Source organism: Pholis gunnellus (assembly GCF_910591455.1).
Source record: "Pholis gunnellus genome assembly, chromosome: 10".
Taxonomy (NCBI): Eukaryota; Metazoa; Chordata; class Actinopteri; order Perciformes; family Pholidae; genus Pholis; species Pholis gunnellus.
In genome coordinates this window covers 10,022,928-10,167,106 of record NC_136537.1, presented here as the reverse complement: position 1 = coordinate 10,167,106, position 144,179 = coordinate 10,022,928, and the positions used below count along the sequence as shown (strand labels likewise).

At 43.1% G+C, this 144,179-nt stretch overlaps 1 protein-coding gene across 1 annotated transcript; it reads left to right on the top strand.

Annotated features, from left to right (window-relative positions):
* Window positions 1–25,889: 25,889 nt before the first annotated feature.
* Window positions 25,890–140,771, top strand: unc5a (unc-5 netrin receptor A; the record flags this gene model as incomplete). Its single annotated transcript, XM_079168111.1, has 16 exons — window positions 25,890–25,971; window positions 84,527–84,739; window positions 102,696–102,839; window positions 104,460–104,563; window positions 105,784–105,964; window positions 108,890–109,057; window positions 115,759–115,923; window positions 121,234–121,464; window positions 122,224–122,523; window positions 125,715–125,802; window positions 126,245–126,413; window positions 128,414–128,647; window positions 136,145–136,294; window positions 138,067–138,231; window positions 138,362–138,540; window positions 140,606–140,771. 16 exons carry the CDS (start codon window positions 25,890–25,892, stop codon window positions 140,769–140,771), a joined length of 2,739 nt encoding a protein of 912 aa, XP_079024237.1.
* Between the last annotated feature and the right edge of the window lie 3,408 nt (window positions 140,772–144,179).

The following is a 144,179-nucleotide window of genomic DNA, read 5'->3' as shown; positions in this document are numbered from 1 at the left end:
CTGTTTATATATTTACATCATGTTATCAACGATCATCTGGCTGGTATAAGACATGTTGAGTACAGTTGCAGCCTTTATATCTATTCAAGCAGTAAGGTGTGAGTTGATAGTTTCACAATGAATTTCTGTCGCCTTTATGTTTCTACACAAACGAATAAGTAGGTAGAGACGACGCAAATACGAGTAAAAAGAAAACTCGGCAGGAGAAGGTAAATACACCTATGTGTGTGTAAGGTAAATATGTAGCTGGAGCCAGCAGGAGGATACAATAAAATGTGTCAATTAGTGAGCTTTAGCGGTGCCACGTGGATGTAGTTACCTTTGGACTCAGCCAGGCTAGCCGTTTCCCCTTGTTCCCAGTCTTTGTGCTAAGCTAAACTAACCAGCTGCTGACTGTAGCTTCATATTCGCCGATTAGACTTGTATGGATCTTTAAACTATCCCTCTAACTATCCCGCTTCTATTTTGATTACATAATCAGTCATAATATTTATTTTTATTACACTGTAAATTCCATTCCCGTAGAACACAGATGCAGCTGGAACATCTGTACAATGATGAGAGGCTGCCGGGCAGGATGAAGCATTTGTTTCATCAAATGAGCAGGCCTCTTAGCTATTTGATGGATTTTTATGTTCAGACACAAACATTAAAAAGAGATGACAAAAAAAAAACAATGCATCATACGGCTACCATCCCTGTAGATGTGATCTAAACCTTTACTTCTATTATTACACTTATCAGTTAACACTGATTATCAGAGATACTGTTTTTTGCTATGTTGTAGCTTTCAGTCTCCTGGTGATAAGTATCAGTGACTTATTTTCATGTTCACAATCGAGGATCGTATTAATGTCTAATCTCACGCTATGAGAAGCAAAGCTAGATAAAGATTTGGGAGATTTTCACTTCCAGACTGTTTTCAAATCAACCATTAAGATCTCTGTCTCCGGTAATCCTTTTGAATGTCATTCACTTCTGATTTTTAACGCTATTCTGAGCTCAGCGGCGGCGGCGGCGGCGGCGTGGCAAGAAGAGCTGGGCTAGTAGCAGAGCTGAGCTGAGTAGTTCATTTTGAGTCAGCCATGTGCAGGGCTTAGAGGAGTCATGAAGCAGGAAATACAGTGTGCACTCGTATGGTAGCCGCTGTACAGTTGACTCACATACCAGGAAGTATCTCAGTGACTTTTCTAACTGAGTCAACACATGAATTAAATATTTTGCTTAGAAATTCTCTTGGTTGCAACAACACTCTGCCACCACAGCACTTTAAAACCTCTTTCCGTTATAAAGGTGAAGTTCTTAAAGTCAGCACTCTCTCTGAGCACCTGGAAAGCACATTTGTTCTCGAAGGGGATTTGAGTTAATCTGACAAGCATCCTCTGATACAAGGTTATTTAAAAAAAAGATAAAGCTGTCATTAGCTCACATCACAGCCAGCTGCTGCCTTTTTCATGCCTGTAAGATAGAAGTCCACTATATTAATTCATATCTTAAACAGCTCATTTTACCGTCTAACATATATACTCACTAGTGATGGAGAGTAAGAGTACAACAGTCAAGTCATGTACTTCAGTACAATTATAAGGTGCTGGTATTTCATTTGAGTATTTCTATTTAATGCGTTGTAGTCCACTACATTTCTGAGGCACATGTTATACTTTTTACTTCATTGCATTTATTTGACAGCTGTAGTTACTTTACAGATTCAGATTATTATTATAAATATAATTTGAATATGCATTATGATGTATTAGTATAGATTAATCCACCTGGCGGTATATATATTTGTTAAATTGATCCCACCTTTACCAGCTGCAACATTAAAGCGATGCTAACACATAAATGCATCAATAATTATAATACAATGATGTAGTTTATTTATTTAGTTTGATTGTAATTGCTACTTTTACGGAAGTAAAGTACCTGAGTACTTTTTCCACCAATGATACAAACGGATGCAATAAATTCCTATTGAAAAAAGATTGCTAGTGACAAATGTGCACAAAATCAGTTTCTAACAATGTTCACGATAGTGTACAAATATCATCCTGTTGTTAATGTTTGCAATATGAAAGCAGGATTAATACAAGTTCAGTTTGTGACTTTTAACAGAACCTGCTGTGCTTTGAAGCCTCCGCGGCGTAGAATTGTACAGACTGGGTGTAATCAGTTCAGGAAAATGCTCTGGCACCCAGCAGTGAAAGATTACAAAGATGGAGGGCCGCCCACAGATAAGGCCAAAATAAACTTTATTCTAACAGCAAACGCCAAGAAGAACGGACCAGGACGAATAACAGAGAGGAAATATATCTACAATCGGGGTGTAAAGAAACACTGGTGCATCAATCTGAGGTTAGCCGCAACAGCATTGATTTGAAAAGATGGTGGACCAATTAAATTCAATCAATAGTAAATTAGGCCAATTAAGGTGCTCTTTTAATTGAAATACCTGTACAGACTGTTTTTAAATGTCAACGTTTTCATTCAAAACATGTTGCCTCCCATTGGTGAACATAAAGAAACCAAACAGGGGAGGCGACTGGATAGTGCGCATCACGGCTCACGTTTAGATTTTCAGCGACGATTAAAACAGCAGTTTCACAATAAAGTATCATGAATATGTAATTCGTTCTAGCGCGTGGACTACAGCATAACATTAAAGTTCAAAGTCTGGAGACCTCGGAGAAACATTTTTACATGCAGCATGCGTGCCGGTTAGATCACAGGGTCGCAGGATGAACGAGATCTACAAATCAAATTCAATAATAACAGAAATGCTGTCTTGATTTGAAAAGCATGTGAATTTGAAATATTGTAATCAGCTTGTTGGTTGTCTTTAGTCATTCATGTCTACTGCCCCAGATCCCTAATTATATTTCAAAGTGAATGATTACAGAACAGGATGCATTTGTGTTAATGATCCCAGTATGTAAATGAACCTTTTCACATCTTTGCATCCCATCTCTTTGTTTTCCCGCACGCCTCATGCTCATCAGTTACAATGACCATGAGACTTCCCACAATGAGGAAGAATGTGAGCATCATTTTTGAAGGTATCTTACCAGGGGGTCTTTCTAATTAAACTGGTGCCAAAACCAAGGCTGAGGGAGACGATGCACCTGCTATGCAAAGTGGCTAGAAATCCTCCAGCAGCCCATCTGTACAACTTTTCATCTGGCCTCCATCGAAGGAGGCGGTTTGGGGAAATGCCTTTTATTTTTTCATAATCCCCCCCCTCTCTCTTACCTTATCCATATTTCATGAAGAGCTCTGGAGGTATGAAATTGTCTGAAACTAATCCACTACTGGATATTTAGTCCCAGATTAAAATCACTCGCTTCACTGCCTCATAATTCTGCTTCTATTGATTGCCTGGGTCCAAATATAAGTCAAGGATGTACAGAACATTTTCCCCAGGACTTTCTGAAATGGTATCAGCGCGGCTTCTCTGCAATGAATCCATGCAGAATGGGTATTTGTCAGGCTTTTGCACTAGCTCAGCACTCTGCGAGGGTTTGTTTAGGCTCATGTTTATATCGCCAAGACATTCTTAACTTGTTGTAACCCCGATGGCACAAAATCCACACCTAAGTGGGATTTAACCATGATTCAAACAAACCTGAATGGCTCATATGACCAAGATAGACAGCTAGAGATATGTACATGCAGTCTTTACTGTTGAGTAAAGATGGTAAGATGTGAGAAGAATGACATGTTGGGGACACTCAGGGGAAGATCAATCTATTGTTGCCGGAGGTAAAAGTGCAGGTATTTTCCCGCACACATAAATACAGCATCTGCTGAGAAAGCTGTACATACATTTGGTAGTTTAAAATGAAAGCCCAGGCAATTTCCATTTGTCACGCATGCTGCATATCACTGTCATTCGGTCCAATTGTCACACCGGGCTGCAAATTCAACACAAGTTGACAGCAGTGCCACAGTCTGATTTCAAGACAGAGAACAAGGATGAAAAGTAAATACCAGTGATCCTCACAAATAACTACAAAACTGCAGAAGTCACTGGCAAGCTTCCTTTGATGGATAAAGATTGCAAAATTATATATTTACCTCTTGTTAAGAAATGGCTTACCAAAACCAACGAAACCACAAAAGTGCAAGTCCGTCTCTCTGTACTGTCTGACTTCCCTTTCTGCTCGTCTGTGGCACTCAGTCCCAAGCCCTAAAAATAGGTCACACGTATATTGGTAGCAGCGGGGTACTTGTGGTGGAAATTGTAGTTTGTTGTTGCAAACACTCAGCACTCAGGAAAAGAACACACGGATCATTTGATGGGTTTGAAGATGTATACAGTATTAGAGAGATTTTACCTGAGGACAGAAACAAGCTGTACCTCTGTCTCTGTCTCTCTCTCTCTCTACAGCGAGGAGAAGAGAGTCGGTATTGATGGTTTCAGCAGAATCTCAAAGGTCTTGAGTGATTGGTTTTCTTCTGCTTACACAAAGCACTGACTTTTTTTCCCCTGAAAAACAACATTCAACAAGCTTTAACCAAATGAGGAAAAGTCTGCACGACATGGTTTCAGCGTTATCATTATGTAACTTGGTCCACCATAGCCTACCTATGGCATTTTACAAAAGACACTGACCCTGACACTGGTGCCGATTTACTCCTAAAAAAAAAAAGACAAAATGTACACTCGCACATGTGAAACTTATGCTGACAGAGCAAGACTTATCGGTGAAGGAGTCATATCATGCTCATTCCAGGTTCATACTACAGCATATTTAGAGTTTCTACTAATTAATGATCAAAAAACGCATTCTTTTTCTCATACTGAACATCTGAATATACAGTAGCTGTGTTCACCCTCTGCCTGAAACGTCACTTTAAGCCCCCCCCCCCCCCCCCCCCCCTGAAAAAAGCCCAGTCTGCTCTGATTGGCTAGCGAAAAAAACATGTTGCACCTTTACAAAGGTATTCTAATGATCCTGCATGTGACAGGAAGGGGAAACAAATCTGACTGGCTTGTTGGGTCACATGTTTTCTGATCTAGACAGCCCACCAACAAAACTGGCTGGGTTGTCTTATTTCACAGCATGAGGGTAGGTAGATACTCCAGATACCTAAATGTAAATGCACAAGCACTGCAAATGTTTCTCCTGATATGTCCTCTTTAATATTTGACTGTGCTGTTTAGTAAACATTACTCAGGACTAAATAGTATCTTTGTTGGGGACTCTTTTTAGATGCGGAATTAATACTCATTTGGTGCTCTAAGGAGTATTTAGAGCAGCCGGATTATTAATGTGGGATTGAGTCAAAATAAACTGCAGTGGCTATGTTCATCGCATTCATGAAACATGTCACCCACCAGGGAAGCAGTGAGGCCATTCATTTGTCTTTAATGGTTTTTGGACAACGATGGAGATCAATGGCACAGAGGAGGTTGTTGTATCAGAATTGTGATTGTATTTGTTAGTAAAAGGGCAATTTGTTGTTTGTTCTTTTCATGAAAAATATTTTACAATTAGAAAAATATAGAATATCATGAGTGTTAAATGACGTTGATATTTGGAACAGAAACTCCTGTCAGCCATAAAGAAGACATGGCTGCCATTATGCCAGCTTAGCAAATTACAGTAGCTAGCTGCTCTCTTACAGAGATAGCTTATCGACACCTGAACATGATGTGATTTTAGGTCAATAAAGGTGTTATTTAACAGACTGCAGTCTTGTGATGGAGAAATGCTCAGATACAATAATTCATATTTGTTAGGGGAGAAAAAAACGACAAGGGAAATAAAGTGGCTCAATATCATATGGCTAAATATGCAAACAGCTTCCCAACAGCTTGAAACTGGCTCATTTGCATTCAATTGTTAGTGGCCTGTTAAAAAACTATTTTATGTTTTTGTGCATTAGTGATGATTGATAATTATAATAATAAAAATCCTCTTGTCATGGTTTGAAAGTGGCTGGAATGCGATGCACACAGGTGTGAATGATATGATAACTAGAGGTATTATTCTACTACTGTTCGAGTCATGGTCAAACCTATACTCAATGCTGGTGTTACTGACGTATCATTGAGAAACATTTCTCCTCAATTTTTTATCACGATGTCTGAGCAGAGCTGCCAGGAGAAACAACAGGAGGGCCTTCTCAAGGCGAGCTGCGGGGGTGGGGGCCCCTTCAGATTTGCGCCGGTGCCGTTTTCCTGCAGGGTGCTCTCCAGCACACCATCCGTGAAACTCAATCGTCACAAAGCCGAAAGACGGAGATGTGTTGATGCATGCTTGCCAGAAAATCACAGCCCGGCATGGCAGGTGAGAAACTGAATGAAGCTCTGAAACGCTGCAGGACAACGAGAGGCCGAGGGAGTAATAAGCACCAGTCTGTCACCGGAGTCACTGTTTGTTCTTCGAAATCTTGTCTGAGGGATGCTAAAAAAAGAATTCCACAAGAAGTTTGAATTGAAAATGTGCAGCAGAACCAGCAGAAAAAGAAGGGTGGTTCACATACGAATATGCTGCTTGATTCAGTCAGTAAAGCAACAGAGTGCAGTCAATGTGCTGTAAGATGGGAGCCCGTATTTGAATTCACAACAACCAGCAGCTTATCTTTGTCTACAAGGAAAAAGTGAAGCTCTTCCATGTGCCCTTGATTAATTATGGAAATAAGTATTTGTTTGTTTTCGCTGACTCTTTGGTGCAATAATCTCGCTGCAGATTGATTTTCAGCAGGCGCTAGCTAGAGTATCATGTCTGGTATAGTACAAGCCCTCTTGTCTCCAAAGATTATTCCATCTATGAAGAGTCTGGCAACAGTCTGGCAAGTAAACAAAGGAACAGGTGGTTGGCTGCGAAAGAGGCAAAGGAATAATAACACGTCCACAGTACATGGATCCGTGTCTGTTTGTTGTTCTGCGCTCCCAAGCCCTCGAGTCTCTCCCTGTGAGGATGGGCCTAATGACAGTGTTCAGTCATCTCCTCAACTTCAGAACCATCCAGCAGCTTTGACAAAAGTGCATTTACTGTTGTCATAAATTGTTTTGTTTTCATGTTTTTTTCCCCTGTAATATCACCACAATGGGTTGCAGATCTAAAACTCTCTTTTACAGCGTACAGTACCCATCTGAAATGCTTTAAAGGAATGCTTTGATTCAATACCACTCATTTGTGTTGTATATGAAGCTAGAGACAGGAAACAGTTAGCTTAGCTTAGCATTAGGCTCAGTAAACCATAGCTTGTTTTTACACGTTTGTGTTTGAGTTAAACAAATGAGATATAACGTGTTAATTAGTAAGCTTTAGAAGTGATGGTAGGAAAACATTTTTGTATCAAAGCCAGGCTAACTGTTTACCAAAGTTTGTAGTCAAGACCACCGAAACTCAAACCAAGTCATGACCAGGACCAGAATACATCAAGACCGAGACAAGGCCACAATAAAATATGGAACAAGTGGAACAAAGACGTCCTTAGACCGGTCTCGAGACCAAAACCTACCTCAAATACTACAACACTGCTTCCAGTCTTTAAGCTAAGCTAAACTAAGAAGTGGTGCACAGAGCTAAAGGGAGAGTGAATGTAGCCAGAAGTATGATTTAAAATAGGTAACTGTGTAAATATAACCATAATAATGTCAGTCCTGTGTTCACAGCTTGTTTCCAAGAAATCCTTTAATGCAGATTGAATATACATTGTGTGATGATTGCATGAATCGATGCTCCTGTACCCTCACTGTTATCCTCAGGAGTTTTCTCCCATACTTCACACTGCACCTCAGCCAGGAGACAAGCCAACAAGGATCCATTTACGGTGGATACTTACTCTGAGTGCCGCTGCTGTAATGATGATACTTAAGCCACACAACAACTGTAAATCAGGACAGAAACAACTTGTTTCTCATATTGGGTCAGCTTTGTGGGTCAACTATTTACATAACTCACAGCAAAAGACACCGGAGCCAAAAGTCATCTTGTTTGCTGGCAAGCCACCTCACTTTATGCTCATTCATTGCAAATGTAAAGCATAGCAGACCTGCTTAGTCCAGGAGGTGTTACAGAGTGCACTTATTGGCTGTGCTGGTGAAGTCATCTAGTAATGACCAGGCACAAATATTTCAGAGGCTCCAAGCCGCTGCAGCACATAACATTGAGTTCAGATCGAAGAGCAAGTTGCTTTTTGTATGTTCTTGGTGATTCCCTGAAGAGGAATGTTTTTTAATGAGGCCCCCTGTGATGACTTCCAGTCCCAAGGCCCTACTATACATGGATCCTGGATTTCTTTTTTTTTTGAGGCCAATCATTTTACCTTCATATTGAACATTCCCCAGTCAACCGTGGCTCCTCCTGAACCCAGACTTCACTGAAAACATTTTGCTTCCCCTGCCACCAGATTTCAGGGGGGAAAACTCATCCGAATTTGAAAAACTGCGTCTTGTGAGAACAGGATTCCCAGGTGTGGTGAGCTTGCCCTGGAATACAGATTTATCAGGTTCTACTTCCGAATATACAACTCGCATCAAAGAGCAAGCGAGGATCACTCGCCAAATAGTGAGAGGATGAGACAATCCCATGTTGCAAAATGCCTCTAAAGTCTCACAAAATGAAAAAAGAGACTCACAATAAGGTCAAAAATCTCCCAGGAAGGTTCTCTTTAGCCTTCAAAGGAGACTTGACAGCCCCACCCTGCAGGTTTCTTAGAAGAATCATTTTTATTCATTACGTATCTTAAAAATACAGTGAAAACAATTCTTTTTTGCACATTGTCAGATTAAATTGACAGCCACGTTAAACACAGAAAAGTACACACTTGTAAAACATCAGTTACTTCGGAGCTGCACAGTAGATTTTGGCAGCTGCCTCTGCTGCTTTCCTTAACTTTCAAATTCCTTTGATAGAAATGACTGTGGATGCAAAAAATAACGCACGCCCAGAGAAATGTTACCATGACAGGACTTATAAGGAGATAAGTTGAAGGTATTTTCAAAGGTCATCTTCTTATGACTTATTTTGCCTCGGGGTTGTGTGAGTTTGAGTTTCTGAAAGGACCTAACGGTCCTTTTTTTTTTTTTGCCAAGTGTGTCAGCATAAGGGAACCCCCTGATGGCAGCGGTTTAAGGCTGATTTTAAATAAATTGTAATGAGTTTTTGGGCAGGAAACACGTGACGCGTTTCAAGCTTAAGCAACAAAATCCTTTTCATGTTCGGTACAGCAACATAAACAAGGACACACACACGTGAGAAACAGTAAAAGTCACAGTATTTTAGAGTTGTTGGGTTGAAAAGACACATTTTCGGTGTCTTTTTGTTGGTGGTTGTGCTGGCCCCTGTGAGTGTGTGTTGGAGAGCAGCTCTTCCAGCCAACTGGAGGAATGTAAAGCTCAGCAGTTTGGCAATTATGACATGTCGAGCACAAATCATTTTTATGATGGGGAAAACGTGTCGGAATAAAGCCAAGGATAACAACAAATGCATTAATGGAGTAGTTTTCTTGTTTGCAGACTGGCCTCGATGACATCAGGGACGGACAGGAACAAACACGCACTGGACAAATAAAGGCTTGTGTCTGACAGCTGGCCCAGGTGGTTGAGCTGCAGGTCCAATGCAAGACACACATCGTCATAATATGTCATAATTTAACTTTAACTGCTTATATCCTCTCAATATTATATTGTGAGGCTCACACATATATATATATACACACTATAAATCACTAGCGTAATTAGTTCAGTGCTGGTGATTGTTAAACCCCTGTTTGCCCAGAATTTTAAACTTAAAATCTTAGCTGGGGGAGTATTTGAGCCAATTTATGTGTTCTCCACCAATTGGCCCTGCGTTCAGTCCCGCCCACCAAGTGCAGACTGGACAATCATAGCGTAGCATCAGCCGGCTCTGAGCGGGGTCAGAGTACTGACGGGCTTCTGTAAAACAAAAGCAATGGATGATCGTTTGTTGCCCAAAAGACCACAACAATTCATGTGCTGTTAAGAGTTCTGACATTGTTAACCACGAGCTGTGAATCTCTAACCTTCAGATAATGTATGCCCTGGAGCCAAAGTGCAGGTCAGCCTCGGGCTAGGCGGATGCATACCTCAGACCGAGATGTCAATCTAAAGGACAGACACATGAGCTTTCTGAGGTGTTGCTGTGGATCTGTTAGTTGTCTCTCATACTTAAGGTCGAAGTCAGAGAATAGTGGACTTGGGGGACGAATCTGCCTCTCGCAAAAAATGATTAGAATTTTCGCTCTTCAGCTTATATCCAAACAGGATTTCATAACTCTATGCTGGCTGACAATATACATATAAGGCCTATATAGAGTCTTCATTTATCATCTGGTTTTAGTAATCAATATGCAGAGAGACTCAGCTGCCTTCATCCCCAGACTGTGGACAGCTCCTGGTGCTGAAATGAGATCCAATAGACCTACTAGATTACTACCCTATGAATAAAATAGCAGCTTTATTAAATTAAACCATTCCAGATCTCTTTTATCAAACACAGTTTTAATTCTACATTATTTTCACCATATAGTAGAGAGCTTTTTTTTTTGCCGGGTTAGACGAACACATTCTTTACTGTTCAGTCTTCTTTAGGTTTCCTGTTTTTATGATCTACGTCTCAGTTTTCCGAAGCACAATGGGGTCTTATTTGTGATGCCGGCTTTGACTGTAGCTGAGCTTAACATTAGACCTGATGAATCGATCGCAGAGATCACGTCTGATCCCTCCATCTGTCCGAGCGTTATTGGGATGGCTACATATCTAAGCTGGGCAGCCATAGAACCCAGGACCGCTGAAGCGTCAATATCAAGGCAAAAGAATTAAAAGAATATCCAGTCAAACTAAAGATGTCTCCACTGCAGCTGTGCATCTCTGTTGGACCCACAATGTCATTGCCACTTATCCAGTGGAAATATAATATATAGAGATGTCAATCTCAAATTGTATCATCAATAGTATATAACAGTAGCATTAAATAGAAGGACTGCTATTAGTCTATGTTGTTGTAATGGATACTGAGCTGTAATGCTACCAGATTAGGCTTGTTCGGAATGTAAAAAGATGCAGTCAGAAGAAAACCGATCTTTTGCTAAGCGCTAATATCCCTTCATCAGAAACCATCTATTTCATGTTAGAATCAACAGGCTCAAGTTATTTAAAAAAAGGAGCACTAAAAGTATGTCCTCTTTTGGGTACTGCACATCTGGGACTGAGGGCTGTTCTATATTCTAGGTAAATATTAACATAAACCAGTCTTACTGTCAAAAGTGAAACAGCCTGCCTATCTCAATGTTTGCACACATGTCACAGTGTTTATGTTTTATAGCTTATACGTGGTTCAAAATAAAACGCCGTTTCACGGTGACAATAATTGAGTGTTAGCTTGCAATATAGTGCAAGTCTCGAACAGTAGATCAACAAGCTGGTTGCCAAAGTGCCACATGCTGTAAGTCATGCTCCAACTCTTTCAGTCAGTGCAGTGATATTTAAATTAGCTGCAAGTGCGACGTGTGACAGGTGCGAAAACAGAACTATCCGATTTTACACGCTGTTCCTGGCTGCTTTGGGGTTAATGCGAGACGTGGTGGCTTAAAGGGAAAATCAGTAAAAAAAAAAATGTTCTGGTGAAATATCACACAAAGAGCTGAAAAAAAGATCAAGCAATACTTATCTGACCAAGCTTTGCATCATGAATTCCAGTATCAAGTTCAGCATCTCAGCGTAATACGGTTATTTATTGTGAAGTCGTCACGCCGGTGGTGAGTAAAACAAACGCTTTAATGTGAGACGTCATACTGTGAATACTAAAAAGCAGCGTACCCCTGGGAACTTTCAGAGAGGTGTGCATAACAACCAACTGATGGATGTCTGCCTTTATTGATGGCCTTAAAACGCTAGTCTGTTTGCCCTAATGGCACCACGGTCTGATGAATACATATTGAGTAATAGAATGTGTGTGTGTGTGCGCGTGTGTGTGTGTGTGTGTGTGTGAGTGAGATCACATGGCTCATGAGAAATCCTCCATAGGGATAGGTTCCAGCAGATTGCGCTGCCGTTAGGGGGAAAGCGCTGCCACATCCAAGAATTTAGTTCTGAGCCTCGATTTCCTCTCTGGGCCTGCGGTGGTGTTTGTTTTTCCTAAACATTGTTTACTTTCTGGGGGGGGGGGGGGTTGTGTGAATGTGTGTGTGTGTGCCCAATTGTGTTTATATTAGTTTTTCATAGTTCTGACACTAACTGGATGCCTAGCAGTAATACAAATTTAATCTCCGTCAGCTTCCTTTCCATGAAAAATAGATTCTCCTCACAGTGCCTGACACAAGGTTTGTGTCAGGTCTTTTTTATTTCAGGTAATGTTTGCAATAACACAACTTCCAGTGCCAAATGATAAATACCATTAATGCTCAGGCCAATGCTGCTACATCACCCACTTTATACAGGACAGTAATTAACACAGTTCCACAACATACTTTCATATCATGTTATCAGTCAAGTAGAAGAGTTTGGCCGTTCAAAGGCTGAGGCCAAAGGGTCATTTGAGGTTTGTTTATGTATGCAGCTGTGCCAAGCGCTGTTTATTCACTTTTTCATATATTTGTTGTTCAAAGACTAGCCTCCTTCCCTACACGTAATGTGACTTTCTTCTTTGGCCTCATCAGCAAATATGAGGGGAAAAAAAACTGGCCCGCTGGGTGTGAAGTAGGTCAAACTGTTAGTAGTTAATTTGGGCTTGGCTCAGATGGGCTTGAAACTGCACTTATTTTTCTGTTCACTTAACTCACCCTCTCTCTGGATAATAGATGATGCTGTCCAAAGCCCTTAATCTTATAACTTTGCACCATTCCAGACGTATATGTATTTCAAAACCATAATTTCATGCTCTTAGTTAACGTGGGGAGCAATTATTTGGGCTGTGCTGTAAAATAAAAAACACTGTATTCTCTGCGTCATTAACTCTGGATGGTGTAATCTGGGATATGAAACGGTGCGTCAGGCACTGAGGGATTACAGAGTTGTCAGTGCCATTACACATGCATTGTTGATGTTGTTTCCCGCCCGTCCTGCTGTGTGCGCAGTACATGTCACTCACTTGTCATTGCATTTCAGACTCAACGTCCAATAAACCTCTACCACCAGGATACTTCAATCACAGCTTCCCCTCTGACGTCATTCAGTATGTGAAATGCGTGTCGAGGGAGAGTAAGACGCTGGATTTGCTCTGTGCAAATGTTCGGGGACAAGTTAAATAGGATCTTTTTAAAAGCCTTCAAGCATACACTTGTGCCGCGGACATCTCTGCCTCCCCGCACTGTTAACACTGCAGGCTTGTTCCAGGACTGTCAACACTCCATCAGTATGGCAGGTTGATATGGCAGACAAAGGATTTTCTTTTTTTGCATCATGATATACTTGTATACATAAATTCAGAATACACAAATTGCAGTGTAATGATTCCCATTTGGTGCTCCAGCAGAAATAAAGAAACATGCTCTCAACATGTCCTTTAATTAGACTTTAAGTTGCTGATTCTGTCTGCATGTTTACTATAGCTGTCATTTTAACACATTTAACAAGTTGTATTGTGTTATCTGTAGCCCAAGCTGTTGTAAGTAAGCTGGATGTGGCTGCATGTTTTAACCTTTTTGGATCAGAGAGAGTGTGTGAACGATTCTTTGTTTTATTTGCACATGAAACAGTGACGACGCCTACTGCCGACCTTCTGATCAAGTTGGGTGATAACACAACACTGACTTAACCTTTCTTCTTTTTAATCAAGCACATACAACTCCAATGTTATTCCCTTGGGTTGAATAAGGAACTCTAATTAAAATGTGTTGCGTGATATATAGTTGTAGAGGTAATTAAAATCATTTGATAGTTCAGTAAAACTAATATGACTTCAGAGCAAAGATTGCTTGCTTCTTAAAAACAATTTAAATTGGGCATTCTTACATGGTAATGTAGCTGTCATCTGCTTATTTCAGTTATTCACACTGAAAATTCATAAAATTAATTTTGTGTAGCGCTGTGCACTGCAGACATAATATATTTTTTGATTAACAAAAGGAGACAGACATTTCAATAATCGTACCAATAACTTTTTTTTCTCCTAAACACATTTCTATTAAAAAAAAACAGATCTTGAATCACTGTGAATCACAGCGCTTGAGGTGATAAATTACCTCACTCAGAGATGATTCAGAAATAAAAAAAATTAGTACCTGAGGCGATATGAATAAAAATGAAAATCTTATGTTTTAAGAATTAAGTATATATAGACCACTTCTCACAGTCACTTTTGGGTTTCCTCCTACTCGTGGTTGACTGCCAGTTTATGTAACACTGTTTGGATTGTCTAACATGACTATTATGTGTAAGGTAAACATTTAATCAAGCCTCACCAGCCAATTTGATGTTTTTCTACTGATTATGTCACCATAAGCCTGGATGTAGAAACCCTGTTTATAAGTCTTAACACATCCCATTCAAAATGAACCAAAGTTAAATGTTGCATTTACTTTATATACATATATAAAGTATATATAAGCATGTATTAATACGGAAGGAGAACAACATATAGTATCTTATCACAATATGCAAACAAACGATAGTGCCAGATAGTGTTAAAGTCTGAACAGTATGGATGTGATTTACGGGATCCCAAGTTAATGCAGGCAACAGGAATGCCACACAGACAGGCTGTATCTTCGAACACTGAGTGGCATGTGTTGGTTTTAATAGACTGAAAACTGTCACTAACGGTTGAATCCTTTTGATTTAGAGCCTTTTAATGCTCCGGGTCTCAGGTGGAGCTCTGCTCACAGTCAACATTACTGAGAACGAATTCAACCTTTTATTTATTTATTTTTTACTGCGACATCAAGGAAGACGTGTAGCAACAGCCATCTATCTACATACTGCACCAATAGAAAGATAGGAGGCAGCCTTTTAACTTTAATCACTGAGTTTAACTCAGAGTGACACATGCAAGGACTGTACTGTTGCTAGGGTTACCTGCAGTTTGATATTAGTTTGATTGCTGCTCAGAAACGAGTACTTTCTGTCGTCATGGTAAGTGAGTGATCAGAAGAATGTGAAGTAAAGAAGAGTATGTTAGTTATTCAGTTCATACTACCTTAAAATCTCCACTGTTTGATGAGACAGTTTGTCAATATCATTTACATATATGGAAGAGAAGAAATAATAGACTTTTAGGTTTTATTAATTGTTGGTACATTTCACAAATAAGGGTTGCCAGGTTGTGGAAAATCTTTAACAGTAATCAGTAAAGGGTTGTCAACAACCGGCTACAGTATATCCACTGTACGAATGTGTTTATAACTGTAACTTCTCCAGTGGGTACCCATAAGTGGAGGCTGCTGAATAAACATATAATAAATATTTAAAACACAGTAGTAGTAAAATAAAATAGGTCTGCATGGGGGAAATTTATGCCAAATACTGAACATTTGCAAACATTTAAACTGTCTTTACAGCTGCTTACAACTAGATTATAGTGTGTCATAGACCATTTATTACATGTTTCATAACACAATACAACATGCACACAGACTGTTGTACCAGAGAGTGTTTTCAGTTTATCGCCCATATGATTAATGGAGGTATACAGCCTGCACAGTAAAAACTGAATGAACAGTGATTTGATGTGATTTATGAGATCCCAGTTAAAAGACACAGATGGGCTTTTCAAGTTTGATTTTCATTTGCACCAAGAATCCGTGTATCCATCCGTGAAATTTAAGAAACTATGTCCAAGAAACAAATATACGGTGTATTTATATAAGAAAAAGGAGAGATGCAGAAAATGTTGCTGACATTGTACACAAAGTCAGAGCCCTGAGTCAAGATGGTGCGAAAGTAATTACAAAGTAATATTTACTGTAGAGCTGTCTTATTTTGCTTTGAGTCACACTGTTCAGGGATTTCTCTTTATTTATTATAGACACTCAGTCTGTACACATGTTTACACTCACAGCAGCAGCTAACCACATTTTCTTTCTTTTTTGTTAATTAGCTTCACTTTGTGGCTGGATCTTCTCACATAGCGCTGCACCGTCCTGTGGACCTTAAACACACACACACACACACACACACACACAAAAGTCTTTGTGTAGCCGGTGTTTGCTCATACGCAGTATGAGATACCACAGCAACCTTTGTCGTGATATGTCATCCAGTCCTATAAAGGGGTGCGGAGGGAGAACAATGACCTCCATCAGGAAGCTGGATACAATTTCTCTGACACATACAACCTTGGTCCAGTAAGAATATCTCTGTATCCTGCTGACATGTGATCGTCTGAATCTATTTGGGACAGCTTGTCTCACTGAACTCTAAACAAGTCCTTTCAAGCAGCATCATTCATCAATTTCATCCCCGTTTGTGGGCTGCAGATGATACCCCGCGAGCTCGATAGCTGGCGGACATCTACCAATATGTCACACAGGCATTCTCAGACAACCCACACTTAAGGCTTTTACTAATCCAACGCTTCAGGTGTTGACAACATGAAATGCTTAAGGCGTCGGGCAAAGCTGATCACATACGATTGTTAGTATGACAGCACTTAATCAACATCTATCACGGGTGAGCTTTGCAGAATTGTAATTACCGTTCCTGGCTAGTGAGTGTGTGTGTGTGTAGCTCCACCGGAGAAGGCACACAATCTTTTCATTTTCTTCTTTTTTTTTAAGGCTAAACCTGTCTTTGTTTGTGATGATGGTACAGTGCCGCCGAAGCACTTTCTGCTGATGGAGAGGTTCAGCAGATAAATGATGAAAGGGATTTTCTGAGAACCGCTGTTGTGGCTCTTTGAACTATTTTTACTGCCTTATTTTTCATGATTGCTGGGAGGTCCGACTCTTCTAACACAACCTCTCTCTCTGCACAGGCTTATGAAAATTGTGAAGCTGGTTTACGTATGGATGAAGATGTAGTACGGTGTGGTCGTTGTCCCACCGCTTTCTGATTCGCTGCTGTAAACCATGTTTACTCTGCAGCCCTCACACGCATACTAAGTGAACCTGCAGAATGGTTCCAGTTTTATGAACAACATGACTTTAATTGCGAAGAGGACTAAAGAGGCCGCTTGTGAAATGATGATTTGATAGGATAACCCGTTCAGTTGTTTTCCTATCTTTGGAATAAGTCAATTTATTATGTGTTGAATTAGAACCTAATTTAGATTTCCATTCAACAATAATATATTTACTCTAATGCATCTATACACCGACTGCAGATGAAGTTTGAGATTGTTTGTTCTGACCTGATTTAACTGTGGTCCCTCTGTTTCTGCCGCCCTAATTTCTACCTTTTTAATTATAATTTGTCATTATTTTATTTCAAAACAATTTCATTGGAGATATTATCTGTCTATTAGAGATAAACACGAAATTAAATGGATTCTTCACAGCCTGCAGCAAATGTGCTTGGCCATGCCAGACACTTACTTTGATTAAAACGTTTATTAAATGTTCACCATCTGCATGTTTTTACACAACATAATATACTCTTGAATGTTTCGGGCTACTTTTCTAACTGTGCTGGACAAATGGTGAGAAAAAGAAAGGTTTATTGATCAGAGTTCATTTCATTATTTTGCCTTTACTTCCTCATTGGTTTTTTTGTGTGAAAACAATAGTAACAGTGATTGCAAAATACTATTTACTATTATTTAAATGTGTTTTCAGGTCAGTGAGACCCCCAATAGAAGAAATGTGTCTCGTGAAATTCATTCATGATTAATGTAGTGATAAAACAATGTTAAGTATGTTTAGTGTGCAGTTTAAGAGGACCAAAAAAAGAACATTAGGATTCATTTTAATTAATCTGCTGTTACAAAATATTCAGTTTAGTGTCTTATTGCACTCAGCGGTAAGGATGGTTTTAGATACATTTTGTGTGTTTCTGTAAAGTCCAAATTGAATTAGTCATTTGCACCACTTTGTCTTAATGGAGTAGCATACTGTATGTAATAGAGTAGATATATTAACCCTCATCCAACTCAAGAACGTGCTTTTGAAAAGGCTTAATGGGTAGAGCGGCCATCTATTACGGTGACATGCCGAGGACTCGCACCGGGAGAGCCTCGCACCAAAAGGAGGCTCAAGTATTCCCTTTAATGAATGAGGCCTGTAACATCAATGCCTGTTGACCCGGACCATGCGGTTGGCTCTTCAGCTGGGGTCAGCGTTTCCAATTTCCATTAATATTCTCATATGATGTATTGAGTTTAAGAGTTGTGAGTGATCGGAGAATCTCGTTATCTCAGCTAGAAATCTGCCAGGATCAACATTAAGGGGGACGCAGAGGCCTTTTCAACTGAAGAATTGATGCGATCCGTGCGAGTTCACCTTCTGCGCAACTATTCAGATTAATTAAATTCATGTTTATATTCATGGGAGCTGAGGGTATAAACAGTATAAATATAACCTTAACATTGATGCGTGTTGATAACATTAGTAATCCGCTACGCTCTCCTCTGTCTTTCACTACTAACCTGCATCAAATTCAAGGCTGCGTTTTTCTTGAATTGGCTTGATGAGTAGAGCAGCCATCTGTCATTTGGCAGGTATAGTACAAGATGAGCGCAGCACTCCGAGGGAATCTGAGGTTGTTTTTATGGAACACGTCATCCGGGCAATGTTACTAGCACTTGTAAAACTTGCCACATTGTTTAAAAATAATCACATGGCCTTGAGAACATCCTCGTCTTTTCACACCCCAGCGATGTCATGAAAACATGTGGTTAGTGGGAAAACAGGAAATGGATGTCACGTGACTTTAATCTTTACAGAGAACGAAGCAAAAGATAAACATTCAATATTCATTCATTTAAATGAAATATGTTTATATATAATGTTCTAATTATACTACATTCCTCATTTTACAGACAGCACTTTGGTTCCTCCGACACGTTCTATAGTTGAAAACATGACTTCGTATTTCCTCGGTTGTGTTTCCTTTAGCCGGTGAGGTTATTTGCTGTAAATGTCACCTGGGACGCTGAGTGACAAACTAATGACAACCGTTTTTTTCTTTTTTTTTTGAGGCAGAGCAATTTCCCAGAATTGAATGAGCAGGATGTGTGCAGAGTGAACAATATGTGCACTCGCCTCCCGATTGGTGTCTGTCAATACCGTCACACGGCACCTCTCCAAGAATGTGTTCCGACATATAGATTGTACGTTTCATAAACAGACGCCCAGAGGCAAAATAGAGATTTAAACGCACACGTGCTTTGTACACCGGGCCCTTATTTATTTTGAAACTCCCTTTTAGATGAATGCAGTCAGAGGCAGAAACGGATCACATTAAGGCAATGTCAAAATTTGTTGAACCGGGTTTCCAAGAAATGCATTTCTGCAGGAATATACTGTAGTTATGGCATAAATCTAACGGAGAGCTTACTCATACAGTACCTACACGTTGAGAAAATATGAGTTAATTAAAAAGTGTCATTGAATCGGGTGGGTTGTGTGACAGAAAAATCCATTCATGCCATTAACATAGTAACTGTATCTATTTGCATGTCAAATGTCCAAGAGATTATTGAGTTATGATGTGACAAATACATGTCTTATTCATTCTCGTTATACGACACTTTCACTCATGTAAAGCGGATAGTTTGAGTCACTGAAGGTCAACACTTAATACTATATTTCTTTTCAGCACATCTGTTTGTTTTTTTACATGTGTTATTTTTAGAGGCGTAATCAATCGTGTCTTGTTTAAATGACATTCAGCCCAGATATTTTTGGAGGGTTAGCATGTGCTCGTGAAGGCAGGTGTTTTTTGTACATCTTTGGTGTTAATTAAACGGTTCGTTGGATTTGGAAATGAGTTTAAAAAGTGACACTCGGGATTTAATAGGAAAAATGTTACAAAATGATTACTGGTGTGAAATGAGAACCCATTAGCAGATATTTCTGAAGTTATCAGCAGCCTAAAGATTTTTTTTTGTTACTCCTTAAAACAGCAAGTGCCCATACTGCCCATGAAGACATTTCCAGACATATATAACCGTTACTTACTTTTCCATGGAAGTTTATGTACAGTAACATTACTGTTAAAAAGCATTGTTGTACAATTTCTGTAATGGCCAGTGATAGAAGTATTCCTGTCCTTCACAAATAAAAGTCCTGCGTTTGAAATGTTACTTACGTAAAAGTACATAATAATTATCAGATAAATGTAAAAAAGGAAAAGTACTTATTATGGAGGCACAATGTCAAAGTCATTATATTTAGTTTATCATCACGGATGCATAAAGCATCATTTTAATGTTGCAGCTAATTTGAAAGACTTTATATCTATCAGGTAGTTTTATGTAAAGTAATATATCATATTTATAATAGAATTTATATGATTAGTTAATAAAGAGAAAATGATTTGATTATTATTTGATTATTATTACTATCTTGATAATTGATTGATTCTTTTTCAACAAAAAAGCCAACCCTGTGCTGATTGTAACGTGAGTATCTTGGGACTTTGAACTGTTGATCAGACAAGAGACGACATTTGAAAAGTTCATGAAATTACAATAGTTATTGTTTACTATATTCCGACTTTGAATAGACTAAACGATACGAGACAATGATCGTCAGATTGATGGGCAATGAAGCCATAATTCATAATATCACTTCATAATTTATAGACAAAATCTTAAAGTAACGAGCAACCATAACTTTTATTTAGTCGGGTAAAAAGTTCAACACTTGCCTCTGAAATGTGGAATACTGTAAAGTATAAAGTAGTATAAAATTGAAGGAAAAGTACCTCACAATTGCAGGTACTTTCTGATATTTGTAAAGGCAGATAGTACATCTTTCTTTGTAATATAAAATATATAAAACAGTTGGTGATTGGATGGCCGATTAGAAATTCTCAAAAAGGATATAATGAGTATCAAAGATATGCCGGTTAGTTTTATAGCCCAGAATACACAGCATTTTGATGTAAACCTTTATTTCTTTTCTTTTTTTTCAAAAGACTGATCTTTAGTAATACATTTCAGGTCACATTTTCCAAGGGTTGATGTGTGGCATTTTGAAATGAAGCTCCTGAAATGTTAAGTGTGGCTAGCCTGTGTGTGTTACTCGTACGCCAACAGATCCAGCAGCTGTAGATGACGTTCTGCCATCAGAGTCTCAGAGCAGCGCTGGGAAAGGACTGGCACAAAAGCAGGCAGTCATAAAAGATTCAACATCATTCAAAGTCTCCTCTCCCATGCACGCTTAGACAATGTGACATTCAAAACAACAAGAGAATGTCGGCCCAGGAAGCGTATTTCAGGAAACGTCTCCTTTTTTTTTTTTTTTTTTTGAGAATATTGAAATGTAGAAGAGGAGAAAAAAAACATGTGGGGGGGAAAAAAAAAAGAAGCTTTTGGCTCGACACTATTACTGTCACTTGCCTTGTGAAGAATCAAGCGGCATATTCACGTTTCCAAGTTGCTTCCAATAAAGTTATGATGTGATTCACAGGCTTTTGAATTAATAGGATGCCATTTAAAAAAGGGAAAAGAAAGCAAATGTTGTTTTTATACGGAATCTTTCCAGAGTAAATCACCCCTCATTTAGATGCAATTAGCTACCGTATAAGAGTTTCTCTTTCTTTGAGCTTTCTCGACATTTACATTCAAAATGCTAAACAAAATGTGTTCCTTGTGCAAATACATCTCTTCAGAATTCAACTCTGCCTGAAAATGTGCCATTCGGGGAGTTTATTTCCCTTCTTTATTTCATTGTTTTATGAGGTCTTTAAAATGTAAGTGCTCCTTTCTCTTCCTTCTCACCTATTAGAGAACGCAGCTGTGAGGCAATTGTGTGAGGAGAAAAAAACAAAAATCAGGTTACCATGTGTTGAACTGTTTTACTGCTAAGCAGCGGGTTTGATGAATTACAAGTCAGTTAGTTCATTTTGCTGACAGAATGCAAATTTATTTATGACCCTGAGACTGGGAGAAAATGAAATCATCATATATTTCCAAACACTCACGCAGTGTTTTAGATTAGGGGAATCTGTTTGGGGTGGAAACACATTCTATGAATAAATTGTTCGAGTTCCCTTTTCGAAACAACTCTTGGAGGGCCACATTCAAACATTAGCACACGGTGCTCCTTCCGACAGTCCAGCCCTTGAACTCGGGGAGGATGTGGAGAAGCCGAGTGAAAGAAAATCTCCATTTGAGGGCACGGCAGGACACACACCGTCTTCCTCCAAGTCGGGAGAGTTGTACTTTGAATCAAAAACACTAAATCAACTTTAATTCTTAGAGTGTCTGCTTTTGATTTATAGTCATGGAATGAAATGCGGCCCGTTTCATATGATTTGGTGGTTATCCCATTTGACATTTTCATCAAATCACATTCTCAGGCCATATCTGTAAAATTGAGAAATCATCAGAGCTGAAGTAGTGGGATATTGGAAGTTCAGCTTCATCAGCAGTCTGTGCTGCTGAAATGAGAGAGAGACCTTCAGTAGGCTCCTTCATCCTCACCCACCCTCCCCTTCACTCTCCCGCCTCTCTGTTTTGTAAACTCTCCATCTCTCATTTGGTTTTGCTCCTGCACTCGACTGCTCTAGATGTGGTGAGATCACACTACGGCTACTTTATCTCCACTTGTGTGGGAAATCATTTCATTAAACAAAGTTACTGCTATTCATAGCATATCCAGATCGTAGCGTTTTTATTGGTGCATTGAGAGCTGCAGCTACCGATGAATGTAATGATCTGGAGTGAAAGCCTAGAGTGTATCACTAATGTAGTGATGATGGTGGCTTTTATTGTAACGTGTGTTTAATTGAATCCTGACATTGTCACTTCCAACTCGTCAAACACTGACGCTTAGTCAGTGGCCCTTTGCTTCAAACTATGACGCTCTGCATACCTCTGTAGCGTCGGTTTTGGACGTGTGGCAGTTTCCACTCGTTACATACATAGTGTTTTTTCAAAATAAACCTCCGTCTTCACAGGAAGTTAGGTTGAGGCAAAAAAAAGCTCACTTAGGTTCAGGAAAAGATGGTGGTTGACTTTAACTTGACTATCTCGCTCTTTATACTATGTCAGTTGCATTGATGGTCTTATTATGATAAGACCAGCATTGCCCGATGGATGCTGACCAACCGTCAGTATTTCATGTTGGGAGTGAGACGGGGTTGGTGAGACATATTTATACTCAGTGTCATTACACAGAGAGCTGAGTCCATTATATACTATGATAAAGAGTGAAGGACCCAGTGGAGATGTTATGATGCTGAAGTAATGCCTTCTCTTTCAACATAACCGGGATTTGTTTAGCTCACAATTAATTTCCCCAACCCCATATCAATAATACTTAATTAAATTGATACGCTATTGATCTTCACACAGTCATTTTGCACGGTAATTAATGGCGAAAATGCTGTGGCATGCAAATGTGAACCTCAATTTTATTCCCATTGGACTGCATCCTCATAAGTGGTTCGCAGTGTAATATGCAATCGGCTGATGGCTTATTAAGATCTTTACAGTCATTTAATCTGAGACTGTGGTCAATTATATCTCTCTGGAGTAGCATTGCAGTTTAATTTGATATAAACAAAACAACAGGCCGTGAAGCTGTGGTCATGATGGAAGCTGATACACCCGCTCTCACTCTCTAGCCTGTGCTGCAACACAGACAGTCAGAGCCTGCTCTGCATCCTCCTCCAGGGACCTCCTGTGTGGTTTGTAAACAATAAATAATATTAATTTCATGCTGGACACCTTCATTGGATCGATGCGCATCGACCAGGCGAATCAGTTGTCTTTATGGGCTGCATGCATTGCGGGTGTAATTGCAACAGTTTATGGAAGGAGATGGACGCTGTAACAATCCGCAACATACAAATGAGCCTCATGATTTCTTAATACTGATCGGTGAATAATTCAAGATGATACCAGACAAATGGTGGTTCTGCTTGGTTTTTCGTGATTGATTGCAGGAGAACATGGCACTTCAAAGTCTCGGGATATTGTAACTCAAACCACTGACGGAGAGAAAATTAATTACAACACCGCAAATCGATGAACAACTAAATGTGTCGACTCCCCAAAGAGCCGTGATTGTTCATTGTAGTCTGATTGAGGGAGCCAAAAAGGGGGTCAGGACGCTGCAACCGGATGAATCGGTGGAGGAAGAGCTTGTGGAAGAGGTTGCGGCCTGCCTTGACTCAGCAAACGCATCACGGTTGAGAAAACACACTCTGATAATTCCTTTAAAAACAGCTGAAGCTGTACTCCTGTGAGAGGATAACTGACATATGCATTTATACACACACACACACACACACACACACACACACTCTCACATCCTGAAATGCACGCAGCTTCTGGGCGCCGTTTCGGAAAGGAAAAAATAAATGAAAGACTCCAGCTTGCGCCGCCCGATGGGACGCCGAGCAGATTAGCAGAATGAGGGAGATCATTTCGAGCAACCTCACAAGTGACCAAGGCTGAGTCATTCTGTTGCGTTCAGCTGCTGTGCGCGCTGTCACTCTCACTGCGACTTTGACCTTTAGCGAGGGATGCTGGATGGAGAGAAGGCTTAATGAGTTTGTATAATAGCTGAGCTCTATCTGAGGAATCGTCCATCTACACAAGCCCCATAATTAGCTGCTAAGACAGTGGTCCAGCTCTGTGCTTCCACTTATTATTCTGCTGACTATTATGTGGGAGTGGGGGAAATGGATAAACAAAGACACAAAAACACCCCCCCCCCCCCCCCCCCCCTCCCTTTCCCATCTGAAGTGTATTAATAATCTGCTGTTGATTCTGGCAGCGTTGTAAAAAGGCTTGGCTGAACAGTCTGAAAATCACTCCACTGACACCCCCCAGAAAATAAGGGAACGCTATCTGGAACATAAGTCACATCCCGGTGTGAGTTTGCTGACAGGTGTACACTCTCATGGGAGCACTAATCCTCCTGCTTCTTCTTCTGTGTTTGTCTACCACCACCACCACCGACGTACCGCAGCACAGGGACGCACAACAACCCCAAGACAAAGCAGAGGCACATGCAACTGAAACTCAATGACATGCAGATGTGATCTGTGCGAATCTGTATGCAAAGCACCCGTCTGATTCCTATCACACAGGGCTGGATGTCATATCCATCATTTTCATGTAAGGCAGAAGATAGGAAAAGCGCACTTGTAAGGGTGCGGATGAAATCATTTCCATTCGGTCGTGCATTGCCGATATGTGGTTAGTTATGCTTATTCAAGATATGTAAATGTTTGCTTTAGAAAAAAAAAGAAAAAAAGGATATAACAGCAGGGCGCGCTCAGGACGCTCCATTCCCAGCGAGCACGCGGGATCCGCTCCTGGTTTTGCTGCTCCGCTCATCGCAGCGTGTACACCTTCCCTGACTCTCTCAACAGTCCAGCATTGCTGTGCAAGCAGATGTTTCTCCTCCGACGCCAATTCTTGCAATTCCTGCATTTGGAGAAGGTATTCTTTCGCGCGAAGAAAAACTGAAACTGAACGGAAACTGGCTCCCTCCTCGGCTCAGTGAGAGAGGGAGAGTTGTGGACGGATAGCGGCTTTGGAGAAATACAGTACAGTAAATATATATATATATATATATATACATTATAATAATTGCGGCGGGGAGCGAGGCGGCACTTTATTTACCACACCTGTGATGCGTTGTTCTGAGCAACGAAGACGCACGACCGGGATGCTGATGGCCACGGTACGGCAGGAGGATATGTGTTGAGGAAAGGACTTGGGCGTTGTGAACAAGGCGTTAAGTGCTACAGAGGACACTCTCCGGACCTTTTTTTTAAAAGCCCAGCGTGCCGGTGTTTTTGCTCCCTGTCTTTTTGCAACTTGGGTTGATTAAAAGAAGAAGAATAAAGCACGAAGATGCCCTCACTTCTGGGCCCCTTTGTCCGCAGCGGGTTCAGCGCTACGCTCCTTGTGCTCGGGCTCGTCTTCACCTGCACTGGTGAGTTTCTGTCGCCTCTTATCATTTACGCCTTTGTGTTTTTGAATTATGCTGTTACACATTTGTGTGTGTGTGTGTGTGTGTTGGGGGGTGGCACAGTGTGTACGTTACGTTGCAGAAAAAAAAGGCTGCACGCGACAAGTTTTGCTTGCGGTTTTTTTTTTTTTTTTTTCCGCCGACATGTGGCCGCGCGTGACAGACGGAGCACGTTGTCGGCTGGCGGTTTTGTTCTGCGATCTGCTAGCACTACTACCACTCATCAATTAGCCTGCACCTCCAAGGCTACCATCAGAGAGAGAGAGAGAGAGCGTGTCGCCTCGCACATGTCAACCAAGGTTAAACAACTTGGAAGCGAAAGCATTGTCCACCCTTCTAGTGTTGCGTATATGTGTTTATTCGCTGGCATACAACATGTATTTCACCCCCACCGTCAGTGACTGTGAAGGAAGTTCCAGCTACACCTCCTTGAAAGGATCCAAACCTGCGCTTTAACGGGCGCGTGAACAATAAAATGCGGTGCTCCTTTTCATATGTCACATAAACAACCTTCACTACAGTTTGTTTTGTTTGCGAGTCTAGCGCCAGTAAAATAAGAATATCCCGGTTGTTATTAAATCTGTGAGCTGTGTGTAGGGCGGACTGAACAAACCTGTATTCATCCGTCTCACCGGGTGCTCTGCTGGCTGCAAACTAGAGGATCATTGGACTTTCTCTCCGGGCAGGACTCGTTCCTGCTGTATTTGCAGAATGGTGACAGCTTTACGGAGTTGGCGGACGAGCTTCTCGCGCCGATGAGTTACGTGTTATGATGTAGCCTCTTGGCCAGACACTCCCGGTCGCATGCAAATGTGCTCAGATGCACAAAACAACCAGCAGCAGCAGCAGTGGGGCTGAAGTTTTCCTCAGCAGCTACAAAATCAGCCCTTTTGTGTGTGAGAGAGAGAGAGAGAGAGACAGAGTCTATAATGCAATTTCAGATTTTCTTTCTACTCATTTCAAAGATCAAATATGCTCATAACTCTAGTCGGCTATTTATCAACAATACTTGCCTGAATGCCAGTGAAATTCTAAGGACCACCCTGATGCTGGCCGGTGACCCTGAACATCACAGGTCACTGCACTCCTGCACAATCGAGCCAGTCGAATCAATGTTGTGATCAATGCAATCAGTTGCCACGTTGCTCATAATGCACCATTTCACCTTTTGACTATTTCTTTAAAACACTTTTCTTTACTCTCTCTCTCTCTCTCTCTCTCTCTCTCTCTCACTGATGCTAAATATCATCCTCACAGTGCTGCACAGCTGGAAGCAGCTGGTGAGTAGTATCCCCCAAAACAGGAGAATTTCACACATCGTTTGCCCGCACGCTTGTTTCCGAACTGTTAACCTTGCTTTGGACAGAAGGCAAACATGTTAAAGTTGGTGTAGTTGTGTCTCTTGCTTCGGGGCAGCGAGATGATGAATTAAGAGGGCTTTTCTCTTGCATTAATTAGGGTATAATTATGAATATATTAGGATTAAATAAACAGTCATGCTCTAGGGGCCTCATGTATCAAGCTAAGTAAGTGGCAGTGCGTTGGTATTTACAAGTCATTTTTATGATGCACGTTGAAACCGATACTTTTAGATCGGGTCGCTGGGTTATATGGGCGGCGTGGCGGTTCAGAAGGCGTTGTTGCCTCACAGCAGAAAGTTGCTCGGTGCCTTTTGTTCTTACCGTATTCATATGGGTTTCCTTTGGGTGCTCTGGTTTCCTCCCACAGTCAAAAGACCAGCTTCATGCCAGGACTCCCATAGATTTGATACCGTTTGCCCGTTTCTTTGTTCGCTCATGTGCTGGACCGGAGCTCTGTCCAGGGTGTTTCCCTGCCTTTCACCCGATGCATGCTGGGATGGGCTCCCAGCCCTTCCCAGCGACCCTAAATAGCAACGACCCAGTTCATAAAATAGATGAACGCAGGGATATGGGTGAAATGGGTTTTATTCTCTTCTAAGGCACACCCCTCTCTCACACATCAGGTCAGTACAAGCATCCCTAAGAGCGATACCATCACAGCTTACAGGCCTCTTTCATAGGACAGCGTGAGCTCCACAAATGGATCGGAAAAGGTAATTTTGGTCGCCACTTCTTTCGACACCAGGGCCGGGACAGTCTCAGCTGAGATCAGTCGAAACTATCCTCCTGTGGAGAGGCAAAGCGCTGACTCTGCAATTGTCAGTATCAAAAGCCGACTTGTCTTTTTCTTTTTTTTTTTTTTGCAGGGAAACATAACTCAGTCAGTAATAAAGGTAAGCCTGTCAATCTAGATTTGAGCTAGCCGAGCACTTTCCCTTTCGCTGTGTTGTGAGTGATCTGACGGGCCGTACAGAGGCGGACGGTATGCTTTCAGCCTCAGGAACAAAGAACTGTACTGCTTTGTGTGTGTGTGTGCACCACTTGATGTTTTCAGCATGCTAATTGCGTGTGTCAGAGAGAGAGAGAGAGATAGAGAGAGGGTGTTCCCACAAGGATTTGCATGCATGCATTTCTGCTGCATGTGTGAGGTGTGTGCCTGCAGATTACTCCGTCTCCTGTTGCTGCTGCTGTTTCCCATTTATTTAAACTTGCCTGTTAGTCAGTTGTTAGTCCCTTCTTACTTAAAAAATAATAATCAAAAAGCCAGCTATCCATGCGGAGAGAATAAATCCTGGATTTTTCTTTGTTGTCCCCCCTCTGCCCATTGAGAGCGTTGCCAAGCGATCGTTGTGTGGTTCATCGAGGGAGCTTGGGATTTGGTATCGGGTACCATCCCTACTTGTGTGAACAGTCCCCTCCGAGCAATTTCCACGAGGTGTAAACCTTGCGATGATGCAAGGAGATGGCCATTAAATGACGACAAGCAGAAACCTATTGCATAATGGAGTGATTTGCGAGTTTGCATTTATTTGTACAGTAATATGAGATTCTTTTTGCCAGAAGTCTCTCATCATTCTAATGTGAATCATCCCGGAGTTGTCTTTGTGGCAGCCAGTTTTGTCTCTCCTCATTGACTCACTAAAGAATGCGATAAGGAGAGCGAAAGCTGAAATTAACATAATTTATTGGGGGAAATTGCCTTCTGGTCAAAGGAATTTAAAACCACTTCGTTTCTGTCCCATTGCTAATGCATGGCAAATGATTGCCACGTATTTGCGGGGGATATAGTCTTTCACAGGGAAGTAATAATTCACTACCAGAAAGAGTTTTTCTTCCCTCTAGTCATGGGAGATGAATTCAAATGATACAGACAATGGGAAGACTTGTGCACTAGGGGAGGGAACTTTTATATATATTTATTTATTTTTCTCAACTGCTTATGCTCACTCAGTGAATTAGCATGATGTACAAATGCGGAATATATCATGCAAGGAGGTAATTACACTTCAGGGGGGGGGGGGGGACGTAGAGGAAATATTGAAATGGTTTCACTCCTCAGGAGTTCAAATGCTCGTTATGTATTTTAGGCTGCTTACAGAATTTGAATTGGACAATGTGACAATGAAAAAGACATTTGCAGGACAGAGCTGATCACATGCATTGCTTTTTTTAAAATTCACTTCCCATCATGTTCATTTTTCTGAAAGTAAGAAAACAGACACATTTGAAGGAATCGCCTTCCCGTCCAAGTCTCGCAAAATGTAATTTCTTCAGTTTGAGTTCCCGTGATTAATGGAGGCAAAGATAATAGTTCAGCATAAATGAGTACGAGGTAAACAGTGCATGTCAGCGCAGGTCAGCGTTGAACAATGGAGGAGCACGCTCCATGTGGTGACAAATGCCCAGGTGCCTTATCTTTCAGAAGGCTACGTCCCTGCGCTTCTCATTTGCAAATGGCAGTCTTAGGGAGCAAAAGGAAGGACACAGGCGCTGCCGAGGACACGTGGAGGATGAACCTTGCAGAGGGGAGGAGTTAGGTGTTATTTTCTGCAGTCTGTGCAGAGGCCCTGCGAAGGCACTACGTCTCTGTCAAACTCTGCCCTTTTGTTTCAATTACCCCATTTCTATGATTCAGGTCTATGTGAGAGCGCTTAGGGGTTGAAGCTGGGCCGTCTCCCGTAGTGGAAATAGTGACTACGGCTGCACCGTAGTCACTATTTGTGCTTTCCTATAGAGGCAGCAGAAAATGTACCTTTCACCTGTGGTGTGGGATGAGATTACTCGATGTTTCAATGGTAGCTCTCGTTTGTGGGATTTTAATGCGGCGTAACGATTCGTTCTGATGGATACAGAGAGTCGCCATCTTAGTTACCTGTAATGCTCATACAGGCACACGTGAATATACCACACCTGTTGCAAATAGTTAACATTAAATAATAGTCGGAAAATAGATAAGAGCATACATACAAAGCAAATACAACAATACTATCATAAGAGTAGCAGGGCTTCATCAGGAAACAAATTGAGAGGGAGATTTTTTTTTACCTTCATTTCGAGAATAAATAAAAAATGTGAAGATTAGGGTCGAACTTTCAGTATTCATACCAGACGTGAAAAAGACATTGGGGGAGGAAGCAATTCTTTCTTTTTTTCTTCTTTTTTGGGTTTTTGACAAAAAAACAATACATCTTGAGAATAAAGTTGAAATACCATTTCTAGATTAAAGACAAGATGTCGAGAATAAGTAACTTTTGAGAATGAATCAAGCTGCTAGTGTTCACGCATATTCAGACATTTTGACTTTGTTCTAGACATTTCAAATGTATTGTCCCTCATCTTTTCCCTTATGCCTATGCTTTATTTCATACATACAAGTTTATATTTTCCTCTGTGTCTTCTTTATGTAGTATATATTAGTATCTATGTATCTTTGATATATTATCAGTGTATAATGCTTAATTTAGTCTATTTGCAACAGGTCTGTTTTGTCACAGGTACTTGTATATAATCTGCTACATATTTCTGTGATCCAGCACCCATCCTATTGGGTACTGGGATGTGTGTGTGTCTTTTTTTTTTATTATTTCAATGGGAACCTGGACCATAATTCCTGGAAGTCCACCACAGTGTCTGACACAGTATCAGCTGTGGGGAGATTGCCCTCAATCTCTACTGTTGTGTTTCTGTCGCTGCTAACCATCCTGTGCCGACGCAAGCTTGTTGAGCTGAGCACTGAGTCTTTTCTCCGGAGGATCTAATCGAATGTTCTTTTTCCTCCGTCATCTCTCTTTCCCTTTCCCTTTCATGGAGAGAGAGAGAGAGAGAGAGTGAGAGAGAGAGAACATGCAATGCCGACCTTGATCCTTGGATGTGTTCTCTTGCTGGGAACAGATTTCACCTCAGCAAAGAACATGGGACATGTGAAGGTTGATGTCATGGAAGTCAATCCCGGTAGAATAGACGCTACTGCTGGCGAAAGGCACGGTGTTGTAGTTTCTTTCCCCAGAATCTCTTGGCCATGAGTTCCTTCCTTTATGTTAACCAGGAGACGGATATGGCGGCCAGTTTGGCATGTGTGCAAGCCTTGGAGGCGGTATTTGTGGTGTTGGTTTCTTTGCTATAATGTTTGTTTTTATTATACATGATGTGCTGTCTGGCTGCTCACTTTGTACAGTGAGAATAGGGGTGTGTTAGAAGACGTTTCCAGACTCCTTCCTGTTCTCCTCGTGATCGATACTCTTCTCCAAATGGTTAATTGGCCATCAGTCACTGTCAGTGGAAGCGCTTAGAAACCCAGAGGTGTCCTGGTGCAGCTCATAATAAGAGAGTGTCCAGTCCTCTGGGTCCTCTCCTGGCCTTTACTTCAGGCCGGGTGGTGGCTGGGGAAAGCGGATCTGAATGCAATATGGAGCGCCATAGATTAATAGTTCCTTAGTCAGGCCACCAGGGAGCGATGTGAAAGCCACTTCCACTTCATCAGACGGTGGACTGGATGGACCGTCTGCAGAGCATGCGGTGGGAAAGGAACTCTGAAACGGTGTGAAGGTCATGTGACGTGAACTGGCATTTTGTGGATTTTATCAGTTGAATGTCATCATTTTTTTGGGATCATTTAAAATCTAAGGTGACATTTTCTTGTAATATTAAGGAGAGATGATCTCGCAAAGGCAATTTCTCAGCAGCTTGTAGTCTAAAGTTAGAAGATAATGAAACTTTTCGTCTGCTACTTCAACCTTGAAGAGAAAACACACCTCCAATCAGATGAATGGCTCATTGTTATGCTCACCCCTATTTAGCATGGCATGGAAAAGACATAATTAGAAATCACCTAAGGCTACCCAGGCAGGCCTGCTGGCGCCTGATTGGCAAGGGTATCCGGGGGAGGTCTGGCTCAGCCTGAGCCCGAATTTGTCATCTTGAAGTGATTCTGTTGACGAGACAGGAGGCACGGTGACCTTTCCTAATTATGTGTATGTGTCCAGGCACTGAAGCCTTAGGCAAGCAATTCAACTGAGTCAACAGAGCGCTGACTCTCCGAGCACATTCAGGCCCAGGCAGCACGTTGTGCGATGTAAGGTTAGAATATGCTGGGCTTGTTAATAATTCAGTATTGATACAACATTACTAATGTCATCTGTGTCACCTTTTTCTCAAAGATGTGTAAAGAAACAAACTGAACGATGAGGTCAGATAAGGTGCCTCATTTCTCTCGCCTTTCTCCATCTTACACCACTAAAGCCATTCTGACATTATGCTTATGCAAGTTGATTCATTCATCATGCACCCTAAATGTGTAGCAGCGAGAGAACAGCCTCTCTGATCTATGTAGGTCCCTCCGTTATTGTTTTTCCCAAACAAACCATTTCCCGATGTGAAATGAGGTCTGAACATTACGGATTCAAAGCTTAAAGCTAAGCAGCAGATTTTCTTGGCAAGGCCATCAGGAACACCAGGCTCACGGAAAAAACGCATTCAAGTCCTTACTCCAATAGAATTAATCGTGACGGTACAGCCACCATCGAGGCTAGATGCTCCCTTTTTATTTTGTACAGCGCACCTTGCACTTGATTATGGCTTCCGTGAATTTAAATGTCCACTGACAATGCGTTCATGCTGAATCAAAGTGTGTTTTCTGCGGTTTCTTGTCACCAGTGCTCGCATCTCAAAGGATGAGTACAAAGCTGCTGTGCTTTGGCATTGATGTGCAATCCTGTGTTTCAGGCAGAATTAATATTGATGGTAGAAGGAGCTGTATTTACCATTCAGAGCATAGCATCAAACAACTACTTGCTGTGTAAAGATATAGTGGAGTAATGTCTACCTGAGCAGAGCATGAAGTCACTCTCCCTCTGTGTGTGTGTGTGTGTGTGTGTGTGTGTTGCTTCTACTTCCTTTGTTGACATTGCCGGGCCGGCCGTGCTCTTAGTGCATGTGAGCGTGCCCCACGGGATAGCTCACATGCACTGCTTTCATACGGCGGTTGTGGCTGATAATGCCGTCCCGACCGATGGCACCAACCCTCCGGTTCCCCCTCAGGTAAACACTTTTAGCTCCATCAGCGCTTTTGCCTTAGTTTACACTGTAAGCGCCGTTAACACCGTTCGCACCGTTAGCACCGTTAGCTACGTCGACATGTTGAGAACAATCAAAATGCTTCCATTCGTGGATCTTGCACCTTTAAGTGATATTAGAGAAATGGACTCCTGGGAGCTAAAAACAGTTTATTATAATCATGTTAAGTCATGACTAGTGTATTCTATTTACAATAGCGCCTCAATGCCATGCTGCCACAAATATTGAAGCTGAACGCAGTAAGGGAATATTTGAACTCCTTACTGGATTGTGTTTCTGATATTCTTTTGTTGTCTGCTTTGGTGCACATATGTTGTTTTGCGTTCTCTGTTATTTGGGAACATATTGTGAATGTATGTCCAATCTGTAAATCAAAAAAACAATGTTGAATATGTAGTCGTATCCCAGACCTGTTCCATCATAGCGTTCCATGCCCAATACTAAGAGGACACTCGAGATCCATTTAAAGAATGAATTCCTGTTTGTTCCTGTTTATTATAGAATCTTCTACCATACGACCCCCGTAAACAGGCAAAGTTCTGTTCCCCCTTGTGGTTTTCAGCGGGCTACGTCTGTATGTAATTGGACCACTGTTAGCACTATTTACTGTATCATTAGACGCTCATATTGGATTTGTTCATTTAAGAGCTGGCAGGCAACGATATCCAATATGTACTGTTCTCTTGGAGAGAACATCTTGCCGTAATCCCCTTTTAAAAACTGACAGTGGTGAATGTTTGATCAAGCCTACAGGAGTAACTTGTGAACCAACTGTTGAAATTAAAAATGTGTTGAAATAAAGTGCTGCTGGGTGAATTGCTGGCATGCCCTCTGTGTTTTCTAGTGTCTACATGTGAGTATGTGATGCTGTAGCAGTGTAGCAACATTTTCTGATAAATCAACACTGGATGTATTAACCAAACCACTCGCACTGATCTTTGCTTGAGCTTTGCTGTGCACTTATTTAAGTATTACTGTATATTGGCATTTCATCAACTGTTATCCCCCCCGTGAGTTCCAATTTATTCAGTATTTCAACTGCATCTCACGGTTTTCAGCAGCTGATGGAGTTTGCTCAGTTGTCATATTTGGATGGGTGATTTGAACCTTGTCTCTATTCAAGGGTGGTCTTTGGAGCCGGATGTGAATATTTATTGTTATCTTCTGTATAATTTCCAGAAGGCAGTGTTGTAACTGCCAGCATACAGTCTGATCTCATGCCAATAGCAGATAGATCGCGCTGCTCATTAGGAAAGACATTCACATGTTCACAAAGTGTCTAACCTTTGCGTGTATTTATTTTTTTAATTAAGCTTCAGTCATGTATACGGCATGTTTATACCTTTCATTAGTGCACGACAAGTCTTGGTTTAAGTCTGCTGGGTACAGTCAATTGACGGATATACACTGACATCAGCAAGACATTTGGTGTGGGTGGATAGAAGATATATTGCAGTGTTCAAGCGTCCTCTGTCAAAAAGACAGCATGATGTCACCACACTGTAGTGCTTCCACTCTCCACCGGCCAAGCAGATGCTACTTTAGCGTAATGGGACACTCAATAATGTGTATTTGCTGGTATGCTCATAGACTTGAAAGTGCTTTTACAGATTATTGATTGTAATTTTGCCGTTGCTTCTTTTGGGAGTTGGCACTGTTCAACTCATTCATTGAAAACAACAAAGCTCAGTTCAATTTGTTCATTCAATTAATTTGTCTAACATGCGGTTGGGGCGGGCAGACATCTGGTGACCAATAAACAAGAATATAAGGAGTTATTTGTTTGATGTGGCTGTCATTTAATGAATGTGAGTTGGTGTCCAATTTCGAGCGGTGATTGAATGTACCCCGGCCTCTGACCGAGCGCAGTTCATACCATATTGTTAACGGCTCCTCTAATGACTTCATTCCTCCTTTTATTTCTGAGTCGCTGTAGCACATTTTTACTCCCAATTTCCGAACATCTCATCACTCATAAACTGAAGACACTACAGAGGATTCTTCATCTCAATTATTCCAGATTTGACAAACTAATTGGAGATGAAAAGTCAATTGGGATGAAACCGGTATAACTCAGTGAATAATTATCTGTTGGATTAAAGGGCTCGTGGCTTTGGTTTTGAATGTCCTCATAAAGTGGCCTACTGATTTATATCAAACGTGTGTGATGTTTGCAGCGTGTCCGGGCGTACGCACATGAACCAGTCCTGTGGGGATCACAGAGTCGTCCCAAGAGTGGTCGCCAATGACGCCAACCGTCTATCTCCACTTGATCTGATGTTGTTTTCAATCATGAATACTGAGCAGCGTTGTAAGTCACTCTGGATGAGAGTGTCTGCCAAATGTTGTAATTGTGATGAGAATAGCCAATGGAGTTTACAGTGAGGTGGAGCGGACTGGGTCTGGCTATTTCGCTCTACAGCTGTGTTGATCGGTGTCAGGATGTGAAATCTGTGCCCCTGATGTTCGTGACATGTCAAGAGTCAGCAGTATAGTTTTTCCATTTTATCAGATGTAGCTACATGAGACTCTGCCCTCGCTTATAAATATGTAATTTATAACTGACAGACAGTCTGGAGTTTGAGTTTCAGAGTTTCAATTTCAAAGGTCCTCTATTGTGTCCCCAGTTGTACTGTAATCAAACAGGGAAACATCAGCCTTTTATCGTCGGAAAACCAAATTCTATTATTGCCAAAATCCCCTCTTGTGATCTGATTGGTCAAAATGCGTTAATTGTCACCCTTTAGAGTTAATGTAACTGTTAATTCTAATTAATTCTGTTCATTTAGAATCTGTCTAGATTATTATCAGGAATATTCTTGCAGGATCTTGCAGAGGTTTTTTGGGGCGTGCTCCTCTGCTCCGGCCTGCGTGGCACCAGTGGCCTCCACTGGCTGGTGAGGGAGGGCCGCGTCCCCTTAATCTCTACCAGACATGACAACTTTATAAAGGCACATTAATTCATAATGAGCCAGCTCTCTCTCTGGAGGGTTTGGGGGCGTTCTTTTTTTAGTGGGAAGCACTATGTCCGACTTGCATTGGGCTGCGCCCTCCTGAGGGTCAGAGGAAGGTGATCCCTCTTCTTCTCTCTATATAAGCGTCTAATGAGGAAAGGGAACTAATAAATAACAGCAAAAGGGAAATAAAGTTAAAGAGGGAGGGCAGAAAGGGAAGTGTTTTTTTTCCTTTTCTCTTCATTAATTAGGTTTTTCCGAACAACCGTTCTAGCATCCCCCCCTTCTTTTATTATATTTACTTTTTAGCATACAGTATCAATGCGTCCACAGCTGTTCTTACCTGTATCAGACATCACTACATATCAGCCTGATTGTTACTTAAACCACCGTAATAGTTGGTGTTGTTGATACCCTGAATGTATGGGCAACCCATATATATATATATATACTGTATATACATGTAATATTTCACTGATATAGTACATATATACAATATGTCTTGCCATGTGTGTGCTTGTGTGTTGTGGTCACTATAGAAAGAAGACTTATGTGTGACCTTTTTTCCCCCATTGTTGCTGCTGTTCCTCAGTTAGAATCTCAAGTGTGTTATGAATCATTTTAATTTTTTATCTTTCACAAGTTCCCACAGCCAGACTTCAGACCACGTCCCTGAATCACCCCCGTAATGTGTGATGGAAGTGCCATTGTTGCGAGATTGGACAGTCTGTACTTAGCTATTTAAAGTCATATTTCTGGTGTTTAAATTACCCGACTGAACACTTGGACAGATTGGTTTCAGGCTGAATCATCACAAAGCCAAATGCAATTTGGCTTATTTTCTAATTTCTTGGTCTGCAACATACACTGCATATGGCTTTGCTCTGCCATTTTCACTAAAGTAATGATTCAATAATAACTTTTCTGGCAGAGTCAGATTGTTGTTGAGAATGTCACTGCAAAACTTTTTCTCCCTTTGATGATTTTTTTTTTTAAACGTATTTTCCTGCAGAAATGTTTAACTGAAATCCTAAGCTTTTACTCACAAGAGAACAGTAATCATTTTAAGATAATTTGCCGCACTCCAAAAAAAAAGTATTTCATCATTGTGCACTCTGCTGCAAAAGTCTTCAAGTCCCTGTCCAGATTTGAAAGAGAGGATTTGTCCCACTCCGCTTTCAAAGGATCAAGATAAAACTGTGAAACAAACCAGTCCCATGTGTAAAAAAGAAAAAGGACTTCCTTACTTGGATAACATTGCTAAGATTTCACAAAGGCGCTTTTCCCTTGCCTCGGCAGCCTTCAGCTTTCCTTTTATCAGGCTTGTCTTACCTTTCACATTACATTTTGTGAATCAACAGCATACCTCGGCTCTCCTCACTCATTAGAAGCCGTCGGTAGATCATTTGGAAATACGGTTTTCATCTGCTCCTCCGTGTCAGACCCATCCCTGTAAAACTATGACTCAGACTTCAAATAGTAAAAACACATTTCCAGCAGTCAGCTAAGTAGCACTCTTTGGTTTAGATTAATTTGTCGACTTTCCTTTTCCAGCACAAACCTCGAGCATTATCTCTGCCCATCCTCTGTAACGGGCTGCCATTTTGTGTTAAGCCAGCACTGATGCATAGAGCCTCCACAGCCTGGTGGAAATTGCCAGCGCCTAAAGCAAACAGTTGGACCCGAGGTCCCACAAGTGTGAAGCAGCCAAGTAAACCCATTAACTGCCTATAGAGTGGTTTGTGGTCTTGTCTCCACATGACGTTCTCCACAAATGAACCAGAAGCTGATTTACTTTGTTTGTTTGGCTGTATTAAATAGCCACCGACGAGTCAACACTTCACTCACTCTGTGTCTGCTAGTGGAGGAAATACAATGTGTTCACGTTATGTAACGATACGAGACAGATGTAGCAGTTGTACTTAATTTATAGTGGAAGCAATGTGATGTGTATTACACAGTAATGCTGGTAAATCACAGCATAAGCATTTCGCTTGGGAGATATAATTTGACATGTCTGCAGCTTTTCATTTTGGGGCACCGAGGCATGATACTTTCTTACTCCGCGCTCAACGCACGATATGCCCAACTGTACAAGTTATTTGAATCGCCAGAAGGTGTTTGATTTGTGCTGAGTGTGAGTTATCAGCTCCAAACAGGCCATGTAGCTTCCCCCTTCTTATCGTCCGAGGCAGCCGCTCGCAGAATTTCTGCATGTTTTTGAGCTCAGCCCTAAATGTGATGACAACAGTCATGAACGGAACACAAAGACAAAAAAAAAAAATAAAAACTGCCACTTGCAGCAAAATGAGAGCCTCTCGCCTAATTTTTTGTGTCGGATTCTCCCGCAGTATGTTTGACAAGAAGGGCTGGCAGCTTCGCGCAGTGGCACAACTCGGGCTGTCGTGGGTGCCGCCCCCGACCCCTGTCACACAATTAGCTTTCTGCTTTTCAGATAGCTAGAACAAAGGTGAACTCCGGGAGCCGCGGCCGTGTTCACTCAGGGCGGAGGGGGTGTGTGTGACACTCAGGATGACTCCGGGCCACTTTTCTTGACCGGAGGAGTCGTTGGCTGTCACTAAACATCACTGTCTCCCTCCCCACTAATGGCATCTCCAGATTGTGCCACGAGGAACAAAGGCTGGTTTGTTTGAGATACCGAGGAAAAAATAGAGCGACCCCCATTTGGGCTGCAGGCTGTGGTTTTGTGACAGGGGCTGCAAACCTATAGAAGTGTCATGACAGATATGAACCAAGGAACAATTATAGGGCCATGTGCTTGGAGCTAAGCTGGCAGTGCCTTCAACAAAAAGGAGAGAAATGTGTCGAATAAATAGCACAGCTAATTTGTGCTTACACACACACACACACATGTACACACACATGTACACACGTACATACACACGTGTGACTGTAATTTTTCAATTTGTTAGGCTGTTAAATCTATTAGAATTAAGCAACAATAAGGGGGAAATCAAATGTTGGTGTGTTATGCTTCCCCCTTTCTCTGTATTGTTTTATTCATGAGGTTATATTCAAAAGGTGAGCGTGTTAACAAAACCAAACCGTATGCAGAATAACAACTAAATGAAATGTTATGAAGAATAATTTGTAATTTTCCTGTGGCTATGGAAATAACTAAATTCAATTGACTGAGCTGAATATTTTTTCCTGATCATCACTCGCTTCTGAATTAATTTTTATTATATGCAAATTAGCATTATCCTGCCAGTAATCAATCTAAAATGGGACTTTTTTCCCGTATTTCTGCCAACAGTAAGAATGCGAGTTAAACAGCAGGAGCGTATTGACTTGATCGTCATTCAATCTTAGTTTCTGTCACAGAGTCACTGGGAGGCAAACGAAATGTGTTTAATAACAGATAGAGAATATCTCTCTGCTGTGGGCACTAAACACTTTAAGACGGTGATGAAGCATTAAGTACATTTTCATACTACAGTTGCTAATTATGAATCCGTTCACTACAAGCAGCTTTTTGTTGTCTTGGTGGTCCCTTCTTCTTTGCTAGCAGTCCTCATACCAAGAATCCTCATTGGCTGTTGGATCCACAGCTAATTGGATTAAAAGACGAGCTCATTTGCCAAAAAATGTTTTATTACTTTTCATTCTCATTATTTTAAACGGCACATATAGCCCCAAACTACCAGCAGAAAAGTGATACGCAGTAATGCACCGTTTCAGCTGTCGAACTTGAGTTCCACTGCCTTTGGTAAACAGTTTTTGTTCAAGGTTGACACATGAAACAAAGCGTGGTCTCTGGTGTCCCTCTGTGATAGACGCCAGTTCCTTTTTTTTTCTTTTAATTTTGAGCGGTAATCTTATTTTTTCTACATTGTTAATTCAAGTGTTGGGGAATTTTGTGTGCCGAGTCAGAATGTTGAATGTGCCATGTTTCTGCAAAGCGTTGCAGGAGTTCAACACTTGGCATCGACGTTGTCACACTAAATCTCCGTCTCCATGACACTTGGAGTCAAAACACGGGCCTGGAAATGCAAGCTCTCCCAGTGTCAAGAAATAGTTCTCTGTTCTGGGCTCAAGCTGCTAATGTTTCTGACAGAATTAAAAGTGATTTGCTCGCTGAATTATATTACATTTAAAAAAAAAAGAAAAGCACAGCAGGTATTTAGAACCCCAAGATTTGACCTGTTTTTTTATTCGGTTTTCAAAGGCAGAGCAGTATTATCCCTTCACCCTCCCTATTTCCTAGGTCACAGCTTGTATGTTCGTCCATGTGTCTAAGTTTCCCCACGAAAGCTGCAGAGTCCCACAGGTTTAGCTGTAATACCCCGGTTAATTCCCCCTGCATGTCGGGTTATTGCCATCAAAGCTCCTGTGTCAGTTTATCCCCAATTCTGGCTTATTCTTTCATTTTCTCTGATGGCTCTATTGCTCTGTGTCACCATGAATGCCCCACCCATCAACACACACGCACACACACACACACACGGATACAAACACAAGCAGATATACACGTATAACAGTGTCTGTTCATGTGGATCATTTCAGCTCTCATCAACAATCGTCCATTTATTGTTCTGTCACGGCTTTGAGTCTCATTCAGTCGTTGAGTAAAGATGCAAATACATCTACCAAGAGAAGAAAGTTAGAATTCCTCTCTGTGTTTCTCAGTTCACGATATGTTTCTAGAAACAGAATTGTTCACACAGTCCCCACCCACACACCCACACATCTTGTTATTCACCACGAACAGTTGGTCGCGCAGCGGTAGAAGTTTGAGGTTTCCGAGTTAAAAATTTCACCCCAGTTGGCAGAGTTTGTTTTGGAGTTTGAGGGTTTAAATAGCAACCGATGCTCGGTTAACATGTCGTTTATCATTTCCACAGTGAAATGATAAACGAGATGAACACACTGAAGAAATGTAGGAACCAATACATATTAATTCATACAATACATGTCAGCTTAAATATACATGGTGCCTCAATGTCATTATTGTACAAAAGAAGCTAAGTCTTCAATTTTCCTTAGTGACAGTTCTATACATAAATAATGAAAGTGGCGTTTGTAACCTCAAACCACCCTTCTATATAAACGCCACCCGCTGATAACAGAAGGGAGCAGGCCTCACTGATATGACTTCATTAAAAAAAAAAAACTTGACCCCCGAGATGCCGGGTTGATCCATTTCTCTAAGTCCCTTTACTTCGCCAGAGGACGCCGATCCCGACCACAGATTGTGGCCGTGCTATCTCCCTATCTTTAATTTAGAAATGCAGGAGGAAGATGGTTATCCACTCCTGTCTGTCGTGTCACTTCATGCATGTTCGCTCTGCAGAAGCCTCCTTAGGGACCCACATCGCTGGCTTTGTTGCAGTACTTTTAAAATAGTTTTCATTGTCTGTATTCTTTCCCTAACGACCACCGATAGAGGATGTCAGAGGTCCTCTGTAAAGATTTCCATCTTTATGCTTCTGAGGGAGGGAGAACTAAACAAGTGAACTGCTCTAGTATAGTTCAGTGCACTGCCATGTGCAGTGCTGTTTTGAAATGAGCTTTCCTCTGAGAGCTGTATGTTTGCATTGCAGCAAAGAAAAAGGGTGAACACACAGGGGCAGCCAGGAGCAGCTCCCCTGTAGCTGCCTCTTGATCAGGGACGCTTCTGCAGGGGTGATGGCATATCAAAGCAGAGCCGGTCTAACTGGGCCTTCCCTGCCTCTAGTTATGTAGGTGGATAACGGGGGGGGACGTTAACTTGAAATGCTGTTGGTCACAGCAAAAAACGCATTTCACCACATATTTGACATCCGCTGGAAATCCCCTTTTTTTAATGGAATAGCACACACTGTACCCATTATCTTATCAAGTCTGGACTGCAATTGTTTCATAGCTTGAGTCAATTATACGCTACATCACAAGCTCGATTGGCCAGTTTATTCCTTGAATGGGATAATCCGTGGGCTGATTAATGCCGTTTTAAAAACATCTTGGTGTTTGTGGTTTTGCAGAAGGCTCTGTTTGTAGCCAAAGGCGATGCAGAGCTTTGCCCGTCATGATGGAGCATTGACGACGACGTCTCCAGGGGCTTCGTGTTTGCTCTTTACATCTGCCTTCCACACAATTGAAAGGCAGAGAAAACAGTGCAATTTGTCTAAAAGGAAGCGACTCCGATCGATAGAATTTTCATTACAGTTATGTTTTCATACTGCAGTGGAGGCCGTGGGTGCGGAGCTCTGATGAATGATACATTAACGTTCCCATCCCCTCTCCCTCCCGTGTCAGCCCTCGCCTCCTGAGTCCTGTCACTGCGATGATGCGGGAGCGCCGGGATGAGTTTGTGCACCGGGACCTGAATCTCCTGAATGCCACGTCCCCAGTCAACAGCTGTCAGTTTTGTCATTGTAGATTTCAAGCGGTGTCGTGGCTTTGCAGAGGTGGGGTGGGGGGGGTGGGGATACCAGAAGCCGTGATCTTTCTGAGAGCTGCACTTTATTGAATTATCCATCACTCTGTAGTCCCACTTCCAGAGGTGGAGTTAAAGTAAGCAGCTTACGGCCCTGAGAAATACGTGACCTCAGTCCAGCAAGGAATGTTGAGTTCTCTTGGCAGTGAAGTTCCTCTTCATTATGCACTTTGTAAGCTAAGCTTTGTACGAGACGGCCAGAAGAGTGCGGACACTCCTGTCCACATTTGTTTGTGCACTTCTCCACTTGGTGCTGGTGGTGATGATACACCTCTAAGCCGGTTGGCCCAACCACCAATAAACACTTGATAAGAAGAAGAAGTAGAGACAGAAGCGGCACGGCACCACGTTACACGCTGCCGCATCTGTTTTTTTGGCTCACCTCTTTCGTCTGCTTCAAATCCAAAATGCTGCCATACTGCCGCAGTTTTAGTTTTAGTCACACACACACACACACACACACACACACACACACACACACACACACACCTCCCACCTCTACTGCCATGTTGCCGGCTTCGGTTCCGCTGTAAATTGTGCACGGCCTCCGTTAGTCCATTTATAAACAAACATAATATTATGTTCATCACGTTGTCATATCGCTTATTACTAATCCAATACAAATCACCGTGACGCCGTCGGCACAGGTTGCTGATGTAGGCTACTTTTGAATGTGCCAGAACGTGTCGTAAGAGAAATGCTGTATCAGACGGTTTGCATGAATTCAAACACTGAAGTGTGGCAACAGTCTGCCTCCCCACTTGTGCGTCTACATCGCTTTGTACAGTAAAGCATGTGGGCACATACAGGGACTTGGTGGTGCGTTCAGGTGTACCTCGTAAACTCAGAGAACCTCGAGCTGTTGTTGTAAAGTACCCTCATAGCATCTACTGTCGTGAATCTTAGTTTGTTTCTAGCTGACTGGTGAAATAAGTTGCTGTTATTACATATAAAATACATCATTTTAATGTCACCAAATGGCCTTAGAGAATAAAATAGCTTTTTAAAGAAGTATTTGAAAATGTAAATGAATAAAAACCAATGATCTCTTGATTTATTTTTGTTCTAATGAAGACTCGAAATGTTTGAATTGAAAATCAAATTGAATCGTGACCTTAGACTTGAAAATCAAATTGTGACATGTATATGGGTTATGATTCGAGTTTGAATTGAGTTCAGCGAGGCCCTTTTCTGTTTTGTGACAATGCCTCCGTGCACAAAGCGAGATTATATAATAAGTTTGAGCATCAGTGTCAATAGCCGACCTTGCTAGTGCTCTTGTGGCTGAATGGGAGCAAATCCCTGAATTAATTCCTGAAATATTGATCAGATTGTGAAATACTGCACATGTAATGTTCTGATTTTTTGCCCATACAGTATTTCTTCTATTACGGGGGGGGGGGGGACAGGCTCAGGCATGTCCCACTTTATTCTAGTTGGGTCCTCACTCATCACCCACAGCCCGTTTGCTAACTACGACATCATCACATTAACATCAGCGTGTACTGTCTCTGCCGCAGCGGGCAGGTCTTCAAACGAGACACCGGAGAGGACGCTGTGGTGACTCGCACACCACACAGGAAATGCTGATCAGCCCCCACGACAGCAGGAGGTGTAGGTGTAGACCGCGACAGCCCCGTCTCTAAATCCAATAAACCTCGCTGTGATACAGCTGTGACAGGTCAGCCAGATAATGCAACACAGAGTGCAAAACAAACCGGGTGCCTATTGCTCTCATTATGCCCTTGGCAATCCCAAAAACAAATGACCACAGGACTACAGGTGCAACCGATTCACTCTCCTGGCATATAGTCATTTACATTATCATCATTCATCACGCGCGGCGTGGCAGCCTAATATATTGGTTAGTGTTTGGTCTGGGTATTATGTATGCACATCTCAAAACAAGGGGATGTTGCACTCACTCTCGCATCTCCAGTTTATGGACCGCCACACTGGTTTTGTTGCCGTCGCGCAAGCAGCAGCTGTGAAAAAGTGTGCGGCTTAGAGAGTTTGCTGTTTCCTCCTCCTGCTCTTGCTGCTGTGCATCTGTGCACCACTTGTGTTTTAGGTCTAATTGTAATATATTATTATTCCTCTGCAGCTGTATGTGTTTAGTTGTGCAGCCAGTGATTACGATGAAGCTTTGAACTTGTGCTGTTATGACTTGTGCAAAGTACAATCTGAAGTGGACTAATTAGGTTGTATTTTTACACAAAACAGTGGGCGGACATGATTGACCAATGCTCATGAAAAATGTATTTTATCTGTGCTCGTCCACGAGCCTGCCCTACTAAAACTCACGGCTGTGAGTTAATCATGAAGACAGAAATCTTTGAATTACAAGAAATGTGCAGAACTGCTGGGATCCGAGATTCAATACTGGGAACCTGCTTTGGTTCTCATTGTTGATTTCGGACCCACTGAGCTGCTCTACGTTACTGGTTGTCCTGGTAATCCTCAACATGTACTGTATAGTTGTAAAGCTGGTTCATGCTTCCTCAGTGTGTCAATCTGAAGCAGGATTCAGTAACATGTTACATCAAATTGATGGAATCTAGATGTTGGTAAACTCCAACAAGCCAAAAAAAAGATAAAGTGGAGACAAATATTAACCACACCCATTTGTGCTCTTGTTAAATGGTTATTTCTCAACACTTAGAAGAACTGTAATCTGGTTTAACACTTTTCTCACTCCGGTTTCCTGTGTGTTTTTTTGTACAACAAATCCTGACGACAGCAGTGTTTTGCGTCCATCCTTGAATGGAGCTGTTCAGGTCATCTCGTGGTCTGGATGCAGTGAAACCTGCTGCCAGTAGTTGAACATCTGCTGACAGGAGTGGATGGTAACAGAAACAGGACATTTTCCTCTGTAATGCTTTTTTTCACATTACACTAAAGTGATTCCTTTTGAGGCAATCAGTTACGCCTTACATGTCATATCTTCAACCAGCTCTCGTTTTCCAGTGATTCATCAAAAAGGAGGAGGAGTGCTTAGAGAGTGTTGTGATCCACCGGTGTCTTCTGAATGGAATCCTGCTCTGATGGGTTGTAGTCCAGAAGTGATGGACAGTTCTGTTGCAGCAATCTTTCATTTCTTCCTTCATCTAAAGACAGGTGAGGCAGGAAGCTGATGGAAACGCACTTTTTTTTTTTCATTACCGTCTCCCGGTGCAGTTTCCCTGTCTCGGCTCATTGCTGCTACGCCATGAACCCAGCCGCCTACAGATCCGAGTCGTTTAGTTCATAAGCTCTCGCAGCTTTTGCCCTTTTCTTGACATCATTTCTCAAATAGTTTGATGAATCCTAAACTTTTATCCTTTTTTGTTGTTGTTGTTTCTTCCCATTAACCTCCACATAGCACTGATGATGAAGGAGTTTCTCTCTCCCTACCACTACAAACACACACACACACACACTCACAGTGGTCCTGGTGAATTCTGAAAGCAACAATGGCCTGCTGCGGAAGAGATTACAGCTGAAGTACAGTATGCTAGCATCTAATCTGTGATGATTTATGATTTGGGTTTATTTTCCCCATTGAAGTCCGCTTCTCTTATCGAGGTGGTTCGAGAGTAAAAACGGGCCTGTTGTTTTTCTGATAAGCCTAACTTCTACATTTCCTTTTTATTGTCCTCATCACTTATTTATTTACCTTTTTATTGTGGCGACTTATGTCCTCACCAGAGGTAAATGGCAATGAGAGACATAACCACATCTACAAGGATCCGGAGCGTAACTCATTTCAGAGGGGTTAAAGGGTCGCTTTTGCTTTTCCACCACAATCTTATCAGCGGCCCTGCGACTGTTTTTTTCTTTTGACCTTATTTGAATTCTGAGATAAGCATCCCTCCAGCAAAATTGGACCAAATTAGCCTTTTTATCTGGTGTGTTTTAAGGAAATGCTTTGTCACCGTGCCGTCCTGCTGCACACACACGCGCGTACAATGTAGATGAGCTCAGCTGCTGGATGGTCTGATTTTGCCCAAATTCGTTTTTAGTGGCTGTCGATGCTTATTCAGGTCACACACGTGAACTGACCTCAGTCTGAACGCCTCTAAATGCTTTATCACATCTAACCGAGAGACACCAACAAAATGTGTTTGGGATGAAAGGGATTCTCACACATTACAATGTGAAAACAAACAGAAGGATTTGTTGAGAAGTGTGTAAAAGCTTAGTACACTCTGGCATTACATTATCTCATTTATCCAAATCTGTGAGGAATTTGTTTTTTCCTTGGCTGCATGAAATATTCAGAGGCTTGAAATGTATTGAAATCATGAGCTGATGCTCAGTCGGAATGACTTACAGCACATATTTAAATTCTCTTAGATGCACAAATAGGGGATTTGATAGCAATTATGCACATAATCAGGATATGTGTTGACATTGCCATTTCTCATTATCAGAGTTGTGATCAGTATATCACTTTAGATTAGTTGAGTTTCTAGGACTAGTACATCTTTTTCACATAACATTTATCTCCACTCTTTCATGGCAATAATTAAGATGGTGGCGTTTGGAATTTGAAATAATTATCTTATGTTTTATATCATTTTAAGAGACAAATTTGGTTTAAAATCAAAGGTTTTCATGGAAATTCAGGTTATACAACAAGTAAGTTTCCACAAATACTGAAATCATTAGTCAATTATGAGAAAATTACAGCAAGAACGTAACAACTACTTCAGTAAATGATTAAATCATTTTTCTACCAGAAAAACAAACAACCATGTCAATATTGAACCAAACCATTCAACAATTTCTTGGAACAATAATGGCAACTTGTTTCCCCCTGTCATTAGTCATGTTTATTTCGAGTTGCAAAAACTCTAAAGTGCCATATAATGATGGTAAAGTACATGTATTTTTCTTTTAAAGATATTTTGAATGGAATATGACATCACTCCACTGGCAGCAGGGCCGCCGACGCTGACGCGAGACGAGCGCGAGGCGAGCCGCCACCTTGTGCCGAGCACTTTCCCAGTTATCTAGTGCTGAGGCATGGAATGAGCAGATAAAACAATTCTAAAGGGGAAATGATTCTGTCCGTAATCAGATTTATTTACGCAGCCCACTGAGGAAGATTGATGTCTTATCTGTGGCTGCGGATTTCAATTCTCTATGCTGCGATGCAGATAAACAATCAGACGGCTGTCTCCAGAGGTTGTTTTAATTGTCTGTGTGTGTGTGTGTGTGTGTGTGTGTGTGTGTGTGTGTGCGCGTGGGTGTGTGTGCGCGCGTGCCTATTAGCGTGTTTTGTCTATCAGCATGTTCTTGACAACCGAGACAGTGATGTTTCAGAATAAAGTCGCCGCCTCTGTCTCCGCGCCTTCCTCCATGACTATTTTTCATGGCTGTTTAAATGCCAGACATATGCTCTCACATCTTTTTGACTTGCGATTGAAAAGTGGAGCTCAGGCAGAGATCAAACCGCCGCTGTTGCTCCACCGTCTTGCTGGGAGACATGTTTCCTCCTTTTCCTGCGAGTGTGAAAGGTGTAAGCCACCATTTTGACTGGGCCGCATGTGTCGAAAATTCCGGAGCTCGTGCGCCTGTTTGGTTGAAGCAAAACGTTAAGATGTTTCTCCTACACAGTGACAAAGTGATCCGCTAATACGGTTTGTCAGTGAACAACGGTGGAACACAGTTTATCTGTTCACTAAGGGATGAGGAACTCATTACTTGTATGTAGGCCTATTATTCATGCTGCACATTATGTTAATGACTTAGTATGCCGGGGATATGGACTATTTTAGTGTTTTTACTATCCTCTGTTAATGTGGTATATGGATACTCCGATTCAGGGTAGTTTCCGCTATATTTGATGGCAGTGGCTGCAGTGTGTTGCATTGGGACTTACTATGTTCTATTGGGAATTAGGAGGGGAGAGCTCTCCACATCTTAAAATAGGCCAGTCAGGGAAGGCGTGGACGCAAAAACACTTGGCATCACCTGCACAGGCTGCTGCTCAGACTCCACAACAAATTGCACAAGCACATGTTTTTTCCTTTCTCTCACTCAAAGCAAGTGTTGATAGACAGCACTCACATTTTCCCCTGGAATAAAAGATTGTGTTCCTTGTTATTAAGTTGAATCCTTATTCCTGAGGAAGAAGCTACGGCAGAGCGGTAAGCGAGATCTGAGGAAGATTGCTCCCTCCCTTCCCCACTTAGACAGCTCCTCTTATTATCTCCTGAAATGGCAAGGTTACAGTCTCTACAGGTGCAGAGGAAGGCGCGCGCGTTAGCTTTTTATCTTTAAACCAGTCAACCTTAACAGAGAAGCACAGCCACTGAAGTCTCATAAGACTCTGCGAGGAATAAACATTCTCTTATGTGCAAGTTTTGCAATGCAGCGTGGTCTACATAGGCGGGGGACATGGGAGAATGTTGAAATACTGTACATTAGGTATGTTTAATGGACCTGGAGAAATTCTGGGAAAAAACAACCTTGGTTACCTCTGGCATTAATATAAAATTTATGAGAAGGGTTTAGGCCGATCTCCTGCAGAGCCTTGAGAAGACATTGCTTTGTCAGTCAGCACACGTTTAGCATAAATCTCTCACTTTTTCTGCAGCCACCTTGTATCTCCCAGCATTCAGTCTTTCCTGCTGCTGTACTGCGGTTGGCTTGTCACCATTTTCTTTTCTGTTGAGGTTCTAGCAGCATGTTGTCCTCCAGCTGTCTTTTTATCTATTGGAATAAGTCTTTTGTTTTTGTAAATGATATTGTAAAGGACTACTGCGGAGAAAATAGGATTTTCATGCATCTTGTCTGGATTGACATTTTAATAATAAATTGCAATCTGTGATATTATTATCCTCGTGTCGGTGTTTATAACAGTAACAGCTAAGTGCATGAGACATTATGCTGTCATTCAGTTTGAACCCTTTTGTTAGAGTCCTGCTTACCCTTTACCTACTACACTGCACGTGATTATTGTCATCTATTTTCACAATACTCCATTTGATGTGGATTTGTTCACTTACATCCTTAAAATTAGCTTTCATTATATTAAGGCTTCTTCCTTTTTCCTTTGGCCACTTATCATCAGTGACGCGTCGGAACTTATTGATTGCACCCCATTTGCATTCAGATGAAGGCGGTAATGAATTGAGCCATTTCCCTTACAATAGTACAATAGTTAGGCTATCTGGCTGTTAATAGAGGAGACCTTTTTACAGGTGAGTCGACGGCCGTCTGTCTTAATGTGATTCATGAATTCTGTGAATGGACTCTAATGAGCAGCATATTTCAATCAGCTTACGGATCAGCAGCACGGCCCTGCTGCTTTTGATGGCAATGGAAATTATCAAGCAAATGGTGTGGTACATTTTCTCCTTTTTCTTTTTTAAGTTCACAAAGTCACTTTTTCAACTGTCGACGAGGGGGTTTTTTTCAGTGCGATTATCTTTCAGTGACCTCCAAAAGTAAGAGCTGGAGGAAGGCCTTCACAGGTGCTCCATGGTTTTCACAGCCATAATTCACCACCATGTAATATAAGTGTATCGTGTGTATATATCCACACACATACGTTTATTCTCTTTCTCTGAGAAACTGCATGAATTTAACTGTGTTTGAAAATGTACCGAATGACATTTCAGTTCCAACACCTTGGCTTTGAGCTCCACAAATCCCACGGTGAGAGAAATACAGAGCTATAAATGTAGCGTGATTAGATATTCCTGTTTATTCAGTCCTGGCAAGAGATGATCAACAACATACATCATCAGTGCAGAACCACTCCACCAGAGAATCTGGCAATTAAATCGGTGGAATAGCACTGCGTGTACTGTAGCAATGTATTGATTTATCGATGGATCTTGTGTCTCCTCTGGTTATGCAGCACTTGAAAGGACAAATCAGAGCGGTGATGATATTTAATAGAAAACCATGTAGTCACACTAATGAGTTCACTGAGCTATTTATACATTAATTCTAAACGTAGTGTAGACAACAGTTAGTATTCCTAAATGGCTCGTCCTACTCACCTCATCACCGCTAGTGTATAATATCTCCAGCTCAAAATGGCTGCTGTTGGAGGCTTTGTTTGCACACTGACTGCGCTCTGTGTAATTGCACTCAATAGGTAGTAAATTCAGCCTCGTAAATCAGACACCGTATGAATGTGATCCGGCTCGGCCTCTGTAAACAAACATTTAACTGGGTCTTATGGACCAGGATGCACCTGTCCCACAGAGACAAACCAGGGATCGGGACCCCCGGTGGGGTTTCTCTGAGCTGCTGGAACTGGTTCAAGGGTTTGAGCTTAAAGCTATAATTAGGACACGGTATGCTCTGTGGATTTGCTTTTACATGGAGTCTCAAATGACCACCAACACCCACTAATCCCAGTGTTTAGCCAAAATGTTTTTATCATCAGGCCGGCTGAGGTTAATGGAAGGAAACCTAGTGAAGCCTTATTCAGTCTCAGGGTTTGAAGTCTGTCACCTCTCAACTGGCTCCAATCTGCTTTTAATACGTTGACTGTTATTTAATCTATTCTGTATGCATATACAAGTGCTACGACCATTGCACAATATTTACAGTCTCCTATAATAAGCTTTTTGTTTAATTGGATAAATTGCACCCAGTCAGTCGGAGAAGGCAAATGGCATAAAACAGAAGTAAAGTTAATTGCTTCCGTATAAAGCCAAGTCTTTTAATTAACCTCTTTAATGAAGGCAGTCACATCGGAGTTGAAGGAGATATATGTCAAGAGAAAAATCATCAGGTTTAGAACCAAAACAAGCTTCTCGATATTAAAAGCATTCAGCCACTTCTGTGTGATGCTGCTGTTCATTCTGAGCATCGAGCGAGCATCCGAGAGAGGCAGCCATGATTAATTTACATCCGTTGGAGCTGCAAAGAACCAACAAACACCGCGCGAGAGACTTTCTTTTGCACTGAGTAATGGTTTCCTAATGCCTGTTAATGCACATACTGTAGGTCAACCACGTAAAAGAAAATATCATAAATCAAAATTGCCACCATATATCTTTTATTCAGGCCCTCTGGTAAATGCCGTGCATCATAATCTTCTCATAGCCGCACTTTGGCCTGAGGAATGTTGCCTCCGGTAGTCATATCACCCGTTTGTAGAATTCACTTCAGGATTTACGGCTCCTGATAACGGTCCACTTCTGGTTTGCAGGAGGAAGGCATTTACTGTGTATACGGGGGGGGGGGGGGGGGGGGGGGGGGGGGCACAATGAAAGGAAAAGCGGTACAAATGCACAATAGGCTTCACCTCATGATAAAACGCAATAGTGCGGTGTAAAGCTGCAATTAATCACCTATAACCTTATTGATTCTTTTTTTTATAGTGAATGGAGTAATCAATATGAACATATGGTCATCACAATTTCCTGAAGCCCAAGGTGATGATTTATCTCACCAACACTCTAAAACCTAAAGATATTCATCACATAAGACAAAGAAAAGTTTCTACTATCGATTCATCTGATCATTATTCTGTTCATTTATTTCTTTTTTAAAGGGAATTAGGTTCAACTTTACCAACCAACGGTTGAAAAATCAAATGTATTCAATTTAAAATGATATAAAACAGAAAACCCAGCAAAAAGTCACATTGGAAAAGCTGAAACCAGAGAATATGGGCTTTAATGATTAATCGATTTACAAATAGTTGAGCCACTAATTGATTGATTGACTTATCATTTCTAGTCTCTTCTAGAATCCTCAGATCGCACTGACTTCATTGAAATATATCGATTACAACCAGACTTGTTGCTGTTCTAAATGCTGGTGAGATCCACCGGTCTCAACTATCTATCTACAGACGTCCACGTTTACTGCGGCCGACCCTGCTGACTGATGGACTGGATGAAAGACTAATGACATGGACAAGACTGAAAGCACAATAATGTCCTCAGATCTCATCGAGGCTGATGATAAAGCTGCCTTGAAATCGCTTCAAAGCCGGCAGGTGAATATTCATGATGTCCTGGCTTCTATGTGGAACCTCCTGATGTCCCAAGAGAAAGATCAACGCAGTTTTTCAAAAGGTTAAACTTGGTTGCACGGCTTCAACCTCTCAAGTATTTTATCAAATGGTGCATGAAGATAATAAATTGAGTCTGGCCCAAGAGGGAAAAGCAAGTGGGACCTTTCTGTATTATTTAAAAAAGTAATTTCTATAATTCACAAGAGAAAGTTTCCGGAGGTTAAATAGAGTGAAATATGATTGACATGCTTTTCTTTTTCCTGCACATTTCAGGGAGCAGTCAGAAAAGAGAGAACCATTTTCAGCCCACGAAATAACTGTCGGAGAGAGAATCCCTCCTGTGACTGTTTCAGACGCTGCTCTGTGTACAGCTGTTTATTGTGAACTTGAAGAGGAAATAGTTTCTGGTTTAATACGCTGTGATTTTGTCACAATGTTCCTCCAGTGAATTATGGTTTGTCAGCAAGGTTTTCATTCCAAATATTTACTGTCGTTGTAGTTGAAGTTTGACTTTGAGAGGAGCCTTAGAACTGTGTGCATGTTTTAGTTTTAAGAACAATTTCACAGAATTGAGTTAACTTAATTGCACAATAAAACTCCCTCTGGGAAGTATCGGTTTTCTCCCCCTTCCTCATGTCTATACATCTATCAAAATCCATAGCATGTTCATCAAAAAGTGTGAAAGTGACGCCAAAGAAAAACATGGTAATAAGGGTGGAGTGGGCAGAGTGGTGGATGATGGCTGATTTAAATGAAGGGTCACGATTTATTTAGCAAACAAGAGAAAATGGCTTTATCGAACAATCCGGTTTATGTAATCGACAACACGATCGAGGTCATGTAACGTTATGATTCAGTTTTGGTTCTTCGTATACAAAAATATGATATGAATCTCATAGTCCGTATCCTCCCTTTACAGACTATAGTGTTGTTTAGGCTGCACGGAAATGCTCTTCATGCCGAGGTCAGCTTCAAGTCTTTACAAGAAAGCAAACTTTTGAGATGCTATTTATGAACTGTGTTCCTCCCACATGAATATCCCGCAGAGTTCAGTCACAGGCAGATTAAAGACATTGATTCACAATGGAGGAGACGGGTAAAAATAAATGCATCACATAATAGTAAGTCAGGGGTGGCGCAAGAATCGCATGCGCGAGAGCGTGTCTTGCGTCGTGCGTCACATCGAGTTTCACTCGATGGGGCCCAATCTGTCCCCCATGCAGACGGCTTCGGCGAGAGGTTTGCCTGGGTGAGCGGGTGCACAGGGACGATGGATTCAATCAAGCTGTCTAATGGAATGTAAATCTAAAAAGGCACCGGGACCCAGGGATCCCGCGCTGCATTTAGTCATGCCCTTTGCATGGTGGCAAAGTGCAGGTGCACATCGGATGACGCCCCAGTGACACGGTGGGGAGGGGGGGTCGAGCCTCCGCATGCAGAACTGAACAATAAAACTAAAGGAAAGTAGAGGAGGCGAGATCACAGTCGGGATCATTCAAAGCTTGTGTGAGCTGGTGCATGACAAAAACAACCTTTACTACTTTAGCGTGCGCCCCCCCCCCCCCCCCCTGCAAACTCTTGCTTCTTTATTATTGTTCTTTGAGGTGGAATGTAATTATCCTCTCTTTGGCATGGAGGCTTCAAGTGATCCAGAGGTGGAAGTAAGCCAGCTCGATGTGGATCAGGCACACCAGCCCCAAGGAGGCCTTTGCCGACTTCAGCCTCCATGTGCTACTGAATATTCCTGCCCACTTCAACACCCCAGGGTTGTATCTGTTTATCCTGCGATGCTGATAGCACAGCATCGGCGGGAGCGAGTGCAAGACAGAATGGAATGCCTCTCTGATGTTGAAACGTCTTCACTGAAATGTCTACATTTAAGGCGGCGCATCTGTGGCACAGAGCACCTAATGTGGCATGGATGGAGTGCTTAGCTGCATAGCTAAGCACACATATCAAGGGGGTAAGAGGTGGAAGCTGAGCCTGCGAGACATTTACAAGATAAATATTACATTCTAGACAAGAAACTCTGCATTCCTAAGACGTAGGCGGCACAGAATGTTTTCGTAGTGGCATTTCTGTCAGAAAGATGCCGGGGTCGTTATGCAGCTCCGCAACCACGCTGACACGAGTTGTCCTGTTTCTGGGAGACGAAGTCTCGCTGTATGGGAGATCTTCAGTTCTGACTAAATCTCAGCCACAATGAGGTGATGGAGAGACATTGTTAGCCTCTATGGATTTTTTTTCCCCCCCACAGACGCTGCGAGCGGCTGTACTGAGCATACATCCTCACTTGTACAATACTACACAGTACTACATTATGAAGTCCCGCTGTTTATTTCTGCATTATATTGTATTCGGCATCCTTATCACTTTCTCACTACAAGATTGAGTTATAGATTAGCAGCCAAAAAAAACCCACATCTCTGCATTTGCTTTTGTGATTTTATAACATTTTGAAGGGAAAATGTGATCAAATGATGCTGTAATTGTGTGTAATGTTAAAATTGGGTTTACATTAAGTCTTAATTTAATATGTGAAATAACAATTTTGAAATTTAATCGGCAGGAAATACATGAAATTAGTCTTTTTCAAAGCACTTTCAGTCGGCAGTGAATTCAATAATTTCTCCAACTTGCCGTCTGACTTTAGTATGCTTAATCCACATAAACAATCATTTGTACTTGGTTTAAAATAACATTTCTCGAATTCCCAACAAGCAGTGTGAACAAATGTCTCTACATAGACAACCACACAATCCTTCGTTGAGAACTGAAATAACAAATATCGATACACAGCAGAAACTGGGAACAGACATCTGTTATGTGCAATGCTTCCTCTCTCCTGCTAAATAATGGAAAAATCCTTAAAAAATATCCCTTTTATCCAATGGATTATTGTTCTGTTTACATGGGATTTCATACACTCCAAGTTATAAATATTAATAATAATGTCCAAAGCTTCCATAGAACAACAACAACAAAAGAACTAAACCATTTTTTGGTCTTGCTAGTGAGAGTTTAGGGCTCAAAGGATACCCGCGTTAATTGCTCACATCCTTGCTCCATCAGTTAATATCAAACTTGGTTAGGTTTAGCAGCCTCCTGAGGCCTTCACTGGGGTTTGAGACTTACGGCCAGAATTGCTATTAAGCCTGTTTTTCCAGCCACAGCTGTGACTCATTCTGCCACAAACACACTGTACGCTGTAAGGGGACGCACCGCAGTTGCAGTCTGCGTGTGATCCGTGCGAGTGACGGCGAGGTTTGCCTCTCTCCAATGTTTCCTGTGTATTTAAGCCTCAAACAATAGGAGACATGTGAAGAGGTTGATCATGTTTTATTTGATTATGTTTTTTCGCTAGATTTACTTATTTCACACTATTTTTGTCTTAAGCTTTGCAGGGAAAACCTAATCATATGAGTAACATACAGTTTATTGATTATTATTCTGCAATCAAGATCACTACTTTATTTTCTGAGCTTGGTGATCTCATATAAATCCCACCTCTGACCTGCGCTTCAGAGCTCTCCATCAGCGTCTGGAGGGCAGTACCAGTCGCCGTCTGGGAGCCGACTGCGTAATGAGATGGTGCCTTCAAACCGATGGTGAATCATAGTGAATGCATGAATGCCATCGATTCTGCACAAAATCGGACGAAATCATGCAGGTTCACCAGAGAGTCCTTCCGCTCAGACTCCAGCGGTGCTTCAGGCACTGAGCGTCCGGCTTCAGACCCTGCTACGGTGAAATGAGAGCTCATTCAGGAATATGGGGACTATTAGGAGCAGAAAGACTTTGATGGCTGCTGTAATGTTTTAGACTGAATGCTGTCCGTCTTCAGCCAGTTCATTTATTCGTAGTTACGTGTGCTGTCACTCTCCACTGTATGTCAATTAGCTGGAGTGTCCACAAACGACCTTGGCCAACATCCAGTTTCTTGGCTGTCCAGCCGGAGCTGGAACCGCGCCAGCCTCCTGTGCTCGTTGTCCAACCAGAAGCAGGCACAGCTTCAGGTGGGCCGGTCCCAACGCACTGTCTGAGAGCCAGCAGGCTACCGACAGCCTATGCTGACGTCCATATGTTCATGATTGCACTCAGCTCTTATGTCCCCTGGACACAGAGCTGCTATTCACTCGTATGTCATTCAACAGCCGTCACAACTGTGCGGGGCCGATCGGGGCCCGTGACACATCCTGGTATTTAGACTCCTGTTCAGACTGCAAACTCGAAAGGATATCTTAAATCCACACATTTTAAGTCTGCGATAGTACACTTACAGTGCAATCGGTCACTGACCTTGAGTTCTATAGTTTTTGTTCCGCTGTCCAAACCACTCACCGTCCCGATCCCATCGGCCCCTCCGCCTTCACTCAAGAGGCTACTTTTAGAAAATGTAATTGCATGTGTGTGGTAATCTATGTAAAATGTATTCTAAAGACTCAGAAAAAGATAATGAGGTCCAATACAAAGGTGGCGTGTAATTGGCAGTTGATTCACTGTGCTATGGGGGGGGCAAAAAACATGGATAGTGTAGCTAAAGCATGAATGTTGGGTCCCACAGCTGCCTTATCCACCTTTGTCATCATTTACTGACGTCGTTTCATGTTTTTTACGCTCTAAAGTAATGATCACAGGAATTGCTGAGGCTGTTTATTTCATACAGGTCGTATATATTTACTTTAATGTCTCTTTTGCTACGGCCAGGCTGATATAGTTTTACCGTAGCTGGATGGATTGCTCTTTGGCTCATCGCTGAGCGATTATGATTTGATAACATTTATGTGTTTCATGTTCCAAGTTATTTAACTAAATGCCTCATCCTGGTCTTTGTGCAGCTTTGATACAGGTGCAATTTATGACTTGCCAGTTTATGGGCACAATGAGTTTGGAGAGCCAACAAACCTGGACGTGCTTTGAAATGCAGAAAAGTCTGTTTTGTGATGAAGCATTGTGTGTAAAAAGCTACCCAGTTACCGTAATGCTTGTAAATGTGATTTGTTTCTTCTACCCCTATATTTGTGTGTATGTGTGTGTGTGTGTGTGTGTGTGCGTGTGCGTGTATGTGTGTGTGTGTGTGTGTACACAATCAAGTTCACATAGTGAAGTCTGCCACAGGTTGGCCATTAAGGGGACATATTTGATTTCTTGGGGAAAGAGCCACATGCCTCTGCTCCCATATGGCTTCTCTGTACGTATTACTCCCAGTGGCCCAATCAAACCAGGTTTGCACATTCAGGCCAACAGCTTCACAGTGTTTGTTTCTGGGCTTGGTCAAAGAACCACCCACTGATGCTCTGTGTGTAATTCTTTCCTTCAGATCAAGCTTATCCCCTGTACTCTTCGCTCAGCCGTAAAGTGGCGTCCATACAGATCACAAACACACCCACGCGGCGCCCATCCTCAGGTGATAAATGCCTATCATTGATCTCCATCGCAGTGTAACTCGGTGCCCATTGGACCTGATCCCTCACTGTTATTCTTACAGCAGCAGGCATATGGTTAGCACTTAGTGCCACCTGCCTCCGGTGCTCACCAGGGGAGATGGGGAATACGATGCTGTGGGGTGGGGGGTGGCGGTGTGTGTGTGTGGGGGGGGGGGGGGGGGGGGGATTGGCAGGTTTGGCTGCCATGAGAGCAGGAAATCACAAAGTCTCCAAACTGAGTTAATGGACTTCCTCTGTGTGGCTGTTTTAGGACGGATGCCGTACCACACGAGAGCTTTGGCTTGAACTGCCTTTTAGCAGTGGGACTCGGGTCTGCAGCGACATTAGCAGGGTGATGTTAGTCGCTCATGCCTCTGTGTGATTCTGCCGCACACTGCTATTATTTAATGTACCTTTGGCTCCCTTTTATTCCATCCTTGCCCCTAGCTCCGTGAAAAGCAAACAATTATAATACCCTTAAAGTACTGTATAAACACAGAGCACTTAAAAATGAATCATACTTATTTGCACTTCAGCTTCTTAGCATACAATTATTTCTAAGTACCATCCGGTATAAAAGTCATCTCCTATCTTGACATATTACGTCTTCACTTTCAGCAGGTGTATTTTTATTCCTTGTTTTTAGAAACTTCACAGAAGGAATCTTATCATGAAACAACATCAGTCAGCAGTAATGTGTTAAAAATGGTCTCTCAGTTTTGCTTTTATTATGTAATCCGATAAGCGACAGTACAGAAGCATACGTTTCCACATCTTTAACCGATTCCATTGTTTTCTCCGCTCTGTTTAAATGAAGATAAATCGGTGAATTTCTGCTCCAGCATGGGAATACATATACCGTTATGTTTTCGCCTTACATTTAAGTATCCGTTCTCTTAACTACCATTCTGTACACTGCCATCGTCCCTCTCTGTTATGTTTACAATCTCTCTCTCGTCTTCCTGACTGTATTAAAGCTGGATTTCTGACCCCCTGCAACAGCGCCGCATCTCGAAATGTGAACTAAATCAATACGGGAGGCAGCGCGCTGTCAGTCAAAAGACAATATCTCTTCTGATGCATCCGTGTGCGTCAACTCCTCCGTCGGTTATCAGCATCATAATGACAAATCGCATGTGAAAAGACAATACTGAATGTCAAATCAAAGAGGCTTCTTATTCGCGAACCGCTCCCCCCGGTGTACACAAGGAGAGGGTTGCTAATCAAGAGTCAACGTTGCTACAGTAACATTGAGCCTTTTAAAGCAGCGATGAGGGACAATTTCTCTTTGTTATTCAGTTTGAATGATATAAACCAACATCTAATAGGCATCTCTGGCATCTCAAGGCCGCGGATGTGTGTTCCGCAGGACAATGCTCGGTAGTCTGCTGCAGTAATAAGCAGAGACTCCTGGCCTCCTAATTGCTTGCTGGGCCTGAGCATGGCTCATCAGAGAAGGGCTTAATTGGCCATCACTACCCAGGCAAGCATGAGGCTAAGGCTAGCCCTGTTCCTGCCTGTGAGCTTTTACCAAGATGCTTGCAGAATAAGTAAGCAGCTCCATTTATTTCTGCATTGCTGCCACTAATGAACACAGTTTAGCCCGGAGGTCTTGATCATTGTGTCGCACTCCGTCTTGGTCTTAGTGCGTTTGGTGTGTTTGTTGCCGCGGTTTGGCTGGTGTTGTTCCAGTGTTTGGTCTTTTTTTTTCTTACTGCTAAGCATCAACGTAATGAAGTGCTTCCCGCTTTTTGGTATTGGGGTCTCTAGTGCAAAGCTGACTCGCTGGGAGATAAGTGTCTTCAGCTGCTGGCAATCAATTTATTTGCCCTCTAATGTTGAATGCGTGTGCGGAATGAATGCTGAAAGACATGGAAGGATGGAAAGGGGAACGCGAGTTGAAGCCGCTGTCTATGTGCATCCCTGTTCTCTCTGAGAAACGATCCCCTCAGACTCTTCATGGAACATTACACTATCCCGAAAAACACAATCACACATGAACATGGAGCCTATTTCGATAGATACCCAGTTAATGTTAGAACATCAACAAAGAAATGACATGGTATTTTTTTCATTTCCACACTTGAGCAATTATGCATTCTTATTACTTTTTTCTTACTCCGTCCTGATAAGCCAGATATCGTAGCCTGTCGGGGAGAAAATATGGCCTTTGAGTTTCACACCTCACAGGTTTCGTTTCAGTGCTGATTTTAGAGGTGACAGACGTTCCTGAACCTCTCCTTGGAAAAGTTGCCACATCCCTGGAAGAAAAAAAGACACCCACCCATAATGCAGTATTGATTGGTGCTTAAATCGGTTTGATAACAGCTTTGTCAAATCAGCTCTTTTAACAATCAGATTAGAGCTTTTAGCACAATCGATCGGGGAGGGATTTCAAATCTACACGATGACAGTTACAGAGAAGCACATAGCTAAAGCCTGGCCACCCATGCAAAGGATCTAAGCCTGCATCCACTGTTCACAATCACTTTCTTTTTATTTTTTTATTTTTTTACAGTGCTGCTGCTATACAGAAAGACAATCTGAAAGCAATTGCTGGAACAGAGGGGACATAGCGAGGAATGATAACCAGCCTTGTGACCTGAACCAGCAAACGCTGCTCGAGTAGCAAACTACCAAAGATTCTTTCCAGTACATCACACAGATGTGGCAGCATCATCTGCACACAGCTCCCGGACAATAGAGGACATGCAACAGAGATCGACTTGTCAGTTCGCCGCGTGCCTCCCTGAACAATACCATGGTATCGATTCTCGTAGCTGAATCTGAATTAATGTCAACCGGTGTGACACCCAGATGAAACAAATGCCACCTGAAATGCCACGCGCGGTAAACACGGACAGCCCCGCAGCGGCCAAATCATTAGAAAATAAAGCGCACTCCGCCGAGGTTACCGCCATTTACACTTAAAACCGCAAGGTGTTACGCTGTTGCATCCATTATTTCATTACGCTGGGTTAGCATGCACCTGGGATGAATTAAGAGTGGCTTTATGAGTCACCGCGTCGGCGGGCGATATGGAGCTAGAGAATGGAGGTATTCACTGGTAATTTCCGGTATTCTCTGTATTCGACGTTGAAAGGTTCTCTCTTGAGCTATAATTCTGGTTGCCAAGTCAGCGAGAGGCGACTGCGCCGGCTCCTCTCTTGGGCTTCTTAATTGGCTTTGTTATTGCAGACCTGTGCAGGGTGAAGGCGGCGAGTGAGAATCTGGGCCTCGCTATATAAGACACGGAGCTTTCGACTGTGACCCCCCCCCCCTCCCAGGGGCAGAGTGTTCACAGCTGCTCTCTCTGGAGAAGGTGACCTGGCTTTGGATCCCTCTCTGTGCTTCTCCCAGCGGACCTCCCCCCCCCCTCCCCTCACCCCCCACATCCTCTCCTCTCCTCTCGGAGGTCATCTTCTACACCATCATTGAGTTTTCTCCTCCCTCCCCCCCCCCCCCCACCCATCCCTTCTTTTCTCAGCACCCGTCCGTTTAGACCAGCAGGGAGTCGCTAATTCTCTCCGCTCTGCAAATTTCCACACTTTTCCGGCGTGGGATGCCAACACCTCTTCAGTGCCTTACTCTGGCATCACCACCCCCTCCCACCAACACACACACACACACACACACACTCTCACACTAATGCATATAAGACAAAATTCTCCACACCAGCTCGACCCCACACTCTCTGGGCTTTTAGAAGTGAGAGAACAGGATTGGCCTACGTGACAGTCATAACAGAATAGCCCTGTATTATTTTGGGTCCACCGAGGCATTTGACATATTTACTAATAGTGCTTCTGCTGACCACCCCTTCAAAAGCTTTAGAATAAATGACTCTCCGGCACTCAGTGAGTGACGAGAGCTGCGCTATGCGTTCGGTGTTTGAGTGTCGAAAAGAGAGGAGGCACAAAGCAGGTGGTTTACCATGTTAGGGCAACGCAACAACATGTGCAATCCACTCCCTATTGTGAGTTCTTGACCCATTTTCTATTACAGCCTGTTGTCATCAGCGGCCATAAAGCTTTCATTTCCCTGTGTGCAGCACTCCGCTTCCCTGTGACGCAGTATATGTAGGCATGAAAAAACCAAACCACATAAGATACATTTTTAATTGAACTTTGTAATGACATGCCTTTAAAGAGCTTTCAAGTAGACTTCAGTGTACGTGTGACTTGAATATGCAGCATTAGTCTATTTATTATGAGGAAATTGCTTTTGAGCTGTAACAGCTACAGCGAGGCTGTCATTGCTAGACAAGCTAACATTATAGTCATTTCACCATATATATTATTACTTCTCATTGGAGATATTAATTCATCTTGATGTCATGTTCAGTTTAAGCTACTCTGCATAATATATACAAAATTGCAAAGTGCCAAGTTATTCTCCACAGATCAATGGCCTCGTTTAAGGATGTCATCCACAAAGAACACAATAGTTTGTAAAATGAGACTGAAAACTTCCCATAAACACACAAATTGTTCTTTTTACATGTTTTTGTCCTCATGCTAAGCTAAGCTAATCTCATCTGACCACAGCTCCGTACGTACAGTAGCACACTAGCATGAGAGCGATGTCAACCTCCTCTTAGAACTCTCCACAACAAAACGAAGAAGCGTATTTCCCAAAATGTCAAACTGTTCCTTTTAAATACGGCCAAACTCTGATTTAAATGAAACTTTTTCGAAAATAATTTGGTTCAACTTCGACCGCATGTAACACAAGGTTTTTAAAACCAAACTTACCGAAAAGAAAACCTCCTCAAAAGTTGAAGAAAGTAGAAGCTGTAATTACTGTACATGCTGGTGACAATCAGAGTCAGAATGATGGGCACAGAGAGTATGGCTGCAAATGAATGCCAGCATTGATATCCGGCCTCTGGTGAATGCTACTGATGCGCGTCGGCAGCAGTCACATCTGCAGAGTCTGAATACAGCTAGATTTCAGCTGAAAGGCGCCTCTGAAGGTTTGGCTTTTCAGCTGTTTAGGGCTCTTGTTGAAGGCTGATTCTGAATTAGGAGCCATTTTACAAGGTCGTGGCTGTTTATTTGGTGGAGTTTTCGGTACGAGCTGTGTGTGGTTTCAAAATATGAAACCGTGTTTAGGCATCAGTGTTTGAAGCTTTTGGTTGTGCCTTTTGAAATGAAACAATCCAGGCAATGTCATACAAACTATTCAGTACATCTAAAAAAGGTGAAACGTACTCTTTTCATTTGCACATCCCCTGTACGGTATGCTCTCTGTCTTACATTTAAAAAAAAATCCTTTTGTAATTAGGTTCCTGCGCTAGAGTTCCCTTTTGTTCTCCATTTCTACAGTGGCTTCCTCCTGCCACACCAGAGAAACCAACCGCAGAGGTGAAAGCAATCATCTGCAAAGCACTCAGCGAGGCCAGAAACTTGATCATGTTTCAACTAGGACACATTCATTACAAGTGCAGCATAAGTCTTCATTAATGAGCTGGAAAATGGCAAGCGATCAAATCTGTGCAACATATGGGAAGAGGAGCTAAGGTAGGGCTGATTAGCTGAGTATTGGACAAGAGGACGGTATAATGGAGGGAGGGATGGAGGGGGGTGGAGGGGGGCGGGGGTGTTCCCACTGGTTTAAGGCCTTTTAAGCTTCAGTCTTGTGTTAATCATGACCTCACATTAGCATGTCGTATTACAATTGAACAAGAGAAGCTCCTCCATTAGACGCCGGGGCAAGCAACAATAGGCCTGTTGAATAGTTTTCAGGATCCCACCAAAAAAATTCCTTTAAATTTCTCGAGCAGCGCTTCAAGCGGTTATTGAATGCAACATCCTACCCAGAGAATAGCCTTTGTGCCCAGCCTATTGTATGAGGCCGATATTTAGAGCAGGCCAGCCTAAAAATAATCAATATCCACCATCACCAGAAGAATGACACGTCTTCACTGAATATGCCAAATAGAGCAGCGGCGGATACAAATTTGAGCTCAATTGTTTGGTTAAGAGGACCGATCGATGTGACTGGTGTAGAGTTTCAGTATTTGTCTTCTTAAACAGAGACGTCGTGTTACGTGTCGGTGATTTCTGTAAGTTCTTTACAAATCTATTTGATAACAGGAATTAAGATGATGTAAGACTAAAGGTGAGATTCCAACAAAATATGTATTTGTACATATTATCACTCTTAATGTTTGACCAACTACATTTTATCATTTTAGAATGCGGACTTCATCGCTGGCTTACCTCTGCAGTCGATGTCAAGTGTCAAGATCCTCAAAGCTACATTGTTCCCTGAATCGTGTTGTTTAAAGTAAACAACACACAACAGAGAACGTTAGTGAACGTTAATGTAAAATGTTAAGTGGCGTCTTTGACACCAACACTCGAGGCAAAAGTGATTCAATCTTGTTTTGCCAGTGTTCACGGTGAACACAGCACTACCCCTCATCATGAATAATCGAGGGAATTTTTACATGGGGGTTTTTGTAATCCACTCAAATGAGAAATTAAATATTCCATTTTCTTTGAGAGAATCTCCTGCATATATTTGTTCTGCAGAAAGTAAATTGGTGTGCACACCAGCTCCCAGCTGTGTTGTTGTCCATGTCTGCCGAGACAAATCGCAGCAGGAGACCCCATCAACATCATGGTACTAATTTGATTTATGGCATGGTGAATGCAAATGCATTGTTTGAAAGGGGGTGGGGGCCTTATTTCTCGACAAAAAGACAAAAATGCCAAGAGAATAAATCCACTTTGCAATTTGAAAACTCCGGATGATTAAGCGTTTTAAATTCTATTAGAAATGAGCGACACAAACAGTGTTCACATCAGACGGCACCAAAACACTTTTCTTCTCCTAATGCCTCAGACGGCCGCTCTAGCCTGCGGTAATCACGTCTGCGGGGAAGAGGGGTTGGTATGCAGAACATGCGAAGACGGTTTGCATTCTTATGCAGTGAAGCACATTAGCCAACCTTTGCCATCCCCTCAGAAGCTATTCATATCCCTGTTTTGATTGTTAAATTCATGTCAGGGTTTTTTGTTTTTCCCACAAAGCTGAGGCCATTTACTCTCAATAAGATTCAATTTCCCCCACGGCTGAAAGCCGCACGGAATGCCGTGCAGCCTGGAGGCACCAACCTATGTCAGACGGTGGTGGGCATATCCATCGTTTAGTCAATACTGAGACGTATTCTTGCTTTAGTGCCGCTGCTGTTGCCGAACACTTGCACGCTTACTTTCTTTGCAGTCGTCTGTCTTCAGAGACGTTACTGTTTCACCGTGTTTAGGTTCATCGCATTTCCCACAAAAGGGTCGGGGCACAAGCTGCATATGAGCACAGATTCATTCCGCTCGTAAAATAATCAATGAAATGTCAGCTAAAGTGCATTCTTACACTGTAATAACTAGGTTTTTTTGCATTAAATTGGTTTTGTTCTCTTTTAAAAGTCCAGATCAAAGTTCTGGGTCTTGTGTTTTAATGATGCATGGTTTAAATGTACAGTAAAAGTGGAGCAGAGGAGCCAGTCTTTGGAACTTTTGAAGAACTAATTATCTTTTTCTCTGACACTGCACAGTCATTGTTCTTAATAAGCTGCATTGTGCCGAGGAGCTTGTTAGCTCTCATGTTGTTGCTAAAACAAACATCATCAAATCATTTGTAGCTTCCGTGTGGATCATTAGCGAGTATGAAGTATTACGTGATCTAAAGTACAAGTATAAAGTAGGTGCAATTGAATTAGTCAGAAACTCATCTCCCACACATACTGACCTTTTTTATAGGTTACCCAAAAGAGGAAAGGAATTACTTTTGTCCTACTTTTAGTTTCTGTGCAAGAATAATCTCGTAAGTCGTATTTGAACAGGTCTATAAATAGAGTTCATTGATTAGTTTAGCCCGGTTTAAACTCAAGGTTTAAACGGAACAAACGTGAAATGCTGAAGCTTCTATTAAGGAAACTGACGATCATTATTTTGCTCATGATTTGCCATATTTGTCAGACTAGTGCTTGAATCAGTAATCATGCCATGGAAATGACAATACAAAGATCTAGCAGGCTGTCGTGCTCGATGAGGACATGCCTGTGGAACTAGGAGCCGATACTCAGAAGTGGATTGAAACTGCGAGTTCACTGATTCCAGTTTGTTCCCGACGTGCTTCCCACTCAGCCGCTTTATCCACGCCAGCCGCAGTCCCATCACATCCTGTGCAGCGTTTCGCAGCTCCTCGTAGCGAAACCTGACGAAATGGCAAGGAGGCGACGTGTCGCATGCCGTGCTGTCACTAAACCGCATCTGGTGGAGCTTTCTCAGGAGGACGGCCCTGCGTTACTCACCTCCTCGCACAAAAGCAGCTCAACGTCGCAACGATGTGAATGCGTTCGCAGGAAGGGCTCGTAGTGAAGTATAGCGGAGGAGCGGAGTTGTTGCACATTTATTTTCGCCGCATCGACTTTGCAGCAGGAAAAGATTGCAACATGAAAGCACATACCCTCTGAGTGATGGTACCAATACAAAGGTGCTCTTAGTTCTGGGCTGTCGATACCAGTCGTGCTCAGCTGAGAGATAAGTTCCTTCATGATGGAGCTGCATGCTCGGTGCTCCTCCGCTCGCTGGGCGGTGGGGCTGTTTCAGGACAGAGTCGGTGAGTAATACCGCATGCTGGCTCTCATTGCAGCCGATTACTTATCTATTGATTGAAGCCAGCGTTGTGCAGATGGATGCCTTTAGAGTGTGACAAGTGCTTTAACAACCCCGGAACCTAATGCTCCTTAATGTCACTCTGGGTCCATGTTAAATAATGTCCCATCCCTAAGTCACCGGGATTCACTCACGGTCAATCCCAGCGAGGGAAAAGGGGATCCATCTTGATTGGTTGTCTTCGGGCCACAAGATCTATGGCCGCAATTACGTGTAGCCACTCCTCGCTGCAGCTGGTGAGATGTAATAAATAGCATTAAGGACTGTGAAAATCCTTTAAATACACTTTCCTCCTTCTCCTCCTGCTTGACAGCTAGAAAGAGCAATGAATTCCCAGCGATCGTTGGAAAGGGGGCCTGTGAGAAGCAGAACGCCGTTTCTTCTGCTTATCACTTTCACTTAAGCTGCTCGGGAGATTCAGTCTCGCATGCGCTCAGATTGTGTACACACACCCACACACCCACACACCCACCCCGTAACGCGGTGCCAGCCTTTTTATTGTTCATACCAGGCAAGGGATAAACCACAGTGCAGTGCAGCACCCGGCTCTTTGTCCCGTTGACGGCTTCTCTCACATGAAAATGTACCTCAAGACAGCTGAGTGCTTTATTTACTGACGTACTCCCGCATTTGGAGGTTTGAACCAAATGTTTTCTCTGCTTCCACCCATCAGGTTCTGGCACTGGTCCATCACAGCTGCCTAACAAGTAGCCTGGGGCCAGCCAAGTCAATCAGTTGTTTAATCTCAAAATGTTGAAGGCGGACACAGCCAGAGGAATGGTTAGAGTGAGCCACGACTCATCTGAAAACATCGGGATTAATATGTTTTTATATCGACTTGCAAAGCGGCCTGAAATGCTCTGGCAAGTCCCGGCGTTTTTTACGCGTTGGAGCCGGAGCCATTACTGATGGTTTTTGAAGTCCGCACAAACAGAGCTTCTATCGAGTACATTTTTCAGATATCGGCTGAATTTCAAACGTAATCATCAAAGGCCGGACAAGCCTGCTGCCTGCATTTTTCATGTGTTGTCTGAGAAAACAAATCACACCGTCTTCTACCTCATAGCTCTGGGTTGACCTTTTATCCTCACAATGCTTTTCATAGATAGATGAAAACAGACCAGGTGACGAAGCAGAAGCCGAGAAGGGGCCCCCCCCCCCCTTATCATCTTCGGCCTCAAAAAACATTTCCATACCAAGGGCATCCGCACCCAGAACAAGGAGCCTTTTCTGCCTTAATCTCTGCCTCTCGCTGTCAGCAGCGCCACAGCCAGACACCTTATTTCCAAGTCTGCGGCATCTGCCAGTGCTTAATGTGTTGTCCTCACTAATGTTTGTAATTTTACATCTGACAAAGAAATGTTTTGATTAATTGGAGTCCCTGTCACAAAATGTTTTTTTTTTTTTGCTATTTGGAAGGCGCACGTAACTTCGGAGTAGGTATACGTTGTCGTGTGAAAACATCATTTTCTCTTTGCCGAACCGCGTTGGATTTGGATAATTGTCGGGGCAAAGCTTCTCTTTCTATAACGGCTGTTTATTTCCACATGAAGATGTCAAATCTGTTGCTCTGAAAATCAGGCAAAGAACCTACGATGTTGTGTATTTTTATTAAACCGGCTTTGCTCTGTTAGCCCTTCTATTAAATCTTCTAATTCAAGCATTATTAATTTCCAAACAATTTGTACAGGGATCCAGAAAAGGAGGATATTTTTTAATCAAACATCAAAGCAGCTCGTTTTCATAGAGCAACCCTTTGGCGTAGAACCCACAATAGGATTTCTCTGTTAGTTTGGGATGTTATTGCTTTCTTGTCTCGTTTTCTTTATTTTTGGCAAGATTACAATTTCTTTCAAACTCTTTCTCACACAATTTTGCTCACTCGAGGGTGCTGTCCATTTGCACTTTAGCAAAGCGCAGGAACAAACTCCCTCTGAGAGCGACTGGTCTTCACTTAACTACAAGCTCGGAAATAGCTGGACACCGTGGCCTGTCTATGAAAGAATACAGCGATAACTGAATATCCTGCTGAACTAGACCATTCGCCATCTCCACTCTCATTTACTATAGATTCGCCTTGATGATTTCCGCTGAAAATCAATGATTCACTCACTTTTCAGAATAGCGGCTCCTCTGAGGGTGTTGGCTAGCTTCTCCCACTGGCAATGATTTCAATCAAGAGGCGTGTGAATTCGCGGGGCTTTCACAATGGAATGGAGCGCTGTAATGAATTGGACAAATAAGTCATTTCTGTGTAGAAGATGGATTTGAATTGATTCATGTTGCGACCACTCGGGCACACAGGCCTCCTCAGACACATGCTGCACGTACACGGATGTACAAACACCATGCGTGCACACATGTTCGCTCACTGGCTCTGCAGGCGCCAACGCCGGAAACGTTTTCCTTTCTGCTCGCATTAGTTTCAGAATACCGAGAGGCTGGGGATCTAGAATAAGGTGGTGTAATAATAAAGGCCCTTTTCAACCACATACATACGGGCACTTAACTATGTTGACCTTTACCAACTCCAGGACTGCGTTTGCAAGACTTGCAGCTTATAGCGTCAGCGGGAGAGAAAGTGAGCGGAGGCAGAGCAACAGCTAGAAGACCAGCGACCTTCAGAGACTGCAGGAGAAGGTGGGCCGTGTAAAAGCTGCTGTAAGTCTGCCAAACACGGCTTTCTTGCAGTGGTGCGCTGTTTTTTTTGCTCGAAATTATTCATCCCAGTAGAAAAGTAATCGCATTACTATTCACTGAATGTTCGGATTTTTGACACATCGTGTCACGTAACTTCATTATAATGAATTTATTAGAGTCGGTATCAAAAGGCACAGCCAAAAGTCAAACTTCCCCGTCTGCTGGTTAGACCTCAGACAGCTGTTTTAGTACGTTATTCTCCTCAGAATCATTTTTATATCTTTATGTCCCCTGACTGAACACTGAGCCTACATGATATTTAAAATAAAAGCCTCAAAACACCGTCTCATAACATGTCAGCTTGACCCTTACGTCAGAAACCATTGCCGTTTAAGTCCGTAGTCTGACATGACTTGTCTAAAGGGCAAATTTGTACAATTAGTTGACAGCTAAAGGACGCCATGTTATGGCTCTGTAATCCGGTGAAAGCACTGAGAAGTGTTGGCACATTTTAATCCCATATTACCATTAAAATAAGAATGCGTTATCCAGCAGGACGGGACTAATCTCCACTGGTAACAACACCCTGAACATGTGTACAAGCTAAAGCCAGTGCGTGTCTTGATTGGACTGTTGCTTCCCTTCCCTGCTGAGATGACAGAAATCTCACAGACATGTTAATGTGGACGTGGATTAGCAGTGCGAGTGGCCCCGGACTGTTGAATAGACTCACTGCACCGAACTAAAGAGAATTCAATGGCATGATGTGTTTAAAGCAACAAATGGGAGCCGTCCATGTCTGCCAATGTTAACCAAAAAGGTCACGCAGTCTTAACAGTGGATCTAAGCCTAAATCTTTGGCTGTGTGCAGAAATCTTGTTGCAGCCCTGTGTTTTTTGTTTCTTTAATGGAGGACTTGCTGCTCCTAGCCAGGTGGAAGCAGAGCAGTAATAAATGTGGCCCAATATATCATCCGCAGCACATTACAGGAGAGCTGGGGGCGATTATTCATGCCTGCAGGGGCATGAACAGACCTTTCAGGGGTTCATGGGCTCAAACTTTGAAAAGGGCGTCTCCCTCATCTTTCTCAACAGGGTAGGTAGAGTCTCCCCGAGTCTCTGATGCTGTTGGCTCAAATTATCTAGTAATGACTTTTGCTCGGTGGGAAATGTGCAGTTTTTGTTTGTTTGTTCTTTTTCAGCTGATTACTTGATGGGTCTGGAGTGGTTTTCACATGTATTTGTCACGGTCCTTTGTTTGTTTCCAGGCACTTACCATAATCATTATTGAATTCTTTAACCTTAATCATCAGTGTCAAACGCGGCAGCATGCAATTTGTAGTGTTTACGTTGCATTGTTAACTCATCTGGCTGCGATGTGCAGACCATTCTATTAAGCCTTACTGAGTCGTGCATCTTAAAATTAGCTTCTCAGACGGCTGTAATCAAGACCACAATTACCATGTACAACTTTTTCCCCCATCAGCCACAGTCTTGGACTCCATTAAAGATGGCACTTCTACCGTCATTTAGTCGGGGGCCAGCAAATTATGGTATCGTGAGCAGCGGTACCGGGGGAGGGGGGGGGGGGGGGGGGGGGTGGAGGTAGATGGGAGCAGCCTGTGTTTACTGTCTGTTTGTGGTTATCAGGGCTACACACACAGAGACAGATGAGGCACAACAGCTGGCCCTAATGCGTGTTGGGTAGGATCAGCTCGGCCCAGTCACAGCACATCAATAGACCCATACGTTAGCTGACAGGGAGCGCACTAAACTGCGCTCGTCTAGCAGGTGTCATGGGCCCGGCCCCGGAACAGGTGATGGGGAAAAATAGGCAATCTGTCTTGCCCCTGGAGGGCTATGGGGATGGGGGGGGGGGGGGGGGGTCAGGTTGCCACTGGACATCAGATCTCTGATCCTTCACAACAACAACAAAAAAAAACAAAGGGGCTGTTTTATACAATGACCAACATTCATAAGCTCGACCGGCAGCACTTCCCTCAAATAAGTGCAGGGACCAGCCCCAGGTGGTCGCTGTGCCTCGGTGTCACACATGTGTCACTTATGACCAGTTGTCATGTTACGGATATATTGTATGTTGCAATGTGGATATATATCCGTTCCGTTGTCACTAATATACTTAGTCTCATGTCAGCATTTAGCATCTTCTTTTTGCTGGTGACCTTGTATATCATTATGTGCAGCGACAGGCTATAATTTCATCAAAATGGAACAAAGAGGAATTTTGTCGTTAGCGTGTTTTGAAAGCTCCATAATTAGAAGCCTAACTGACTTGTAATTTGCTCAAGGAAACCCGAAACTTGTTAATGAGTTATATTATAGTGACTTTAAACAGACGAGTTCGTCATTTGACATGATTATTTTCAACTACAGGTTACTTAGATCTTCAACATTAGCAGTTCAATAATGATGATGATGATAATAAAAATGGTAGGCATACTTGCACTGCTTTAATGGCGTAGTAGATCTAACACTCTTGCCATTTACCCTGGATCTCAATTTATGCAGCTCCGACAGGATAATGACCACAGTACATTTATGACAAATGTGGATTTAATTACAGAACTAAAGCAGCAAAGTATTGAATAGATGATACCACAGTATTTCTTTATCGGTGAGGTTTCATCATTAAATTTGAAGAGAGGGGGAAAAAAAAGACTCTCTTATCCTAAAATCTGAGAACAGTGAATATAATCAGCTTTTATCTGTTGAGACACGGTGACACGTGCTTTAACAATCCAGTCATTTGTCCGAAGGTTCTTAGAAATTGTGACAATAACACGACAGTTCTGTCCGTGAAACATGTTTCTGTCTAAAATATCTTTATTTTGCACTTTGTTGTTTTACCACTCCTCCTTTCCTTTGTATTATACCACCGTGGTGGCTCATATTTAGCCACAGAACAAGTCATTTCATTTACTGTTTAATCTTTATCATATAAGAAAATCATTTCATTCACAATCACAAGAAATGCAGGACTTTGTGTCTTAAAATGAGTTTGAGTGTGTGCTGTTGCTGACACACATAACAATATGTAATGGTACATAGCAAAAGTAAAACGGTGCATGAATGTTGTCCCGTAATGTACTCATGTCTATTTCTTTATATCCTCTCTTCACTTATGCTCCACTGACTGACTGGCTGCTCACAATTTCTCTAAATTGTGAGCAGGCGGTTACCTGGAAGCATACAATGTTCCGCTTTATAGGAGGAAGTGGCCCATTATTTAGACAGAGCATCTTAAAGTGAAATAAGGCCGTCATGCTGGATTTAGTGGGACTAACATTTCCCCTTTTCAAATTCGGAATGGCCATTAAAACCAAATTCACCCGGAGGTAGACTTGTACACATCCTGTCAGAGTCGTCACCTGCCTTGCATTTCAAAGCAATTCCCCCCAAAAAATACCTTGAGTACCTCTCCATTATCCAAATGACATTCAAATGCTCTCAGAGTGAGTCTATAGTTTGAGACTCCCATTTCCCTGCTAGTTTTACAGTCAAACAAGAATGGCCCTAATTGCAGTTAGTCACAAGGACTCTCTTTTCTATAGCGCATACGAGAAAGAACGAGGTGACATGCTGAATTTATAAAAAGCGCTCTTATTAATTTAGGTAATGATCTTTTTTTTGCCGTTAAAGCACTTCCCCCTATTCTTCACGTTCTTATACGCAGTGGCTGACAGCCCTAATTTAATGTCTCCACTAGACTCGTAGCTTGAATTCTATTGGTACATTTTCTTGCAGCAAAGTGCCTCTTTTCAGATATTTATTGCCAGTCACCCACTGCTTTGCTATTGTTCATGCACATTATTGGGTTGGATGTGAAAGCCATTTCTGTCTCTGCAATATAGTGCTTGGCCATGATATGAAGGCTCTGTATGGATTTGGGAAGGGAGGAGGGAGGAGAACCTCAGACCAGCTATTGTTGCCATTGTTGAGGGAACTCAGGAGAAAGGTCTGCTGTGCTCAACACGCTATATAATAACAAAGCAAACATTCTCAATTTGTCCTCATATTGTGTTTTTAGTATCCGCTCTACACACGGATAACAGATTGAAAGGCACTGGGAGTCTCAATGGGAGGATCTCAAGGACGGCTTGAAGAATTTGTGTATTGTGCATATTAAGGCCGCAACCCCTCTGCAAACATGAGTGTGTGTGTGTGTGTGTGTGGGAGGGGGGAATGAAGAAGACCATTGTGTGAATAAATACAATTTCCCTCGGTGTCAGATGAGTCCACTGCAGCTTGGACTCTGTTTTACAACTGCATCGAGGACAATGTTCAACTCACAGTGACATGAAAACATTTACAACCAAAATGTGAGTGCTGACCTGCTTTCTGTCCAGAGAAACACAATTGTGGCAATCCTTTCTTTTTTTTCAGGCAGATTTCTATTGACAGTAGCAGAAAGGCACAGCCTGTAGAGCACATTTCACTGTGGGCGGCATCATAGTCATCTGATTTACACTGGTGTAATAGTAGTTTTTCTATTTCTAACTAAACTCTGGAAATGTTACATCGTGCCTTTTTTTTAGCCTCCTGCATAGTAAATAATTTTCAACAGCCACCGCACAAGCTCATGAGTTTTTAAATGTCATCTGAGTTTACTACAGAACTGAAAAGAAAATAAGTTTCAAACATCGTCAGTTGTGTCACAAGAGGCCAATGTGTAAAAGTGTCTAATATCTAAATTACCATTTTACACGTCCACTGTTTTGAAAGTGGGACCCTGAAAGACATCAAATCAAATTAGATAGCGGAGTAGAAAACGAGAAGAGGGATGAAGATTAATATTCGCACAGCACCTCCTGTACAATGAAAGCTTGTTATCAGATGGTGCATGTCTTCAGCCCTTATTTGCGGTGAGGTGTTATTAGCGGCGTAGCGACGCTGTCCCACCTCATCTCATCATCTGTCAGAAGATCATCAGTCGCTGCAACAGCCCGGGAGGAGGATCCCTGTTTGCTGCTCATCAGACACACGAGAGAGGAGCAAAGTAACGACGTATATCACTCAGTATTTGAGGATCTCCATCCGATTAAGGGAATCACTGCTCACTTTGCATATTTAGATTTTTCATACAGCGTCTTTAAAAACACAAAATATGATGCATTGCTAGAGTGTCAAACCCAGCAGCACTTGAAGTAGTTAGCCTGACAACCGCCTGGACCAGGTTCAACATTAAAGTGCTTCTTGCTTGTTAAATTGATAACTCGACGTACAAAGCACCATTGTTCAGAATGCATACCTTTTGATGAAGTATTGCTGGTTCCACTGAAGTGAGGTAATATTTCATCATTTTCATATTGTTAAGAAAAGAAACTAAAGCCAACAATAATTTGATCCTATTAACAAGTAATCTTTTATCTGGAGCTCACCCCTCTGTGCTAAGGACCTCCATTGTTGTCCTCATTGCCCATAATTTCCCTTCAGATTTTCTGCAGTAAAATGTTACAAGCGACGTGCCATTCATCTTGGAATCTTTTTAAGCATCTCTGAAAAAAAGGAATTTGATGATGTCAAATGCTAGTTATTTTAAAAAGTGTTAAGAGTCGTCCGTCACAGGTGTGGGGAATTACATCGTGTAGGCATCAGCGGTCTGAGCCTAAAGTAGCTCAAAGCCGACAACATTACATCTGATCTGCAGGGTTAAGGCAGAACAAGCACTGTGCTCAGGTGGGGCTCCATCTCTTCCTCGCGCCGCTTTTATACCAGCCTCAATGTTGTGAAAGCTAAATAAATTGGACCGTCTGGGAGAAAAACAAGTAGCAACATCAGCTCCATTTTAGGGAGAGGTTCTTTTCATTTGGATCGCTTGGCGAGCAGATGCTTTTCTTCCTATCCTGTTACCATTTAATACAAAAATAATAAAAAAAACTCTTCTTTCTTTACCTCACTGGCGTCTACAGTGACCGCACATTGGTCAGCGTGATAATCGTTATTATTCACTCAGTGTGTCCTGGACAGGGCTGCACAGTATGTTAAGGGTGCTATTTAATTTCCGTCCCTCTTAATGTACGTGACTAGGTGAGAAGTCATGTACATATTAAAGGAGTGATTACCAATGCACAATAAAAGGCCAAGTAACATGAGTCATTCTCAAGTGAGGAGGCTAAGCTGTTGAACCAGCTGCCGTCACTGGGTTTCTGACGGGACCTTATCCGGATCAGTGTGTCGTTGTGTTTTTTGCGTTATAGCTGGTGTGAATGTTACATGTGGCTGCTGTCACATACTCAGGGCTTCATTTTACTCCAAAAGTTAGTGCTTCAAATGTAATTTCACTTCCTTAAATTGGCCAAGAAAAGTCAAATTCATTTTTTTTTTTAGGTAGATTAAACTGAAACGGGTGGAGGGGGGGGAGAGGTGTGTTCTGAGTAATGAAAGACGTGCTTCTTCCGAAACCGATTTGTATTCATGCGTTGCTAAATCACAGTCGCAAGTGTGTCGTTGCTTTCGGTCGTGATGTCGGGAGGACTGGAAGGAGCTGGGGAAAAAAAAGTGAATAAATACAAATGGAGAGAATAATCAGAAATCTGTTCGGACTGAAATGAGTTTCCGCCCTCTGTTCGCTGCTTCTACCGTGGACTGATACTCTACACACACGTGGAGTTCAGATGTGCTTTGTTGTGCTTCTCAGGGAAAAGTCATATCAGATAACCAGCTCCGTCTTTTATTTCTTGTCAGGTTCACACTTATCTATATGATTCCCTGTTATATTTCTCTTTCACGTCTGAAGTCTTTGCCACTCGTTAACGTGTGACATTGTGAAGCACACTTCCGTCTTTTGATAATGCTTCTGCTGCCACATGTCTGCATTCATGACGGTGGCAGCATTCATTTCATCACATTTATGGATGATGGAGGGTGGAGTTGCCGTTTGATGCTAGTCTCTGGAATATAGCAGATGTTGGAAATGAAAGACAAATAACATTTCTGTTTGTATTTTTCATGGCTCAAACACATTTTGTAGTCGCGCTGTAGCGGCAGTGATTTGGGGAGGGCGATGGCGATGTGTGTTGGTTGGTTCATCCGCCTCTTTGGTCCAGACTGAAATATCTACCATTGGATGGACTGCCATGGAACTGTGTACAGACACTCATGGTGCCCAGAGAATGAATACTAATGACTTTGGAGGTCCCTTGGCTTTTCTTCTAGTGCCATCATTGATTAAAAAATAATCTCTTTCATATTTGGTTTATTACTTAAATACTAATGTAATTCCTATCAACCTCAACCATACTTTGCATTTCATGCTAATTAGCAATACTAGCATACTAAGAGATGGTTTGTATACATTACATTACTTTAGCAGACGCTTTTATCCAAAGCGACTTACAATTCAGAATTTATCACATTTCTGCACCGTAGGTTCAGCTAAGTGTCTTGCTCAAGGACACACCGACTAGCGGAGCCGGAGCAGGGATTGAACCGCCGATCCTCTGATGGAAGGACGGCCCTGCTCTCCACTTAGCCACAGTCCCGTAGACCCGCAGTTTAAACTGATGTCTCGTAAAGACTCGTATTAACATGTGATGTCTATCTGGATCGGTTTTCTGAAGGACTTTAAACCCGGTATCAATGCCTTATTTCAAATATTTTATTATCTCGATACGCAAATGAGTTTAGTGGAGCTAACCGATTTGTGTTCCTGGTCAAAGAAAGCATTCGGCGCTGAAGAAAATGCTGAATGCAAGTTCTGCGTTTTAAGATTCTCCTCCAGTGAGATCTCACCGCTGTACTTAAGCGTGTGTTTACCTGATCTGTACACTCACTGTCAGTGAGCGCACCGACGCTGCTACAGTAAGTGCTGGCGGTTTGTTAAATTGGAAGTGCGGGCACACTGTTAGAGTAATTAAGGTTGAACAGGTGATGCTTTATCTCAGCCTTGTTATGGATCATATCTTCGTGTTGTGTTCTAATTCTCTGTCTGATGCTGAGGAGCCTCCATGCTCCGTCACACTAATTAGAGTGCCAGTCATCCCCCATTTCTTTCCACCCGCATCTTCACCAGGAGGACGGGGAACGATCAGACGAGGAGGAGGGGGAAGAGAAAAGGAACAGGCAGGTTGACAAGTGTCGCAGGGGGCCTCGCGTTTACAACGGTTTGTGTCAAAAGCCTTTGGAACAGGCTGAAATACTTCTGCCGATATCAGCAGTTATACACTCGGCTGGTTTGTCATGTGGCCAAATTGAACCTTTTATTTATTTTTTTTTGGGACAGTCTCTAAGCCGGTGTGTTTTCTGTGTGGACGCTTGGCATATTGTGCGCTGCGAGGCCAGCTGAAGGTGAACCTGCTTCATCTAATTGCAAAGCTCTCCCAAGTACCAATTGCAATTTGTAGTGTTTCGTTGAGTTTTTCCAGCATCGCAAACAATATTACACGGGATAGTGACATTCCGTCATTTTAAGGTTTATGGCTTTTGATCATCGTTGGCAGTCTGCCTCGCTTTCTGCAGTTTCCAATTGTTGTAAAATGCAGTGTGCGAAACCTCATTTTTGCTCGAGGCACAGCCGGTAATTAAAGGATTAACTTGGTAATCTAAATTGTCTCTTGTCTTTCCCCCTTCCTCCATCCGCCTATTATTTCCTTACATCCATTTCAAAGATTGAAGAATTCCTCCTTTTCCTCTCTGTCTGCGTTTCCGTTTCTTCCCATGCCTGCGTTGAGATCTGTAATCAACTTGCTTCTGGATAACCTCGTTTCCGGCTAAGCGCAAGGGGACGACAAATCCATGAGCGTGTGCGTGTCTTGGATGCCAAAGACCGCGACTACGCCGGTCCCTCCTGGCAGCTCAGGTTGCCTTCAGTTCCTTCTGAGGATTGTGTTAAGTTATTAAGTCAAAATGTGTTTAAATCTCTACGACTCTTTTGGGAAGAAAAAAAACATGCACTGAACCTCCAAACAGGTGAAGCTTTGAAGCATCTGAGGCATTTACATCCCGAGTTTTGCCACAGCAAGGCATTTTGAATCTACCTCCAAAATGAGCTAAATCCATCAAGTGTTTTTCACGTCTGCACAGGCTTTACTGTGCTTTGTGAATTCCTCAAAATATTCTGTAGCCTCTATTTTGCTTGGTTGACGTGACCTCGTGCACCGAGGGTACCAAACATGAAATAAACAAAAGCTTTGCAAAGCGTCTTAATGATTTGTCCTCTGCCACTTCTCTTTCTTTTGAACTAGAGATTATTTAGACACAGACGGCCAAAGAGCAGCACATTTCTGACTGATAATGCAGCTTGATCTTCGTCATGCTCTGGGTTTGGACTCTGCATTTCAAACTAAGCTCTTCCTCTCTTTAGGAGATGCTGTTTAATATGAGGCCATGAAAAGTTTATCTCCTCATGAAGCGGCTAAACGCTCTCGTACTTAATGTTGGAACGCCTTACAATGTGTAATGAAAGAGGACAGCATGTATGTAACGTGAATAAACACCCCAGCCTAGTGTAGTCACCGAGTTCCGCAGTGCAGGACAGCGGAGTCACAGCCAGTGATTAAAGCCCTGCTTTAGAAAATCTGATTGTTCGAGAGGCCGATTCAGCCATGAAACTGGCTTGTGAAACATCTGGAAGTGGATGATCAGCTGTCGCACTTGACTGATGAATAGGAATCTTTCTGCCAATCTGGAGACTCTTAGTCCGCACAGTGTTAATGATCCTTCTAAGAATAGAAATCTGAATCACAGGGCCGTCCCTACAGCGATTTATATTGAACAAAAAGATAAACGTGTCTCGCTTTTTTTGCCGTTATGTACACAAATTAAGTTCCTCCCAGCTGCCGATCTCACATCTAGTGCCACACGTTTTGCACAAACATGCACATTTGCACAGACGGATATGCTCGCGCACGGGCAGCCTCTTGTCACTTCAGCACAGTTCTCAAAATGTCAGCTCTTTTGCGTTGACAGCAGCTTAAAATGGTCTCGTAGGTTTCAAGGCGAATGTGCCTTTTAAAGACGCCGTCTTGCCTTGAAAGGCAAAGCGAAGGTGTCGGGGAGTGTCGGCGCCGGTGGCAAAGGTGCACGGCACAAAGTTTCTTCCCTGCTTGGACCCCCCTGCTGAGGTGTCGCTTCAAATAGATGACAGGAAGAAAAAAAAATGAATAAATAAAATTCAACAAACCGGAATCAGCAGATGTGTAAGCGCCTGTTCAAAGGTGTAAGGCTCATTAATGGTGTTGCTGTGCACCGTATTTACACAACTAACGGCTCTCACTTTTTTTCCCTTTTGTTGAACAACATCACTCAAAAGAAAAAAAAAGCGGCATTTAATCATTCAAAGTGCGGCCTGTTCGAGTAGAGATGATTTATGTCGCCGGCTTTTGATGGCAATTCTCAAAGTTGACGATGTGACCCCAGCTTCAGAAGCGCATCTCTCATGGAAATATTCTCGCCAGGGAACGCGATGTTAGTATCCGGAATTAATATATGCACACAGATGTACAGCCCTGCATCAATATGGATGCTTAGCAGCCAATTTTCTATTTATTTAAATAGGAGAAGATTGTAATAACGTCATGCACGGCATGTACTTATTCAGCCCCGTCCTCCCAGCCCCCACCTCTCCTTCTGTCCTTCATCACGGATTTGTTTTTTTTTCTTGTCTTAAGTCTCCCTGCAGCCTTCAACGCTGATACAAACGTGATGTGATGAAGTTTGGGCTGCCATGGGTGGCTTCTCTCCTCCATGTTTATTTCTCTGCCAGCGATTGATTGTTTTCCAGACTAACCGTAATATATAGATATCGGAGGGTATCTGAATTTGTTGGTGTTTGAACATTTCTGTGTAAACCTGCATATTATTTTTTTTTGTTTGCGTGCATAATTCTGCATCTCTCATTGATCGGTAGAAAGACAAAGCTGTGTGTGAGCAGCTTTTTCCTTTTTTTTTTGCATGCTTGCGGTCTTTATTTTGCGTACGTGCTTGTTTAGCTTCTTGTGTGTGTGTGTGTGTGTGTGTGTGTGTTTACAGGAGCATGTGTGTGTTTGACAGAGAGCATGCGTGTGGTTGAAGGAGTGCTTGTTGAAGCATGGTTGTCTCATTGAAAAATGTGTTCTGAATCGCAGACATGTGGAGGAGTAAATATTTGTCATCTAGGGACAAACATACATCAGTCAGCCGTGCTCCACATTATATATGATGGTGGATGGAGTTTTTTTTTTTTTTTTTTCGTCCTCGTTCTATTCCGGCTTCTTTCCCCGTGTTTGATCACTGCCAATGTTAATGTTGTCTGAGGCTCATCGAAAGCAACCACATGAACGGCGCTCTTGTTCACAGAGCCCTAATATATACATGCATTATATTTACAGTCATTATCAAATGAAGATACTTAATGGTTTAAAAGCATCCAGTAAGCCACTTCAGCGATCTCGGCTTTGTTGTTAATGGCAGCTCAACATGAAATGGTTTAATATTCTGGATAGTGATTTTAATTGAATTCATTTCAGAGGACGTTGTAAGGTGCTGATGGTGTCATAAAACACTTGTTATAGCTGCTGTTCATCACTGTGATGTAAATTATGCTCAGTGATTGCTCAATGATGCTTTTCTTCGGGGACATGACGTTGTTAAAAAAAATAAAAAAAAAATTGTAATTGGCTCCAAAGGGCACGATGTGTTGGTGCCATGTGGGAGGAACACAAAACACAAAAGAGGGTTATATTCTCTCTAGCTGTGGGTTTCCTCCCTGCTGACGTCCTCTTACGGTGGCGCTTTCAGCAATTCTGTTCTCCGAGTAGATAACAACGAGGAAAATTAAAAAATAAATACTTATTTTACAAACGTGATAACACGAGCCGACAGTATGGGGCACGCTGACACGAGCAGAGGAGAGGTGAGAAGAATTTCTTTTCAAAATAAGATTACGGATACATACCCCTGGGAAGTGATACAATGAGTGACATCAGAGTAAAAAATCATTACAAAATATTGAAGATAGACGGTAACAAAAGACGTTAACAAAGCTGCAACATTTGTGAAAATCTAACCCGGCATGCTTTTCAAAATGCAGCGGCGTGTGCATATATGGTTACACTGGTTACAGGGATATAACTTACCATTTTTCTGTATTATGTATTTCTTTTATAAATATTGAATATGTATTTCGAGTGTCTCCGGCTGCACGTCCTCCTGTCGGACGTGCTCCATCCCTGATTTGGGAGCTGACGTGGTCAGCTGGACACATGAGACACGGGGTCTGTGTGCAGCAGGAAATCTGCCCTGGACATCACGGCTCAGCACACTGACAGCTGGTGCACCCTTGTTGTGTTCCTGCGTATGTGTGTGAGTGTGTATGTGTGTGTATGTGTGTGTTTTAGGTCAGTTGAATGATAATGAATCGTCTCTCAAGAGAATAGCAGCTGCAGACCAAATATCGGGTCACAACCTGATGCGCTTCTTTCAAAAAAGTACAAGAACCATTCAATCTTTTTATTTTATGGTAATGTTTGCTAGTTATGTAATGGTTACGGGGCCCTAGCAACACATTCAGCATGATGTATCAATTCAATCATCTTCATTGGCCGAACGATCCGCAAGGGAGACGTTAAGCATCCTGTGTTTGATGTTTGTGTGTGTGTACTCAATGAGCTGGCAGTGGACTCGGATGCATTTGGCAATTAATGGCGGCTTTGGCCAATCACATTCAGCGGAATCTAATGCCGGGCCCACAGTGCCGCTGTATGTCCATTTGATTTGTGCACTGACCCGCAACAAGTCTGTTAAGTGGCTGATCCTCCCCGTGTGTGTGCGTGTGCCCACGTTGACTTTGAAGTACATTGTGTCGTGACAATAATCTAAGCCACTTTACTACGCATCAGCCCTCCATTAAGGGTTTGATATAAAGCAGTGCGTGACTAGAATGCCCTCCCATAAAATGACAATTTACTTCTCTAAAGAAATTACGTGTTTAACCTCATTAACCTGAAGTGCATGTACTAAAACGGAAGACTAACCCATACCCCTTGTGACACACACAAACACACACAAACATCGTCAAAAGTTGAGAGGTCACGTTGAACCGTGACCCCTGCAAATGAGCAGCCAGCGGCGAGTTAGCGGCATCAGGAGCTCATCAAGCCGCTGTCACGACTCGCCGGCGTCTCGGGCGGCTTTTGGTTCGCTCTCTGTTTCAACATCATCTGTCGTCTATGAGATGATTAACCTGGCAGGTGTGAGGCGAGTCTCGCCCACTGTTTTAGTGAGCTGTCGTCTCGTGTCTGCGGGGAGTACAGAGGGTCAGCCCGGCCGGCTAATGGCTGTGGTCACAAAGCTGGAAGCCGGCCCATTAGAAGAAGCCGCCGTCATTAGGACCAGCACACTTTCAAACAACCTGACCTACTGGTCCCACGCTGTTTATTAGCAAAGTTTTGGCTCTCCGTTAGAGCAATTATACTCACCATTCATGATGAACTGTGGCCTTTTCCTCCACACCAGGAGACAAGAAACACACACTGCCTTACAAAGTAAATAATGTGGTCCTGAATAGGGAGCTGCCATATTAATGACATTTTCTTTCCCCGCAAATGTGTTGCAAAAAGGAAAACGTGATTGGAAAAGGGGGGAAAGTGTCAGCAAGTGATGTATGTCGTTCATTGGACACAGAACATTTAGTTTTCATTAAGAGTTAAACATGTACACGGAACATTAATGGGGTTCAGCGGCAGCAGCAGTGGCATGCTTCACTATCTCATCCTGATAAATTAGCAACTCAGCACACGGGGGTAAAAGGAAAATAGGAGAAGAAAGAGAGACATTAATATAATCTGCAGTGGGGGGAGGAACCGGCAGATAATGTCTTGAACCAAAGATTGGTGTTTGTGACGCAACGTGATATTATCCCGGAGCTGGGCATCAGCAAGCTGCAAGGATGAACGAAGGGAGGAGAGGATGAGAGGATGAGAGGAGAGAAAGGTCAGCATGGGTGTTGCCGTTTCATTATGAGGGATGTGGACTACCGTCCTCTCCTGCCGCACAGGGAGTGATGGAGAAGGTTGTTAATGCCTGATCTGTCAGCCATATTGGATTCAGGGCAGTAAATTAATATTACCCCTCTTTTAAAAGGGATTTTATTTTTGGATTTACTGGCCTCCCCTGAGTGTCGGTGTTGTAAAGAGGTTATTTTCCTCTTCCCACTCCGTTCTGCGTCCTCTCGCCGTACCTCGCTGAGCTAATATGTTTAGAGAGAGGAGCCGTGCTCGTGGAGGAAGGACGTTCGCGCTGTCGGCTCCGTCGTGTCATTCAGAGTTTTGAGTTGAGCATTTTTTTTCAACGAGCGTAAAAAGTTTGCTGTAAATCGCAGCGGTGTCCTCCTGAAGGACAGCGCCTGTATCTCAGCTCGGTAGAGGTGCATCTTCCCTCTTCTTCTTCTTCTTCTTCCACATCTCCTGTACGTCATACAATTCTTTAGGCATAAAACAGACTCTCTACTGTATAAGTGATTTTTGAGATAACTGGCTGTCTAGCTGTCAGTCATCTTTAACCTCCGCTGCCTCTCGCCCTGTCTTGCTTAATGCGGCTAGAGTTAGAGTCCTGGTTGAAGAGCCGTATAACACGGTGTGAAGTAGCCTAGTCGCTGAGACGGGATTTACGGCCGCCAGTCCATCAGCGGTGATGTTAAAGGGCTGTGATTAAGAGCTGAAGTGAAGACCTGGACTCCGCTACCCCCCCCTGACCCAGCCAAGAGCACGCACAAGGCCAAGCGCTGTCTCTGCCAACTTTTCTCCATACATTCTCTTTTTTTCCCTGTCTGTCCATCTGTCTCTTCTCTTTTTTCGCCTCGTTCATATCCATATGCATGAGTTGCGATTCACCAAGGACACCGAGTCTCTGCATTAGATATTTGGCGCCTGCTGCATTCATGACAACTTGAAAGCTTGAAAGCGTTTCGTTTTGGCATCCCCTCTAAAAATCCTTTTTCTTTTTTTCCTCCTTCTCCTTCTGTAATTCTCTGAAGGGTCCGAGCACGCCACAGCAACACTTCCCGCCGCCTTCTCGGACCTGTTACCTCACTTCCTGGTGGAGCCGGAGGACGAGTTTATCGTGAAGAACAAGCCGGTGACGCTGACCTGCCGCTCCACCCCGGCCACGCAGATCTACTTCAAGTGCAACGGCGAGTGGGTTCATCAGGACGACCACTTGATCGAGCGGACCGTCGACCCGGCCACAGGTACATGCAACGTCTAAATCATTTATTTCCGCTCAAATTGAGCTCTCTCTGGGCTGAGATAAGTAGTCTTTTCACCTGTTTGTTTTTTTCCGATGTGACATGTGCAGCTCCATAGATACATTATGCAAAGTGTTTGCATCTGAAACTAAGGTTTGCAATTTGCCAGTGATTACTGTGCTCCATCAGGCTCTTGGCTCATCCTCCAGCCTATTTAGCCTGCCAGTCTCATAATAGGCACATTGGTTTCAGTCTCAGAAATCTTTGCGATCACCTTGGAGACCTGTTTGTTTTTCTCTCTGTTGTGCTGCAGTCCCCCGCCTCCGCCGTCAGTGTCACACACATGCATGACACTGATGCGGTGGGATTCAGCAGCGATCTGCAAATTCAAACCAGCCCATTCACAGTCTGACAACTGATTGGGAACGAGAAACGTGCAAATGACAGGAACGCGCGCACATATGCAAATGCAACACTCTGATTTGTAGCCCGACACAACAAGCACATGCATAAAGAACATAATAGACACAACAACATAACAACTACACAAAAAGACAGACACACAGTTTCCAATATAAATGTGGGCATGAATTGTGAAATGTCACGGGGCGAAGCGACTATAAGTGTCGATTCAATCTGACACTTTCTTTTGTAGGTGAGGATTTCTGATCAAATATTCTCCGGCACTGAACCTATGATTGGTGCGCATGCTCACTCCTGCGCCCTGCTCTTTTTTTGTCTATTAAACACAACGTGGTGAGGGATTTTAACTTCAGCTGTACAAAGAAACAGCTCCGGTGTAAAATGGGGCCGTGTTTCCATTTGTGGATTTGTTTTACCTTGTGTATTAGGCACAGTTGTGAATGCCAGAGTCATTTTGAAGTCAGGCTCTGGTAGATAATGCCCCCCAAAAAAAGTATTAGGAGTTAATTGTAGCTGCTGTTTTGTGAATAGGAAGCGAACACAGAAGGGAGCGCTTGTGGATCATTGAGAAGGAATTGTGTGTGAGTCAACGCTGATACAATTTGAACAGTTACTACCGCTATCGTCCCTCTCGTGTTTTTCATTAACAGTTATTTTCACCGAGTTTCTCGCTGTTGTGGAGAGGAGTGATAGAAATGAAAAGTTGCCAATATCAACAATCCTTCGAGGGTGTTTGGCTAATGACTCTTTTAAATAATTAGTCAAAAGTCTACTAGCCTCGAGTGTAAAGCCAAGTGTAAATTCAAAGCCTCGGCAAGCTGTGACCTACAGGAACACTAAATCATTATTTGATTACTTTTCGTAAACAATGTAAAAGAGAAAATCTGGGGTTTTGGAGATTTGGTTCCTCCGTGTACCGGGTTTCTAATCGTCTTTTTATACGTACGCACGTGCTGAACTTCTGACTTTTTTTTTTTAAATTCAGAAATATTTGCACTGCGAGGGAAAGTTCCCCTCTGCCTGTCCTCTCACTTCACTGTCTGCTCCACGCAGACACGCAATCAAAGGAAAAAGAAAAGAGGCAGCGTCTCGGGGGGTCGGGGAGAAATGTGATTACTGACCTGCAGCAGAAACTCGGTTCAGAATCTCTGATTACCCGCGTAACCTGGTTTCCCCGAGTAACCCGCTGACTGAACATTGCATGATCTACGCGTTACTTGTGGCTCGAGACGTCGTGACTTTGTGGAGTCGGCTGCCGAACTTTGATACGATGACATGAATTGTCAGTATAAAGAACACGCTGTGCCCCATAAACTGCAGAGTTTATGGGGACATCACAATGCAATGTTAATGTGCCGACATTTAATGATGATGGACCATTTGCCATGTGGTTATGAGCCGTTATTGTCGGCATTTATTTGTCTATGAAACAAATCTGTCGTGCCGGGTGCCACGGACCCCTGCTGCAGCGGACTTGCTCCCTCTTTGGAAACCCTTGGAAGTTTTTTTGCAAGGCCTCCTCGCAGCTCTCCACACCACCTCTTTGATGATGAATGTGTCATATATGTGGGGCTGTGCAGCGATGAAGGACAAGTGGTTGTCCAGAATTATGGCTGCTCCAAGGTACCCACATCGATCTCTCAAACACTTGTGCTGTTTAATGTCAGCACTGCCCTGAGGAGTTTACTGATGGCTGCCTCTAATCCCCCCAACAAGAAACATGTGAGGCGCACACATCCAACTGTGGTACAGCTGTGTGTGTGTGCGTGTGTGTGTGTGTGTGTGTGTGTGCAGTACAGGCTTGTCAGGCTGTTCTCTCACCCTGGTCGTCACAGTCACACTGGACTCTAAACTTGTACCTGTTGCCAAGCAACCAGGACTTCTGTCGCACCAGAAGCTGCCCGATATCAACATCACGCCTTGAGGGAGGAGGAACGAGGAGTTTGGAGACTTATCCAAGTTGACACAAATTGATTGACAATTTCTAGTGCAGCAGTGGAAAATCACCTTCTCAAAATAGCCCCATTCCTCCAAAAGAGACTTTGAGAAGTGTCCTGCCTGTCCCTGAGTGGTCGTCTCTGCTCATCCTCCCCACTAAGCAGGACCCAAGCTTTATTTTTACTCCATTAAAAAAAATGACAAATGTATTATTAATGCTATGCACCCATGTGACCAACCAACAAGAAGCTCCTCATTGACTGGTGTGCTCAACCCGATTAGGGTCGTCGTTCCTTTGTTGTGTAAATTAAAGGATGAGCTGTCGATGAAGTTGATGCTTTTAATTACAACAGTAAAATAATTGAAATAGCATGTAGACACATCGGAGTCAAGAGTCAGTGCAGGAGATGGTTTTCACATTTGCTCTCCTCTGTTTAACGTGGTAATCGTTCGCTCACTGATGGATGAGTGGACTATCAACAGTGAAGCACACAGGGTGATTAGGCAGAGAGAGGCAGACGTCTGATATATCAAAATACATTGTTGGTATGTACGAGGAATCTTTACGGACATGTAAATGTCAACACAAAGAAAAAAGTGTTTCTGTTTTTGTAAAGGTTTCACAAACCCTGAAGCTGCAGGAGTTTCTCAATAGATTTTCTCTATAACCATCAATTAAATGTGTGTCAGGGCAAAATAAGTGTTAGAGTATTTATTTCATATTTAATCTTTTAATTAATCAGGAAAGCCTCATTAAGATTAAAAATCTAAATGTTTAGACTGAAAAAGGAAGATAAATAATAAAAAGTATGCAACAAAATCTGAATGAATTAGAAATGCAATTATAAAATCATGATGAATATTTCTAATACAACCATGAAAAAGATCTTAAATCAACCCAAGAGCTGTCAAAAAAATAAAATAATATAACTTGGACTGATACAAAACAACAACCGAGACGAACACATCGAGAAATACCCAAAGCAGCAGCAGCCTGAAGAGAGAGCACCCCGTTTCTGCAGCAATGATTTAAATTCACGAAGGGAGACTAAATTTAGCAATTTTAGATCAACAGTAACGGCAGATGGAGCAGCGTACAGAACATCTCTTTCCCACTTCAAGATGCTTCCAGTATCAAAGATAAAGATGACTCACAGCATTGATAGAGTGGGGCAGAATAGGTTACATTTGACCAAGATAAAAAGGTATCAGTGTTACATCCTCATTTCTTCAAATACGGCGGAGCAATTTGATGATATACTGTAAGACGATATCAGTTTATCTACCATATTGTTTAGGTAGCTCTCCCTTTAACATCGGTGTGTTTATCAGACTCACTCACTAAGCAGGACTGCTTTATGGCAATATTGGGCTTTTTCTTTTATTGATTTTCAAATAGTTTGTTGTATTTAATTGACTAAATTAACCAAAAGGATGGTATGTTTATGTTTTCTAACTATTTAATAACATATATAAATACCACAATAAAGATACTTTAATAGGCAATATTGTCCATGTTATCCTCTTCTTGAATAAAAATCGTGAACAAGATTAGTCCTTTTTATCTGTTGCCTCTGATGATCAACGTGGCGACGGCTCAGCCGGTGGCTCGCTGCTAACGGTGCCAACAGTGCTAACAGCGCTGACGGAGTTAACCGTGTTGACCTGAGGGGGAACTAAAGGGTGCGTGCTATACTTCTGCGACTTCTGTCGGGACGGTATTATCCACTGAAACCGCTCAAGATTTAAGTCACCATAAAGATTTTTATTATCTGAACGGTAGTGAAAGATAGCTTCATCTGATACAATCCTGTGTTAGAAATAGGAAAAGCAGTGAGAGATGTTAAACGAGACACACGCCTAAATATATGACAATGTCGAGGCATTCACACGTCCTAATGACTTCTGTGCGTGTTTTCATCAATAAAGGATATCAAACGGGAAAACAAACTGGTCCAAGAGAGCAGAAGCCGTCATCATTAATCCCTTCACCTCGGGTTGAAGTAATATCCGAGACTGGTCCGGCCCAGCACAGTAGAGTCAATGATATTCAACTACCTCCATCCGTGTTCACTCCCAGCAGACCCAGACAAACGTCAAAGTAACTGGGAGTGTTCGAGTTAATAACCGACCTGAGTGTGAAGTGCAGACATGTTTCCGTCAGACTGCTCGGTATTTGAGGCTCAGGAGGACGTGCGGATAACCATCTCCAGCGGACGTGACCTCCGCCCTCATCAGACAGGTCTGTTTATTGAAACTGATTCAGTGCAGGAAAGACAAAGGAGCTGCTCCAGCTGACTGTGTGCACTGCTCAGTTACAGTTAAGTTACCGACACCCCTTTGTATTCTGTCAACCACCCTCTACTACCACCCCCACACACACACACACACACACACACACACACTAGTATACCTACACACAGGGCTCCCTACACACAGTCTCTGAAGCTCCTTACGACATGGGAAAGGGAAAAAAAGATGTCACAATTTGTCCTTCCTCTCCTGGTATCAATGACCGATATCGATCCGTCCTCGAGTCTATCGGTTCTCATTACCTGTCCTCAGTAACTTATCTCAATTGTTATGGCTGTGACTGCTTCCAGAGCCCCGGCCGGCTCTTTCCCAGGTCATCCTTTATAGAACAGGAGAAACAGCGTCTGGCGAGTCCTAATAAAGACATATCCCCCTCCGAGCAAATCAATGCTGACAGTGTGTTTGCATAGATTAGGAGATTCTCCCACTCTATGATTTCTCATCAGACACACGATGAGGAGAAGGGAGATTGGCATTTGAGCGGAGGATTGTTGTATGGGCCAGGCTGATTTGATTGTGTTTGCGTTTCATCTGCCAACATTGATGGAAACGATTTTGATTCACGCGTCGCATTGTCACCCCAGCAGCAAACCCTCTCAGGTGGAAAATACATGCATTTCACACTCCTATTTCAATAAACCTCGGCAACTGCCGTATAAAGATGCGGGGAGGTTATGTTTTCTTTGTTGATTGAACCGGATGTCGACAAGACTTCTCAAATGAAAGCAGAAGAAGATGGAGAAAATAATCGCATGCTACACATGTGCCTCGTACTCTGTGAAAGTGAAATTTTCATGGTTTAAAGTGGGTTCATAAACACTATATTAATAAAGTCTTTAATATTGTTTTTTTTATTTTATAACTCAACTTATTTACCTATAAGAGAATGTAACACCTCTCTATAACCTCCAGGTTTATCAGCACCAACTCCTGTCCTCTGTCAATCCTTTGAAGTCTAAATACAGCGTATGACGTAGTAAATCTTTTAATCACTTTCTGAATACAACTCATAACCCCTGCGTCTGCAAACAAGCAAGGATTATTTTTTTTATAAAATAGGTATTTTTTGATTGACTAGATCCTGGCTTGTAATGTGATGACGTATTTAATTTCTGATCTAAGGGGGAGATAAGCTCGGCTTAGCTGAACTGATCTACTTATCCATGGTATTATAGCGGCCAATCAGCTCTCTGACTCCAACTTCCACCCCCCTCCCTCTGTCCCTGTATTACACATTGCCTGTATAGGTCAACATCATGGATGCAGATACAGCAAACCGTGCAGGAGGTCTCTTTTTACGTGAATGGTATTTAGTCAAATGCGACAGCAGCCAGCAGCTCATGGTCACTCTGTTGTTGTCAAATTGCGGTGAATTCAGGACAAAGTCTTGCTAATAGCGTTGGGGCCTCACAACAGTGATTAAACACGATCTTTAATATATATTGAAGAACGGCCACGCTGCAATTCAGGCCAAACCTGATAGGCCCGTAAAACCGGATCTAATGAACAGTAGGAAATAAGAGAATCCGGGGGGAAGAGGACAATATCATCCTAAATGGACAAAAAGGCCTTGTACCACCTGCTAAGCATCGATCAGTAGCCAAGGGGACTAATTGATAATGCATTATTAGCTGCTTCCCCATAATGGGACTTGTATTTAATCCTGTCCTTGATGGTGGGACAGAGGGGGAAGGATTTGGCGATTGGAGCACCGAAAAACAGATGGCAAGGTGAATTGTTCCCGTGACACATCTGCCCGACGTGTTCCGTTAGGCTTCTCAGACAGGTCAACACAGTGTGTGCGTCCGTGTGTGTGTGTGTGTGTGTGTGTGTGTGTGTGTGTGTGTGCAGCAATGCAAAGTAAGACACCTCGGAGTGAGAGTCAAAGTGGGTTTAACTGAAGCCTGTGTTTGTCTGGCCTTGAGACAACTGCAAGTGTTGTTGGAGCAGCGGGAGTAAAGTGAGGCAGGTAGAATTAAAAACCAACCAGCTGTGCTGATTAATCTCGCCGACAGACTCGTACAAAGGCCAACTCCCAAGTTTCAGTTTTATTCTGAAATTTGGAGTAGGTGCACGGTCTGTTCCTTTTTGAAGTTGGTCTTGACATGCGGGAATAATGAATTTCAAAATTAACTGCAATTAGTGGAACAAAAGTGGAGAAAAAAGATAATTACCATTTGTCAAACAACAACGCTGGCGTTCCAATCTCCCACGCGCACAGCCTTTGTCCTCCCAGCACAACATATCCCCGCGTCAGCCCCGCGTTTGGCTTTCTCCAAAGTAATTTTGTGTTGTGAGTCTCTCAAAAAGCTGTGCCCTTGCTGGAAGTTGGAATGCATTCAGCACTCTTTCAGTCAGTGGTTGTTTCTTTTACAACAGTCCAAGTTTCCTATTTACCCCATTTGGTAAAGACAGGCATGTTATCAATACAGTCCTTCAAGCCTGCATTTGCAGTTAGTAGCATCATTTTTTTTTACATAATAAAAGATTGTTGGTTCTTTTCCTCTACATTGTGCACATTTTTTTTCAGCTTTGCAGCAGGATTGATAAGAATTTGTAAATGCATTTTCAACTTCATTTCCAAAGGCACACAGTAGTCTGTGTACCTTTTGTGGAAAGCGTCTTGGTCCTCAGAGCTACATGGAAACATTTGCTCGGAGCCGTCTAACCGTATTTCTAAGCTCTTTCGTGCCCTAACCGAGACATCTGAATGAAATGTGGCCTGTGTGCTGTAATGAAATGCAGCACATGCTTTACCCAGGCCACTTGTCCTGCTCTTGTGCCGAGCAAATGGAGGCCAAAGTTGCAAATTTGCTCGGATGCCACAATGTGCCTCAAAACGGGACGTTTTAACACGGTCGGATTCAGAATGGAGCGGAGAGGAGCCGGTAAATGTCTTCCCTGCCTCGCTATTTTGATTATAAGCAATAAACTTTGATATTTTTCTCATTTTACACTTTTAACTGTAACATATTTTTATCTTCCGACTTACCTCCACATCCAATGGAAATGAAAGACGAGAGTCGGTGACAGGGAGAGACAGAGTGGGAGTTTGTGGTGTCAATCAGCACCTGCTCTGCTCAAATTCGTTTCAAAATAGTGGAACTGGGAGGTGTAGTGAGGGAGCTGACAGCTAAATAGTCCATGGAGATTTTTGATAGGCAGAGGAACTCAGTAGCTGACAGTTAATGCTTTGTGTGTTTGGTCCCCAAGCAGACTTTCACTTTAGGTATTTTACGCTCTCCTCCAACAAACAGCAACTCACTCCTTTTCAAACCAAAAGCTGCAGGGTGTCCTGGGTGTGGGTTCGTGGTGACATTGTGAAAACACTAGTTTATGCTGTGAGGGAAGAAGAATGGCTTCACTGTCCTCATGAAGTGCTGTGTAAAATATGAACATTTTCTCTGGAAGCAACACACAAAATAACAGCTGGGATGCCGATTTTATTACCAAAAGCATTAACCTGTGAAGTCTACATTGTATATTCTACACGGTCTCAAGTAAGCATGAAGTGGATGGACTGTGTTTCTGTCATGGCTCATGTTTCAGGGAATACAAACCCGAGTTATCATCAGCAGGTTCCTGCCCACATGTTACCCTGGTGACTTCAGTATCGTGCGGTCGCCGCGTCGACCACAAGCACACAACAAAGAAAATGCAGAGGCGACGTCGCACGTGTTTGAGAAAACCTTTTTCATCCGAGCGGTTGTTCAACGAGGCGTGCTGACAACAAGAGCAGCGGCCCTGGTCTGGGAGCCATCACGAAGCAATTTTTAGGTTTTATGCAATTCAAATTAATAATTCATAACTTTGCATTGTTTTAGACTTTGAGTTTGTTTTGCTGAAGTGGTTTGGGATTCATTTTTTTCTTTTGTCTGTCTTTTTAAGAGCTCTCAAACGTGTATTTAGAAGGCGAGTCAAAGGGCGGAGATTTCCGTCTCCGTATTCAATCACAGGACAATTCAAGGTTCTGTTAGAAAAATTCACTCGATCCGTGGTAACAATCATCAAACAGGACATTTATTCTTTGCAAAGAAGGAGACAGAGTTGATTCACATACAGTATACGTGGATCAAGGCTGCTCGGAGATCTGTCTCCGAGCCTCGTATATTTATACCAAGTAAACATACAGTGTCACCGGCAATCTACGTCACAAAATCATAACACACACGAATTGCCTTCATACAGCATATTCTAAGTATCTGGACACTTTAATTAACAATTCGTTCTAGCACAAAGGTCACTTTTATAATTGGAAGACACCATGAAGTATTGACGCCGTCTACAACTTCATTTACCATTACAAGCAGTGCCGAGTGTTCTTTCGGATAGACTAAACAGCTGTGGGGCTTAGGACGAGGACAGGGTGCCATAAAAATGATCTCATAAAGACACCAGACTTTGTAAGCACACATTATCATTAGTCATTTAGATTTTGACCCCAACAGGTACACATTCGAAAAAGAAGCTGTGTTTAGAAAACGCTTGTTAGCATGTTAGCAGTAATTTCTTTCTGTTATAGTCACCTCCACTGCAAGCTATTTTGTGTCACTTTAAGGAAAACTGGCAAGTTTAGGTTTTGGTTGGACAAAGGAATGTAAATGTGTCTCCTGGGTTTAGGCTAAATTATGAATCACTTAATCAAGAACATAACCATCAGATTAGTCAGTAATGAAAAATGTAAATTCATCGCAGTTGGGATCTTTCCAAATCTTCATAATTCTTGAATCATCATTTTTTTTTCCCCTTTTAAGCGAGTGCATAATCTCTGCTGCATCTGTGCACGTTATTCCAACGCCACCTCCGAGCATCTGGTACCTCTGATATCAAACCAAGCTCAAGGGTACGCTCTTTACTTTCACTCCACTTTCTCAGTTTTTAGCGTCAGGTTATTTATGAAGCCCACAACGCTCCGTCCTGCATCTACTGTATAAATAATTAACACTGTCACATTTGAACAAAGAAATTAATATTTAAAGGTTCAGTCCGTGTTCTGTCTGCAGCACTTCAACCCCTCATGCGTAGCATTGTTGTTGATTCTGGACTCGACAATGTGGTCCACATTGGAATGAGAACCATGCGGTCTGAACACCATATGACCACTGGGGCAAGTGGGGGATTCAAACAGATTACAGGTTAAGGTTGCGAACATTTCCCAAGTGTTATTGTTTTAAGAGCCAGCCATTCTTCCATTCCTTACACCACAGAATATGCTACATAGTCGTTTTTTTTAGGTTATTTTGTCTTCCTCTTTTCTTCTTCTGGATTCGGGGGGGGGGCTACATATATATATATTTTTTTTTTTGCAAAGGCAGGAACTTGAGTTTGGAGCGTAACAAAGGTTTGTTGCTAAAACATTCTGAGATTTTGCAGAAATCTACAAAAGGAAGGTAGATATTATCACTTGATGTGCACCAGAGGACGTCTTACCATCAGAAGGTGTTTAGAAGTAAACAAGTGATGAACAGGATATTGGTTTAATCACAGCTGCAAATGGCAAGAGAAATAATTAGTGCTAATCAAAACAGACGTGGACATTTTGTACGAGTTACAATATGAGTCATTATCCACAAACTGACATTTATTACAAGTACAAATGTAAATTGTGGTACCTCAAAAAGAAAAAGTAGAAAATACTTGTTGTTTTGTAGAAAGGCCTCTGCGTTGCCTCAGGCTGTTTCCTGAATGCTGAATTCCTGAATGTTTGTTGTTTTTGCTTAATATTTACGTTCGCCCACACAGCATCATTGGATTACCAAAAACCTCTGCCTTCTAACTTAAACACTGCCGGCCAAAGGCCCAGGAGGGACCGACCGATCGCGGGGAGAGAGGGGAAAACCCTAATGCAATTTGTATGTCACAGAGCACTCGGCAACCAGATGGGAGCCGGGCTGACTTACCTGGAGCAGTTCTCCTTATTTACTTCGGCGCCCAAGGCCATGTCAGACAAGGGGAAGAGAAGCATGTTAGCCGGAGCAAATTATCAGGGCTTTCATGTGCGTAACGTTCTATCAGATCTTCCCACTTTGCAGAATATAATGGAAGCAGAAGCAAAGTGCTCAAGGCCTCCACCTCTGACTTGTTCTCATTGGAGGTAGGACAAGGTGTGCGTAGGAGATAAAGGAGCAGGTCCTTCACGTCTCAGCCTGAAGACTGTGGCATATAGAACATTCTACTCTTGCCAATCATCAGGGTCAGGATATTGGATGGAGAGTAATTACAACGAGGGCACTTTGGTAAGGGCACTGTGGTAAATCACAGCACTGCCTCTGTGAGTGTGTGTGTGTGTGTGTGTGTGTGTGTGTGTGTGTGTGTGTGTGTGTATCAGTGCTATTAAGGAAAGGTTGGGCAAACTAATTATGGAGGGACAATGTAAATAGAAAAATCCATTGCTTTGAATTAATGTCCATTTGATGTTATCAGTCGTGGCTTTTCTATGGTGGCTTAGGGACCAAATATAAATATGAAACATGTATAGAAAGACCTGATTCTAACTTCTGCCGTGAGATGTCTGCACTCTGTGACACGTTAAAAGCTATTTTAAAGTTTTATGCATCGATTCATTATCACGTTCCAGACCTGCGAACACCTGTGCAGCTGAAAACATTTAGGTTGACTGCGCGCAGAGCATTGTTGTGATATCCTGTGTGGACTTGGTGTGGTGTGTGTCAGTGAAATCTCTTGCACAATGAAGATCTAATCCTCATGGGGCATGCGAAGTGTGTACATCATTATTCGTTATTACCACTGAGCTCAAACGATTTCCGCTGAAAGTCTAATCCCTTCACATATTGCTGTGCATGACTGTCAACCCTCCTGTCTCTTTAAATTACAGTTGCAGACATTAAAGGCTCTTTATACAATGCTCATAGCATTAATATACATCAAACAACTATTATCTTTAAAGATATAGTGGAGTAATGTGTACCTGGGCAAAGAATGAAGTCCCTCTCCCTCCTGTGTGTGTGTGTGTGTGTTGTCATCCGAGCTTCTCTGTGCTTTGTTGACACAGCCAGGTCAGCCATGTGGGCCATTTACTGCACGTTAGTGCATGTGAGCGTGTTTTTATCTTTATATAAATGCAACAAATAGCGTATTACACAAAGTGCTCCTGTCCATAAAAAGAGACTTAAAAAATGCCTTACCTTTTACAGTTATCTGGACCATTTAGAAGGGCTCATAATTACAAAAAAATAATACTTTTATCAGGGTGGGGGTTGAGGGTTAAAGAGACCTGCACTTGCAGTTGCTTAGTAACAGAGGCAGAATTTCAAAACAGGCATGTTAGTCTATGATCTATGGCGTTATATTCCTGAGCCAGCAATGGGAGATTTAAAGCACAGAAAAATATATTTTTAAAGCATTATGGATAGTATTTTTTAATATCTTGACTTATTATCTACACTTGATACCGTGGCGTAGGCTATTGTTGCTGTCTTCACCATTTGATGATGATGTGTACGATTGCTCTCTTTGGTCTTCTTATGGAGACGAAACAGCAGAATTTACCTTCTGGTATTCTCCGGCAGGTCGAGCGATTTGTCAGGCAAAGTTGAGCGTCGACAAAGTTATTATTAATAATGTTAATATGGATCATAACAACCATGCAAATGAATTTATTGAGCACAGAATAGATTTTCTTCTGCGCTCCAAATCTCCCATTGTTGTGGCTCAGCAAACGAGGCACAAACATAACGCCGCAGCCATCGACACTCCATCCTGAGTCTCCTTGGATCGGCATTGGACTGAACCTAGCCGGATTGATTGGAGCACTACCTGCTCGCCTGTTTGTCAGCCATGAATAATCTGTAACGACATTGCGAGCATCAGCAGGGGCCTTGCAGCGTGCATTCATTGTGGAAAATGGACAGCTCAATCAAAAGAAGCTGTTGAAAAGCTGGTCATAACCGGAGGCAGAGCCTTGACCCAGAACGCTGTCCCGTGACTTGAGTCGCAACCTCACCCGACATCCCTGAACGGGAGGCCTGACTACTGTATTCCCGATGAACTAGGGCCACATGTTTGCTTCCCCTCCTCCCTCTGCTGCTGCCATCTCTCTTGCTGTTTAATAGAGCCATGCTTCACTCAGAAGGCCACGTCATCCTTGTTAGGAGGCAGACGCTCATGGCGCCACCTGCCATTGTCAGCTCTCCCCGCGTCAGGTAGCACGGGCCACCCATCACCCCGCTGCTTTACATGGTAATGGAAGTCTGAATACTTGATGATAAAGCAGCCATGCCCTTGGCTCTATGACCTGGGGTTAACTTTGAATTATTCACACATGGATAACCTGCACAGGTTGTTATGTACCTGTGTTTGTAGACTGGCAGTTGTCCAAAGTTCTTTTTTGTTTTTTTGTTTTTTTTGACAGCTTGGTTTTGGTGTCAGGATTTCTTTCGTGTATTAAAGGCAAAGTAATTGGTCTGAGGAAGAGGGCATTGTGGCTTCTTTGAAAAGGAGCGCCGCGCTCATGATGCTGGTGATGACACTGATGCCAGCCTGTACAAAGAGGAACCACAGGAGGAAATGAAACACTTAGAGCATGCTTTTGACTGGTTGCCAAGCTGTGCAGACGGTGCATTCTTAAAAGCGTTCATCTGTGATGGCTCCCCCCCGACCATTGTGAACTCTTCCCCCTTGAAACGGTGCATTCCCCTGATGTAGACCCAACCCTAATCCCCCTACATCCACTGATGAATCCCAGCCACACACACGGTAGGGATGCCGCCTAATTGAATTTCCTTGGACACAATGAACACACACTCAGGACCTGCAAGTTCCAGTCCTTGCCTTTGATAAGCAAATGACCCCGATGGAATTGAGGTCACAGCCTGCGAAAACAAGAGTGAGGGAGAGAAAAATAAAGTCCTGCGCTCAGACAAGCCCAATATCGACTCACCCGGGATTGAGACCAATGATGTTTACCCTGTGTGTGTTGAGCCCGTTGGCTCAAGGGGAAATTCATCCTACCCACACGTGCACACGCGGACACACACACACACACACACACACACACACACACACATAAAGATGTCTGTGCTCTTGTCTCTCACAGTGCAACTTTTTCCTTTTTTTTACTGTAACTGCTTTTGTTTTTTTACATCTAAATGGAGCGTATGTGTAAATAATCTTGTCTTTGCCACAGATTAGTATATAGCCCAGTACAGTACATGTTGGTGCGTCCTGCCTGTGTGTGTGTGTGTGTGTGTGTGTGTGTCAGTGGATCTAGTAATAGCTTTTATTGTACTGTATTGCCTGGAGACTATGCACCAGGCTCCATCATACAATAGTACGGTCAGTTAATTCATGAACTCAGCCACTCTGCATCTCTTCCAGTCTTTTTTTCTCTCTTCCTTTAGTTTCGTTTGTTAAAAGTCAAGAAGTCTCGGGGCAGAACAGCGTGTTTGCTTTGGTGTCTCTTAAGAGTGCACAGCCCGGATGCTTTTACGGATGCTCCTTTCAGATACAAGCCCTGCATGCTCTGCTTTACACATAAATTGTTGAGTAACAGAACTTTGTATATTTAGGGTGAAATGAATCAAAGAACATCAAGGGAGTCAACCATGTCTGATGTTTGTCCAGTCTGTAATTATTACTCTGCACTTACAACAGTTTGTCTTTACAAGAAGCAGTGAGTGGTTTGTTCCCTGACCTGTTGAGCTAGACAAGAATCAACATGTTGCCATGAGGAACACTGCAGGGAGCATTTTGTTGTTGGCTACAGGAAGATTAAGTTAGTGCATTAATAATGCAGCAAGCAACATAGCATACCTGTGTGTACATTAGATGAAAATAGCTCTTTACGAGTAAAGTAATTAAAGTAAATCTGTTTGTCCTTCCCACCTCTAACACGAAACGTATCCCCTCACAGGAAATATAACTGTCCGTGTGGATTAGGCCAACGCTCCACATACATTGAACTCCACTTTACTTTGTCATGAGTGAACACAGGTTGTTTAGTGTCAGATTACTATATTGTTATTATAGAAATATTACAGAATTATTTTCGTGTCAAAGACCATGTTATGCATATTCATCAAGCCTGGTCAAACAGGGAGTTTGAGAGTGAAGCGGTGTTTACCGCCAACAGACAGGAGTTGATTGGTGTTGGCTCTGGTTCTGACTGTACGTGAATGGTAAGTTCTGTGTGTGTGTGTGTGTCTGTGCAATGTTACAAAGTTTACAGATGTTTATTTTCCATATAGTATGGGTAAGTACAGCCGAGTGGGGTTCTTTCGTGAAAATAAACTCACCCGGGTTCCAGCTGCAAGCCCCGAATTCACACAATCACATAAACTGAGGTTTGGAATACGAGCTCATTTATAAATGGGCCGCAGATCAAACTGAAGACTGGTGGAATGACATCGTGTTTTAATTATCGTTCAACGGGAATGTTAAGTGCACGCTCGGTACCTCTGCAGGAAAAGAGGTGTAAATTACTCTTCCTCTTTTTAGTTCTTAACACCTTGGAGGGTCCTGAGCTTACTATTATAAATCAATATTGCTATAATTGAGTAATAAGTGTGTCAGTTTCCGGAAAGACACATTTTTCTATGAATCAGCTTAGCTACTGTATCAGTCGTCTATGAGTGATGTTCACAAAGTTTCGTTTAGCTTCCAGCCCTCCCAGTGGAATAGACTTTGGAAAACAACAGTAAATAGCAGCCGGTCCAATCATTATTACCTGCTATAAAATTACAGTCCCATTTCGCTCACCGTGTGATGAGATTATTTTGTCCTACTTATTAATTGGAGTGAAATTGGAAAGTGACTCACAGCAGTGTTACTGGAAGGTGTCAGACACAGAAAGCAGGTAATTATGGAGACAGGAAGAGATAAGAAAACGGAATGCAATTACCCTAGCAAGCAGACCTTCAAATTGCTCCTCTTAGGATTTCTCACTTCAGGTTGCCATTGTTCATTCTTTACATCTCCATACTGATCTATACCTTTCACCCTCTAGCTCAAAGAAGAAGGAAGGTTTGCATTAATCAAATGAATTTAGCGCCATACAAAGCACCAGACAGGACTCATTGACAAATTCCAAATGTATGTACTCAAATATATTTAACAAGTCGTTTTGCTAAGCTAAATCTAAACCGGGGCCGTCTGATGTGTCCATTGTTCTTCATATGTCACTCAGAATGTTTTGCTTTCTGATATGTGAAGGCACTCTTCAGACTGATCTTCCCCGTCTCTGTCCCCCACACTATAGTAACAGACGTGTTTCCATACATAGCATGCTTTACCCTTTTAAAGGATTTCATCAATGACATACGCAAGCACAAAAAACAATTCCCTCGCCCAAGTCCCTCCCTTATAAAAAAATGCACATTGCTGCATACACTTTAAATAAAAGTGTATGTTCTCCAAAAAAAATGCTGCTCGTGCTGCATTTCATTGTTTTGTATCGATGCTATGGAGTACACAAAATGCAACTGCAGGACCATTGTTCTTCAATTGCCTGCTGTATGTAGATCATTTGAATCTTCTCGTTGTGTAAAGTACAGGTTTTTCATTTCATATATTTTGACCCTTTATATTTTGATGAAAGCTCAATGCTGCCATGTTGCTGATTCGGAAATGAAGGAGGAGGGTTCCTTCTGCTCCATTTGTTCAAACTCTGTAGTGCCCATTTTATTACTTTAGCCATTTGTTTTAGCATTTAGGTGCTCTCTCAGCCTGTGCCACACACTCTCGCTGCAGGCTCACACACACACACACACACACATCTAGCTGGAGTTGAGAGGGAATATATGAGTGAACTCCTAAATACAGCCTTTTATTTCAAACTTTTTGACAGTTCTTTGGCTGTATTATTGAAGCCAACATGAACACACAAATATCACTTTTCTCCTTTTTGCAGTGACGAGCATGATGGTGACTTCTTGCACACAGCATGGGGTGTCGTTGATGCTCAGAGTGGCGCTTCAGGCCTGGATTCACTGCACACATGGTCACGTGTACTGTGATCGCATATAGCAAATTCTACTGCAGTCAGAAGCTAAGTCATGGGTGGTCCGACTGTTACTTATCACCGCGTGACTGCCAGGGCGATGGAGCCCATCCACTCGTCTTCCCAACAGCTCGTGTCACTGCTGGGCCAGCATGCACTCACACATGCCTCTACATATTCATGCACAGTTTGCCTTGAATTGTTTACAAAAAATGTCCCCCCTTTTTGGTTTGATGAATACTTTGTATCAGCACGAGGGCTTTCTGTAATTGCTGTATAGGTTTGATGACCGGATAGGTGCCACTTAGCCAAGCTTCAGTCAGTTTCAGCCTGGAGCTGGGAATGATCACTTCAGACAGATCAAGTGTGCGAGGGGAGTGTAAGAGTGTCACAAAGTGCCTTTATGTAAATGGGGGTTGAAGAGCGGCTCTCCATTGAGACTTAAATATACAGCGTTGTATATGCTACTCTGTCAGTCTCGGGGATGTCTCCTCCGTGAATGTAAAATGTTCTGCGTTCATATAAAAGGTTCAACACCTCTCTCTCCAGAAGACCCCAGAGAGAAAAGATGAGACGGAGAGAGAGCAGGAAGCTGAGGGGGAAACACGGCAATCTCTTCATCAGAGTGAAGAGAAAGTAGGACACATGGTAGGGATCAAGGTCGTAGCTCAATATATAAAAAAAATAGCTCTGGATTACAGGTGCCAAATCAAAGGTCGAAGGAAAATGAAATGAAGGATTGCTTCTCGAATATCAAAACAGACAGGACTCTGACAACACTATATTGTTTGGACGGTTTAGCAGAATGTATTTGGCCCCGATATTCCTGTGTTAAAAGAAGCGGTGTCTTTTCTTTCTTTGCACTACGGCAGCATCACTTCTATCAACACTTGTCGTTCAATTGCTCTGTAGATTGTGAACTCTTCCCCCACTCCTGGATTTGATAGAGAAGCAGGTCGTGCTGAGTATGTTTGTTTGTAGAGTGTTTGTTTAGCGCTCCCTTGTTCCTTCCCAACTGTTGGTGTTTTAACGCCTTCCAAATTACACCAAGGATAGCTGTGAGGCTCTCTTCTCCTTTTACTCAGTTAACAAGCACTCTGTTTATATATGATTACGGTTCTCTGCTTGTTTATTCTGCCTTGCCTTTTTTAAATTACTTTGCTGGTTTTGTTCAAGGTACAAAACGCAGTAAAGGATTCAGTTGTTTTCTTTCTGTGGAGAAATATTATGGTCTTTGCTGCCGTCAAACAAGCTGATGGGGATAATCCCCCCCGATCCTCCCATTCACCATTCACCATTTTGACGGTTATTCCTTTGTTTGCTTTGCAGCGCTGCCAATCATGCAGGTGCAGATTGACATTACCAGACAGCAGGTGGAGAAGATCTTCGGTCTGGATGAGTACTGGTGTCAGTGTGTCGCCTGGAGCACCACCGGAACCCAGAAGAGCCAAAAAGCATACATCAGGATTGCTTGTGAGTGCACTTTAAAACGATCGCTGTGTCGTTACAAATGCAAACGCTGCCTAACAAGGTGCTTACACATTGCATGCCAGGTTGTAATAATCATTTTTTTTCACTTTGGATTGGTGGGGAGACTAACTTTCATTTTACAATTAGCCCAGAGGCCATTGGGATCTCTGCACGGCAGTGCTTTACTGCGATTACAATTTAGTAAAATCCTCTTCCTGCGATTATACTTAAGAAGTAAAAATTCAACCCTGGCAGGGAGAAACAGAGAGTAATGCATCTGCTTCAAGGCAGTCTTTTAAAAAAAAAAAAAAAGTGGAACACTAAATTTGGGTATTCATGAGCATATTTTTCTCTGGATACAGTATATCAGCAATGATCCCTATGAAAGTAACTGGAATAAAAACAGATTTTAAATTTATTGCTGTGCGGCAATCATAAATCTGTCTGGGGAACACAGACATCCCTCGCTGCAGCCTCAAAAGCTTTATTAGAAGAAGCCATTTTACATTTGAGTATTTTAAAGCATTCTGCCTATTAATTCCCACATAAATATGCATTATTCTAGACAGAGCTGAATGCAGCACTGTCTCCAAACCACCAGACGTTTTGAAAACACACATTCATTATCCGACCTTGTTTGAGAGCTCAACAAAGTCAGTTAGATGTAAGATAAGGACACACACATGCTTCAATAACGATGCGTTTGTGCGCACGCACCGGTTCACATTCACGTGCACGCGCATACACACTCGCATACATTTGAGCCTTCCAGGACTGTTATATCTCAAGTCTTCCCCCAGTCCCATTGTATCGGCTTTAATTAAATTAAATGTCGTGAAACTCTCTGCTTGTCTTAACGTTTCTCTCACTGTGATTGGTCAGGACAGGCTCAACATCTGTTTAAAGGAATTCACCGGCGGCTCACAGCCGCACCCTCAGTCCCCTGGATGCAGAATAACACATTGCGTCACTCTGAGTCAAAAACCCGGGGTGAACACATCAAATTTGCGCCAATCGGCCAGCAGTCAACGACCTGTCTCGCTCATCAGGCCTTGCGTTTATTTCCACTTGTAAGAAATAAGCATTGGCAGGTTTACCTGTGTAATGTGTGTAGCCGAAACAAATGTATAGCAGGACTCGGTGCAACAGTAAGAGTATCCAATGAGACGTAATGTGAAGCCCCCATGCAGTCAGCCAGGCTTGCAGGAGCTCTTGTCCAGGCGCCTCGGGGCTGTGTTTTCGTGTGGCTGCTCCATACAGATGGAAGCTGGAGGCTGGCGGATGCTGGAGAGAGGAGAGTGGGTGGTAGGGGTGGAGTGAGGGGTAATGCAATTGCTTTTGCTTGATGCCGGGCCCCTCTGGCAGCAGACAAGCATCTCTGAACCAGCCAGGCAGCCTGTAATAAGCAACATGGTTGGTGCCACCGATCCCTGTGTGGCTTAGGGGCCAACTGGAGTGCGACATGCTCAGCGAGGCCATGGGTTGACATTTCAACAGTGAAGAAAGTGAAAAAAACATCACCAAGCCAAGTTTTGTGGGTAGAGGTATTCTTAAACCTCACAAGCTCTTACAATTTTCCTAATTGGTTGCGTTTCTCCCCGTCTTTTTCTCTTCTTCCCTCAGACCTGAGAAAGAACTTTGAGGAGGAGCCGCAGGGTAAAGAGGTAGCATTGGACCAGGAGGTGTTACTGCGCTGCCATCCCCCCGAGGGAGTGCCACAAGCCGAGGTGAGACAAGGATTCAGAAGATATTTATAGGCCCACATCTAGCATCCATTTACCCTTTCCTCACCAGGAGGACAAAGAGCAAAAAGTAGCTCAGGATCAGCTCCCCGGCATCTCTCCCCGCTCCACCAGGGGAGCAGACAACCCTGCACGGATAAATTACACCTTTAATTATTCCCCATTATTGATTTATTATCTCTCTTACATCTCTAAGAAGCCGTATATCACAGCGTCTCGTCACATCACTCAGGATAGGCTTGGAGGCTTCAATCCCCGTTTGGCATCTCTAAAGGCCTATTCATAATTAATGGATCTATTTGCTTCTCTCTCTCCCTATCTTGTTCTCTCTATCTCTCTGCCGTCTCTCCATGTCCTGTGTCTCTCATACACTCTTGTTCTGCCCGGCTCTCTCGGTCCGTCTTCACATCTCTCAGTGGTGTGTGTCTGTGTTTAGAGGACCAGACTGGGGCCAGCTGTTTCACCTCGTCTGCTGCGTCCTCGCAGTCCCAGATAGGCACTAACCGCTTTAATAACAACACAAGAGGAGGTTAGGCCAGCCACTCAGACAGCTCAGAGACCAGGAGCAGCAGACTAGCCAATCACAGCTCGGCAGAGTAGGGACGGTTTGCAGAGAAAAGGCGAGGTAAGGTGCCAACTGCAGTTCGACAGAAAAGAGCATCAGAGCAGAAGTCACCACGGGAGAAAACGGGAATAGTGCACGAGAGGAAGAAAGCCCAATTATATGCGGCATCGCAACTGGCCGCAATACCAACAACAATGCCTCCGTATCGTAGCTACTCTCGAGACGGCACAAGGTCAAGTGAGAGCAAGAAAACAAGCAAACCAATCTGAGAGTACACCAACAAAAAAAGGAATAACATCAGTTTTGGCTTCTGCAAGAGGGCACAGAAACTACACAAAGCATGATCAGTTTCACTCTCAGACCGCCAACAGCTATAGAGAACTCCAGCAGCTAGAGAATGAAAGCTACATTTCTCACACAAAAAGAGAACAAATAGGAAAATCGTTCATCTCAGTATCATACCAATCTACAATTGTTCTTCTTTTTGTCTGTTTGATTGCATCAAAAAAAAAAGAAATACACCACTGCTTTTCCTGTCCATGTAAACTCTCTTATCTACAGCAGTCTAGAGCTGCAGTGGAGGGGGAGACGGTTTCTATTAAGTTTTCAGTGAATTTTGACCTCTGAAACATATTTTCAGGTGGAGTGGCAGAGAAACGAGGATGTGATCAACCCAGCGAGTGACCCCAATTTTTTCATCACGACTGACTACAATCTTGTCATCAAAAAAGCCCGGCTGGCGGACACGGGCAACTACACGTGTGTGGCAAAAAACATCGTTGCTCGCCGCAAAAGCACCTCTGCCACGGTCCTAGTCTATGGTAGGTGATAACTTCTTTCAACAGGTGTCACGGAGGGCAACAGGAGAGGCCTGAGGTTCGAATAGCTCCTAAATTTACAAACATAAAAAACAGCTTGAACAATTCATCTATTGCTTGCATGTTGCTTTCGTTATTTCCACACAAACCTCTGCATGTTCTCGTGCATGAAAGTTACCTGGGTGCACTTCTTTTATCAGGTGGTTGAAATATTACACTCAGATTTGACACCGTAGTTGTAATAACAAAGTGCAGCATATGTAATAACATACATGTGCGTGACAACTTGCATAAATCAGCTCTATTTTTCAGCTAACAGTGAATTGCACTGTCATTAATAACTACAAAAAGATATAGTAGTGTATCTGCACATTAATTAGCACAACTTAAAATGTTGCTGGCAGCCATTCTGCCGAAAGCTGGCAGTCTCCAATCTTCCTCCTGCCATCTTCCTCATTCTCTGTAGTGGATCCAATACGGGAAGAGAAATTGAATTAACCGCAAACTGTAAATAATGACTTGGCTTGATGAGCGCACTGATCTTTATTAAAATTCAGAAAAACAGCATATTTTCTATCACAGAGGGTTCCTTGGGTACTGGCACTGCTTAAGTTTTTGCATACGTTACAACAGCCAGCCTTAATTCTCAGCTACATGCAATCAGGAAATGCATCTGAAAAATGTAAAATCTGGAGCAGGGTGTGTTTTTGTTGAGGCCGCCAGAAGATGCCGATACCATGATGTGCTGTGAAGTCAGAACAAGAGTTCTTGTATTATCTAACACGACCGCAGAGATAACACACCATATGCCACAAATATACAGCACTATGTAGGAGTGCTCAATCCTCCTCAGCAGCATGTGCACCACGTCTTCTGCTATAAAATGATTTCAAGGTTTTTGTGTGAAATGTATTCAATATTTAGCTTATACAAGATTTAGATGAAAAACAAGGGGTGCACTGTAAGTTAGCATATCCCTTGTGAAATTAAGAGAATTATATGATCAAAACATATTAGCGTCTTTATGTATTAAGTGTGAGTGAGAAAACACCTGCGTGTATTACTTTTGATGTGACTTGTACAGTCTTTTTACATCATTTAGTTTAGAAATATAATTATCAATATTGAACAATTAAGACAAAATAGACCGTAAGAGAGAGATCCAATGTATTTTAGATCTTTGACAAAGCACTTCAAGTAACTTCCTATTAGGCTGGTTTTGTAAGTGAACCGACTCTGTAGGGGGTTCAAACGTTTAGATGGTAGTTTGACTGTAAATGTAGTTGAAAATTAAGGCATGTGCACTTTCACTGTGAACGGTTTCAAAGGAAATGTGTTAATTTGGAGCATGCAGTCAAAACACACATTATCATACACTCCTCCAAGCCTCCAGCGTGAAAATCAAAAAGCCCAATTATTCCGGCTGTTGATTGTAATAGATTAGCTTGTTGTTGAAAGACTTGCTCTGCAGATGAAGAAATCTAGCGTTGGAATAATTGTGGAGGCAAGAGCATTCACATTCCTATTGTTTGTCTTCCTTGTATTGTCAAACAATCGTTTTCACTCGTGGACCTGACAAATTGTGAACAAATTGCTGGGGTGCTTGCTTGTTTAATTTCTTCACATCCACTCCATGTGCTTGACAAAAGATGACAAATGTATGCACTTTGTTGACATATTTGCGGTTAAATCACAACACATGGTGGTCTTGCTAAAAAAAAAAGAAGAAATGAAAGAACAATTCAGTTACCTGAGAGCTCCACGCTCCACCATGCTAGCTAGCTGTAGCAAGTCATAATAGCTGCTACTTTTCAAAGGGGGTTCAACGGGGGGGCAGAGATGTATTTTAACAAGGCCTGGCTGGTGTGACTGCACTCTGTGCTAAGAGGTAATCAGGGGCAGAGTTGCCTGGCAATTTACCTCGCCGTGGTGGGCAATCAATCGCAAAGAGAGGGCAAGGAAATGATTCAGCCACGACAAGCACAGGCGAGAGTTAGGAGGGGAATTAGGAAGGGAGTATGTACAGAGAAGGAACGACAGCGCTGTTCAAGTCAATAAATCAGGAATCTCGGTATCTTGTAAGCTGCGGCACACACCGGATGTACAGGAGGGAGCCGATTAGAAGTAAACCTGCATGTTTGATGTAATCACCTGCCGTGATCGAGCGGTATACTGTAGCAGCAATTAAGTGCCAATAGAGGGTTAAGGTTCAGTACATGGGCATTGTGTTTTTTTTTTGTTTTTAGTTTCAAATATAAATTCGGCATACGTTATAGCCTACAGTTCTCTACAATTCAAAGAATACTTGAGTTGGAGAATGAAATCAGCGGCGGATGTGTGAAGGACACAATCTGAATTACTGAAGCAGCAACGATACATGTATTTATTTTTCAGTAGTGAGTTTGCATCTCCAAGGTGTAGGCGTGGGGCTTTTCTTAATGCACTCGTGACTGTGAGCTTTTTTGCTTTAAATAGCATTTCTTTACCGCGATTACATTCTGACTGAGTGTTTTTATATAATATCTTCCATTACCGCTGTGAAATTTAGAGGGATATTTAAAATGTCCACCAGTTACTTTGCAGCTCTGTGTGTTCCTCAGAGATAAGGTCAAAAAATGGCAAGCTGTCATGTTATGTTCTGCTCCCTGTTGAAGCCATTTTGTTTTCACAACAGTTGTCTGTAATTCCAACGTGGAAGAGCTCTCGCTCTTCCATCAGGTCACCTCGCAGTGCTCAACCAAACCAGTGTAACAGCAGTCACGATTATTCTAGCGCAAACACACCTCTTGTCCGTGGTGCATGTCGGGTAATCCTGGCTGCTCTGTCCCTTCATCCATCTATCCCTCCCTCCCTCCCAAACCTACCCCCCCCCCCCCCCCCCCCCCCCCCCCTCCCTCACCCACCTTTCCCCGGGCGCTGGTCTGACAGTCAACGGCGGCTGGTCCACGTGGACCACCTGGTCGTCCTGCAGTGCTGTGTGTGGGCGTGGCTGGCAGAAGAGGAGTCGGAGCTGCACCAACCCCACGCCACTGAATGGAGGCACATCCTGTGAGGGGCAGAACGTCCAGAAAAGTGCCTGTGTGGCCACCTGTCCAGGTAACTCCCAGGCAACCCCATTTGTCCTGTGGCGCTTGGCTTCCTGTGGCTTCCTTTTTGCATTTTTTTGCATCTAGAAGTCATCAATTCATTTTTATTTTGGCTGCCTTTTGTTCCAGCACCCAGGTCTTTCCTTAGACATCAGTGCTTTCTGTTGTTTCTTGCAATTAGACCGCTTACACAGCAATGTCAGAGTCTATTAGTCTTCACAGTAAAGCCTCACCCTGAAAGTGATTTAATGTTCACTCTTTGTTCACATATCTCTTAATCTGCTGCGCTGTACATGGGCCCTGCTTTTATTTCAGAGACCTGTCTGCTTTTAGAGACATGGTCCCCGCCATGGCATTGTGTCAGACCAGCTACTACATTTGTTGTTCTTTTCTGCTCAAGCTATGTAGTAAATATGGGCAATAAAAAGCTGAATTATGGCAGCCTCCGTGCCATGTTTACGTGTGAGGAGTTGAGGGCGTTTCATTTGCCTGCCCGTTCTCCCTTGTGAGAGCGTCTTAGAGGCAGAGAGTGTTCTGCCTGATACTGAGCAACACATATCGATCTCCGGTAGCCTGAGATGGAAGTCAAGCTGCTTCATTTGCAGTTCCACATTAGCCCCCTGACAGAGGGAGAGGGAGCAGGAGAGGAAAAAAAGGACGTGTAGGTGAAGCAAGGATAGAGACAGATGGAATCAGATCCAGTGTAAGGAAGGCGGGAACAAAGCCCAGAGTGACAGAGAGGAGAGGAAAACCGAGAAAGAAGTAGAAAAAGCCTGAGTGTGTACAAGAGCTTTTTAGCTGCCAGCAGATCCGTCTGTGGACATATAGCTGGGACTCTGCAGCCATGCTGACCGCAGGAGAAATCTCCCGCTCGCTAAATAGCGGAGGGGGAAATCCAACTCCTCTGGCAGTATAGCAGCTTCTCCATGCCTAGAACAGAGGTTATCTTCCCCAGTGAATCAGGGCATTACATTACACATCTCCCATGTAAAGACATCACTAGATGTCAAGCATGAGTGTAAGTAACATTGCCCGCTGGAATACAGCAGGAGGAGGAAGACAAAGGAAACACAGCAATGCATGACACCCCATCAGGACTCTATCTGGATTATTAGCGCCGGAGCAACGAGTCATGGAATTAGAGGGGTGTCTGGGGATGCTTGACATTCTCCCACAGCAAAGCCGGATACTGACCTCCATGAGCTTAAAGAGATTAATGTCAGTCCAAGCTGCAATTGTTGGGCTAAACCCCGCCCCTTTCTATCTTTCTCTTGCCCCACCAGGAGAAAGTGTGTAATTTCAACCCTTAAGGTGCTGTGGCAGACATTGCATTGAGCCCTGTGAACGCAGTTTGCAGAGACTTTGAGAAAGAAAGAACTTGTTTGTTTTTTCTCTCTCAATGAGACGCCGCAGCAACGCGACCCCGCTCGCTCGTCTTATCGGTCCCTTTGTTTGGCCACAGAGCGTAGTCTCTGCCTCCTTTTCTCAGACAGAACATCTGTGGCACAGACAAACCCCGGCTGTCGGATTCTGAAGACGACTCGCTTCAAGGCCGAAGTCCGCCGCGGCGGAGCCTGGGGATGATGGGCTGTTGTTTCCATCAACAAGTGGTGCCGCGGCCCTGTTGTGTACTTACGGACATGCCTCAGGAGTCCCCCAAGATGAATCTCCCGTCATTCGTCACGCAGCGCACACACACACACAGCCCAGCGAAGACAACCGCCAAATACCTCTGAGTCCACATGATTAAAACATGTATGAATCATCAGCTTGAATACATGAATAGACGTTCTCATAGAGTTACGTTCAGCAATGGGGGAGAAGACGAGACCAGCCTAGCAGAGAGCATCACAACATACTGGATAAAATCCTTAATTACCACTTTGGTTACAGCCTTCGCAGGTCTAATCCACTGCACTCACAGTAGATGGTGATTTCAGCTCATTTTAGAAGAAAGAGACTTGAGCAGAATGAATTACATGGGGAGCTGTAATGCTGCAGATAGGCATCATGTTATTTATTTAGACTCGGCTGACATTTGGATTCAGAAGCTTTTTTATTTTATATATTTTTAAAAGTCAGCCTTGAGAGGCATTTTTTTTCCTCAGCGCCTTTGTTTTTGAGTTGCATTTTAAAATAATACATGATTTAATTCTGGTCTTGTTTCAAGAGTTCATTAATTATCCAGACTTAGATTCTTCGTTGATTATAAGCTCTCTAGTGCATTTAGCTTACAGCATTAGGTCTTTGAAATGAGTTACAGAAAGAAAATCTATTTTGTTTTTATCTGCTTATTCTTTGTGAGTTGCAGTTTCAGTTTGTTTTGTCTAAAACACATCGATGGCCGCACATTCTTTACTCGTCCTTTGGGGATAAGGAGATGCTGTCAACTGAATGTATATTCGCTGGAAACAAATCAATTTATATTTGGAAGCAACAACATGCAACGGCTATAATTTGTCTCTGCCTTGCCCGGCGAAGTCTATATATATTTATTGTTGAAATGCCGATGGCCATGTGTTGTTCCACATTTAAAAAGTAGCATTATTCCATCAGAACTCTCCACATGTCTATTCACAATGACTCTTGTGTCTAAACGTGAGCTCCAACGCTCATCTGGAAAGTGTGAAGATGGATAGGCTCATCTGTGTTTTTTTGTCTAAGTCTCCAAAGTGTTTTAATGAGAGTTGATGGAGGCCTGTGTGGCAGATCAGATGGGCTTCATGCTGGGAGAGAAACAGGGAGCTGTGGTGGAGGAGGAGGAGAATAAAGCCTGAGGCTCAGAGCAGAGCAGATCCACACTTGAGACAGCGAGTAGCCGAGCTTATCTCCCTTTCTCTGCCTTTTCCTTTGTCTCTATCTCATCATATGATGCCGAAAGTACCACCGCGAAATCTGCAGTCCATCCCTCACCCTTTTCATTGACTCTGCCCCTGCGTTGACGTGTGATCAGAGCCAACAGCGATGGCAAAATGTCAGATCACGCCAACATTTCCAACAAAGACACACTACCTGTGTCAACAGCAAATAGTTAGTCCCCAGTTTTGGAAGTGACACAGTGACACCTGCCCCACGCAAATGAATGGAATCGTTGCTGACGTGTTCGAGAACAGCAAACAACCTGAAGGGATTTCAAACGCGTGTGAATTATTTAAATACTGTACTGATCCCTCAGGCTTGCCAGAGGAGCTGTGAGATTTCTACTAGAGGGAAAACAAACAGACTCTGGGCTGGTTTATTTGTGTATGCGTACTTGTGAGCGTGTGTTTGTGCATGTTGGTGTGGTACACGTGCAAGTTAACGCCCATATGTCTACAGTCTGCACTGCAGGCAAATGTCTATTTCTACCTTTTGAAGCAAGCGTTCGTGTGTCTCTGGATATTATCAGAGATTGTTCCGGAGACTTGATATTTTATCCAAGGAATAAATAAAGGCTGTGGTTAATAAATGTGAGAGAAAAGACACTTTAGTTCACTGCGAAAAGACGGTGGCCATCTGGTGACAGCCTCGCATCAGCGCTGTTTTTAATCATTCTGTGCCATTTGTTTTGGCTCACCCTCCTCATATCTCATTCTGTCTCATTCTGGTCTGTTCTAATGGTTTAGTTAACATACGGGAGAAGACTCAGCTTTGTGCAGTTATCCATAAAATACTACATCACAACCACAAACTAAAATCGGGAGTTTTCGATGTATAAAATGTGTCAGAAATAGAGAATACGGTGCGGTTATTAATATCCGTTGCATCACCCGCTGCTGTGGCCGAGCTCTCGACCCCCTCCACGGGTCTGTAGATTTCAGTGGCATTCTTTCATCAGCCTTTCGACCACCAGGATTAGGGCTGGTTACTGTGCACACGTGTGTCGACAGTGGGAGCAGAGCGGCAGCCTGCTGGTCTCAGTGGTACTTGTCTACCTCCTCGTGTTCCCCTCAAGGACACAGAAGCCATAGGTGTCCAATGATCTCGGACTGTGTCCGTCAGCAGCCGTTGTCATTTTGAACAGCAAAGCCTTCAACAGGCCCTCCTACTGACCTGTAAAGAATGTCCGGGTCCCCTTTGCTTCTCTCCCCCCCCCCCCCAACAACATGTCCAAATGGGGGCTTGCCACTGGGCTATTGTATTACTTTCCCTCCTCGGAGACCCGTCTGACCTAAAACCTGTGGTGCTGCATGATTGAAAATCAGCTGTGCTGCCTTTTGCAGCGGCGCTAACAATCTCTTTCTGGGGATTTGATAAGGAAAACTGTGGCTGTGGATAACAATTTTCTTATGTGGATTCTGAAAAAGGAAAAGGATTGGCTCTGATTTCCGCCTTGAACTTGAAAAAAAAGAAAATCAAGGAAAGTGTCAATTTTCTTGCTTCACTGCATTTATTGCAACCACTGACGATCTTGCCTCTTGCTTCTCTGCTGTCCAAACACTTCTCTGGTCTCTGCTCCTGTGGGAAGCCTCTCCTGTTTTTGAAATATGTGCAACATGTGTTAAGATTGAGTCAGACAGGCCATCAAGAACTGTTCATGCATCTTCATCTTTCTTTGACTTTCCTCAGCCTTGGGTCACAGCACTTGTGTCTCATCCACATTCTCACGCGCAACACCCTGTTCCCACTCCAATCTCCTCCTTTGAAGATGTTATTTGCGTGGCCGTTTGTCTTGCTTTGTAGTGGAAAAGAGAAGTAGAATTTCATCACCTCATCGGGGCAGATGTTGATCTCGTCTCTTTATTTCACAGTGGTGTGGATAAACTATGGGGCGACATAATATATTCATTAGGATGTAATTCTCTATTCAATCATTCTCGTTCCCAGCCTGGATAATCAGCCCACTGGCCCACGGATGGGTCCACTCAATGCCAAACAAGGACAATTATCTGATTGGTTCTGCTCTCGCTGCCAAATGGATCTGACTGCAAAGAGGCCCGAGCTGTGTCAGCATCTCATCTCACACACTCACACACACACACACACACACACACACACACACACACACACACACACAAACACACACACACACACACACACACACACACACACTCACACACACACACACACTCACACACACACAAACACTCATTCTCTAGCAATCATCTGTGGACAGAAACGGACCAACATGGAGACTTGTGTGGGAGCGGGGTCTAACTGACACACCTGTGCCTCTGGCCTCATACGCTTAGAGCGGCATTTAGCTTGGTATCCAATTGGCTGTAAAACCAAATAATATCATTGCTTGGTACAGTTGTGCAATAACAGAAATCCCTCCCTGAGTGACTCTCACACGTGTGTTTTATTAACCAAAGTCTCTGACCTGCAGCGGGTCAGACCCATTCTCTTTCGGTCGTGCTCCCTGCACTATTTATTGCTAGGATTAATGAGCGCTAAGGTTTTCTTGCCCTTAGGTCAGTCAGGTGGAGGGTTACTGCTGTCATAGAGGTGCACTTGTACTGTGCGTGTGTGTGTGTGTGTGTGTGTGTGTGTGTGTGTGTGTGTGTGTGTGTGTGTGTGTGTGTGTGTGTGTGTGTTGCTCTGGTGATTCTTGTCTGGTCCCCTTCACCCCTACATTTGGGAGAGAGAAAGAGCGAGACAGTGGCGTTTTTCCCCCATGAGAGCTCATTACGGCTCTTTTTCCCATTAGCCCTATGGTAACCTTCCCCAGGCCTGGCGCTGTGTCACTCTCAATATCACTCCCAGCCGCCTGACTCCCCCCCCCCCCCCACCACCACCACCACCACCACAATGCCAAATTACACCCACCTTTTCAGAATGGTCTCCCTCTCTGCGTGTGGTAAAGCTACTGATATTTCTTACAGCAGGGCCCGCACAGAACAATTACTGGCCCATTTCCATTTGTTTCATTTTGCCCGTGTCGATGGCGGTGTGTTTCAAGTTGCGGTGGACAGAAATACACATCAGGTGTAATGTACATCCGCCTCTGTTCAGAGTAATACCACCTGTATTATGTCTTGCATTCAAACGCACTGCAGGTAATGCTCATGTTGCTACAGTAACGGCTTGCTTGACAAAGAAATCAAACCAAGGGGAGATTTGCTTCGTCTCACGAATGTTCATTTTGGAGGATTTTAAAAACGTATCAGCACACATGTGTGTTTGACAGCAGACTAGAGAGCCAATTTCCCAAGGGTCAAATTCTCCTCCCTGTACAGATTTAGTTTGTTGACAGCGGAGTCTACCAGGCCACAGCACCCACGTACCATTGGGGTTTAGCTTTAGTTGCATCTGATTTCCATGTTAAAAATAAACAAAGAACGCAGAACAGAGACAATATGGCTTCCCTCAGCAGTTTTACACGCTTTGGTTTCCCTGCGCATCTGCTGGATTTGAGTGTGTGCAAGTGGATTTGCATGTCTTTGTAATGCTTTACCTACCAGGTTTCCATTTTAGAGTGGATTTGCACAGGATGGCAACAGAGTATTCTTGCAGTTGTTCTCATCTCACACGCAAATACACCACTGCTTTTACACCGCTGTTGCATCTGAACTTCACCGTGTAGAGTTTTAACAGTTCCCACTGTAAGAGGGAGTTATAGCTTGTTTTATTGAAGGTGTTCAGCATGTTTTCCGATCAATAGTTTTCCCTGAGAACTAAGCTATCACTGGTTGAAGTGAATCAGTCTGAGTTTTGCTGCTGTGTGTGTGTGTGTGTGTGTGTGTGTGTGTGTTTGTGCTCACCCGTGTTTTTCATTACGTGTGTTTGCAGTGGACGGAGGCTGGAGCGAGTGGAGCAAGTGGTCGGCGTGTGGCGCAGACTGTTCGATGTGGAGGAGCAGGGAGTGCACCCAGCCCTCACCTGGCACCGGGGGCAAAGACTGCCAGGGACTCGACCTCCAGTCTCTCAACTGTACCAGCGAGCAGTGCCCACAGAGTGAGTGCACTGCCCACCCACATACTGCAAACATAACTGTTCAACTCAGTGGAACAATAGAAGAGATCCCGTTGCACAAGTTATTTCTTTTACCACTTTTCTGCAACAGGATCAGTTGAATGCAGGTTAGTTTTAAATATCTGCTGATTATAGCTGAGCTGATTAGTTGCAAATAAACTCAAAACAACATTTGAGAACACTGATACGATAAAGGAAAAGAAGCCCAAAGTGGAAAATGTATTGAAAATGAAAAGCATGACGGTTTAGTTTTGCACCCTACATCAAATACTATATCAAGTAGATCATAAGCAATACATCAGCAACAGGTTTACAGGATTAGCATCAATTGACCCCTGAACTGAGGCAGGTAGAGAGGCTTTTCCCTTCATGCTCTATGTTTTTAAATACCGTTTCCACTTTGGCATGGTGAGCGAGAGTGTCCTCTCCTCTTTTTATTAGATCAAATAAACATTTTATGGCTCCTTATGGCATCAGTTTCCTGTGATAGATGGAAGGAAAGATGTCCATTTCATAAGACACTTGTACTGGCAGTAGAATTGTCTGCGGACCATTACCGGCTCGGCCCCACCTGCGTGACCTTTTTTCGACGATCAGTTCTAATAAACACTGGTATGACACCCGCTGCTAAGATAATATACAACCTTTTCACCTGCGTCGCTGCCGTGTTGCTCTCTGAGCTATTAATAGAGCTGAGAATTAAACCATCTCTCTTCTGAATAAAACACAACCTGTCAGATAAAGTGCCACGGGTCAAATCAGCCGCGAAAGCACACATGGCCGGTGTGCTGTGCTGTGCTGTGATTTGTGTTTATGCTGTGCGTTTATGTAGTTACAAAGCCAATGGGAAATTCACTTTTTGTGTAAAGTAGCCACTGTGTTCCAACTAATACACTGTGCTCATTAATAGGGCGTGTGTGTGTGTGTACTGTCAGGATAAGAAACCACGAAGCACGGCAGCTGAGTGGAAAGTGGCACCACAGGGCCCACTGCTGACCAGATGGACATGAAAGGACAGCTCTGTCACTCCCTACAGATATCAAAGACAGAAAGATAGTGCAGCTTCCCATCCAGAAATGAGTCTCAGTGTGGTGTCTCATAGAGATGAATCTTATAAATAGTTCTCTTTGGCTGATCCGCATGATAAACACTGGGTTAACATGGGCCAGTGAATTAATAAACTGAATTATGTATCTTGCACCATTTGATGTGATCAGATAGACCGATGCATAGAGAGAGCTGGGGGGGGTGGATTGAGCTTCTGTACGTCACATTGTGTGTATGTGTGTGAAAATGTGTCCGGGTGTGCGCACGCATGTGCGTGTGTCAACCGATAGCTGAATATTGGCTGATGCAGTGAACCAGGGAGCTCTGTCGGCCCATCATCAAAGGTCAGCAGCTCCTCCCCAGAGAGACAAGATATATACACAAAGATGCCAGTCATTGTTCCTCACACACACACACACACACCGAGTCACTCAGTATTTACACTGACAGTGCAGAGCGGAGCGCTGGCCTCTGAAGAATGCCTGTCCCAATCTGTTCCCAGCAGATGTGTTTCCATAGACAACGGCTGTGTGAAGTATTATAATAAGCAAAATAGCAAGATGGTTTTGGCTTGTCAGCAAGTCGCATACTTCAACCATGTCTGCAGGCTATTAGCTGAGATGGAAAACTTCCCCCTGAAACAAAAGGCACCCTCCTCTTCTCCAGTGTAATCGAACAATACGACTGCAGAGTGAGCCGCAGTTACTCTGCCACAAAAGACGTCCTTTGTCTGAGGACCTCACAAACAGCTCTAATCTCCCTCATTAGGCCTGGAATGGCATTCGTTAGATGAGGTTGTTGTCTTTTTTGGTATTGCATATAAGAGAATCAATGTGCAGCGGCGAGCTTTGTGTTACAGCTCAAAAATAAACAGATCTGACCCGGGGAGGATCATTTTCATAAAGCAAACAAAAGCCCAAGATGGAGCTACGCAAAATCTGTGCAGGGAAATAATACGCTGGCAGCGTGCCAGAGCCTAAATGGCAGACAGGTGTTAGAGGGCACAAAAAGGATAGTGGGGAAAAATGATACTGCTCATATTCGTAGGCGCAGGAAATTAGGACAACATGAAAACAATTATTTGGCTTAATGTCTGTAATGAAGGTAATGATCTGAATATGCAGCATCTTGTTTTGGGGGTGTCACAAATGATTTTGCGAAAGCCATCACACTATGAATCTGTCGTCAGTCTATTTTTGACCTAGGCAGCTAATCTGGTCGGCGAAGCAGCTGATGTTTTCGTCATGGGCGTGGGTTTGTCAGAGCGGGGTCACAGGCTTTTGTGAAAAATGACTGAACATTTATTTTGGGCCATATTTCACCGGGACCCGCTGAGGGATGGGACGACTGTATTGTGGAGATAGTAATGGTCACGTTCACTTTGAGAGTTTTAGTAGCCATATTTCCCTGACCTTAAGAACTCCCATGTTATTCATCTTCGGGCAAGTGACTAGGATTGGCCATGGGATGAAATATATTCGCAGGTCTCTTGATAAATGCCCTGGGGGGGAGGCCCAGGAGGCTGCGAAGCTTTTATTTATCAATGCGGGCGAGAGAAAGGAGCAGGTGGAGAGAGTTGAGGACTATCGGGTGCAAGTTTTGTGCTGACTGCCAATGCAGCGAGAGTCCAAACTTCCACAGGATTCCAGGTACATCGCCTCAGAGGAGATGAATTATTATTTTTATGTAAGTCCATACTGGCCCATCTCAAGTCAGTAACTGATCCCCAACCAGCCAGCCCTGGAGCGAGTCTGAGGAGCTGAACTGTAAGCTCAGGGAGAGGGGAACAAACAGAGATTGGCCCAGGGTCAGCTGTGAAAACAGCTCATCACAGCCACAGATTATCCGCCGACGGGTGTCAATCATGAAGACATGTCGCACAAAAAGAGAATCAAAAGTTCTTTGCGAGCAATTACGCCAAGTGGACATGAACCATGGAGTGACGGGCGGCGGAGCAGAAGAGAGATAAATTGGTCGGAGTCTGTGTGGAAGAAGAGGGCGAGAGAGGGCGCGCTAGAGGGGGACTAAAGTAAAGCCCATCCAATTATAAAACCTGATTAGCTATGTCAATTAAAGTGTGATGGATGTCCTTTCAATTATTGGCTGGCATCATGAAAATCAATGGAACAGGGCCAGGAAGAGTACTTGCTGGTCAGGGTTGTAGCGAGCAGCGGGATCGTTTCACTGTGACACCTGGTGGGTCAGATAAAACTTCTCTGTGATGCTCCGATAAACCACCAGAGATTACAGACAGAATGGAGGGAGAGAGAGAGAGAGAGAGGGAGAAAGAAAGAGAGGGACGGAGTTGCCTGATTGACTGACTTTATTGTCTGGGTGCAAGAATGGGGTGTGCAGGGAAAAAGAAGAATAGAGATACTGGATCTCTGCATCTGAGGTTAGCTATAGGTGCCTTTGGTTTGCCCTCAGAAAGTAAACAGCAACTGGCCAATCTAAGGCTATGTTTATCCAATCAGCAGAACCCGGTTGGCCTGTCTCCTTGCTGAGGGGTGTTGTTTTGTCTTTAGTCAGACTGCACATCTCTCTGTAGACTGCAGCGCTAGAAGTCCAAATACCACAGCCTCGTCTGGCCTTTGACTCACCAAGACAATTGGATTTTGGGAACTTTTAATGAGAGGTTCAACCGTAGACTTTCCCCCTTTTTTTTGGAAGGTGGAAGGTTTATCCCGGCCGCTTAGAGTTAAGCACCTCAATGCTTCCCTCAGGGGAGAGAGTCAGAGGAGAGAGGCACGGGCAGAATGAGAGGTGGAGGAACCGTGTATGTATTCTGTAAGACCCTCCATAGCATTGATATGTTCTGTGCACATGTGCTATGTAATGTCAAGAACAAAACACACTTGTGTTTATCTTCAGCCAGTCATTCACAATTGATTGCATGTCAAGATATCCCTGGCATTACATCGGGCCGCCGTAGAGCCCGGCTGCATATAATCCTGCTACTCAAGGTATCAGATTGTTCTGAGATAATCACCCATGAAATAGATTCTGGCATTTCTCTTAAAGACTTGCGTGTGTCAGGCGGCTTTGTCCAAAGGAATGGATTTTTCAAGGGAAGAGGAGAAGGCAAGGACAAATGGATGAAAAGAAATGAACGGAGATGAGTGAGACGCAGACGGAGAGAATACTTATTTGACCATTTTCTCTTCGGTTTTGACTGTTTAGCACTAATTTAATTGTGCTATTCTCATATCACAGATTTACCAACACCAATTAAAATTTGTCAAATCAGTGCTTCCTATGTTGAGCGCAATCCCTGTCAATCAGTCGGATTATACAGTGGCTAAAAAACCCCAATACCATGACAGTCTGGGGATATTCATCAAAATATGTCAACTAATGACACAAACCTTTTTGGACGTGTTACTGCTGGAAAGTAAATCTGTCTCCCTGTTATTCTTTTTCTTTATATTTAAAATGTTCAGTTTGCTCTTCTCCTCCTGCTTCTGTCCTCGTCCTTTTGTTGTCAACTCACCACACGCCAGCCCGCGGCACTTTAACCTTTGCCGTTGTTCTCCGTCCCTCAAAGCTGCACTGCTCAATGCGTCCCCTCCTCGACTGTGTTCAGCTGACAGCGCTACGCCCCCGTGGCTCCCAGGGACAATGGCCCTACACAAAGGCCCCGGGAGCATTCTCCTCCTCCGCCACCAGATTCCCCAAGCCCAAAGAGACAGCCGTAGCAAATCCCATTCTCCTGCAAAACACACAACACACACACGTTGATGTCATCTTCATACTGTACTTTGAGGGGAGAAAGATGCTCCAGCTCCACTCTCAGGCTTTCGAGAGAGAGAGAGAGAGACATTCAATAGGTGCTAAAATTTCCTTCCACCCTTCTCTCTTGTGGGTGTTGTGAGCTTAAAAGAGAAAAAGACAGCGGAGAGAAAAGATATATATTTATACATACATAAACGTATATTGTCCACAGGTTGACATTAAAGCTTTGGGCTTTTCAATATTACTCATACTCGAAGCACCCAAAACTATCCCTTTTAACTCTGCATCGTACAGTCAGGGACAAAGTCATGCAGCATTAGGTGGCAAGCAAGGAATGTGGAACTGATATCATATATTTTATTAACCTATTAACCAGATCCTCAAGTGAGACCTTTGTCTGGAAGATCTCGGCTCCAGCATCACACGTTGGACTTGCCATTCATTACCTGAGGGGAGTTTTTCAGTTGTGCCTAATGATTTCTTTTCCTGTCGTTCTGTGTCCTCCCCTGGCAGCCGTGAGCGGGGCCGAGGACGTGGCGCTCTACGTGGGCATGGTGGCGGTGGCTCTGTGTCTGACACTGCTGCTCATCGTGGTGGTCCTGGTCTACCGGCGCAAGAAGGAGGACTTGGACTCTGACGTGGCGGACTCCTCCATCCTCACCACTGGCTTCCAGCCCATGGGCATCAAGCCCAGTAAGCCAGGTGTGTGGGCACCGCGGCCACGCAGGCCTCCCCCCCACAGCAGTAGGACACTGTTCTTTGTTCTACCCCTCCTCTGTGCGTCCGTCGGTCTGTCCGTCTGCCCACCGTGACCGTGCAGCACCCATCTACATGTACCACTGATTCTGTGTTTGTTTGTGGTTGTGGAGGTGGTGTGAATGTCTTTACAGTGGTTTTCAGTCCAAGCAAGATGTATCCTGTGTGTGTGTGTGTGTGTGTGCGTGTGTGTATACGTGTGTGTGTGTGCCGCAGTAGCTGTTTATTTGTCTGCCTGACACATTATGTTTCGCCACCACCTCATTGTCAGGAAATGTACCCACTCTGTTTACTGCCTGTGTGGAGCCTCTGAGGTTTACCAGCGAGTAATAGAAATACAACTGTCTGAGTTAGATGGAGATGGGGAACTGGGTTGCAGTGCCTGTGATTCACCGTGAAAAAAGCCTTTATACGTTCTGGGTGCTAAGCTGTGTCTGAGTTCTGTTTGGAATTGATTGTGTGGTTGCTAAACAGACAGACACAGAGAGAGCGAGAGAGAGCGGGGATGTGAATTGACTGCCTCTGTGTGGAATTTGTGTTTGTGTATTGTCGGGTGTGTGTGCGTGTGAGTCTTCTGTTTTTCAGCACCATGTGTCTTTCCTGTGTTTGTTTCAGTTTTCGTTGTGTGTTGCGACAGCTTTCGAGAGTGTGAGGTCTGTCTCTGTGATGTACGAGCCCCTCCTCGCCTGCCACTCATGGAGTTTCACACATTTGCTTTTGTCTGTTTTCTTTTCATTATTTTAACAGAGAATTCCCATTTGCTCACCATCCAGCCTGATCTAACCACCACCACCACCAGTTACCAAGGCACGCTACGCGCTCGCCACGATGGCCCTGGGAAGTTTTCAATGACCAACGGGCCTCTGCTGGACCCGCTTCCCAATGGCTCACACACTCTGCACAACGGCAAGCTTAACTCAGACCCTGCTGACTTTGTGAGCAGACTGTCCACTCAGAGCTACTTTAAAACTCTGCCCCGCGATGTAGCGAACACCTCCTACGGGACCTTCAACTTCCTGGGAGGCAGGCTGACGATCCCCAGCACAGGTGGGTTCTTCGTTTTTCAAAAATACTACACTGACTTTTTTTAACATACTATTTAAAATTAAGAAATTAAAAAAATTAATTAATACAAATAAAAATGTTATACTATGAGTTTTTCAACACACTATGCTTAAGCTTTTTTTTCTTCTTCTTTCGAGATACTGTAATATGACTTTTTTATATCTTTTATCCACTTACTATAATATGAAAGTTAGGCTGTAAGGCTTGAATCCAAAGCAAGACGTTACAATCTTTAAGAACTCTTATGAACATGTAAAACAATAGCTTACGCTGTTAGGACACATGCAATTGATGAGGTGTAGGGTTCAACCCCTGTCGTTATCAATTAACATTATATCTTTCATGGTGTACTTAACTGTGACATAAACATGTATATATATATATACTGTATATAAAATATACTTATTTCAACATCCTATAGTATGACTTTTTATAACGTTTTAAACTTGTTTTTCGATGACTTTTTTCGATAAACTATGACTTTTACCCAACCTACTATTCTATGACTTTATGACTTTTGACATACTCTGACTTTTCATGATTTTTTCTTTTTAAAGTGATTGTGTTATCTGGTAGCCTAGGCTGATAGAAGAATGTTTGGAGAGTCTGAGGTTGTGAGTTCAATTATTTTTGTGGGAGAGTCAACTTTTTAAATCTGGAATCCAAAGCGAGAAGTTAAAACCTTTGAGAACTCTTACAAACATGTCAAGCAGTAGCTCAAGCTGTTAGGAGACTGGTGATCATGAGGTGTAGGGTTCAATCCCTGTTTACATCATATGATAGAACATTTTGTATGGCATACTTCATGTGATTTGTGTATATACGTATATGACCTACTTTGACTTATTTCAACATTCCATACTATGACCTTTTATGACCTTTTTGACATGCTATACTATGACCTTTTTTGATGTTTTTCGATTAGCTTCTCTTTGATTTATTGAAGACTTTTTATCAACATACTATGCTTTGACCTTTTTCAACATACTTTAATATGACTTCCTTTACTTTATCGACATGCTATTCTTTGACGTTTTTTTTACTTTTTTCACATACAATACTATAACTCTTTTATGACTTTTTTTCAACATGCTATAATATGACCTTTTATGACTTTTTTCGACATACTTTAGTAACTTTTTAAGACCTTTTTCGACTTGCTGTAACATTTTATGACTTTTTTTACTATGTACGTCATGACTTTTTAGGACTTTTTTCAACATGCTATATATACTATGACTTTTTTCGACATATTTTACTATGATTTTTCATGACATATTATACTATAACCTATATATACTTTATCGACATACTATGACCCTTTATGCCTTTTTTCAACATGCTATACTATGACTTCTTTATAACATTTTACGAACCTACTATACTATAGCTTTTACCCATCCTACTATACTTTGACTTTTTTATGACTTATTTCGTCGTACAATACTATGACTTTTTTTCAACAGAGACACAGCATTGTAGGTCTGTGTTGTTTAAGGACAGGGACGTTTCAGTAATCATCTGTAGGATGTTCTGTTAGCTGCTATACTTCCAACAAACAAGAAAAGTTCTATCTAAACGATGTACCATCTGCTACTAAATGTAGAAACACGATGGGAGCAACACTGGTTTTATTTGCGGTGCACATTTCATACATTGCCATTGCTTTTACATAAAAAATAGAACATTTACAAATCATGATTAGACCTACATTAATGACACAATGCGTCTATTTAGACATTAACAAGGAGATTTTATCAGTAACAACTGAGTGAATGGTTCACTTGTTTATCTAAAAAGTGACCAATATCGAAATGTTAACATACAGAAAAGCAAGGCTTTTACAGTCTGTCAAATGCATGATTGAGTTAAATGTTTTGTCAGTAACCTACATTTACACTCCACAGCATGAATAGTTAATAAGTTCGGTACAGTGATGAGATGAATTTCTATGACATGAAGAGGGTCTACTTAACACACGGTACTCTAAAAGGTTCCTGGAATAAAACCTTGTACGAATTATTCGAATTAGGGCCCTTCGCTTTCAACAGAGCTGGTTGAAATTGTAGCTGATGTCCACAAGTGTCAGTTGTGCACTACATGCATAGACCAAGGAATAGAGATTGTCCATAAAAGATATAAAAAGCCCACCATCATTAGTCCCCTATTTTGCTTCCCGTCTTCACATTAGCTAAGTACAGAGCTTATATAATTATACTGGAACACAGTGTTTTCACTTGACTCATTGCAGGCTGTCCAGATTAGCCGATGACAGTGCCAGTAAGCCAGTATCTTGAGGGAGAAAAGGTCTTTTCTTCTTCCGTTTTCCTTGCCATCACTCTCTCTCTCTCTCTCGCTCTCTATCCCTCTCTCTTTTCTACATCTCCTTTTCGCTCTCTTACAGATATTTTATGCATGGATTACCTCAAAGCCATGTAGGCTATACCACGCATTGGCACCCATCTCCACATTGGGACACAGAGAACAAAAAATCAGCACTTGCATCCACTCAGAGGAGATATGCTGTCATTTAGCACAGTTTCAGAGCAGACACATGGAAGACAGTTTATAGATTCAGACAAGGCTGTGAGCATTAAGGCACCTTCGCCTTATTCAAACAGATGTCTTTTTTTACGGTAAACAGACCCAGTTTACAATACAGAGACTCTTAAGGTCGTGTCACGTCGTCACATTTTGAATAGGATTCTTAGTGGAGGATTTTTGGCGTGAGAATCACAACACTAATGCCACAACATTCAAACTACCTCAATAGCTCTCTCTAGTCTCCAAGGTGCATTCCCACACTCTTCTGGGGAAGTGTAATTTTCCTTGAGTAGTCTGTTCCATGGTCTCAATTATCTACTTGGTGGCAGACGGAGGACATTTAAACTTGCGATGCAGTGTGTGCTTTTGTCTCAGCTAATTGTGGACCGTGGGGACGTGTGCCGGCTCGACTGCCGGTGCACAGATTTGCATCTACTGTACCTGACGGAGGCTGCCTCTGACCTTCAGAATAGATTTGTTTTCTTTTTGTTTTTGTAGCCGTACAGTTTTGTTGAGTGGGCTGGCTTCTTTTTTTTTTGAAATGACAAAAGCGTTGTTCAGTCAGAACAAATGAGCCTGTCCCCCTCTTCCTTATCCCCGCTCTCTCCCTTTGTTGTTATTTGCATTAGGAATCAGTCTGCTCATTCCTCCCGAGGCCATCCCCAGAGGAAAGATCTATGAGATTTATCTCACCGTTCAGAGGAAGGAAGATTTAAGGTGGGTCTCTTTAACACTGCCTAACTGGCAGTCTTCCCTGGATGCCACTAGACTGTTTGTTTTGATGCTCTACCGTTCCATTAGGAAAGGCTTAGGAGTCTGTGCCAGTGCTGAGAGATGTAAATAAATAACGTAGGCTTTTACCAGGTTGTGCACTATTTAAGTTAAATGAATTGAAACGCTGTTGATCTTGCTCGCTACATTCAGTCTCAGAAGGCACAGTCATGTGATAGTGTTATGTTATTACTCAGTCATCACAACTACGCCCAGCTTGCAGGCGAGTCCAGCAGGCTTTCATCATTCTCTGTTAACAGCTGCTAGATAATTTGCAGAGGTGACCAGAAAACTCTCACCAATAACTTGATGAGTAAAGGCACTTCATCTCGATTCACCCCCCCCCCCCCTCCCTCTCTCTCTCTCTCTTCTTCTCTCCCTGGTGTAGGTTACCCCTGGCCGGCTGCCAGACCCTGCTCAGCCCCGTTGTGAGTTGTGGCCCTCCAGGGGTAGTCCTGAGCCGGCCAGTTATCCTCAGCATGGACCACTGCTCTGACGCATGCCTCGATAACTGGGCCGTCCGCCTCAAGAAGCAGAACTATGAGGGCACTTGGGAGGTGAGACAGCACTATAACTTCAGCACAAATCCTCCATAGAAAGATAAAGTTGCCACCCAGTGAATTTGTAAAGTCTCACTGAACTCACGGAGAGCTTTCCCTGAAACAGTGCAAACCCGCTCAGCGGTGCCTCGTAACTGGCACTGGAAAGCTCTCGATGCTGTATAGCGGAGGTAGTTCTGGCCCAGCACTCATCCGCGCTATAGTGTTTAAATTATATTGTCCATCAGGTATTTTCTCATTGGAGCCTGGAAGCGCTGGCTCTCTCCAGCTCAAGAGTTGCTAGGCAACATGTTTCTCAAAACAGAAATTCTCTAAGCAAATGACTGATCCTCAAAGTACTCTCCTGAGTGCTCCTTGACCATTTTTGACCGCTGCTTCCAATTACAGAGTTCCCTTCCCACTTTCCTATCCATGAAATATGAAAGTAACCAGAACCGCCAGACTCCAATAGGATAGAGTTGGGAAGAACGTTTGGTGTCCACACGCACAAACACACACACACACACACACCCCTGCAAACAAATGCGGTTTGAGGCAGTATACACATCTTCACAATCCAGAGAGATTGGAAAGGGTGCTGGTGGGCTTTGGAGTGTTAGTAGGTCTTCTTTCATGTTCGATATTGTGCATAAATTATTCAGCCTCCCCGTGTGTGTCGGCGGTGGGGTGTCTGTGGGATGGATTGGCCTGTCTGAGGCAGAGGTTAGACCAGCACTTTTAATCATCGGCCAGACCAAATATAGCCCAACTGACTGCGTGTCCACCAAAGAAAAAAAGTGCCAGGTGGACGAGAGAATTAGAGTGGAAGCAACCGCAGCGAGAGTGTGAAGAGAAGGAAACTAAAAGAAAGGAGGCGAAGAGGAAAAGAGATGGTGAAACTGGACGCGCAGAAGCAGAAGGAGAAATGAATTGCTTGCAGAGTGAGCGCTCAGTGGCGTAATCTCCACCTCGAAGAAATATTAAGATGATGAAAAAGTGAGACTCCATTGTGGTTGCATAGCAAATGAATTGTGTCAATACTAATTCTATTGATGTAGATGGTGTCTGGTTGAATCGATCCTAGAGGGGCTTGCTGGGCTTTTGGCAGGCAAAATGCTCTCTTCAGCTTGATTGGGTAATGAGAGGAGTCAGTCAACTGGCATGATGGGATTTTAGAGAAAATGTTGTCACCTTGGGTCCAATTTGTCCCCATCAAATTAGCCCGGAGAGCAGTTGAATTATCCCATAAAACTATGCCGTACTGTGATGGGATGCGATATTTTCGCTAGTCTGTCATCTTTATTAGAGATGCAGTTGTGATACGGCCCTTCAGCTCTACAAAGCTAGAAAAAGATGTTGCTTCTCCGACGTGTTTAATCTGTGTTATTTTTTTCTACTTGGCAAATAAAAGTACCAATTAATTGTTGTACTGCCATTTAGTGTTTGTTTTTTTAACACATTTCACTATCAGGCAACAGTGTTGTTTTCACTAATCTCAAAGGCTGAAGGAAATTCCAGAAATCCCAACAATCCGAAATTTACTGCACCTCCACAGTTTTGTTTCTTTCTCGGGCACTATCTATTCTTGCCAGTAATCTATTTGAGTCTCCTTTCATGTCAATTGAGTACCTCGTTCATGCATTATTAAGTGAATTGATGCTGTCCTATAGGATGTGTGTCTTTATGCCAGTATGGAGTAAGCATAATGCCATGATAAGGGAATTTGAAGCAAGTCCAAAGTATTCTTATTTTCCCACGATCCAAACTGTTACTCAGACTCTTATGTAACATTACATTTGGCTTAAATGTTACTTTGTCACACTGCAGGAGGGACAGAGTTTGGGGCCTTGCTACTGTGCCAAACTACTTTGCTAACAACCGATTTACAAACACACACCCACACATACAGACATCAGGTACCCAGGCAAGCACATTACCCTTCCCGCCTACATAAATTGAGTGCTTGACCTTCCATCCAATTTGTGTTTTTGTTTTTTTCCCCGCCTCGCCTCCTCCAGGACGTCCTGCTGATGGGGGAGGAGCTGGTGTCGGAGCCCTATTACTGCCAGCTCGAGGCCGAGACGTGCCGGCTTTTCACGGAGCAGCTGGGCACCCTCGCCCTGGTGGGAGAGTCCCTGCACATGGGCGCTGCCAAGCGCCTGAGGCTGGTGCTCTTCTCCGACGCGTACTGCTCCACGCTGGAGTACAACATCAGGGTCTACTGCATGGATGACACACAAGACGTTTTCAAGGTAATTTGCGACAAATGCAGCGCCTGTCGTTCTGTTTGGCTGGCAGTTTCTCAGCCTGAGATCGCATTGGGGCACCTGAGTGATAGGTAGACTATTATGTGTAATAGCATTGTCCGTCACATTGGAAGGTTAGTAGAAAGCGGCGCAGGCATGTAGGAGTTAGGCGTTGCCATGGTAAATTGAACAATATCGCAGGCCTGACTACACCATGTGCAGTTCAAGGGTGTGTGATTTGCAGTGCTTATGTTCCCCCACTATTGAAACAATGCATTTGTCCAAGTTAATCATGGTATACAGCACAATCTTTTAGTGTGTTCTTGTGTGCATGCCTATAGAGATGTTAAAGGAGCTGTATTCAACATTCGGAGCATTAATAAAGCAGCAAACAGCAATTTGCCACGTAAAGATATTGTGGAGTAATGTCTACCTGAGCAGAGTAGGAAGTCACTCGTCCTCTGTGTGTGTTGTTATCCGAGCTTCTCTTTGCTTTGTTGTTCTTGCATTAGAGCGTGCTCCACTGGCTAGCTCACAGCCGCCGCTCTGCACCGCTCTCATACGGCGGTTACAGCCGATCACGCCACGCCGACCGACAACACTGTTCACTCTGTCAGCAATTTTGGCGTAGTTAGCCCTGTTAGCACCGTTTGCTACGTTGAGAGCCAATCCACATGCTCCAAATCTCCGATCTCGCACCTTTAAATTCCTTTCATGCCGCCAGTGGCTCCGCTTGGCTGCTGTGGGCCGAGAAGTTTCCCTTCACTTTGTTCAACAGCATATTTCGCTTCTCATTTTTTGCTCTCCACATGGACAGAGTATAATCAAGCGCTAATGCCTTCCTCCCTCCCCCGAGGACTGCCTCTGAGTAGCCTGTTAAGATTTCATTTGCATGCTTAATTAGTAAATTAAAAGGAGAGCCTGCCCCAATCTTTTCCCAGCAACCCCTGTGCTCTCGTTCTTTCCCTCCACACCTCTCTCCAAGCTGTTCCTCTTCGTCTGACACCAGCCACAAGAGCCACTTCCCACTCGAGTCCACTTTTGCCAGCTGTAATGGCTGACCTCCTTGTGCAGAGGTTCGCTACCAGCACCATCTATGGTTGTCTGTGGGACATTAGCAATGGGAGGCAGTGGGGGCTCTGAGCTGAAGCTGAGATGAAAACAGTGCACAGGCTCTAGCTGTGGCGTGAGAATTACCAAAACCTCTCTTGCTTACATCTGTCTTTTTGTGGTTCAATTCTGCCCCTGCTGCTATCTTTCTGTTCCTGACAGCTATTGCATGATAGCCAGCCCGCTCAGAGATATTGCTGGCTGACATTCTGTGTTGTTATGTAGAAAAACAATTCAGGAGGTAAAGCCTGTACAGCTGATGCAGGTGGTGCTTTTTTTTTGCAGATAAATATCAGCCCTTTTTGTTCACTTGCTGTCAAACCAGTTGTAATGATAGAGTTGTCTCTATATATTCAGATCATCGGGTGACCCTGTGGTGTTTTGCTGCAGTGTGACTGTTGAAATGACCTTGCACGTCCTGTGTTGGATGCAGGAGGGCTGCTGGTGCACAGAAACTCTTTCTCTCTCTCTCTCTCTCTCTCTCTCTCTCTCTCTCCGTGTCTCAACCCCTGGATAGCTCTTGTTCTGCTATTCTCCCCATCTCTTAGCCAGGAAAAGGACATCTGAGCTTGTTGACTCCAGCACTTGTGCTGCCATACTCTGCGGCTCCCTCGACGCCCTTGAGTGCATTAGCTCCCCGTCTCTCACACAACCTGGACCTGTGGTAAGCCACGGCGTCTCCAGGGTTTTGTAGTTTTTAGTGAGTGATTTAGAATGTGGCCCACACTCTTTAGTAATCTCGACTTCACACTGCTCTTGGTGCTATTACGGAGGGAGCAGTTCATTTAGCAAGAACATTAACCACTTTGAGTGGAGATTAAACTTCCCTGGAGAGGTTCAGCCTAATCACTAATCACTATCTTTAAAATGCACCATTTATGATTAGACTTTCACTATGGCTAACATTAGAGTTAATTGTAGTGTGCAACAGTGAGGGTGTAGCAGTAGGTGGTACGGTGGAGTGGCACACAAGAGGTTTTCTTTGTATATTCTAGTTGATGTACAGTACACCTTCAGCGCATGTGCATTGTATGACAGCATTTGCAGCCTGCTAAGGACCCGCTTCTCGTTTTTCAGAAAATAAGTCGACTTTCCATGTATTAAACAGGCTGTACTTTTCATGGGAGATGAAAAAAACAGAATATTTCTCTGCCTTTTCTGTTGGCTGTTCAGTGGCAGGGAGAACTGTAGAATACTGTGGAAGATACTGAGGTTTTCTCTCCAGTCCCGTGGCTAGGCTGTCAGTCTTCTCTGACAAGCCTCCATCAGTGAGAATGACATGTACGCACACCCACAAACATGTGCACACACGCTGCACTTATGCATGCTGTACCATGCAATCTCTTATCTCCCAATTACAGCAGATTAGAACCAATGTTATCGTCTTTGATCCTAAGTGTGCGGGGGCTCTGGGGAAACAGTGACATTTCCGTCTGATGCTTGCCGTATGTTAGCAGGGCTCTGCCGGGACCAATTAAGTTAATATTTAATGTGTGTCCCACTCTTGATGGGCCCAGCCAAGGCTGGCGCAGCAGCACAGGAGACATGATCTGCGTTTGGTAGCACCCTCACTGTGCACTCGGTTGTTCCTAGCTAGACCCGTGGGAGAGCTTCACTGATGTTCTGCCATCACACAACTGATTGAAACACCTGCAGTGAACCAAGCCTCCGATTCAGCAGAGACAGGCCTAACAGCATCATCTAGTCAAACTGGGAGGGTGCCAAGCAAGGTGTCTTTTAGGATTGCAATATGGTGCAGCTAGTTATTTAAATACTTTTTAAATGTATTATTATTTATTTATTTTTATCTATCTGCAATATTCAGAATCTGTCAGCTTTTGGTGTGAAGGATAAAATGCTCAGTATGTTTACCACTTAGCATAATCCACACTTGAATAGTGGACAATAACAGTATATCCCGGTGTTTATTGATAACCAAATCCTTCCTTTACACCCACCAGTCTGTGTTGTGAAAGGCCGGTGTTGCTCTACTGTTAAAAAAACTCTCCAAAAAAAAACACATTATTTCTAAACCACCCACTTTCTGTCAGATTTATTTTTTTTACAGGAGGTTGAAGTCTTTTTTCCTGTATTGAGTGCGAGATCTTTTGAGGTGACCACAATAAATACTAATCCAGTAGATTCTGCAATGAAAATGCTTTTTTTCTGTTGCCCTGTAAGTGGCATATCTATGGATGGCCGTGTTGATCCACCATTTTGTGATCGCCATGAATTTCTTTACAGACATTCACTTTACAACATTTAGCTTTAAGCACTGCTGTGCCTAAGTGTAGCCTCACAGAGCTGCTAGCATGGTTGTGGACTCTTTAAGCACCATTCTAGTGAGTTTAAGTGACGTGTAGCAGCCATAAAATGTCGTTAGTTAGCTCCCTTTGTACTACCAGTATTGTATTTCAGACTCCAGAATTTACGCTTTCATTGATGTTCATGTAATGAGGCCAATACATTATGTTGTCTGACCCTCGATTGTAAAAATGTGTGTTCTAGTGTTAAATGTGTGTTTAATTGATGTCCAACTGGTTAACCAGTGGCTCCTGGAGTCTTTTATACAGCGTTTGACCTCAAGCTATTATTCTCATTTGCGTATAAAAGGGCTCATAAACAGTTTATGTGCTGCCTCCACTATGATGTTTTCTTTCTCAACTCCTGAGCAGCATTTGGGCAGAAACATTGTTGCTCTTCTGTACCAGAGGAGAGAGAACCAGCATGCACAGAGTGTAATACAGTTGTTCTGATCTCTCCATCAGAAAAGTTACTGGCAATGAAAAACAAAACAAGAGCACAGCTCAGTAATTGCTGGCATTACGTTAAACAAGACAGTCAGCTTTATCACTGAGCCCAGCAGAGAAATTGTTTCCATATTATATTTCTGTGTTCCTGTGTGCTGTTTTCCTCCCGTCCTGCTCTGTGATTTATCAAGCAGAATGTGCATCTTTTCCCTAGCAAACGCAGCACCCATTTATAACTGAGCAGACAAGTCCCTTCTATTTGTAGTTATTAATCAGAGTTGACTGTAGCGGGCACGGCCACTGGAGCTCAGACTGATAGACTCTCAGTCAGAGAGGAAAAGCCTGTCACATCCTGCTGACAAATACACAGATTTATGGAGCCCACATAGCCAGGCTACTCTCTATAAACAAATGCATTTGCCTGAAAAGAGCCGCTCTGAAAATGGATCGTCGCTGAATGCACATTTTTAAACACACAGGGATGTAACATTGCTAAGAGTTAAGGGGTGAGGCCGAGTTTATGCGGATATTAAAGGCGGTGTATCTCTCGACGTTTCAGACGACATGTAGCTTGACTAATTAACTGATCAAACGCAAGTTATAATCCCCATCAGAGCTAGTTAAGTTAATCGGTTTATTACACACCGATCCAGAACAATAGAAGACCACATGTAGTAGCTTGACCTTGCTGTGAGGAAAGTAGCAGCTTTGAACCTTTTTATATATTTATACATAGGCTTCTGCTGTTACTTTGATTTCCTGCATCCGTTGGCCGGCTTGTTTGTGTTGCGAGAGAGAGAGAGAGAGAGTTTGGTGCAGCCACTAACCTCTTTCTGTCAGCACCAGCCCGAAGAGATTAGCTGTACGAGTGTCTCTTGTTTCCCAGTGGAGCCCAGCCCCAGTCCATCACAGTCCCAGCTCTGGTCCAAGCCGAGAGGATGAGTGAGGATGGGTGAGGAGCGGTTTGGGAGATGAGTGAGGGTGGGAAGGGGGTTGAAGTCTTAGAAAAACTGTGGCCATGATTGCAGTAATCCTGTTATCTCTCCTACTAAAGCTGGCCACTCTAGTGACCTGGAGACACAAATGTTAAGCTGCCTCTGTCTCTCTTCTCTCCAGCTCCTACTCTTTTCACTCCTTCCTGCTCTATCTCACTCTCTTTAGCCAGCCTCATTGAATGTCAGGGGGTGGTCTTGGCTCTGCCCGACTCTAAATTCACAGTCTTCACACACACCACAGGCTATCTCGAATTCCGTCAGAACAAAAGGGTTTTTTTTCTCATGCGGTACTTGAACTTCTCGCCCATCTCATGCATCTTAATGTTTCCACAGTTGTACAGGGTCAGGGTGTCCAAAGAGAGACTACTATTCTTATCCTCACTGAGTGGAAACCACAATTTAGCTCAGAGTTGATGATTAATATGTGATTTGATAAACTAATTCAAAGCGTTGCATTGTTTTCCCCCAGAAAGAGTAAATAATACGGTCAAATTTAGCTTCTCATCTATTAGCTCGCTCACACTGTCATTTGTTAACAGGATAATGGGGCGTAAAGAGGGCCATTATTCTCTCAGTCCAGAACATACGCTGAAACCCTGCACAAAAACACACTCTAATACACACACTCACAGGCACTCAGGCACACATAAACAATATACAAGCGAGACAGTGTCATTGGAAAGAGAGGAGGACATGCCCACACTTTAAAGGAGGAAGTGTATCATCCCATGTTGTGTGTTTTTTTTCCCCCTCAGTAAGCTCAGTGTCCCCGTCAGGTTGCAGGAGCGCTGTGCCCTAGACCCGGTTTGATTGTAATCCTGCCGCGTCAGCCTTGAACTTGACAAACTGCTAGACGGGCGAGTTAGTATTCATTCTACTAGCTATGTGTTGATAATAAGATAATTGGCATTCTGCTCGCCTTCTCTTGCTAGCAGGCCTAAAGATCTGCTGCTATAGGTCAAAGACCCGATCAAAGTCCACCAGCCCTAATTTGCAATGCTAATCGCCCCCCAACAAATAATTGTCCTTAAGAACTGTGTTAAATGAACCTCTCTGGAAGCCCTCATAATGTGGCTTTTGTCTGCCGAAGAGATATAATGGAACAGGGCTTTTAACTCTATGGAGGATGCAGTGCCCCCTGTTATTAACTCATTAGACCTCAACGCTTTGATTCAGAGCCATTGTCTGACCTTCCCACTCTGAGTAAGTGGGTAACATCACAAGGCTCCGGCGTGGCAGCACAGTGAGGGGACTCTTCTGGTGAGCTGCATACAGTCAGATCACTGTCCATCTTTAATGTGCTGTGCTGTGGCATCTGGGTAAATGGAATAGACCTATGTAAATGCAGGAATCGAGATGGATAATCACAGGGGGAATAATATTCGTGTTAACAAGAAGATAAGCACTAAACAAACATGGAAATTAGCGATGCGCTGAGCAAACATGGGAATGAAACTCGCGGGCCGAACCAAAATGTGCTTATTCAGTGATGGAGAGAGCACATCAAATAACAAAAAAGCAGATAGCGATTCCAGATGGATAATTAACCGCTTCCTTTCCATCACAATTGGAATCAGAAGCCCGTTCCTGGGAAAGAGGGCAGAAAATTGAATCTGCATTGTGCAGAATTAGCTGCCGTTCTCCACCTTAATTAGACGTCTTCGCTGAAATCAAACCATGGGCAACCATGCTGGCATGCAACGCTCAACATATGGCCACTATCTATGCACGCATCTCCCTCTTGGAGACTTTGTCTTTGAGATGTGTCTCCTAGACTCCGGGGCGCATTCTGGCCGCCTGTTTTCCTTCTGCTGCCATCTTGTTTCCCTCCTCAGACAGATTTAAAGAACATATCTTGTTTCTCAGGTCTTTTCACACTTCTGATTTCAGAGGTCTGTTTTCCTCTGCGGTAATATGCTCTTCTCACCGGAGGTAGCACATGTGAACGCCATCCAACGTATTCGAGTCTTAAAGACTTGCTCAGCACAAAGCATGCAGCTCAAAATGAATTGATAGATCAGAGGAAAATGCAGCGGATATTATCATCCCATTCCAGATGGTCATTTGGATGGCAACAAATGGTCCACTGAGCAAGTCCCACAGAGATTAAAATATTAAGCACGCATTTACAAATCTCTCCTGGCACAAAAACAAAAATGAAATTAAGGCGATTCACCATGCGAGAACAATGAGCAGTTGACTAATGGCTCGTTCCCTGCCTTCATCACAGCCCAGGTAGCTAGTAGGCCGGGATGGCTGCGGTATTTGCATGCTAATGCAGTTGCTGGAAGCCGGGCGCACACACACTGAGGCGGGGGATCAACCTTGTGGTGACATTAAAGCTCTGTGGAGACGAGCAGCACCAGCCCGCTGTGGCCGCATGCAGGGACACTATCTTCCAGTCCAAAGATGTACTGTCCCCCTTCCTCATGCTTGTGCTGTGTGTGTGTGTGTTCCTACCATGGTCCATGTCTATTTTTGTGTGTGTGTGTGTGTGTGTGTGGGGACAAATTCTTGTTTATTCTTGAGTGATGCACCATAAAAATGTTTTAAAAAAGATGTAAAAAGTTATGGATTGTTTTGCACATTTTCACCTAACTCTGTGACTGTGGAGGTAAATGTGTGTCCCCTGACTCTTCTTTCATCAGGAGGTGATGCAGATGGAGCGGCAGCTCGGGGGTCGGCTGATTGACGAGCCTCACGTCCTGCTTTTCAAAGACAGCTACCACAACCTGCGCCTGTCCATCCATGACATGCCCCAGGCGCACTGGAGAAGCAAGCTGCTGGCTGGCTACCAGGTGTGTGTTGGGGGGGGGGGGGGGCTCTGGGGGGCTGCAGGGAGTCCCTCCAGATCACAGCGGGAGCACGGAGATGTAATAGAAGTACCTGGCTGAATCTGTCAAATGTATATCGGTATCAGCTGTTATAGTGCTTTCTTATGCGTTTGTTTGTGTACTCAATTTGAAATCCATGTCGTCTCGAGTTATTTTAAATTAGCCACCCAGAGAAATTAAAGAAGAATGGAGTTTTTGCTGGCAAAAGCAATGTTACTGCGTCGTTGAAAGTTCTTCAGAAACAGCTTGTTAATGAGGCTCTCTCTGGAAAGTTGTTTTATTTTCATTTGGTTCAGAGTTTTAATTAAATGTTTTGCTTTGGCTTCAGTTGATCACTTTAAAGATTCACACAAAGGAGTGTTTTTCAGTCCGTTACTGCAGGACTCCTCTGTCCAATAACCTTTCCATTCTTGGCAATGTGTGCAACTTAAGTCATTTGCTGGAGTCGGGGGAACCTCTTGGGTGTGTGTGCGTAGAGTGTGCCTGTTCTCGTCCGCTTGTGCTCCTGTGCGCGTGGTGTAGTCGTGTGCATAATAGAGCTGGGCTGTGTGCACTAACCCAGAGCTGCAAGCTGATTGATTATCCTAGCTGTCGCTCCCTTTAAAAAGGGAGCTCAGATGAAATATAGAGCAGTACTGTATGTAAATATCTAAACTTGGAACCTCTCCACCTCCACTGCTGCACTCCCCACACCTGCGTGGCCCACTGCACTGCAGCCCGGCGACGACATGAGGGCTGTTCAAAGAACTAGAAAATGCTCTGTAACTATATAAGCACTGAGCACCAGGTCCCCATAGAGAACACACGGGCTGTGCCAAGCAAGCAGCAGCAGCAACAATGCACCCAGAACAGAGGCTTATTCCTCTGGACTGTGCCTGTTCATTTGGAAGTGTTATTCCCCTCTCAGCAGTGCGGTCAAAAAAGGCCTTTAGTCTCCCCGGGGCCCCCGTAGCGACTTTTGTCCGTTTCAGCCAACTCCCCCGGTCATCCGTCTGCCTGGGTAACAGTGCCCCCGTTTGGTTAGCAGTGGGATCTGCAGCTCCACTTCACTCTCAGACTGAGTTCTTGACAGCTGTTGAACCCAGGGTGAAGTGAGGAGTTAGTGCGCCCTGTTTAGTGTTTTTTTTGTCCCGGGGTTACCGCCTTGCTTCTCTTGGGATATGCAAATGAGGCATGAATATGGAGCAAGAAAGATGTAGAAATTGTCAGCCTTGAATAAATTCTGGCAAACACTCCCAGGTAGACAGAAGCTGATGCTGCTCAGCGTTACCACTCAGCGCCATTATGCATGCGTGTACATCTCTATGTCACATGATGTGTTTTAGATTCAGAGTAGAGCGGTGATGTTTCAGCTTGGACACCATCAGCATCATTTGTAAGCTCTGCCGAGAAATGCACACAGTACATACCTGCAAAGAGAGGCTGAATCAACTGAAAACGAATGGATAGAAAATAATTGTTGCGCCAGAAGTAAAGATAGGGTGTGTTAAATCAGATATTAACTCCCTCTCTCAATAAAAGCCTATTATCTCCCTTTAACCTGACAGACTGTTGTCAGTCTGCTGCCTCAGATATATTTAGCCACTTCCACCTAACGATGACGGCTAATGTCAGTGTAATTAATGATGATCTCAGTGTATTCTAGGCGGGCGGTCCTGTTATGGCGTGTTTCAGACATGCAGTTCTAACTGCGCCGCTGCGCTGCCGTTTGTCTGTGCTGCGTGTTCGTTCTGCAGGAGATCCCGTTCTACCACATCTGGAACGGTTCCCAGCGGTACCTGCACTGCACGTTCACTCTGGAGCGGCTCAGCCTCAGCACCTGCGAGCTCACCTGCCAGCTGTGCGTGTGGCAGGTGGAGGGAGAGGGACAGAGCTTTAGCCTCGACTTTAACATTGCCAAGGTAACGTTCAGCATAAGCATAAGCTTAGAAACCAGCACATTGATCGCACAACCACGATTTCTTTCAGCAATTTCTTTAGTCATGCAGGACTTGTTCTCATGCCGTGCTTTGTGGCCGTCATTCCTACCAGGACACCCGAGCCGTGGACTCCGAGTTTCTGCTGATGGACAGTAACGCTACAGCTCTGGCAGGACCCAGCGCCTTTCAGATCCCGTACCTCATCAGGCAGAAGATCTGCAGCAGCCTGGATGCCCCCTGTCCCAACGGAGCCGACTGGAGAATGCTAGCACAAAGACTTAAACTAGAGAGGTAAATACCCAGCCGTACCAACCATAATGTCTCATCTGATCACTGATCAATAGAGCGCGCTGGAAAAGGCAGCTTACACAAAAGGCACTCAAGAAATGCAGCAGAGCTTATCCAAACCCCTTGAGAATAGAGGCTGCACAGCAGTGCATGTATACGTACGACACTCAACACACCGCTTGTTTAAAATAATTAACATGTAATTACACTGATTGCGATACTAAAGAAGCAGTCACATGTTACTATGGAACTCCACTGATTGTACAATCAGTGTAAAGCGCATCACAGCAGTCGAATGTTTTCCCCAAAGTTCAGGTAAACAAAGTTCTGCCTTAGCAGGCTAATCCTCATTTGACACAGCTAACGTTATAGGATTAATGTGGACTTGATGGATACAGCTATCATTTCTGTGAGAAAACACGACCCTCTTCTTCTTTTCCCCCCTCAGGAACGGGTAAGCAGCTTAAAGTCTGCAGCTAAACTTGTACCTGCTACATTCTGCTTAACAGTTATAATTGGAAAGGTAGCGAGCTAGCTGCCCATCAGCAGCACAAACGACGGAATAGGTTTGGATCTGTGCCGACCTCAATTCGTTCTCACCGTTACTGTAATTTATCACAGGAGTACCTGTAACAGAAAAGAGCCAGGCATTGATCTCTTATCCTCCACCAATTTAATTTCTACCTCGTCCACTTAATTTGTCCAATCAGCTTTATTTACCCCAATTAATCACAAATTGAATTGATGCACTACGGGTTTAATTAGCAATGTTTTGCTCAACATAATCAATTCTCATTTAGGCCTCAGGAAGGAACAACTGCTCCGTTGTTTGATCTGTCCTTAACAACATGTTTTCCTGAAAAGGCAGCAGCCCCTTGGCATTCTGTCATGCAGTATTTCTGTGTTTGTTTCTGTGTGTATAAAGCGTTCAGACCGAGCGGAACGGGACCAATCAATAAAACTTAAAATGCCAAGAACCTTTTATTTGATCTTTCTCTCCTAAGACTGAGCAAACGGCTGTGTCTGAGCCATACAAGATAAGCTCGTGTTTCACACAGCGAGGTGACTAAGCGGGGCTGACACGTCGGACGCTAAGCTCTGTCTTTTTTTTCTTTATCTGAATAATGACACAGAGGTTCGTTCCCAGACAATTTTTTGACCAACTCTTTGTTGTGTCCTCCCGACGCAGAGGGAAGGCTGCCTGCACTATAAAATCCAATTGACTCAAAATAGCCGAGTGGCACTGTGTTCTCGGCGCTTGTGCACTGCCAAAGCAGCCACATGTTTAGAACCATCGCAGAATACTTCACCAGTCAAACAGAAGACACGAGGAAGTAATGGACTCTGTCTGACCTTTCTCAAGGTAAAAAGGGTGTTTTTGGGGGGCTTCTCGTCTCACAACACAATCCCCCTTTGTGCCATTGGTTTACGCTGTTCTCTCTCTCTTTTTTTTTTTTTTAATGTCATGTGTGCTCTACATAACAGTTAAGGCCCCAGACATTTGGAGAACAGAAAAAGGCCATTAAATCAAACAAGCATCTTCAGGTACCGCAGGGATCAGGTCCCACTCAACATCAAATATACAGCTGGCTGGGGCCACTGCTTTGTTGTCATTGATTGGGTTTGATCGTAAAGGTTCTGCTCCTAAAATGGAAAAGGTCACTTCCGACTTAACTGTGAAAAGTCTATATAGGATTTACTATATGGGATTTAGGGCCAATTTCAACATCAAATAAAGAGGAATGAGGATTATGCTGCTAAGCTTCGAATGAAAATTGCCAGAGATTCTGTATTAGATGGCAGCTAGATTGTGTTCTTGTACCTTTTATCATTTTTTTTTTACTTAGTGCTCCAACATATCGGGATGTAGCAATATAACGGACAATAAAACTTTCCATTGACAGAGTTACAAGAAGCAGTGGCGCTATAAAATACCGCCTGAAAATGTTTGTTATTGTAGAAACAACAAATCAGAGACTGTTCGCTTTGATATGTGCACATCGCTTGATTTTAACAAAAGACGTCTCACTGTTCCCTCACCGTTATTTTTGTGTTCTTCTCTCTGCAGACACATGAGTTTCTTTGCATCCAAAGCGAGCCCAACCTCTGTGATCCTGGACCTGTGGGAGGCACAACATTTCCACACCGGCAACATCAACCAGCTGGCCACGGTCATGGCCGACATTGGCAAACAAGAAGCCATGATTTTCCTGGTCTCTGATGGCGAGTGCTAACCCAGAAAAAGGGGGAGAGACTGGTGCAGAGGAAAAGTACAGAACACAACAGTACACACAGAAACAACACACTTACAGCAGCAGGAATCGAAGAGCAGAGCTGTCCCCATGTCCCTCTTCTTCACTTAAGAAGATGTGAGGGTTTATGTAGGATTGAATCCCTATATCCCACCGAACAGAGTACAACTCTTTCAAAGACAGACCAAAAGAGAGTTTGGGTGTGTGGGGAAATGTATTCATGAACTTGGTAAAGAAACATACCCTTCATTTTCCATCAAAGTTTGAAGTTAAATCAGTCCACATCCCGGTTTTACTTTAAAGATAACATTCAATTAACTTCATGCCTTCTACATAATTAGGCCGTTTATGGCTAATAAGGAGCAATATGCAAACCTAATGATATTACTGATGGCCAATATTGAAAATTCAATGAATAATTTTTTGAACTTGGATTAAATATTAAGAATATATGGATGTGACAAAAGGTGCCAGTCATTTCAGGTTAGCGAGAACAGGCGACATATGCAATTGGCCGGTTCGTTATATGACATTATCTCAGACACTGAACACGTTCTCATCAACGCACCCTCCCAAAACCCAGTAAGACTAAATAGGTCCATGTGTTATTTGTGTCATTATCCGTTCTCTTAAAACACACATAGACAGCTTGTAGCACATCCTGGACTTGCAGGTTTTAAATAGATTGTATGTCAGAGGCCCAAAAACCTGTCTCATCCCGTTTGTGTTCTTTAGTCCAGCCGGTATCACTACTGTGAATGTAACATCTTGACATCTTGATTCAGCGAGACGCTTCACGGCTTCCCCGCTTCTAAATCAATATATGTGGGGTTTGGGTTCTTTGAACTTTTTTGAGGGAGGAGTGAGTAATATCTTGACTAAAGTCATCTTTCAAAAGCCATTTCTATTCAAAGCCCTAATCGTTCATTGTGATGTTTTTCCTGTTTCAAACTCCACCTCTAATGAATTCCTGCTGCATATATGTGAACGCTGAATGTCGGCAAAATTGATTTATGAAATGACATCCCCCCCCTCCCCCCCTGATTGCATTAATTCTGTAGCAGAGATGGTGTTAAACAAATAGTGTGGCCAAAAGGGGTTTTATCCTATATGAATAATGCAGAACACTTTCCCCCAACAGGAAATCTTCACCAGATTCCTCACAATGAAAGGGTAGTAGTGAGGCTTTGTTTTTATCATTCATAAAGCAATGTTGGTGGGAATTCTATATTTGCTGTGTGGCAAACGGTATTTCCACATCAAAAAAAAAAAGCAGCCGTCTCTCAGAGAAAGTCGAGAGTCGCTTATGCATAATGTCACGCCTCTGCTCACAAAAGATGCTTTGAAAGGTTTTTCTTTTCTTTGTCATTTCTAGCCAGGATGGCAAAAAATTATCCAGCAGATTTATGCAACGAATCATAAACTGCTACTAAGCATTTGATTATTATATTTTGCTAATTTGCATTAAAGGGAAAATTCGCCACCTTTTTTATATGTGGATGTCCAATAAGTGCTGATGGTAAATGTAGTCCTCTGAAGAATATAAATTCCCCAGCTGTGCTATATTGACCGGCTGTGCCTACATGAAACAGGATGACTGGCACGCGTGCGACGAGTTCGCTAAGTCTGATAAATATGCTCACAAAATGTCAATGAAGGAAATACTCTTACAACCATACACCTTCTGAATTCTCACCGAATCCATAAGTCCATTAGTTTTTCCCACTGTTTCAACAATCAATAACTCTGGTTTGGTAAAAATAAATCTATAACTCACAGAGTAAGATGTCAAATTTCACCCCGCTGCCCCCGCTGGTGGCCCTCACTCCTTCTTCGGAGACCATTAAATTAGCAAATACGATGACAACCATGACCAGCGGGGCCATTGTTGTCGTCTCCAGTTTATCGTCGGGATCCCAAAGAAGGTTTCCAGCACACCTCTGTCTGAGTGAGGAGGAAAACGGTCATGCACAGTGACGCGCACGCGTCTTACTCTCCCTGCGGTTGTCGTCAGCGACAGCATCCAACAAAAACAGTCATTCCTGCAGAAGGAGTCTGTTGGCATCGGAGGGCAATTTGAGCAGAGGCTCCATCGATCGTACGGTCTCTGCAGCACAGATTCGACGGTCCCTGTCGGCCATACCCTCCCCGCTGGGGCTGAATATCTGAGTCAGCAAAAACACAGTAAAATTTACACGGTAAAAAAAATAACTTGTCGATGACATCCTCTGCGAATTTTGGGATACCATTTTCGCAGTTTTTTTTTTTTTTTTTGAGCAGCATTGTGCCGCACAGCTGAATTAGCGCTCCGTAGTTCTTTCTTGCCTCCAACGACGTCACTGGATGCAGGAAGAACAACAGAGACACAGTGCAAGAACTGCAGGCGTATCTCACACTATACCGCCAACTCGGATAGATAGAGAGGAGTTTGAAAATCGGCAAATTTTCCCTTTAATTTAGTTATATTTATTTTTTTGAATAATGGCTTTGTCAGGTCTGGCAACAAAAAAATAAATACACAGATTATCTTTCAAGTCCACTGTTTTCAGTAATTGTACTTTGAAAAAGGTGTGAGCAATCCTAGCCATAGTTCTCTCTGCGTCTGCCTCAGGGTTGCATGTGAAGATGTCTGTTAAAGTCTCATTAAATCCCTCCTTATTCAAACGCTAGCACCGCCCATCCTACCAGCTCCTGTGGCTTCAACCTTTAAACACTAACTGGAGCCTCTTTTATGATTGTCAGATATTTGGAATGTACATTTATGTTTCCTTGTAGTGGGGAAAAATATGTTAGTTTTTTTGTGTCCTTTTTTTTTTAAGTCTTGGAAGTTATTTGTGTTTGTGTGGCATTTCAGCACCAGTTAGCTCTCTCTCTCTCTCTCTCATCCTATTGAACACGCCTCCTCTTGACCAACACGTTTTTACAAGCCCCGGTGCGATTTGATGCAGAGATGCCATGAGATAAAATACCTTTTTTTATTCACTTAACAAATCCCTGGGATCAAGCCCCTTTAGGACAAAATGGCGATATCACCTTAAATCAATCTTTTCATGTTGAAATGGATCATCGTCACATGTAAATACTTTTTCTATACCAGCCGTGTGCTGTCACTTTGCATACTGTATATGAGCAGAATTGGTAACCAAAGTTTTATGAATATCATTTGAGGCCACTTCATCCTCATATTGTATCCATTGAATATCGTTTCAGCGTTGTTTTACTTGCGGGTAGAATAGAATAAGTCAGAGTTGCTGTCTCTTCTAAACTGCGGACTTGAAGTCCCAAATCATTTCTTTATCTCATTTCCTCGCTTTTGTCTTTGAGGCGAGTTAACGCCGTTTGTTCAAGCAGTAATATGTGTCGGTTTATCACTTTGTAAAGAAATGTAAA